The sequence below is a fragment of the Ranitomeya imitator genome, chromosome 6 (assembly GCF_032444005.1).
Source record: "Ranitomeya imitator isolate aRanImi1 chromosome 6, aRanImi1.pri, whole genome shotgun sequence".
Taxonomy (NCBI): Eukaryota; Metazoa; Chordata; class Amphibia; order Anura; family Dendrobatidae; genus Ranitomeya; species Ranitomeya imitator.
In genome coordinates this window covers 538,454,938-538,589,633 of record NC_091287.1, presented here as the reverse complement: position 1 = coordinate 538,589,633, position 134,696 = coordinate 538,454,938, and the positions used below count along the sequence as shown (strand labels likewise).

The 134,696-nt window shown below is 45.1% G+C and overlaps 2 protein-coding genes across 2 annotated transcripts in view; both read right to left on the bottom strand.

The window, feature by feature from the left end:
* TG (thyroglobulin) overlaps nt 1–2,389 on the bottom strand; it is a 213,180-nt gene extending 210,791 nt beyond the window's left edge. Inside the window, exon 1 of the mRNA XM_069732367.1 lies at nt 2,326–2,389. Within this exon, the coding sequence (XP_069588468.1) occupies nt 2,326–2,389 (64 nt within the window). The remainder of the gene's footprint in view (nt 1–2,325) is intronic.
* Nucleotides 2,390–15,149: 12,760 nt separating this feature from the next.
* Nucleotides 15,150–125,280, bottom strand: PHF20L1 (PHD finger protein 20 like 1). Its single transcript, XM_069731936.1, has 21 exons — nt 125,116–125,280; nt 118,521–118,630; nt 99,138–99,309; nt 97,641–97,725; nt 96,263–96,351; nt 95,726–95,930; nt 93,285–93,416; nt 83,415–83,497; nt 69,663–69,858; nt 68,013–68,183; nt 64,260–64,457; nt 47,131–47,346; nt 39,481–39,534; nt 39,107–39,202; nt 30,899–31,063; nt 28,675–28,856; nt 28,159–28,258; nt 27,570–27,765; nt 17,811–18,102; nt 17,483–17,633; nt 15,150–15,410 (listed from the first exon to the last, which is right to left on the bottom strand). The coding sequence occupies exons 2-21, from the start codon at nt 118,601–118,603 to the stop codon at nt 15,268–15,270; spliced, it is 3,009 nt and encodes a 1,002-aa protein (XP_069588037.1). The 5' UTR covers nt 118,604–118,630; nt 125,116–125,280; the 3' UTR covers nt 15,150–15,267.
* Between the last annotated feature and the right edge of the window lie 9,416 nt (nt 125,281–134,696).

Here is a 134,696-nt window from a genome sequence, read left to right as displayed (position 1 = left end):
ACTTTGTGCTGGTACATAGGAATATAGGACTATATACTAGTACACCTCTATGTAATAAATAAATATATATAACTTAGTACACAGAGGTGTACTGGAATCTGGAAATAGCAATGGAAATAGCAATTGAGTAGTCAGCGGACCGGAATATTGGAGAGGAAAGGAGAATGTTCTCTGGTTACATATCTATGTAATGTTCTTCTTTATAGGCACTTTGTGCTGGTACATAGGAATATAGGACTATATACTAGTACACCTCTATGTAATAAATAAATATATATAACTTAGTACACAGAGGTGTACTGGAATCTGGAAATAGCAATGGAAATAGCAATTGAGTAGTCAGCGGACCGGAATATTGGAGAGGAAAGGAGAATGTTCTCTGGTTACATATCTATGTAATGTTCTTCTTTATAGGCACTTTGTGCTGGTACATAGGAATATAGGACTATATACTAGTACACCTCTATGTAATAAATAAATATATATAACTTAGTACACAGAGGTGTACTGGTATATTGAGCTGTATATTGTGCCTATAAAGAACAATGGCAAATATGAAGCCACAGAAAATTTTCCTATCCTCGGGATCGTAGCGTCACAGCTAAAACTGCTCCTACTATGCATATATATGAACTTTAAGATATAAAATGAATGTACCCAAAAGATTGGCAAAAAAAAGGTTTCTTAGAAATATATTTTATTACATATTAAAGGCATTGTGCATGCTTGGTAAAAAAAAAAAAATGAAATAACTCTGTAGTCACATCTAGTATCTGCAGGCTTTATCCCAAGCTTAAACACCCCCTTAAGCCCCTCGCCTCTGCTGCCATTTTTTGTTTTTTATGGTTTCTATTTTTCCTTCCCCTTCTTCTAACAACCATAACATTTTTTTTATTTTTCTGCCAGGATAGCCATACAAGAGCTTTTATTTGGAAGGACAACTTATAGTTTTGAATGACACCATCCATTTGTCCATACTTCCATCACTATGTAACATTTTTTATATTTACCAAGAAGATAATGAAATGGTGAATGCATGTGGGTGGGTGTTGTGGTGAGGGGCATGATCTGTCCGTCTTTGTCCTCTTGGAAAGGTGGGTGTTATGGTTCAGGTGGAGCAGCGGTCCTAAACCCAACCGATTACATCACATTCAACTTTCCTAATGACGGCTTGTGATATAGATCAGGGGTGTCAAACTGCATTCCTTGAGGGCTGCAAACAGGTCATGTTTTCAGGATCTCCTTGTACTGCACAGGTGATAATTTAATCACCTACACAAATAATGAGTTGGTGATTAAATTATCACCTGTGCAGTACAAGGAAATCCTGAAAACATGACCTGTTTCCAGCCCTCGAGGAATGCAGTTTGACACCCCTGATATAGATACAGTACAAGGCACAGTATAAGTACATGCAAGGTTAAGCGGTCAGTCACACTGTCACACCGTCCCCCGGACTCTACAATTCAGAGATCGCGGGGATTTCAATAAATCAATGACTAATTATTCGGAATCTTTTCCCTTTAAACCTGTAGCGCCGAAACGTACTAATTCCACCACATTTTTGTACAGCAGTCGCCTACCCGATAACATTATGCATGCACCGTTTTTTTGTTCTTTTTAATTACTGGATTGACTTCACTCCTTCTGGACTTTTTTTTTTTAGTATTTTACCTGATGACTTTCCTGGAACTTCTTGTACTTCTCCTAGTTTGTGACCTTTGCCTTTTTATTTTTTTAAGTGATGTCTTGACTCCAGGGAATCATCTGCCTCTGACCACATTTTACAAACCAACTGGGAACTGCCGGTCAGAGACTTCCCTGAGATTTGAGAACTGGAGGTTCCTTAGACCTAATTCACATGAACGTATTTTCTCCATCTGAGAAAAGCGGTCCCATTAAGTTAATCAGACTCTGATGAGAGTGGGATCCGTTTTTTTTTTCCCCCTAGAGGTGGAGAATAAACAAAAAGTTTCTCTATCGTCCTCATTCTGTCAGTCAGTGACTATCGGATTGCACTTGGATGTCATCTGAGTGCAGCCCAATTTTTTTTTTCACGGACTTGAATGGTGAATATTGAAGGCAAATTGTGCATGATGTTATCTTTCTTCTGAGGAAAACGCCTGAAATGTGCACGGCCTCATTGAATAACATTAGTCGGAGTGCGATCTGATTTCTTGACGGATCGCACCCGGGCTGGAAATATGGTCGTCTGCACCTGCCCTGACCGTGAATCTCTAGTGGAAAACCGGTGACATTAAGTTCTGAAGTCTTATGTGACTTCCAGGAGTAAGAAGTGATATAATAGCGACAAAGGCTACTTACCGGCTGCCGAGGAATAAACTGGGGCGATAACGCAGACCAAGCAGAGGAGGACGAGCTGGGCCATCGGTCTGGAATAAGCCATGGAGATGATGATCCAGCACAGATCACACCTCACCCATCATCTTATATAGGCAGCGCGGATCTGCGGAGTCATCCAGTGACGCACGTTCCTACCATCATCTGCTCACCGGACCAAGACCGACAAGTCTAAGTAGAAGCTCCATACAACAGAACAGAAAAACAAGTCCAGCAGAATTATTGGACTGCAAAAAAAAAAAAAACTCCAATAATGCAGCGCTCTGAACAATAAAAAAATAAAAAAAAGGATTTTATTTTCAGTCCATGCATGCAAAGTTTCAGCACAAGCTTGGATGCAAAAGACCTGTACTCACCTGATGCAACAGTTACCTGCAGCTGCCACTAGGGGGAGCTGACCCTGTAGATTAATACATCTCCCATCATACGCAGTGAGCTCCCCCTAGTGGACAGATAAAACGTGCAATTAAATAAAGGTTGCAAGGTCTGAAGTTGTCCACCTTTTGGGGAAAAATTATTTATTTATTTTTTAATAGGGATTAAAAATAATTTTTGCAATTGGGTTTCATTTAAAAATTTCCATCGTTTGGCTTTTAACGGGCTCAGTATTCAACTTTGATGTGATCCTTGGCCATAGACCAAGAGGAGCTCAGAAAAGACAGATAAAGAGTTAGGCTACTTTCACACATCTGGATTTTTGATTCAGGCACAATCCGGCAATTTTTGGAAAAAATGGATGCGTTTTTTGGGGGGTTTTTTACGCCGGATTCGTTTTTTTCTCAGAGTTGTATTAGTGCCGGATTGCGCCTGATGGCCAGACGTTTCATCCGTTTTTTCCCATAGAGTTGTATTAGTGCCGGATTGTGCCTGATGGCCAGACTTTTCATCCGTTTTTTTTCCGGATCCGTCCAAAAAGTCATTTCCAGCGGCCGAATAAAACGTCTAGATGGACTTTTTTTGTGCGGCGAAAAAAGCGCACAGTGACGGAACCGCATGAAATGGAGATGTGAAACATTGAATCTGGCATCCGGATCCGGTTTTCAAAGCTTTTTCTATAGAAATCATGCAGATTTTCCGTTCTGGTCTCTCTCTCTCTCTCTGGCATAAAAAAATGGATCCGTTGCATCAGTTTTTCACTATTTGCAACGGATCCGTTTTTTCGAACATTGGCCGGGTTGTGCCTGAAACAAAAACCCCGATGTGTGAAAGTAGCCTCACAAAGTCTCCAGTCATTGAATCGGACTGGGCTCGCCGATGGATTCTCCATTGGCTTATTTTGCAGCCGGTGATAGTCCGTGTAACGCAGAGACTGCAGATGGTGAATGGTGCAATGTTTTAAAATAAGACTTAAATTGCCCAAATAATTTTTAGCCAAAAATACACGCATTTAAGCAAGGGGGGGAAAAAAAATTGTCTCCAGAGGTAGATGTTCCCTTTAAAAAAAAAAAATATATATATATATATATATATATATATATATATGCTCATCGAGCTACATTCGTTTATGACATAGAATGTTGAGGTACTACAACTCTCAGCATGTCCTGACAACTGGAAAAGGTTAGAGGACACTAAAGAAAAGAGTATACCGTCCACATATGGCCGCCATGTGTGCTCCTACATAACGTGACGTGTGGCCTCAGGTGCTGCGCTCTCCAGAGGTCACTGGAGCGGAGGGAACAGGTAAGAGGTTAGAGAACGCCGCATTTTAGGATCTCACGTGTGCGGAAGATTCCGGGGCTCGTCCAGTCATATCGCAGTAATACTGAATCATTGTGGAACTTCTGCAACTTTCTAATATACTTTGCGTTCCAATTCCCGATTATTTTCAAGACTTCTGCTTCCTATCGGTAAATAGGATTGTTCAGAGGCTGAATATATATCCTGACCTGGTCCTGGTCTCTTATAATGAGCGGACACCAACATTACGGCAGCACTGCCCTGTTATATCATAATCCGGTCACTGTCTCCCACAGAATCAGCACACTCTTCTCCCTTTGCTTCCATCATCCCCATGTTATTCCTCTGCATCTTGAGGTCCCCCTGATGATATTGGCTCCGGGACACCCAATACCTATCCAGTATGACACGGTCAATAGTTTATACAGCTCAGGCGTCAGTATCACAATCAGGACTGGACAAGTCACTGCCTCCTACAAGGTCAACATACTCTATCGCTTTCCTGGCTGCTCTCAGTACCTCTTGGGAAATCTGTCATTTTTACATATTCCTATTTCCATTATGAGACTGCTCCCCGATCCCGGCAGACCTGTCCTCACTAACATCTTCAGGAGCGGACGTGGCTCTGTATCGGGCATTATCATAAACCTCTTCTGCTGAAATCCTCTGTGCTGCTGCTGGAAACGTTGCTTCTTTAACTCTCTAAATGTCTTTGGCCTTCCACCTGATGAACGGACCCATGGACCTTCGAGTTCATCGGATTCGGCCAAGCTGAAGTTCAAAGTTTAGTTTGGAATCTGAATGTGACCCCGAATCCGAACCCAATAGAAGTCAACGGGGATCCGAACTTCGGTGCTTTAATATGGCTGTAAAATGGTCGTAGTGAGGGCTAAGGGGGCTGCAAAAGGAAGAAAATTTTGGTAAGAGCAGGACAATTGCCCTGCAAAAACATAAGAAGACTTAAAGGGAACCTGTCGGCAGGATTGTGCACAGTAACCTACAGGCAGTGTCAGGTCGGCGCCGTTGTACTGATTACAATGATACCAGGTGATGATGAAATCCATCTTGTGGTTGTTTCTTAATCTTTATTTTTCAGATTTACTTGAACGAGGATAAAAAAAAATGCTGCTGGGACACATTTATAAGATTATCTCAGCACAGGAACATTTTATTTTAACACTTCCAATAGTGGAAATTATTATTATTATTATTCCAAGATCTATTGATTAAAATTAACTTTGTAGGGGGGAAAATCCTTTTAAAACAACATAGAATTAAAAAAAAATTTAAATAATCTTGAAGGTCCTAGTGGAGGACGTTGAGGTGGAGGTGGACGTGGCGGTGTAGGTGGAATAGGCAGAGGAGGAGGTAGCCAAGACTTTATTTTTATTTTTTAATTTGCGAAGGACCCATGATATTGTTGTATAACAATGGCTGGGTGCGACTGGTATAATTGTCAGCCAAAGTTACAGAAAAGTCCTGTAGGATCCAAACCTGGTTCTTTTTAATGAAGGTGAGCTTGCCCACGTTGGCTGCAGGAGGACGCTCTTGTCTGTGATCACAACTCCTCCCGTGCTACACACACATTGTAGTATTTTTGACAGCACCTTCACACCATAAAGGACAAGCTCAGGTCAAGTGTCCAGTTTGGAGACCCATAAGCTAACGGGAGCAGGCCATCACTCAGTACATGGAGACGTGTGGACACGACTCTTCCACCGTGTTGAAACACTGCCTCTTACTAATAGGTACTGTATCATATGGCGCTGCCGGATGTTGTGATGTGCTAAGGAAAGTTTTCCACATTTTGGCCATGCTAACCCTCCTTTCCGATGTGGTGCCGGTGCCCCAGCTGCGTTGGCGAATTCCTCCAGCTTCTCTGCCTTGTTCTTCCACTGAGCCCCCACTGTCAGGTGAGGACGCCATCAGTACTGCATCTACCAGCATATCCTTGTATTCCCGCATTTTCCGATCCCACAGTGACGGAAGGATAGTACATCGTCCTTTTAGCGAGGATCCTGCAAGGTGGAGTAACCAGCACTGGTAGCAACCCGGCGGTGGTTGCGCAGGCACAGCATCATGTATTCGCTCAAGTGGGCCATGCTGTCCTCAGTGGGAGGTATATCAACTGGGTCCTCTGTATCCCCCCAACCATGCTCCAGTGTTGCCCTCGAGCTGTTTTGAGTGCCACCTGCTGTGAACACGGTTCCTCTTCATCCTCTAAAACGGTCCCCTTGCTGGTCATTTCTGTACATGGCTGCTGTTAGGAACCCACCCTCCGAGTCATGTGTGGACGACTAGCCTGATAATAGTGTGAATTATCCCTGCTCCTCCTCCATCATCGCCTGAAAATTTTTTGCATGGAACCACAGAAGTGGGATAGTAACGCTGATGACGGCGTACAAGAAGCAGCACCACACGGCACACACATCAGTGGTGATAGGACATGTGCAAAAACGCTTTCCGCCTCAGGCCCAGCCACCACTACATTTACCCAGTTTGTGCCGGAGGTGCAGTGGACCCCGACGGTCAGTCCCTCTTTCCCAATCCCCGCGCATGTCTGCTGGTGGGTTGAGAATCCCCCTCTACAATGGAGGCAGGTCTAAGCCTGACAGTGGCGCCATATAAGCCCCCATGCCCTCGTCCCTCTCCCGAGCAAATCTGTGCTTCACTTTGGGCGCAGTGGGTGACGAGTCAAGATGGCCGTAGAGTTCTCTGGAGGCCAAGCACCTCACCCTCTCCATGCAAGGGGTGTTTTCCAAACGCTTGCCACATTGGGTCCTGCCCGCACTCTGAGCCACCCTCCATACCGACCACCCACCCACCGTGTGGTAAGGGCTACCATCCCTAGTGACCACGAGTAACTGAGAATCAGGGTTCGATTCCAGAAAGGGAGCCTGAGAAATGACCACAACATCCAAGGAAGGCAGCAGACCGGTACATTACCCACTCCTGACCAGGTGAGGCAAAATAACAATACAAGACTGTTTAGACACTCTTTAATTGGAAGGATTACTATAAATCCTTTAACGAGGATCTACTGGAGGACTAATCTGGCGCCAGCAGCTGGAGTAATTCCAGCTCCAGTAGCGCACACTAATAAAGTCTCCCACGATTACGACGTACACACGGAAGGTACAGTGAAACTACGAATAGTCATTAAATCAATACCTTTTGTGAATTTCTGCCTACAGATGACAATAAAACATTCTGACTCTGTCCATGAATGCATGGAAACAAGCTATCAGGTTCTGGACTGTGAAGATGTCCGTGACCAGAATGAACACTTATTTCAACATGAAACAGAAAAAGACGGCAAAAGGCAAGAACTTGACTTGGCCTCAGAAAAAGTTTTTGGACGATTTTAAAAAGATTAGGAATTGGGTTGGAGTGGAAAAAGATTGGAAGATGAGGCCCTCTCCCACGACAATCAGGCTGTTATGACACTGCACCAGGCTTTTTGGCAGAGTACTCCCACGGACACGGCTGCAGAGTAAAAGAAAAAATTGGTATTTAAGCACAGTACTCCCTCAGACACAGGTGCAGAGTTAGAAAAGTTTTTAGGCCCAGTAATCCTACAGACATTTCTGCAGAGTAAAAAAAAAAAAAAGTGTTTTAGGGCACAGTAACCCCACAGACCGATGCAGAGCTTCCACAAAGATGAGTGCGGAGTACACACACTGTCACTCACTCGGGCTGCGTCCTGTCCCTATGCTAATCAGAGCAGAACGGCAATGACACCCATGATCAGACATTTACACAGGCCGGGTCACGTGGTGCACCGGCAAATCACAGCCACACCAATACTTGGCAAGTGCCCACATCCTAAAATCTTGTTGCGCTGCAGCTGTTCAATAAACTTTATTCTTCACCAAACCCGAATAGTACAATGGATTTCCGGTAAAAAGGTCGGGGTTCGGAACCGAGCACCGGATGTCCAGTACGAACCTTGAACTTAACAATTCAGGTTCGCCCAATCCCTAATCATGATCACCGTGTCCGTCCAATGCAGCCTTGTGATTACTTGCATCACGGCAGGATCGGTCACTGCCCACCAAAAGGTCAGCAGACTCCTCTCCTGCTGCTGTCATCATTCCCACTATATTGGATCCAAAGTTCTAATTTAAGGCTTTCATTATTCCGCAGTGATAATTACCATTAGTTTATTGGATGAAATGTATTGTAACACCTCATCTTAAACCGCCGGGATCATTATCAGGGATCATTCTTGGAATAGAGATTTTCATACTATATATCGAATGTTTTCTCGTAAACCCCATAATCCACAATCTGTTATCCTTTTATAATTTGTGCTGTGTACATAAGTATACATATACTTAGCTACGCAGTATATTGCAAAAGTATGAGCCCCCTCCACATCCCATCTGAAGATTTTCTACATCCATAAATATGGAGTTGGCACCTCTCAGATGAACGGCTCCCGCTCTTCAGGGAAGGATTTCTAGACGTCTATGGGAATGTGTGCCCCTTCATCCAGAAGAGCATGTGTGAGGTCAGACCCGGAGGGTGGACAGAGGCCGGGCTCACAAGCTGCGTTCCAGGGGTCCGGGCTCTGTGCGGCCGGTCATGTTCTTCCACCAAATTCCTTCTCCTTGTCTGTATGGACTTTGTGCACTGGGCACAGTCATGGGGAAGAGCAAAGGGTCGTCTCCAAACTGTTCACACATGGCAGGAAGCTGCAATTGTCCATAATGTCTTGTGCTGAAGTGTAAAGAATTTTCTGCATTCAAATGAAGGGGCCGATGCCTCCCCGATAGCCCATAGCTTTGTCCTCCATATAGATAGAGAAGTGTGGTCCATTACTGCACAGAACACGTCTCATCTAGAGTCCAGTGGTGGCGGCTTTACACCACTCCGTCCGAAGATCGTCATTGTGCTTGGTGATGTAATGTAATGTATGTACACAGTGACTGCACCAGCAGAATAGTGAGTGCAGCTCTGGGGTATAATACAGGATGTAACTCAGGATCAGTAATGTAATGTATGTACACAGTGACTGCACCAGCAGAATAGTGAGTGCAGCTCTGCAGTATAATACAGGATGTAACTCAGGATCAGTAATGTATGTACACAGTGACTGCACCAGCAGAATAGTGAGTGCAGCTCTGGAGTATAATACAGGATGTAACTCAGGATCAGTAATGTAATGTATGTACACAGTGACTGCACCAGCAGAATAGTGAGTGCAGCTCTGGAGTATAATACAGGATGTAACTCAGGATCAGTAATGTATGTACACAGTGACTGCACCAGCAGAATAGTGAGTGCAGCTCTGGAGTATAATACAGGATGTAACTCAGGATCAGTAATGTATGTACACAGTGACTGCACCAGCAGAATAGTGAGTGCAGCTCTGGGGTATAATACAGGGTGTAATTCCGGATCAGTAATGTAATGTATGTACACAGTGACTGCACCAGCAGAATAGTGAGTGCAGCTCTGGAGTATGATACAGGATGTAACTCAGGATCAGTAATGTAATGTATGTACACAGTGACTGCACCAGCAGAATAGTGAGTGCAGCTCTGGAGTATAATACAGGATGTAACTCAGGATCAGTAATGTATGTACACAGTGACTGCACCAGCAGAATAGTGAGTGCAGCTCTGGAGTATAATACAGGATGTAACTCAGGATCAGTAATGTAATGTATGTACACAGTGACTGCACCAGCAGAATAGTGAGTGCAGCTCTGGAGTATAATACAGGATGTAACTCAGGATCAGTAATGTATGTACACAGTGACTGCACCAGCAGAATAGTGAGTGCAGCTCTGGGGTATAATACAGGGTGTAATTCCGGATCAGTAATGTAATGTATGTACACAGTGACTGCACCAGCAGAATAGTGAGTGCAGCTCTGGAGTATGATACAGGATGTAACTCAGGATCAGTAATGTAATGTATGTACACAGTGACTGCACCAGCAGAATAGTGAGTGCAGCTCTGGGGTATAATACAGGATGTAACTCAGGATCAGTAATGTAATGTATGTACACAGTGACTGCACCAGCAGAATAGTGAGTGCAGCTCTGGGGTATAATACAGGATGTAACTCAGGATCAGTAATGTAATGTATGTACACAGTGACTGCACCAGCAGAATAGTGAGTTCAGCTCTGGGGTATAATACAAGATGTAACTCAGGATCAGTAATGTAATGTATGTACACAGTGACTGCACCAGCAGAATAGTGAGTGCAGCTCTGGGGTATAATACAGGATGTAACTCAGGATCAGTAATGTAATGTATGTATACAGTGACTGCACCAGCAGAATAATGAGTGCAGCTCTGAGGTATAATACAGGATGTAACTCAGGATCAGTAATGTAATGTATGTACACTGTGACTGCACCAGCAGAATAGTGAGTGCAGCTCTGGAGTATAATACAGGATGTAACTCAGGATCAGTAATGTAATGTATGTACATAGTGACTGCACCAGCAGAATAGTGAGTGCAGCTCTGGAGTATAATACAGGAGGTAACTCAGGATCAGTAATGTAATGTATGTACACAGTGACTGCACCAGCAGAATAGTGAGTGCAGCTCTGGGGTATAATACAGGATGTAACTCAGGATCAGTAATGTAATGTATGTACACAATGACTGCACCAGCAGAATAGTGAGTGCAGCTCTGGAGTATAATACAGGATGTAACTCAGGATCAGTAATGTAATGTATGTACACAGTGACTCCACCAGCAGAATAGTGAGTGCAGCTCTGGAGTATAATACAGGATGTAACTCAGGATCAGTAATGTAATGTATGTACACAGTGACTGCACCAGCAGAATAGTGAGTGCAGCTCTGGAGTATAATACAGGATGTAACTCAGGATCAGTAATGTAATGTAATGTATGTACACAGTGACTCCACCAGCAGAATAGTGAGTGCAGCTCTGGAGTATAATACAGGATGTAACTCAGGATCAGTAATGTAATGTATGTACACAGTGACTGCACCAGCAGAATAGTGAGTGCAGCTCTGGGGTATAATACAGGATGTAACTCAGGATCAGTAATGTAATGTATGTACATAGTGACTGCACCAGCAGAATAGTGAGTGCAGCTCTGGAGTATAATACAGGATGTAACTCAGGATCAGTAATGTAATGTATGTACATAGTGACTGCACCAGCAGAATAGTGAGTGCAGCTCTGGGGTATAATACAGGATGTAACTCAGGATCAGTAATGTAATGTATGTACACAGTGACTGCACCAGCAGAATAGTGAGTGCAGCTCTGGGGTATAATACAGGATGTAACTCAGGATCAGTAATGTAAATCTGTAAATGTAATCTCAAGGTGAATCCACCGTTTTTACATGTAGAAGCTCCAATAATTTCTGCCACAAGAGTAATACATATAAATAACCTTTAATAAAGACACAATTAAAAATATCAGTTCTGTGATGCAGCTGAAGGATGGTTCCTTTCATCATTGTTGAGTTTATTTTTTAATCTCGGGGCTTTAATTCCTTTAAAATATGTATAAAGAGCCGAGAATATTGTGAGACGTTTTGCCCTCGGCAGGTTAGTGGTTCTGCAATCACCAGCCTCTCACCTTCCGGTTGTGTCCTCATACCCGCTGAGGTCATTTATTATCATGTACATGTGAGGAAAAAAAAAAAAAGAAAAATTACAACAATCTTGAATTACGCAGGGCAAAATAATATTTATATATATATATGTTATATACATCTATTATAAACACTGCAAATAAGAAGAGTAAAGAGTACTGCAGATAAAATATCTTCAGTGAACCCAGATCTCTGGATGGACCTCGCAGGAGGCTTTTCAAGTTGTGTGTAGTAGTCGCTTTTTTTTTTGGCACGTTTATTCGTTACGATGTACGCTCTCGTCAAAATAATGGTTAAAGCAGTATTGCAGTAAAGAGAAAAACCGACCTAAAAATAATAAGGGGTCGGGAAGTTCATCTATACCCCAGTCCGAGAAAGACTCTCTAAAAAAACAAAAAAAAAACCTGAAATGAAATCTGGATGACCTACTCAGGGGTGGGCCTTAACTGCAGGGGTGGGCCTTAACTGCAGGGGTGGGCCTTAACTGCAGGGGTGGGCCTTAACTGCAGGGGTGGGCCTTAACTGCAGGGGTGGGCCTTAACTGCAGGGGCGAGCCTTAACTGCAGGGGCGAGCCTTAACTGCAGGGGCGGGCCTTAACTGCAGGGGCGGGCCTTAACTGCAGGGGCGGGCCTTAACTGCAGGGGCGGGCCTTAACTGCAGGGGTGGGCCTTAACTGCAGGGGTGGGCCTTAACTGCAGGGGTGGGCCTTAACTGCAGGGGTGGAGTACTGGAAGGGGAGATAAAACTAAAGAGTTCTTTTAATCTTTGACAACCCCTTTAATTTTTTCCAGGTTATTTTAAGAGGTCGTATCCCTTTAATTATAAATACGTATATTAGACTATCATGATAACCTGCAACGACCAACTGGGCTTCCACCATTTTCTGTTTTCGTGTACTATGATTGGAGCAATCACCATTTACCATGGGCGGATGGTGGAAACAGATAATGATGGGTTAACAGTGGCGATATATACTCCTACGAGTTATTAAAACCCTCGGTGCAGAAGTCACCTTTATTATCATTCTGTCCTTGTAATACAAATGAGCTTATTTAGCACAGACTCCCTGATGAGCTTTATGCTTATATACAGTGGTCAATCGGAAGATGAGCTACAGTGTAAAGCATGGTGCAAGAAAAGAAAAAAAATAAAGCCTCAAACAAGAATACAAAAAAAAAAAAAAAAAACTTGGATTAGTAACTACAGAAGCATTGAAACTAAGGAAAAAAATATATACACATATCTATATGCATATAAATATACAGTGGGGGAAATAATTATTTGATCCCTTGCTGGTTTTGTAGGTTTGCCCACTGACAAAGGCACGAACAGTCTATAATTTTAAGGATAGGTTAATTTTTAACATTGAGAGATAGAATATCAAAAATAAAATCCAGAAAATCACATTGTATAAATTATATACATTTATTTGCATTTTGCAATGAGAAATAAGTATTTGATCCCCTACCAACCATTAAGAGTTCTGGCTCCTACAGACCAGTTAGATGCTCCTAATCAACTCGTTACCTGCGTTACAGACAGCTGTCCTACATAGTCAACTTTATAAAAGACTCCTGTCCACAGACTCTAACCTCTACAACATGGGCAAGACCAAAGAGCTTTCTAAGGATGTCAGGGACAAGATCATAGACCTGCACAAAGCTGGAATGGGCTACAAAACCATAAGTAAGATGCTGGGTGAGAAGGAGACAACTGTTGGTGCAATAGTAAGAAAATACAAAATGACTGTCAATCGACATCGATGCACCATGCAAAATCTCACCTCGCGGGGTATCCTCCTTGATCATGAGGAAGGTGAGCGATCAGCCTAAAACTATATGGGGGGAACTTGTTAATGATCTCAAGGCAGCTGGGACCGCAGTCACAAAGAAAACCATTGGTAACACATTACTCCATAAAGGTTTAATATCCTGCAGTGCCCACAAGGTCGCCCTGCTCAAGAAGGCACATGTGCAGGCCCATCTGAAGTTTCCAATGAACACCTGGATGATTCTGTGAGTGATTGGGAGAAGATGCTGTGGAAAGATGAGACAAAAATTGAGCTCTCTGGCAAGAACAACTCGCCGTGTTTGGAGGAAGAGAAATGCTGCCTATGACCCAAAGAACACCATCCCCACTGTCAAGCATGGAGGTGTAAACATTATGTTTTTGGCTTGTTTCTCTCCTAAAGGCCCAGGACTACTTCACCGCATCAATGGGAGAATGGATGGAGCCATGTACTGTAAAATCCTGATTGACAACCTCCTTCCCTCCACCAGGACATTAAAAACGGGTCATGACTGGGTCTTCCAGCAAGACAATGACCCAAAACATACAGCCAAGGCAACAAAGGAGTGGCTCAAAAAGAAGCACATTAAGGTCATGGAGTGGCCTAGCCAGTCTCCAGACCTTAATCCCATAGAAAACTTGTGGAGGGAGTGGAAGCTCTGAGTTGCCAATAGGCACCTTCAAAATCTTAATGATTTACAGTAGAGATGATCTGCAATGAGGAGTGGAGCAAAATTCCTCCTGACATGTGCGCAAACCTCATCACCAACTACAAAAAAACGTCTGACTGCTGTGCTTGCCAACAAGGGTTTTACCACCAAGTATTAAGTCTTGTTTGCCAGAGGGATCAAATACTTATTTCTCACTGCAAAATGCAAATAAAATTTATACAAATTTATACAATGTGATTTTCTGGGTTATATTTTTGATATTCTGCCTCTCAATCTTAAAATTACTTACTTCCCCCACTGTATGTATGTATGGATACACACGTATACATACACACATATGCATATTATATATACAAAATAAAATGGAAAAAAAAAAAAAAATAGAAAAAAATAACTTGGAATAGTAACTTTAGAAGCTTTGACATGAAGAAAAAAAAAAAAAAAAAAAAAAAATATATATATATATATATATATATATATATATATATATATATATATATATATATATATATATATATATATATATACACATAATGACAAAATAGAAGAAAAAACTTGGAAAAAAATAAAATATGTATACTCAGACAAAAAAAATTAAAAAACATCAAATAAAAACAATATTGTATATGTGCTTGCACTTCTAAAATAAAATGTTCTCCGGCTTTAGTGTATATAGGGCAGAATTAGCTACTTTCTGGGTACAAATGAAGCTCAATTTGCTCTTAATCTCCGCAGGAATATATGGAGAAATCACGTTCTGTATAAGAATATGAGAAGTGTTTGCAATACTGCTTTAAGATGAGAGTAAAACAAATTAAGTATATAAAAAAAAGAAGAAAAAAAGAAGCTGGTGTTGCGTTGAGAAACTTCAGAATACGATGCAATACCACCTCCCCTCCAGTAGAGGGCGACATCTTATTTCCCATTGTGTCCTTATACCAGGAATGGCAGGTCGCAGTATGACCATCTTTTCACTTGGCTTATCTGTACAGCCTGGAAGCGTGGGCCGGCTCTGGATTATAATCCTTGTGAAGGATTAATACTAAATAATAATATAATATATACTTTATTTATAATGTCAATAAAATCTGTACAAACTTTGTATCCTAAGTAAGAAAAATAGTTCAACCCCCGTGGCAGCGGCCAAATCCCTCGGTCTTCTCTGTCGTCATACGGAGCAGAGTGTGGTGATTTGCTGAATTTTGCCCATGTCTATTAAAAGCTGCTTGATGCGTCTCTTTAATTGCGGCAGCCTCGCCAGAGGGTCGGGGGGCTCCAGGTCCCCAGTGAAATCCAGCCAGCTCTCTAAGACTTGGAGGAAATGAGAAAAAGAGAGTGTCACACAGGAAACGGCTGTAAACATGTCAGAATGTTAGTGACGGATGGTGTCATCATTTATTTCTCCTGCGGGGGCGCTGCAGGGGAATAGCACAATTGCTGGAGACTCTCTGGTACGGCGACCGCTGGGACTCTCAGCACTGAGGAAACTGATCAGCTTGTTTTGGAGATTCCTTCTTACAAGAGGAGATTGGTTACGTATATGCATTTATACATATTTTATAGTTTCTATGTTGCGCAAAAAAAAATTATATTTTGGTACCATGTTAGCCAGAAAAATGGCCAAAAACAACAAAAGTATACTAAGAGTGATTGGCTAACCAGAAACATTATATCTGAAAAACCTACTAAAGACACTATTCTCCAATGTACCGAACACTGATGCATGAGAAAAACCTAGAGTTGGCAGGGAGGGGAGGGAGCCGGCGAGACGAGAGCCGGCGGGACGAGATGGGAGGGGAGCCGGCAGGACGAGAGGGGAGGGAGCCGGCGGGACGAGAGGGGAGGGGAGCCGGCGAGTCAAGAGGGGAGGGGAGCCGGCGGGACGAGAGGGGAGGGGAGCCGGCGGGACGAGATGGGAGGGGAGCCGGCGGGACGAGAGGGGAGGGGAGCCGGCGAGACGAGAGGGGAGGGAGCCGGCGAGACGAGAGGGGAGGGGAGCCGGCGAGACGAGAGGGGAGGGGAGCCGGCGGGACGAGAGGGGAGGGGAGCCGGCGAGACGAGAGGGGAGCCGGCGAGTCGAGAGGGGAGGGGAGCCGGCGAGTCGAGAGGGGAGGGGAGCCGGCGAGACGAGAGGGGAGGGGAGCCGGCGAGACGAGAGGGGAGGGAGCCGGCGGGACGAGAGGGGAGGGGAGCCGGCGGGACGAGAGGGGAGGGAGCCGGCGGGACGAGAGGGGAGGGGAGCCGGCGAGACGAGAGGGGAGGGAGCCGGCGGGACGAGAGGGGAGGGGAGCCGGCGAGACGAGAGGGGAGGGAGCCGGCGGGACGAGAGGGGAGGGGAGCCGGCGAGACGAGAGGGGAGGGGAGCCGGCGAGACGAGAGGGGAGGGAGCCGGCGGGACGAGAGGGGAGGGGAGCCGGCGGGACGAGAGGGGAGGGGAGCCGGCGGGACGAGATGGGAGGGGAGCCGGCGGGACGAGAGGGGAGGGGAGCCGGCGGGACGAGATGGGAGGGGAGCCGGCGAGACGAGAGGGGAGGGGAGCCGGCGGGACGAGAGGGGAGGGGAGCCGGCGGGACGAGATGGGAGGGGAGCCGGCGGGACGAGAGGGGAGGGGAGCCGGCGGGACGAGAGGGGAGGGGAGCCGGCGGGACGAGAGGGGAGGGGAGCCGGCGGGACGAGAGGGGAGCCGGCGGAACGAGAGGGGAGGGGAGCCGGCGGGACGAGAGGGGAGGGGAGCCGGCGAGACGAGAGGGGAGGGAGCCGGCGGGACGAGAGGGGAGGGGAGCCGGCGGGACGAGAGGGGAGGGAGCCGGCGAGACGAGAGGTTGACGCGAGTGAGCGAGGAGACCGATGTGAGTGGGCATGAGAAAGACAAGGCTGATTTAAGAGGGCATGATAGAAGAGAGTGCAAGCTACATGAGAGGGCCAGGGCGACAGAGTGGGTGTGGGAGAGAAAGTAAGACGGCACCAGCCGGGATGCATAAGAGAGAGTAAGGGCTTGTGCAGATGAGCGTAAATGCTATCCGGCATTTTGATGGCTAGCACTTGCCCCGTGTCCGTCTGATGAAAAATGAGCCAATGAGTCTGTGGAAACCATCGGCCGGCACTTGGATGACATCTGAGTGCAGTCTGATTTCGGTGCACTGAGAGAATGGAAAAGATAGGAGATTTTTTTTCCTCCATCTCCTCATTGATGAGGATCGGAGCAGAATATGATGTCAGTCTAACCAGAGTTTGATCAGAGTGTGATTTGCATAAATCGGCCCGATTTTCTTGGGTGAGAGATTCTACGGTCGTTTGTAACAGACGTTTGACTGTAAAGGGTGTGGGAAAGAAACGAATGAAAATAAAGTGGAGAGACGTGAAAAGAAACCACATGTCCGTACCATCTACTTCCTTCTCTATGAGGTCCATGCGGCTGGTGACTTCATTCTGGACGTTCTCGATGTGAGTGAGAAGATTGAGCTGCCACTGGAGGTGCGAGTCCAGCTGCTCCTCCGCCGCCTTCTTGTCATTGCACGCGTCGGCTGATACAGCCTGGAATAGAGTAGAGGGATGAGGTTTCGCCACATAAAGGGGTCAGTAGTTTCCCCCCACCTCCCACATATCAGTCTATGAAGATGAGACATGAGGTGCTTTACGGTGGCTGATTCCACCCTGTAGAGCAGTAATGGCCGCCTATGTCCCTGAGGACTTTTATGGTTCGTCTCTCACCTGCTCAGTCCGTCTCTCTGTATTTACATGATCTGAGAGTCGTCTCTTCGCCTCTGCGTGAAAGTTACTCTTGTGGCCGTCCACCAATACACCGTTGTTTTCCTCAGACTTTCCGGTGTCGTTTGGCGTTTTGTTTTCTACGCCGGAGTCCTGGGGCTTCTGGTAGCTATGCTCGTTGGTTATGTACGTCTCATCCGTCTTGCCCAGCTTGTTTGTTGACCCTTTATGATTCTGACCGCGAGTACCTTTTCCTTGAAGGGACCAGAGTCGAAGGTCAGGGTGGTCTTTGTTCCTGCAAAGTGGTCAACAAAAGAAGGGTCAACATTTAGTTTTTATCAACTAACAAAATGCAAAATAAATGAATAAAAAATAAATTAAAATCACATCAATATTTGGTGACGGCCCTTTGCCTTCATCAATACTTCTTGGTACTGTAACACACAGTCAGGGATTTTATGGGATAGTCATGTGTAGGAGAACCCAATTATGCCAAACAATATTAACGATCATCATTGACTACAAATCATCAAGTGACTACAAGAAACAGCCGTGTAGGAGGCTTAAAACTGGGCGAGAAACGGCCAAACTACTAATAAGGTGAGATTGTGGAAAATAGTTTTATGTCACAGATTATACATCATTACAAAAGTGAGTACAGCAACAGGACACAAGGTAGTTATACTGCATCAGCGAGGGGTCTCCAAGGGAAAGCAGACGGGAGCTCCCTGATGTGCCATTCAAGTTCTTTATTGCTTTCATAAACCTCCAAGGGACTCAAAAGCAAAAACGGCCTCTTCTGGGCACAAAGATAACACAGCAAATAGACAGTTCATGTAGCAGGATATATATTATTATTGTTATACATTTTTTATAGCGCCATTTATTCCATGGCGCTTTACATGTGAATACGGGGCAAATACATTAAACATGAGCAAAAAACAAGGCACACAGGTACAGGAGGAGGGAGGACCCTGCCCGCGAGGGCTCACAGTCTGCAGGGGATGGGTGAGGATACAGTAGGAGAGGGTAGAGCTGGTTGTGCGGAGGTTCAGTAGGTTGAGGATCACTGCAGGCTGTAGGCTTGTCAGAAGAGGTGGGTCTTCAGGCTCTTTATGAAGGTTTCCGTGGTAGGCGAGAGTCTGATGTGTTGGGGTAGAGAGTTCCAGAGTAGGGGGGAAGCACAGGAGAAATCTTGTATACGATTGTGGGAAGAATAGATAAGAGGGGAGTAGAGAAGGAGATCTTGGGAGGATCGGAGGTCGCGTGTAGGTAAGTACCGGGAGACCATGTCACAGATGTATGGAGGAGACAGGTTGTGGATGGCTTTGTATGTCATTGTGAGGGTTTTGAACTGGAGTCTCTGGACGATAGGAAGCCAGTGAAGGGCCTGGCATAGGGGAGAGGCTGGGGAATAGCGGGGAGACAGGTAGATTAGTTGGGCAGCAGAGTGTAGGATGGATTGGAGTGGTGCCTGTCTGCCAGGGTGTAGAGGGGAGGCCAGAGAGTAGGAGGTTGCAGTAGTCAAGGCGGGAGATGATAAGGACATGCACTAGTGTTTTTGCGGTGTCGCGTCAAGGAATGTGAATACAGTATGGTCTCACCCAAACAGATTACAGTACTTTCTCCCAGAACAAAGAGAGGCACGATCCCACCAGTCTCTGTATCTAATTCAGTCTGAGCTCCAGTAGCCTCCAGCACCGAGCATTAGTATTCAACTCTAGGGACAGTTCACACTGAAAAGGCTACACCTTCCATACGTTGGTCTGTAGCTCCAACACACACAGACAACTCCGCTTTCTCAGCTTACCCAAGCCGTCTCCATTCAGAGAGAGACCCTGGCATGTCTCTCTCCCAGCTTCAGCTCACATTTTGGCTGGTCACTCACCAGCAATACACTCGACTCTGCTTCATTCAGCAGATGGACACTCCCTCAGGAGACTGCCACTTCATGAATCTACTACCTGCTGGTGCATCTAATCAAGACCCCTCAAAACTGGTATTTAACCCTATAAATTCCCCAGTTATGCTACACTAGATGGTGGCCCGATTCTAACGCATCCGGTATTCTAGAATATGCATGTCCACGTAGTATATTGCCCAGCCACGTAGTATATTGCCCAGCAACGTAATATATTGCCCAGCAACGTAATATATTGCCCAGTCACGTAGTATATTGCCCAGCCACGTAGTATATTGCCCAGCCACGTAATATATTGCCCAGTCACATAGTATATTGCCCAGCGACGTAGTATATTGCCCAGCCACGTAGTATATTGCCCAGCCACGTAGTATATTGCAGTCAAGTATTACCCAGCCACATAGTATATAGCACAGCCCACGTAGTACGGTATATTGCCCAGTCACGTAGTATATTGCCCAGCCACATAGTATATTGCCCAGCCACGTAGTATATTGCCCAGTGATGTAGTATATTGCCCAGCCACGTAGTATATTGCCCAGTCACGTAGTATATTGCCCAGCGACGTAGTATATTGCCCAGCGACGTAGTATATTGCCCAGCCATGTAGTATATTGCCCAGGCACGTAGTATATTGCCCAGGCACGTAGTATATTGCCCAGGCACGTAGTATATTGCCCAGCCACGTAGTATATTGCCCAGCCACGTAGTATATTGCCCAGTCACGTAGAATATTGCCCAGTCACGTAGTATATTGCCCAGTCACGTAGTATATTGCCCAGTCACGTAGTATATTGCCCAGTCACGTAGAATATTGCCCAGTCACGTAGTATATTGCCCAGTCACGTAGTATATTGCCCAGGCACGTAGTATATTACCCAGCCACGTAGTATATTGCCCAGTGACGTAGTATATTGCCCAGCTACGTAGTATATTGTCCAGCCACGTAGTATATTGCCCAGTCATGTAGTATATTGCCCAGCCACATAGTATATTGCCCAGTGACATAGTATATTGCCCAGTCACGTAGTATATTGCCCAGCCACATAGTATATTGCCCAGTGATGTAGTATATTGCCCAGCCACGTAGTATATTGCCCAGTCACGTAGTATATTACCCAGCCACGTAGTATATTGCCCAGTGACGTAGTATATTACCCAGTGACATAGTATATTGCCCAGTCACGTAGTATATTGCCCAGCGACGTAGTATATTGCCCAGACACGTAGTATATAGCAGAGTCACGTAGTACATTGCCCAGTCACGTAGTATATTGCCCAGCCACATAGTATACAGCACAGAGCCACGTAGTATAGAGACTTAAAAAAAAATAAATAAACATATACTCACCTATAGCCCGTTGAAGTCCTGCTATACTCACCATCCGCCGCCTTTCCCGGTCCTTGCGACGCTCCTGGGATCGCTCCATTGCAAGCGGCAGCTTCCGGTCCCAGGGCTGGTGTGAGCAGGACCTATGATGACGTCGCAGTCACATGACCGTGACGTCACGGCAGGTCCTTGCCGCACACCAGCACTGGGACCGGACCGGAAGCTGCCACTTGCAATGGAGCGGTCCCGGGAGCGTGGCAAGGACCGGGAAAGGCGGCGGAGAATGAGTATAGCAGGTTTTTTGGTTTTTTTTAATTATTTTTAACATGACCTATTTTTACTATTGATGCTGCATAGGCAGCATCAATAGTAAATAGTTGGGGACACACAGGGTTAATAGCAGCGGTAACGGAGTGCGTTACACCGCGGGATGTTACCGCTGCCATTAACCCTGTGTGAGCGGGATTACGGAGCGGGCGCTGGGCAGTGAGTGCAGGGGAGTAGGGGAGGGACTAATCAGACTGTGCCCGTCGCTGATTGGTCGCGGCAGCCATGACAGGCAGCTGCCGAGACCAATCAGCGAACGAATAACCGTGACAGAAGGACAGACAGACAGACGGAAGTACCCCTTAGACAATTATGTATATAGATCCTCCCCACCTTCTGCCCAAACCCGAGGGCTGAGCATCATCGGCTAACCCACAATGCCAACAGAGAAGCCACTCTACCTAATCTGCTAATTGGCTCCCAGCTCCTTGGGTACACCATTCACATAGAGCTCTGCTACCAACAGATTACATACAGAGCTTTGCCACCTACAGACTACACCCAATGCTCTGCCCCCTACAGACTACACCCAATGCTCTGCCCCCTACAGACTACAAGCAATGCTCTGCCCCCTACAGACTACACCCAATGCTCTGCCCCCTACAGACTACAAGCAATGCTCTGCCACCTACAGACTACACCCAATGCTCTGCCCCCTACAGACTACACCCAAAGCATTGCCACCTACAGACTACAAGCAATGCTCTGCCACCTACAGACTACAAGCAATGCTCTGCCACCTACAGACTACACGCAATGCTCTGCCCCCTACAGACTACACCCAATGCTCTGCCCCCTACAGACTACATCCAATGCTCTGCCCCCTACAGACTACACCCAATGCTCTGCCACCTACAGACTACACCCAATGCTCTGCCCCCTACAGACTACACCCAATGCTCTGCCCCCTACAGACTACACCCAATGCTCTGCCCCCTACAGACTACACCCAATGCTCTGCCCCCTACAGACTACACCCAATGCTCTGCCACCTACAGACTACACCCAATGCTCTGCCCCCTACAGACTACACCCAATGCTCTGCCCCCTACAGACTACACCCAATGCTCTGCCCCCTACAGACTACACCCAATGCTCTGCCACCTACAGACTACACCCAATGCTCTGCCACCTAAAGACTACACGCAATGCTCTGCCCCCTACAGACTACACCCAATGCTCTGCCACCTACAGACTACACCCAATGCTCTGCCACCTACAGACTACACGCAATGCTCTGCCACCTACAGACTACACGCAATGCTCTGCCCCCTACAGACTACACCCAATGCTCTGCCCCCTACAGACTACACCCAATGCTCTGCCCCCTACAGACTACACGCAATGCTCTGCCCCCTACAGACTACACCCAATGCTCTGCCCCCTACAGACTACACGCAATGCTCTGCCCCCTACAGACTACACGCAATGCTCTGCCCCCTACAGACTACACGCAATGCTCTGCCCCCTACAGACTACACCCAATGCTCTGCCCCCTACAGACTACACGCAATGCTCTGCCACCTACAGACTACACGCAATGCTCTGCCCCCTACAGACTACACGCAATGCTCTGCCACCTACAGACTACACGCAATGCTCTGCCCCCTACAGACTACACGCAATGCTCTGCCCCCTACAGACTACACGCAATGCTCTGCCCCCTACAGACTACACCCAATGCTCTGCCACCTACAGACTACACCCAATGCTCTGCCACCTACAGACTACACCCAATGCTCTGCCCCCTACAGACTACACCGAATGCTCTGCCACCTACAGACTACACCCAATGCTCTGCCCCCTACAGACTACACCCAATGCTCTGCCCCCTACAGACTACACCCAATGCTCTGCCCCCTACAGACTACACGCAATGCTCTGCCCCCTACAGACTACACCCAATGCTCTGCCCCCTACAGACTACACCCAATGCTCTGCCCCCTACAGACTACACCCAATGCTCTGCCCCCTACAGACTACACCCAATGCTCTGCCCCCTACAGACTACACCCAATGCTCTGCCCCCTACAGACTACACCCAATGCTCTGCCACCTACAGACTACACGCAATGCTCTGCCACCTACAGACTACACGCAATGCTCTGCCCCCTACAGACTACACCCAATGCTCTGCCCCCTACAGACTACACGCAATGCTCTGCCCCCTACAGACTACACCCAATGCTCTGCCCCCTACAGACTACACGCAATGCTCTGCCCCCTACAGACTACACCCAATGCTCTGCCCCCTACAGACTACACGCAATGCTCTGCCCCCTACAGACTACACCCAATGCTCTGCCCCCTACAGACTACACCCAATGCTCTGCCCCCTACGGACTACACCCAATGCTCTGCCACCTACGGACTACACGCAATGCTCTGCCACCTACGGACTACACGCAATGCTCTGCCACCTACGGACTACACGCAATGCTCTGCCACCTACGGACTACACCCAATGCTCTGCCACCTACAGACTACACCCAATGCTCTGCCACCTACAGACTACACCCAATGCTCTGCCACCTACAGACTACACCCAATGCTCTGCCACCTACAGACTACACCCAATGCTCTGCCACCTACAGACTACACCCAATGCTCTGCCACCTACAGACTACACCCAATGCTCTGCCACCTACAGACTACACCCAATGCTCTGCCACCTACGGACTACACGCCATGCTCTGCCACCTACGGACTACACCCAATGCTCTGCCACCTACGGACTACACCCAATGCTCTGCCACCTACGGACTACACCCAATGCTCTGCCACCTACAGACTACACCCAATGCTCTGCCACCTACAGACTACACCCAATGCTCTGCCACCTACAGACTACACCCAATGCTCTGCCACCTACAGACTACACGCCATGCTCTGCCACCTACGGACTACACCCAATGCTCTGCCACCTACGGACTACACCCAATGCTCTGCCACCTACAGACTACACCCAATGCTCTGCCACCTACAGACTACACCCAATGCTCTGCCACCTACAGACTACACCCAATGCTCTGCCACCTACAGACTACACGCAATGCTCTGCCACCTACAGACTACACCCAATGCTCTGCCCCCTACAGACTACACCCAATGCTCTGCCACCTACAGACTACACCCAATGCTCTGCCACCTACAGACTACACCCAATGCTCTGCCACCTACAGACTACACCCAATGCTCTGCCCCCTACAGACTACACCCAATGCTCTGCCCCCTACAGACTACACCCAATGCTCTGCCACCTACAGACTACACCCAATGCTCTGCCACCTACAGACTACACCCAATGCTCTGCCACCTACAGACTACACGCAATGCTCTGCCACCTACAGACTACACGCAATGCTCTGCCACCTACGGACTACACGCAATGCTCTGCCACCTACGGACTACACCCTATGCTCTGCCACCTACAGACTACACCCAATGCTCTGCCACCTACAGACTACACGCAATGCTCTGCCACCTACAGACTACACCCAATGCTCTGCCACCTACAGACTACACGCAATGCTCTGCCACCTACAGACTACACGCAATGCTCTGCCACCTACAGACTACACGCAATGCTCTGCCACCTACGGACTACACGCAATGCTCTGCCACCTACGGACTATACCCTATGCTCTGCCACCTACAGACTACACCCAATGCTCTGCCACCTACAGACTGCACCCAATGCTCTGCCACCTACAGACTACACCCAATGCTCTGCCACCTACAGACTACACCCAATGCTCTGCCACCTACAGACTACACCCAATGCTCTGCCACCTACAGACTACACGCCATGCTCTGCCACCTACAGACTACACGCAATGCTCTGCCACCTACGGACTACACCCAATGCTCTGCCACCTACAGACTACACCCAATGCTCTGCCACCTACAGACTACACCCAATGCTCTGCCACCTACAGACTACACGCCATGCTCTGCCACCTACAGACTACACGCAATGCTCTGCCACCTACGGACTACACCCAATGCTCTGCCACCTACAGACTACACGCCATGCTCTGCCACCTACAGACTACACGCAATGCTCTGCCACCTACAGACTACACGCAATGCTCTGCCACCTACAGACTACACGCAATGCTCTGCCACCTACAGACTACACCCAATGCTCTGCCACCTACGGACTACACCCAATGCTCTGCCACCTACAGACTACACCCAATGCTCTGCCACCTACAGACTACACCCAATGCTCTGCCACCTACAGACTACACCCAATGCTCTGCCACCTACAGACTACACCCAATGCTCTGCCACCTACAGACTACACCCAATGCTCTGCCACCTACGGACTACACCCAATGCTCTGCCACCTACAGACTACACCCAATGCTCTGCCACCTACAGACTACACCCAATGCTCTGCCACCTACAGACTACACCCAATGCTCTGCCACCTACAGACTACACCCAATGCTCTGCCACCTACGGACTACACCCAATGCTCTGCCACCTACAGACTACACCCAATGCTCTGCCACCTACGGACTACACCCAATGCTCTGCCACCTACAGACTACACCCAATGCTCTGCCACCTACGGACTACACCCAATGCTCTGCCACCTACAGACTACACCCAATGCTCTGCCACCTACAGACTACACCCAATGCTCTGCCACCTACGGACTACACCCAATGCTCTGCCACCTACAGACTACACCCAATGCTCTGCCACCTACGGACTACACCCAATGCTCTGCCACCTACAGACTACACCCAATGCTCTGCCACCTACAGACTACACCCAATGCTCTGCCACCTACAGACTACACCCAATGCTCTGCCACCTACAGACTACACGTAATGCTCTGCCACCTACAGACCACATCACGCACAACACAGGCCCCGTCGCCTGCACAGCCTGTGACCTTGTCACCACAGCTGGTTCCTGGCAGCATACTGAACTACTGGGCGCTACCACTTCAGCCCACAAATCCCATAGCATGCAGTAAGTATTTGACCACTCCCTCTTTGTGGGACATGGAACCAGTCTGTGCATATGTTCACCTTAGCCATGGGATAGTCCTTGGCACTGCCATCGATACACCTTACCCCCAACACCAGGGACTAGCACTTGCTGAAGTCTCGTCACTTGGACACCGTTTCACAGTAACCTGGTACTCCTGAGGCGCCTCACCAGGATGAGGAACAGCACTGCAGGCAGGGTAGTCAAAGTAGCAATGTGCTGGCCTAAGCGGCAGTTCATCGGGCCCCGGCATGGTGGGCCCCGGTTCCCCTCCACACAACTCAACTTAAAGAGACGGCTCCCAGCTCTAAGTGCTCCTCTGAACCATACTGTAGCTGTGACACCATAATACCGAGGCAATGTCGCCTTCCAGCAAGACAGCACCTCCATGCTTTCAGACCATGTCTGCAACGCTATAGCCATCTTTATCTAGGAAATCCAATCCATACACTGCAATCACCTGTGCTCTCTGGGATTTCTTGCCCGCACTCTCCACCAAGTGTAGGAATTCTCACTTTCAGGTGGGCATTAGATTGCGTTCACACAGGCAATGCAGTTTGATCCAAACATGTGCAGTTTTATTGCTTTCATAAAACCAGGAATTCATAACAAAAACAACCTCTTCTGGATACAAAGGCATCACAGCAAATAAACATTTAATTTAGCAGGCACATATGTCAATGCAGGCTCACCCGATCAAATTACAGGCCTTTCTGCCAGAGCAAAGAGAGGCGTGATCCCACCAGTCGCAGTATACCCTTAAGCTCCAGATCCAACACCAAACAGAAGTATTCAAATCTGGGGGAAGTTCACACTGAAGCGGCTGCAGCTTCCACACATTACTCTGCAGCTCCAACACACACACTGCTCAGCTTTCCTAGCTGACCAATGCAGTCTCCATTCAGATAGACTCTGGCAAACCACTCTACAAGCCACAGCTCACAGATAGATAGACACACAGTGTTAGGAGCATGTGAACTCATTGCTGACCGATCCCAAGTGGCAGCTTGAACAACTGTTTTGCATGCAGCTCTGGATGTGACTGGACTCAAGAAGTAGGATGCAACATGAAGCAAATATAGTGCAGCAATTGCAAATTTACTCCTCAGTCTTTATAGATTATGTCCAGGTGGATAAACGAGTCACAAAAAGGATTAGATTGAAAGTCATCACTTACTTCAGAATCCCGAATTTTAGCTGCAGTCCGTGAAGTATTTCGGTCACGCCGTACACGTCCGCCAGGAGATGGTGCGTAGATACGATCTTCTTGGCGTTCAGGTAAGAGTAGTTCTCGTTTATGAAGGAGAGGCCGCACATGCGTCCGCTATTAAACCAATCCCTGTCGTACTTGTATCTCGCGCTCCATCGTTGTCCTGAAAAATTGAAGGCAAAGGAAAAAAAAAGATCTGAAAAAAAGCTGCAAAACTTAAAATGATAAAAGTACATAAATAAGAGGACATGGCCATATCAGCCCCGCCAACAGCCATTCTCAGGATGGTGGAACATTTTTAACTATACATATTAACCATTTAATTTATCGCAAGGGACTGGCCGAATCTGCAGCAAAAGCTGCACATGTGCAGTGCTGAGCCTTCCTGCCTTTTAACTTCCCTCCGTACAGTGCATATTCTGCTGAAGTCCTGGAGAATCGGAGGTTGAGCATCATCTGCACTGAATGGACTGGACCAGATATTATTACTATTATTATTATTGATATAGCACCATTGATTCCATGGTGCTGTATAGGAGCTGAATCCTTTCCTTACCTGGCGGGTCGCTGCACACATAGCAGATGTACTGCTCAGGAATACTGTCCTCCAGGAGCCCCATGCAAATGCTGTGCTGCCAACACAGACACTCCTCGCACTGCAATACAGATGAAATAAAGCATTGTTGTGTAACGGGAATTACAAAATGTCACTCTACATGGTATAGCCTAACGGATGATCCAAGAAGCCTGGGACAAAGCTGCGATTCACATGAGGACTAAGATGGCAAACATGGCAGCCTTCAGCAGGTCCCCCGGCTGCCATGATTGCACACCGACAAACAGGCATCTGTATAGTTACACAGCAGCGATCAGAGGTAGCTCCGGTCGCTGCTGTTAGAGGCGGCTGGCAGGCTGTGAAACACATGCAGCTTGTGCCTGGTATGGAGAGGACTAGCTCCTGAGCCCCGCTCTACAGGCTCCTAACCAAGATCTGTGATGAAAATGTACGCCACAGGTCGCTAAAGGGTTAAGTTCCCTAAGGTTTAGAATCTTAGAAGGATCAGGAACCCACCTGAATCATGAAGCCGTTCTCCTCATCCATCTGGCACACACACCTGACGATCTCACCGGCGCCTTCCTCCTCGTCTTGTGACTCCTCAAAGTTTGTGGAGTCGAACTCCTGGTTGTACTCGTCACCGCTGAGGATCAGACTCTCGGTAGACGAGTCGTCAAGGAATTCCATGTTGGAAAGGGCTGGTGGAAAAACAGCAGAGAGAAAAGCTCAAGAGCGGTGTTAAACAGCCGACATTTCTCTCTAAGGCTACATTCACATTGTTGGGCGCAGCGTCGTCGACGCACACCGACGCATGCGTCATCTTTAACATGGGGGGGGGGGGGCGCATGGACATGCGCCGGTATGCGTTGTATTGCGTTTTACGACGCATGTGTCATATTGAAGCACAGACAGGGCGCAGAGGACGCTACTTGTAGTGTTTCCCCTGCGCCGAAATTCCTGCTCTGTACGATCTTATGACAATGCATGCGTCGCAAAAGCTGCGTTGTGTACATGCGTTGTTGGTTGCGTCGCCGACGCTGCGCCCAACAACGCAAATGTGAACGATACCTAAAGGCAGCGATCGGCTCAAGCTCAGACCGCTGCTGTTTAAGCAATTCAGTACTGCTGTCAATTTTTACAAAAAAACTTTTATGTTTGGCATCAGCAGGGGAGACAGATGCGAGACGGAGGGCTCAACGCGACACGGACAGACGCGACACGGACAGACGCGAGACGGAGGGCTCGACACGACACGGACAGACGTGACACGGACAGACGCGACGCGACACTGACAGACGCGACACTGACAGACGCGACACTGACAGACGCGACACGGACAGACGCGACACGGACAGACGCGACACGGACAGACGCGACACTGACAGACGCGACACTGACAGACGCGACACTGACAGACGCGACACTGACAGACGCGACACTGACAGACGCGACACTGACAGACGCGACACTGACAGACGCGACACTGACAGACGCGACACTGACAGACGCGACACTGACAGACGCGACACTGACAGACGCGACACGGACAGACGCGACACGGACAGACGCGACACGGACAGACGCGACACGGACAGACGCGACACGGACAGACGCAAAACTAACGAAGAGATACATAGAGAGAGGTACGAGACAGATACATACATGGAAGACGAATAGCTACAGTGGCTTGTAAAAGGATTCATTCCACATTGTCTTTTTTCCTATTTTGTTACATTACGTCCACAGTACACTCTATAGAGTTGGCTTTTATGGACGAGTGGGCAGAAAAAAGTCATTACTCACACAAATTCGAAGGTTTATCTTGTGTTTGGATGTGGTAGACTCCTCAAATGTATGGAGGAAGGTGCTACGGTCAAATGAGACCAAAATTTAACTGTTTGGCCACCAAGGTAAACGCTATGTCTGGCAACACACCAACACAGCTCATTATCCCAAGAACACCATCCCCACAGTGAAGCATGGTGGTGACAGCACCATGCTGTGGGAATGTTTTTCGGCAGCAGGGACAGAGAAAATAATCCAAGTTGTGGGGAAGATGGATGGTGCAAGATACAGAGATATTCTAGAGAAAAACCTGTTTCAGTCTTGTCTTGTTGGAAGGTGAACCTCCATCTTAAAACATTAACAATGACCGAAAGCATTCTGCTAAAGCAACCCTCGAGTGGGTTAAGAGGAAACGTGTAAATGTTTCAGAGTGGCCTGGTCAAAGCCCAGACCTTAATCCAAGTGACAATTTGTGGTCAGACTTGAAGATTGCTGTGCACCAGAGGAAACCATCGAGCTTGAAGGAGCTGGATCGGTTTTGCCTTGAGGAATGGGCAAAAATCCCAGTTGCAAGATGTGGAAACCTCATCCAAAACGATTTGCAGCTGTAATTGCGGCAAAAGGAGGCTCTACAAACTATTCACCCCCTCTACTCATTCTACTCTATTCAACTATTCATCCCCTCTACTGACTTTAAGGGGGTGAATAGTTTTGCACACTGAAGTTTTCACTTATGTTGTCCTATTTGTTATTTGCTTTACAACAAAAAGAAAACCAAATGTTCATAATCGTAGGCATGTTCTTTACACAAACTAATACAAACCCTTACAAAAAACAAACAGTGAAATTCCAGGTTGTGAGATAGCAAAACACGAAAGACGCCAAGGGAGGTGAATACTTTTGCAAGCCACTGTGGAGGGAGAGAATTAAGGGACGTTGCAGGGTTTGAACGTACTTTCTCCAGTGAGATCCACAGACAGGATGGCGCATGGGAACTGGAAGGTTGCGTTCTTTACGGTCAAAGTGTTGTTTGGAACAACAGAAGTGGAGGATGAGAGTATGACCGGAGAGACGCTCCTCTCCAAGAAGTCCAAGGACACTCCTTCATAGTCGGAATGTTCTGTAAAGGGACAACAAGTATTTAAAGAGAGCAGGATACCACAAAAACATGGAGTGCACAGACCACCGGAGACCCCTATAGAAAGAGCCGGCTCCCACATACTGTGTAACAGGAGGTGCCAGAATATTTACTAATATGAGGGCTTACAACTTTTGGAACTTTGTAAAATTAATAACTATATCCTGTGTTTGTGGCCGTTCTTTGAGGTCCAGAACTATTGTATTTATCCACTGATGGAGCGGAGTGAGGATTTGTTCTTGGTACTGTGCGGACATCTTTATTGGGACCATCTTGGCCTATACACAATGTTTCTATAGCTTTTTATTTCTTTTGCAGAGTGTTATTTGCAATAACTAGAAAACAGCGATTCCGGCATTTCAGTATTTTTCTTTACATACTTTCCTCTATAAAGAAGATTCTATATTTTGGCAGAATGGACTTGCAGCTGGTGATGCCTATATATAAACATATTTTGTATCACAGGATTAAGTCACCGCAGAGTCTAGAAATAGGGAAAATATATTGTTAAAATAATGTAAAAAAAAAAAATATATATATATATATATTATATATATATATATATATATACACACTGTGTGTGTATACATATATATATATATGCATATATATAATATATATATATATATATATATATATATATATATATATATAATTTATTTTTTTTACATTAATTTAACAATTTATTTTCCTTATTTCTAGACTCTGCGTTGACTTGATCCTGTGATACAAAATATGTTTATTCCTGAATGGTGGAATTCACTGGTGCTGAAGACGTTACGACCTCACTCGCCGGATGAGATACATGCACGAAAGGCAGGTATCATGTGTCTTACCATACAGCACACGGGCACAATAGCCGCTGTCCATGTGCGCATTTTGGCAGCTGTGTGAGGCCATAATGTCATCGGCACCTATGATGTGGAAGAGAGAGGTGGAAAACCCATGTAAATAAGATAAGAACATTAGTGATGACCGGACGTGCTTGGATAAGGTGTTATCTGAGCATGCTCGCATCCTATCCGAGTGACTTCGGCGTCCTCGAAAAAATAGAATTATTCTTACCGTTAATTCGGTTTCTAGGAACCTTCCACGACGGCATATGGAGGTTGTCTCTTTGCCCTAATGGGGAACAGGAAACACAGAGAGGTTTAAAAGGACCTCCCACCTGCCAGTGACTTACAACTGAAACCATAGCACCGGTTTACCTTCTGAATCCCAGAACTAGTCCAGGAATATGTATTGGGTGGGAAATTAGTGCCGTCGTGGAAGGTTCCTAGAAACCGAATTAACGGTAAGAATAATTCTATTTTCTCTAGTCACCTTCCACGACGGCATATGGAGGAATACCAACTAATTTGGCACTAGGGAGGGACAACGGCCTGGAGAACTTTACGGCCGAAGACTAAGTCCTTATTGGACAATACATCTAATCTATAATGCTTAGAGAAGGTATGGAGTGAAGACCACGTTGCTGCCCTGCAGATCTGCTCTGGGGATGCACCTGCTCTTTCTGCCCAGGAGACTGACGTAGATCTTGTTGAATGGGCCTTGATCCCTACTGGAGGTATTTTGTTTTGAGCAAGGTAGGCTTCCGTTATGGCTTTTTTGATCCATGTAGCAATGGTACTTTTAGCTACTTTTTTCCCCTTATTTTGCCCAGAGGGATGGACAAAGAGGTTATGATCGATTCTGAAAGCACGGGTCTGATCTAAATATTGCAGCAGAATACGTCGGACATCCAGAGTGTTGAATCTTCTTTCTTCCGAATTTGCAGGATTATGGCAAAAGGTTGGTAGAACAATCTCTTGGGAACGATGAAAATCAGAGACTACCTTCAGAAGAAAAGGATCTAGACGAAGTACTATTGAGTCATCTCTCACTAGAAGATACGGCTCTCTTATAGATAAGGCTTGTAGTTCACCCACTCTTCTAGCCGAAGTTATGGCTACCAAAAACACAGTTTTATAGGCAAGATTTTGAAGAGAGCAGGAGGACAAAGGTTCAAAAGGCGGGCCTGTAAGACCTTGGAGCACCGCATTAAGATCCCATTGGGGAACTATGATCTGTTTTCTAGGATTCATCCTAGTTGCTGATGTTAAGAACCTTTTGATCCAGCGATGACCTGCTAGATCTTGATCAAAAAAGGAGCTAAGTGCCGAGACCTGGACCTTGAGAGTACTGGGTCTAAGACCCATTTCTAAGCCCTTTTGTAAAAAATCTAAAATGTTAGGTATATTGGGCTTGAGAGGGTCTGGAAGGTTAGGCAAACAAAATGACGAAAACTTTTTCCAGATTTTGTTGTAGATGGCGTTGGTTACTGGCTTTCTCGATTTTTGGAGAGTAGCTATGACAGGGTCCGATAGCCCTTTTGCTTTCAAGACTTGGGCTTCAGAAACCACGCCGCTAAGTTCCATTTCTGAGGGTCTGCGTGGAGAATAGGACCCTGAGAGAGGAGATTGTTTTTTAGAGGTAACATTACCGGTCCATCCACTTGTAGTTGGATGATCAAGTTGAACCAACTTCTTTTGGGCCAAAAAGGAGCTATCAGGATAGTCGGGGTTCCTTCTATGCGTATCTTCCTTAGAACCTTTGCAAGGATTGGGATTGGCGGAAATGCATAGGCAAGCTGGAAGTGCCAATCTTGGACTAGGGCATCCACTCCTCTGGGATTGCCTCTTGGGTTCAAGGAAAAAAAGGTTTTGACTTTTGCGTTCTGGTGAGAGGCAAAGAGGTCGACCTCTGGAAGACCCCACTTTTGTACTAGCATGTTGAACGTTTGAAGATCCAGGCTCCATTCGCCAGGATGAATGTCCTGGCGACTCAGGTAGTCTGCTTGAATATTTGCAGTCCCTTCTAGGTGAATTGCCGTCAGGGACAGTAAGTGTTTTTCAAACTGAGGAATTTTGTACTGCCCTGGTGCTTGATATGAGCCACCGTGGTCATATTGTCTAAATAGATCTGGACATGACCAGAAATCTGACGGCTTGCTGCTAACAGGGCCTCTTCCACAGCTTTGAGCTCTCTGAAATTTGACGATTTCTCGCTGATCGACTGGTTCCAAAGACCTTGGTAAGGAACATGGTTTATTATGGCTCCCCAGCCCCTACTGCTGGCATCTGTCTTGATCGTGGTCAGCGGAAGTTGAATCCAGCTCACACCCTTCAGGAGGTTTCTGGAATTCATCCACCATGTTAAGGATGCTTTCACTCGACCGGGTGTGTGAATCCTTTTTGTTAGAGTGCCAGGCCGACCATCCCACCTGTCTAGAATGTGGGTTTGGAGAGTTCTCGAGTGAGCTTGAGCCCAAGCCACCGATTGTATGCAGGCTGTCATGGAGCCTAAGAGAGACATTCCTTCTCGAAGAGTAGGAAATCTCGTCTCCTTGAATCTTCTGACTTTTGCTACTAATGGTAGCCTGTGATCGTCTGGGAGAAAGGACATCTGTTTTGCTGAGTCCAGAACCACACCCAAGAACTTTCTGGTTTTTGAGGGTTGAAGCTGAGATTTTTTCATATTTGGAATCCAACCCAGAGACTTCAATATCTCTAAAGTGGTTGTCACATGGGACATCAGGGTCATCTCGGTGGGGGCTACTATCAGGAGATCGTCCAGGTAGGGCACTATACAGACACCTTGACTCCGGATAAATGACACTGCCTCTGCCATGATTTTGGAGAATACTCTTGGTGCTGAGGAAATGCAGAAGGGAAGGACTCCAAACTGATAGTGCTCCACTCGATGACTCCCCTGTATCGCAAACCTGAGGTATTTTCTGTGTCTCGGGTGGATAGGAATGTGAAAATATGCGTCCTTCAGGTCGATGGTTGCCATAAAAGAGTGATGTCCTATCAGAGGAATTGCAGATCTTACAGACTCCATCTTGAACTTGCGATATTTCACATGTTGGTTTAGACCTTTTAGGTTTATAATAATTCGTACATCCCCTGAGGGTTTGGGTACTAAGAACAGCCGGGAATAATGTCCTTTTCCCTGTTCCAGATGTGAAACTGGGGAGATCACATTTGATTCCATAAGATCCCTGAGACCCAATGTCAACAAACTGTGATCTCTTGAAGTCGGAAGGGTAGTAACTTTTAGACCCTGAGGGGGGGAAGAAATTAACTCTATCAATAGGCCCTCCTTGATGACATTGAGGACCCAGTGGGAACTGGTGATATTTTCCCACTGAGCTACATATTTTGAGAGTCTCCCCCCTACCGGGTCGGAGTCATTGTTTGTCCTGTTGGGGCTGTTGCTGGGGGACAAAAATATTTTTCCCTCTACCCTTTGCGTAACTCCAACTGCCGGTTTTGCCATTCCCTCTTTGAGGTGGCTGAGACTGTGGGGCACGAAAAAACCATTTCCTCGGTTGTTTTTGCTCCGGGAGTGCCTTTTTCTTGTCAGTAGCCTTGTCAAGAATATCGTCTAAGGCCGGACCGAAAACATAATCTCCCTTAAAGGGTATAGCACACAACTTGGCCTTTGAGGTGATATCACCGCTCCATATTTTAAGCCAGAGGGCTCTTCTAGCAGAGTTGGAGAGTACGAGAGATCTGGCGGCCACTCTAACGGATTCTAGAGAAGCGTCAGCCAGAAACCCAGAGGCTCTATGCAGGATGAGAAGTGAATCTAATAATTCACCTCTTGGGGTACCCTGAGATATATGAGACTCTAATTTTTCTAACCAGCAGGAGAGGGCCCTGGCAACACAAGTGGAAGCGACATTGGCCTTAAGGATAGACGTAGAAGTTTCCCAAGATTTTTTTAGGAGGCTTTGAATCTTTCTGTCCATAGGATCCTTTAATTGTGAAGAATCCTCAAAAGGGAGTGCTGTTCTTTTGGCGACTCTAGCCACCTGCACATCAACCTTAGGAATGTCCAATTTGATTGTTTCACCCTCTAGAGGAAATCTATGCTTCATCTCTGAAGGGGTACTGAGGCGTTTCTCAGGCTGTTCCCATTCCTGATCAATCATACTAACAATGTTAGCGTGCACTGGGAACCCCACTCTCTTCTCCGATCTGAGACCACCAAACATCTGATCCTGTATGGACTGTGGTTCATATTCCTCTTCTAGGCCCATAGTATTACGGACAGCAGATACTAGATCCTCAATGTAATCTGAGGAAATACGGTAGTTACTTACCGATAACGGTATTTCTCAGAGCCCATGACAGCACTACCAGAGAGAGAGAGAGGGAATCCGCCCTTCAGGACAGGAAACCTACAGGATAAAAAGGGCGGTACCTCTCTCCTGCGTCAGTTTGGTTTACATAGCATCAGAGGTCCTCCAGGTTAGTGACAACAGGAAAATATACAATTTTAACAAAATACTTATCAGGATTACACCGTGTATAAATTAGAAACACACATTTCATATAATAAGGTGCTCACCGCACACGTGATAGGGTGGGAATAAGCAGGTGCTGTCATGGGCTCTGAGAAATACCGTTATCGGTAAGTAACTACCGTATTCTCAGTCGCCCATGACAGCACTACCAGAGAGAATTACAGAGATCATTGCTTTAGGGAGGGACCACAGCCTGCAAGACCCTTCTTCCGAAGGCTAAGTCAGACGAAGAGGCCAAGTCTAAGCGGTAGTGCCTAAAGAAGGTTGAAGGTGATGACCAGGTGGCCGCCTTGCAGATTTTGTCTATTGGTACCTCCGACCTTTCGGCCCAGGAGGTCGCCATGGCTCTTGTAGAATGCGCCTTGAGCCCCTCAGGAACTGCGTTTCCCGTGGACGAGTATGCCAAGGCTATCGCATCAGTTACCCAGCGAGCTATAGTGCTTTTGGAGGCTTTGAGTCCTTTCCTAGGTCCCTGAAAACAGATAAAGAGAGACCCTTCCTTCCTATACTGTCGGGAGGACTCTAAGTAGTGTATTAAACACCTTCTCACATCTAAGGTGTGGAACTTTTCCTCTTTTTTAATTTTAGGGTTTGGACAAAAGGAGGGAAGGATTATTTCTTGGGACCTGTGGAAATTGGAAGCAACCTTGGGTAGATAAGCGGCGTGGAATGGCTGCTGGAGCGGGTACTGCGGGTGCCTGCAGAGGACCTTTTCTTTTGGTCATCTGGCTTGCGCTGGTGGTGCCGCTGACGCTGACGTTGCTGCTGCTGCTGCTGCTGCTGCGGTGGCTGCTGCTGCTGCTGCAAGGGCTGCGCCTGCTGGAGCTGCTGGTCGCTCTCCTCCATTATTAGGACTGCATGCAGCAAGGAGCGGTTCCACAGCGGTGTTTAAATATCATATCTTTTGGCGCCGATTCACCCCCTCCTCCAGGGCTGCGTTCCCGGAAAGCGCTGATCCCCCTTGGATCACTGAGCATGCGCGCTCTGCCCGGGACCCGGAAGTAGTACTTTCTATATCCGGTGCGGCGGCCATCTTGGTGTCCTTACACACACCACGCCACCGCTCCGAATCAGGAAGTGCCTGCTCACCGCCGAGGCACACCGGGTCCCCGAAGCCCCTACCCCAATCTGGGGAGGCGGCCGCGCTTCCCTCCGCGCACTCTGCAGCCCCATCGGACCCAGCAGCGGCAGCGTCGGATACCGCGCCAGCCGTGACAGGGGCCTCCCCGCCGTCATAGGTCGACTGGTCGTCTCCGGATCTCAGGTACCATCCTAGAGGGTTCCCTGTCAGGACAGGAAACCAAACTGACGCAGGAGAGAGGTACCGCCCTTTTTATCCTGTAGGTTTCCTGTCCTGAAGGGCGGATTCCCTCTCTCTCTCTCTGGTAGTGCTGTCATGGGCGACTGAGAAAGAGGTATTTCCTGACCTCAGCTTTAGGTGATACAGGATCTTCCCAACCCACAGATGAAGTATGGGAGAGATCTGAATCAGAGTCCGATTCAACCACCTGAATTTTTCTCTTTTTAGCTGGGGAATGTGGTGGCGGTGGCGGAGGTGGAGGAGTAAAAGCTGCTAACGAAGATTGCACTTCCTGTTTTACTAAGGAGCGAATTTCATCCAGCAGAGATGGTTGCTCAGCTTTTACAATCTTGTCAGTACATGGCTGGCAGAGCTTTTTATCCCAGTTAAGAGGGAATTTAGTAGAACAGACCGGGCACTTCGTTTTAATAGGGGCTTTAGGGGCAGACTTTTCTCCCTGAAACGGAAAGGGAGAGAGGAGTGAGGACACTAAACCCCCTATAGGTACTACCTCCCGGATCCTATCCCTGCAAACACTTATTGTAGCAGGGGTAGCGCTGGGCTCCGCAGATGCAGGGCACAAGGAACCATCCATACTGGGAAAATTAGCCTTACCTCAGTGGTGGTTCAGCAGGGTTTAAGAACGCTGTCCGCACCTGCCTCCAGCAATCAAAGAGTTCCCCCTCCCCCTCCAGGATCCATGTGAGGGGACGCCATTAGTCCGACACGCCGGCCGGCGATCCCGGAAGAACCGGCTTCCAAAGGTATGAATGACCGGAAGTGACGCGCGAGACCGCCGACGTCACATCCGGAACGCCGAGCCGTCGATGGAGGGGGAGAACGCCGGGCAGCTCATGGAGGAGCCCGGCGAGGGATCCCAGGCCTGCTTTGCCCTCGTGGGGGCGCGGGAAGGCCGGGAGGGGGTCCCGAGGCACCTGCAAGCAGGACGACGGGAGCAGCAAAGGAGGAGGCGAAACGCGACCACTGCTGCCCGGTTCTGACAGGCAAAGCCTGCATAAAGGTAACGCAGTCGCCGGCCACTACAGCACCTGGAGACCTCTCCCTGTCCCATGGGGAACAGGAAAGACACTGGCAGGTGGGAGGTCCTTTTAAACCTCTCTGTGTTTCCTGTTCCCCATTAGGGCAAAGAGACAACCTCCATATGCCGTCGTGGAAGGTGACTAGAGAAATATTTTTGAGTCTTCGCGGCTGTTCGAAGGGATTCCCTAACAAACAGACTGTTGACTGTGAATAGACGCGAGAACTCGAACATATTATTCGAGCATGCAGAAGTCACTCTGTTAGCACTAGAGCATGCTCACATAACACCTTATCAGTGCACATGGGCTCATCATTAATAGCGATCCATTACTTTTCTTCTTCTTCTTTTTCTTCTTCTTCTGTTTGGATTTGGAATGATCCTTCTCCTTCTTCTCTTTCCTTTCCTTATCCTTTTCTTTCTTCTTCCCTGGAAGAAAAACTCAAGAGGTCAAACTTTCAGGATATCCCCTCATCACATTGTAATCGCCAGGAGGTCACATTTCAGAAACTACAGTAACAGGATTTATTGCTGTGTCCCCCCACTTCTAGTGTGGCCCTCATTTAACTTCCGACCAGGGGGCCCCCCTTCTGCACCGATTGAACCTTCTCTCCAGAATCCACATTTAAAGGGCCGGAGCGCTGATCAGATGGACTATGTGTCAATGCGAAAGCGAGAAAAGAAAACAATAATAATAATATTATTACCTGCAGAAGATGTTTTGTCTTCGGTCTTTACTTTCTTGTCACTTTTTATGGCTCCTGTCAGAAGGAAAAGGTAAAATAAAGCCCACGGTCAGTGAGGGGCGCCGGGTGAGCCGGATCCGGCTACTAACAACACGCCATGACTGCAGCAGATCTGTCAATACAAACTGCACATTATTAACCACAAGCGCAGAGCAATGTGTCTCTCCTTCATTTATGTCTCTACTTCCTCAGAAGATCCCGAGCTGGAGCCGATCGGTTACTTCATGTAACACAGCCGGTACCCCACTATACAGCGCGAGCTCAGCTCTGCAGACTGCTCCATACAGTGAGAGCACAGTGCGCCAAATCTGTACGACGGGCAGCACTAAGCCGCCAACCACAATACTGCAACCAGACGAGGCCGCTGCATATAAAATAAACCGCAAAGTGTCCGACCCGATATAACCAGGAATATTGTAAGAAAACTCTCAAAATGGATTTTACAGCCATTATGACACAGGATCAGTAATGTAATGTATGTACACAGTGACTGCACCAGCAGAATAGTGAGTGCAGCTCTGGAGTATAATACAGGATGTAACTCAGGATCAGTAATGTAATGTATGTACACAATGACTGCACCAGCAGAATAGTGAGTGCAGCTCTGGGGTATAATACAGGATGTAACTCAGGCTCAGAAATGTAATGTATGTACACAGTGACTGCACCAGCAGAATAGTGAGTGCAGCTCCGGAGTATAATACAGGATGTAACTCAGGATCAGTAATGTAATGTATGTACACAGTGACTGCACCAGCAGAATAGTGAGTGCAGCTCTGACGTATAATACAGGATGTAACTCAGGATCAGTAATGTAATATATGTACACAGTGACTGCACCAGCAGAATAGTGAGTGCAGCTCTGGAGTATAATACAGGATGTAACTCAGGATCAGTAATGTAATGTATGTACACAGTGACTGCACCAGCAGAATAGTGAGTGCAGCTCTGACGTATAATACAGGATGTAACTCAGGATCAGTAATGTAATGTATGTACACAGTGACTGCACCAGCAGAATAGTGAGCGCAGCTCTGGAGTATAATACAGGATGTAACTCAGGATCAGTAATGTAATGTATGTACACAGTGACTGCACCAGCAGAATAGTGAGTGCAGCTCTGGGGTATAATACAGGATGTAACTCAGGCTCAGTAATGTAATGTATGTACACAGTGACTGCACCAGCAGAATAGTGAGTGCAGCTCTGGGGTATAATACAGGATGTAACTCAGGATCAGTAATGTAATATATGTACACAGTGACTCCACCAGCAGAATAGTGAGTGCAGCTCTGGAGTATAATACAGGATGTAACTCAGGCTCAGTAATGTAATGTATGTACACAGTGACTGCACCAGCAGAATAGTGAGTGCAGCTCTGGGGTATAATACAGGATGTAACTCGGGATCAGTAATGTAATATATGTACACAGTGACTGCACCAGCAGAATAGTGAGTGCAGCTCTGGAGTATAATACAGGATGTAACTCAGGATCAGTAATGTAATGTATGTACACAGTGACTGCACCAGCAGAATAGTGAGTGCAGCTCTGGAGTATAATACAGGATGTAACTCAGGATCAGTAATGTATTGTATGTACACAGTGACTGCACCAGCAGAATAGTGAGTGCAGCTCTGGGGTATAATACAGGATGTAACTCAGGATCAGTAATGTAATATATGTACACAGTGACTGCACCAGCAGAATAGTGAGTGCAGCTCTGGAGTATAATACAGGATGTAACTCAGGATCAGTAATGTAATGTATGTACACAGTGACTGCACCAGCAGAACAGTGAGTGCAGCTCTAGGGTATAATACAGGAGGTAACTCAGGATCGGTAATGTAATGTATGTACACAGTGACTGCACAAGCAGAATAGTGAGTGCAGCTCTGGGGTATAATGCAGGATGTAACTCAGGATCAGTAATGTAATGTATGTACACAGTGACTGCACCAGCAGAATAGTGAGTGCAGCTCTGGGGCATAATACAGGATGTAACTCAGGATCAGTAATGTAATGTATGTACACAGTGACTGCACCAGCAGAATAGTGAGTGCAGCTCTGGGGTATAATACAGGATGTAACTCAGGCTCAGTAATGTAATGTATGTACACAGTGACTGCACCAGCAGAATAGTGAGTGCAGCTCTGGGGTATAATACAGGATGTAACTCAGGATCAGTAATGTAATGTATGTACACAGTGACTAAACCAGCAGAATAGTGAGTGCAGCTCTGGGGCATAATACAGGATGTAACTCAGGCTCAGTAATGTAATGTATGTACACAGTGACTGCACCAGCAGAATAGTGAGTGCAGCTCTGTGGTATAATACAGGATGTAACTCAGGATCAGTAATGTAATGTATGTACACAGTGACTGCACCAGCAGAATAGTGAGTGCAGCTCTGGGGTATAATACAGGAAGTAACTCAGGAACAGTAATGTAATGTATGTACACAGTGACTGCACCAGCAGAATAGTGAGTGCAGCTCTGGGGCATAATACAGCATGTAACTCAGGATCAGTAATGTAATGTATGTACACAGTGACTGCACCAGCAGAATAGTGAGTGCAGCTCTGGAGTATAATACAGGAAGTAACTCAGGAACAGTAATGTAATGTATGTACACAGTGACTGCACCAGCAAAATAGTGAGTGCAGCTCTGGGGTATAATACAGGATGTAACTCAGGATCAGTAATGTAATGTATGTACACAGTGACTGCACCAGCAGAATAGTGAGTGCAGCTCTGGAGTATAATACAGGATGTAACTCAGGATCAGTAATGTAATGTATGTACACAGTGACTGCACCAGCAGAATAGTGAGTGCAGCTCTGGGGTATAATACAGGAGGTAACTCAGGATCAGTAATGTATGTACACAGTGACTGCACCAGCAGAACAGTGAGCGCAGCTCTGGGGTATAATACAGGATGTAACTCAGGGTCAGTAATGTAATGTATGTACACAGTGACTCCACCAGCAGAACAGTGAGCGCAGCTCTGGGGTATAATACAGGCTGTAACTCAGGATCAGTAATGTAATGTATGTACACAGTGACTGCACCAGCAGAATAGTGAGTGCAGCTCTGGAGTATAATACAGGATGTAACTCAGGATCAGTAATGTAATTTATGTACACAGTGACTGCACCAGCAGAATAGTGAGTGCAGCTCTGGGGCATAATACAGGATGTAACTCAGGATCAGTAATGTAATGTATGTACACAGTGACTGCACCAGCAGAATAGTGAGTGCAGCTCTGGGGTATAATACAGGAGGTAACTCAGGATCAGTAATGTAATGTATGTACACAGTGACTGCACCAGCAGAATAGTGAGTGCAGCTCTGGAGTATAATACAAGATGTAACTCAGGATCAGTAATGTAATGTATGTACACAGTGACTGCACCAGCAGAATAGTGAGTGCAGCTCTGGAGTATAACACAAGATGTAAATCAGGATCAGTAATGTAATGTATGTACACAGTGACTCCACCAGCAGAATAGTGAGTGCAGCTCTGGGGTATAATACAGGATGTAACTCAGGATCAGTAATGTAATGTATGTACACAGTGACTGCACCAGCAGAACAGTGAGCGCAGCTCTGGGGTATAATACAGGAGGTAACTCAGGATCAGTAATGTAATGTATGTACACAGTGACTGCACCAGCAGAATAGTGAGTGCAGCTCTGGGGTATAATACAGGATGTAACTCAGGATCAGTAATGTAATGTTTGTACACAGTGACTGCACCAGCAGAATAGTGAGTACAGCTCTGGAGAATAATACAGGATGTAACTCCGGATCAGTACAGGATCAGTAATGTAATGTATGTACACAGTTACTGCACCAGCAGAATAGTGAGTGCAGCTCTGGGGTATAATACAGGAGGTAACTCAGGATCAGTAATGTAATGTATGTACACAGTGACTGCACCAGCAGAATAGTGAGTGCAGCTCTGGGGTATAATACAGGATGTAACTCAGGATCAGTAATGTAATGTATGTACACAGTGACTGCACCAGCAGAATAGTGAGTGCAGCTCTGGAGTATAATACAGGATGTAACTCAGGATCAGTAATGTAATGTATGTACACAGTGACTGCACCAGCAGAATAGTGAGTGCAGCTCTGGGGCATAATACAGGATGTAACTCAGGATCAGTAATGTAATGTATGTACACAGTGACTGCACCAGCAGAACAGTGAGCGCAGCTCTGGGGTATAATACAGGAGGTAACTCAGGATCAGTAATGTAATGTATGTACACAGTGACTCCACCAGCAGAATAGTGAGTGTAGCTCTGGAGTATAATACAGGATGTAACTCAGGATCAGTAATGTAATATATGTACACAGTGACTGCACCAGCAGAATAGTGAGTGCAGCTCTGGGGTATAATACAGGATGTAACTCAGGATCAGTAATGTAATGTATGTACACAGTGACTCCACCAGCAGAATAGTGAGTGCAGCTCTGGGGTATAATACAGGATGTAACTCAGGATCAGTAATGTAATGTATGTACACAGTGACTGCACCAGCAGAACAGTGAGCGCAGCTTAGGGGTATAATACAGGAGGTAACTCAGGATCAGTAATGTAATGTATGTACACAGTGACTGCACCAGCAGAATAGTGAGTGCAGCTCTGGAGTATAATACAAGATGTAACTCAGGATCAGTAATGTAATGTATGTACACAGTGACTGCACCAGCAGAATAGTGAGTACAGCTCTGGAGAATAATACAGGATGTAACTCCGGATCAGTACAGGATAGTAATGTAATGTATGTACACAGTGACTGCACCAGCAGAATAGTGAGTGCAGCTCTGGGGTATAATACAGGAGGTAACTCAGGATCAGTAATGTAATGTATGTACACAGTGACTCCACCAGCAGAATAGTGAGTGCAGCTCTGGGGTATAATACAGGATGTAACTCAGGATCAGTAATGTAATGTATGTACACAGTGACTCCACCAGCAGAATAGTGAGTGCAGCTCTGGGGTATAATACAGGATGTAACTCAGGATCAGTAATGTAATGTATGTACACAGTGACTGCACCAGCAGAATAGTGAGTGCAGCTCTGGAGTATAATACAGGATGTAACTCAGGATCAGTATTGTAATGTATGTACAGTGGGGCAAAAAAGTATTTAGTCAGTCAACAATAGTGCAAGTTCCACCACTTAAAAAGATGAGAGGCGTCTGTAATTTACATCATAGGTAGACCTCAACTATGGGAGACAAACTGAGAAAAAAAATCCAGAAAATCACATTGTCTGTTTTTTTAGCAATTTATTTGCATATTATGGTGGAAAATAAGTATTTGGTCAGAAACAAACAATCAAGATTTCTGGCTCTCACAGACCTGTAACTTCTTCTTTAAGAGTCTCCTCTTTCCTCCACTCATTACCTGTAGTAATGGCACCTGTTTAAACTTGTTATCAGTATAAAAAGACACCTGTGCACACCCTCAAACAGTCTGACTCCAAACTCCACTATGGTGAAGACCAAAGAGCTGTCAAAGGACACCAGAAACAAAATTGTAGCCCTGCACCAGGCTGGGAAGACTGAATCTGCAATAGCCAACCAGCTTGGAGTGAAGAAATCAATAGTGGGAGCAATAATTAGAAAATGGAAGACATACAAGACCACTGATAATCTCCCTCGATCTGGGGCTCCACGCAAAATCCCACCCCGTGGGGTCAGAATGATCACAAGAACGGTGAGCAAAAATCCCAGAACCACGCGGGGGGACCTAGTGAATGAACTGCAGAGAGCTGGGACCAATGTAACAAGGCCTACCATAAGTAACACACTACGCCACCATGGACTCAGATCCTGCAGTGCCAGACGTGTCCCACTGCTTAAGCCAGTACATGTCCGGGCCCGTCTGAAGTTTGCTAGAGAGCATTTGGATGATCCAGAGGAGTTTTGGGAGAATGTCCTATGGTCTGATGAAACCAAACTGGAACTGTTTGGTAGAAACACAACTTGTCGTGTTTGGAGGAAAAAGAATACTGAGTTGCATCCATCAAACACCATACCTACTGTAAAGCATGGTGGTGGAAACATCATGCTTTGGGGCTGTTTCTCTGCAAAGGGGCCAGGACGACTGATCCGGGTACATGAAAGAATGAATGGGGCCATGTATCGTGAGATTTTGAGTGCAAACCTCCTTCCATCAGCAAGGGCATTGAAGATGAAACGTGGCTGGGTCTTTCAACATGACAATGATCCAAAGCACACCGCCAGGGCAACGAAGGAGTGGCTTCGTAAGAAGCATTTCAAGGTCCTGCAAGTCTCCAGATCTCAACCCTATAGAAAACCTTTGGAGGGAGTTGAAAGTCCGTGTTGCCAAGCGAAAAGCCAAAAACATCACTGCTCTAGAGGAGATCTGCATGGAGGAATGGGCCAACATACCAACAACAGTGTGTGGCAACCTTGTGAAGACTTACAGAAAACGTTTGACCTCTGTCATTGCCAACAAAGGATATATTACAAAGTATTGAGATGAAATTTTGTTTCTGACCAAATACTTATTTTCCACGATAATATGCAAATAAAATGTTAAAAAAACAGACAATGTGATTTTCTGGATTTTTTTGTCTCAGTTTGTCTCCCATAGTTGAGGTCTACCTATGATGTAAATTACAGACGCCTCTCATCTTTTTAAGTGGTGGAACTTGCACTATTGCTGACTGACTAAATACTTTTTTGCCCCACTGTACACAGTGACTGCACCAGCAGAATAGTGAGTGCAGCTCTGGGGTATAATACAGGATGTAACTCAGGATCAGTAATGTAATGTATGTACACAGTGACTGCACCAGCAGAATAGTGAGTGCAGCTCTGGGGTATAATACAGGATGTAACTCAGGATCAGTAATGTAATGTATGTACACAGTGACTGCACCAGCAGAAGAGTGAGTGCAGCTCTGGAGTATAATACAGGATGTAACTGAGGATCAGTAATGTAATGTATGCACACAGTGACTGCACCAGCAGAATAGTGAGTGCAGCTCTGGAGTATAATACAGGATGTAACTCAGGATCAGTAATGTAATGTATGTACACAGTGACTGCACCAACAGAATAGTGAGTGCAGCTCTGGAGTATAATACAGGATGTAACTTAGGATCAGTAATGTAATGTATGTACACAGTGACTGCACCAACAGAATAGTGAGTGCAGCTCTGGGGTATAATACAGGATGTAACTTAGGATCAGTAATGTAATGTATGTACACAGTGACTGCACCAAAAGAATAGTGAGTGCAGCTCTGGAGTATAATACAGGATGTAACTTAGGATCAGTAATGTAATGTATGTACACAGTGACTGCACCAGCAGAATAGTGAGTGCAGCTCTGGAGTATAATACAGGATGCAACTCAGGATAAGTGCAGGACGAAAAAAAAAGTATTACTGTCCTGTGTATATAGGGTATGCATATTGATGATTATTTTCCCCATACATGTGCATTGGTATATAGGAGCACTAAACAATGTGACATGGGGTGGGTTTTAGCTACTTTTGAGAATTGGTTGAAATCTGCCTTAAGAACAATCTTGTTGTTTGTACATAAAAGCTTCAGTACTTTACCGACTTCCGGCTGCTTGTCTTTATCATTTACTTTCTTTATTATCTTTTCCTGCAAACTATTAGAGAGTTTGTTTTCTGCAGCAGCAGGAGATGACGTCTCCGTCGTTTCCGCGCTCGGGAGAGCAGAGGACTTTTTCTTCTTGCTTGGTTTAGGCGGTTTCAGGTTATTTGGTGACGCCAAGGCGGTGAGTAATGAGAGCGGATGAGACTCCGGGGCTGCGGAACAGAGGAAACGTTCACATATACTGATACTAACAGGACAAGTGGGAAAAAAAAATGTAAAAACTCTAAAGTAGCAAAAGACAAACAAATTAAGAAAATCTTTGCAATTTCTACACGAATTCCCGAAGATTAGCGTCCACCATTATATCCTGGAGGATCGCTGTAATCATTGTACAGACCTGGTCCTCACAGAGGAGAACAAGATGTCCCTTTATAGAATATTGGATAAATATCATAGGAAAATAAAAATCAAGGGAGCACCACAATTGCCTAAATTCACACAAATTTAGTGTTTTGTTGAATGTATTTTTTTCTTGTGTCTTGTATTTAATCTCAATCTAGATTACAAAAAAATATTATATATTTTTTTTCCACAATAGCTATTTTAGAGTCATATTTCCAGCTCCTTACAGAATACTTTTGGGCAGTCTCACCATCAATACAATCAAGATTACACTGACTGATAACACCTCTATATACAGTAGATCACACAGGATCCACCATTCACAATAGGTGATGTCACAGCTCACCTCCTCCTCCTGTACAATGACTGATAACTCCTCCATATACAGTAGATAACACAGGATCCACCATTCACAATAGGTGATGTCACAGCTCACCTCCTCCTGTACAATGACTGATAACACCTCTATGTACAGCAGATAACACAGGATCCACCATTCACAATAGGTGATGTCACAGCTCACCTCCTCCTCCTGTACAATGACTGATAACTCCTCCATATACAGTAGATAACACAGGATCCACCATTCACAATAGGTGATGTCACAGCTCACCTCCTCCTGTACAATGACTGATAATACCTCTATATACAGTAGATCACACAGGATCCACCATTCACAATAGATGTCACAGCTCACCTCCTCCTCCTGTACAATGACTGATATCACCTCTATATACAGTAGATAACACAGGATCCACCATTCACAATAGGTGATGTCACAGCTCACCTCCTCCTGTATAATGACTGATAACACCTCTATATACAGTAGATAACACAGGATCCACCTTTCACAATAGCTGATGTCACAGCTCACCTCCTCCTGTACAATGACTGATAACACCTCTATATACAGTAGATAACATAGGATCCACCATTCACAATAGGTGATGTCACAGCTCACCTCCTCCTCCTGTACAATGACTGATAAGACCTCTATATACAGTAGATAACACAGGATCCACCATTCACAATAGCTGATGTCACAGCTCACCCCCTCCTCCTGTATAATGACTGATAACACCTCTATATACAGTAGATAACATAGGATCCACCATTCACAATAGGTGATGTCACAGCTCACCTCTTCCTCCTGTACAATGACTGATAAGACCTCTATATACAGTAGATAACACAGGATCCACCTTTCACAATAGCTGATGTCACAGCTCACCTCCTCCTGTACAATGACTGATAACACCTCTATATACAGTAGATAACACAGGATCCACCATTCACAATAGGTGATGTCACAGCTCACCTCCTCCTGTACAATGACTGATAACACCTCTATATACAGTAGATAACATAGGATCCACCATTCACAATAGGTGATGTCACAGCTCACCTCCTCCTGTACAATGACTGATAACACCTCTATGTACAGTAGATAACATAGGATCCACCATTCACAATAGGTGATGTCACAGCTCACCTCCTCCTCCTGTACAATGACTGATAACTCCTCCATATACAGTAGATAACACAGGATCCACCATTCACAATAGGTGATGTCACAGCTCACCTCCTCCTCCTGTACAATGACTGATATCACCTCTATATACAATAGATAACACAGGATCCACCATTCACAATAGCTGATGTCAGCGCTCACCTCCTCCTCCTGTACAATGACTGATAACACCTCTATATACAGTAGATAACACAGGATCCACCATTCACAATAGGTGATGTCACAGCTCACCTCCTCCTCCTGTACAATGACTGATAACTCCTCCATATACAGTAGATAACACAGGATCCACCATTCACAATAGGTGATGTCACAGCTCACCTCCTCCTCCTGTACAATGACTGATATCACCTCTATATACAATAGATAACACAGGATCCACCATTCACAATAGCTGATGTCAGCGCTCACCTCCTCCTCCTGTACAATGACTGATAACACCTCTATGTACAGTAGATAACACAGGATCCACCATTCACAATAGGTGATGTCACAGCTCACCTCCTCCTGTACAATGACTGATAACACCTCTATATACAGTAGATAACATAGGATCCACCATTCACAATAGGTGATGTCACAGCTCACCTCCTCCTCCTGTACAATGACTGATAACTCCTCCATATACAGTAGATAACACAGGATCCACCATTCACAATAGGTGATGTCACAGCTCACCTCCTCCTCCTGTACAATGACTGATATCACCTCTATATACAATAGATAACACAGGATCCACCATTCACAATAGCTGATGTCAGCGCTCACCTCCTCCTCCTGTACAATGACTGATAACACCTCTATATACAGTAGATAACACAGGATCCACCATTCACAATAGGTGATGTCACAGCTCACCTCCTCCTCCTGTACAATGACTGATAATACCTCTATATACAGTAGATCATACAGGATCCACCATTCACAATAGATGTCACAGCTCACCTCCTCCTCCTGTACAATGACTGATATCACCTCTATATACAGTAGATAACACAGGATCCACCATTCACAATAGGTGATGTCACAGCTCACCTCCTCCTGTATAATGACTGATAACACCTCTATATACAGTAGATAACACAGGATCCACCTTTCACAATAGCTGATGTCACAGCTCACCTCCTCCTGTACAATGACTGATAACACCTCTATATACAGTAGATAACATAGGATCCACCATTCACAATAGGTGATGTCACAGCTCACCTCCTCCTCCTGTACAATGACTGATAAGACCTCTATATACAGTAGATAACACAGGATCCACCATTCACAATAGCTGATGTCACAGCTCACCCCCTCCTCCTGTATAATGACTGATAACACCTCTATATACAGTAGATAACATAGGATCCACCATTCACAATAGGTGATGTCACAGCTCACCTCTTCCTCCTGTACAATGACTGATAAGACCTCTATATACAGTAGATAACACAGGATCCACCTTTCACAATAGCTGATGTCACAGCTCACCTCCTCCTGTACAATGACTGATAACACCTCTATATACAGTAGATAACACAGAATCCACCATTCACAATAGGTGATGTCACAGCTCACCTCCTCCTGTACAATGACTGATAACACCTCTATATACAGTAGATAACATAGGATCCACCATTCACAATAGGTGATGTCACAGCTCACCTCCTCCTGTACAATGACTGATAACACCTCTATGTACAGTAGATAACATAGGATCCACCATTCACAATAGGTGATGTCACAGCTCACCTCCTCCTCCTCCTGTACAATGACTGATAACACCTATATGTATGTATGTATATATATATATATATATATATATATATATATATATATATATATATATATATATATATATATATATATATATATATATATATATATATATATTAGATAACACAGGATACACCATGCACAATACGAGATGTTACAGCTCACCTTCTCCCCTTCCTGTAGGCTTCTCACTGTTATTACAGACTGTCCACTACACCCTTCGGGGTTCCACATCCACTGCACTCACATCCGTTTGCATTTTGGCTGCTACATAGATGCTGCAGATTTTACGTTTTGCCCTTTCATTGATCAATACTCAGGCAGCAGCCGCCTGCAAGGATTCACGGCCACTCTCAATAGTCCACACGGGAAATGAAGCTGGATTTATATTGATGGAATTAATCCAAAGGAAATAAATGCAGAAATCAAGAGTCCTGAATATAGAAGGAACAGGACTGTGGCCGAGCTGCCTGGAGCATCCGACTCGCGGCCTCATACTAGATAGCAATGCCGAGCCCGCAGTGTGCATGCACAGGGAGCTGGCACCATTTCTATTGGTTTACAGCATGATTTCATTAAGATCCCAGGCAAAAAAAAATAAAAAACCTGGGATGTAGCAGAGCCAAATTTGTTATTTAAGCTAAGTATTCCTTCCATTCAATGTAGCACCAAAAGAACGGACAAACACAGCTCTGCTACATTAATATCGAGAAGGTGATTTCCTTGCAGCCAATTGTCCGTTTTAGTAAATAATAATATTCTTTGCGAAATAACAATTTTGGCGCCTCATTTATAATACCGCACTATAATTATATTATATATATTGTACAGTACAGACCAAAAGTTTGGATACACCTCATTTAAATATTTTTCTGTATTTTCATGACTATGAAAATTGTACATTCACACTGAAGGCATCAAAACTATGAATTAACACATGTGGAATAATATACTTAACAAAAAAGTGTGAAACAACTGAAAATATGTCTTATATCCTAGGTTCTTCAAAGTAGCCACCTTTTGCTTTGATGACTGCTTTGCACACTCTTGGCATTCTCTTGATGAGCTTCAAGAGGTAGTCACTGGGAATGGTTTTCACTTCACAGGTGTGCCCTCTCAGGTTTAATAAGTGGGATTTATTGCCTTATAAATGGTGTTGGGACCATCAGTTGTGTTGTACAGAAGTCTGGTGGATACACAGCTGATAGTCCTACTGAATAGACTGTTAGAATTTGTATTATGGCAAGAAAAAAGCAGCTAAGTAAAGAAAAACGAGTGGCCATCATTACTTTAAGAAATGAAGGTCAGTGTCTGAAAAATTGGGAAAACTTTGAAAGTGTCCCCAAGTGCAGTGGCAAAAACCATCAAGCGCTACAAAGAAACATGAAGACCGCCCCAGGAAAGGAAGACAAAGAGTCACCTCTGCTTCTGAGGATAAGTTTATCGGATTCACCAGCCTCAGAAATCGCAGGTTAACAGCAGCTCAGATTAGAGACCAGGTCAATGCCACACAGAGTTCTAGCAGCAGACACATCTCTACAACAACTGTTAAGAGGAGACTTTGTGCAGCAGGCCTTCATGGTAAAATAGCTGCTAGGAAACCACTGCTAAGGACAGGCAACAAGCAGAAGAGACTTGTTTGGGCTAAAGAGCACAAGGAATGGACATTAGACCAGTGGAAATCTTTGCTTTGGTCAGATGAGTCCAAATTTGAGATCTTTGGTTCCAACCACCGTGTCTTTGTGCGACGCAGAAAAGGTGAGCGGATGGACTCTACATGCCTGTTTCCCACCGTGAAGCATGGAGGAGGAGGTGTGATGGTGTGGGGGTGCTTTGCTGGTGACACTGTTGGGGATTTATTCCAAATTGAAGGCATACTGAACCAGCATGGCTACCACAGCATCTTGCAGCGGCATGCTATTCCATCCGGTTTGTGTTTAGTTGGACCATCATTTATTTTTCAACAGGACAATGACCCCAAACACCTCCAGGCTGTGTAAGGGCTGTATGACCAAGAAGTAGAGTGATGGGGTGCTAAGCCAGATGAACCCAATCGAGATGGTTTGGGGTGAGCTGGACCGCAGAGTGAAGGCAAAAGGGCCAACAAGTGCTAAGCATCTCTGGGAACTCCTTCAAGATTGCTGGAAGACCATTCCCGGTGACTACCTCTTGAAGCTCATCAAGAGAATGCCAAGAGTGTGCAAAGCAGTCATCAAAGCAAAATGTGGCTACTTTGAAGAACCCAGAATATAAGACATATTTTCAGTTGTTTCACACTTTTTTGTTAAGTATATAATTCCACATGTGGTAATTCATAGTTTTGATGCCTCCAGTGTGAAGGTACAATTTTCACAGTCATGAAAATACAGAAAAATCTTTAAATGAGAAGGAGTGTCCAAACTTTTGGTCTGTACTGAATATTAATATATTATATTATTCCTCAGTTATTCCTCTGTACTATAGCTCTTTTCAAAAGGGGCGTGACTGGTATGGTCAGCACTGATAGGCCAATGAATGGGCCACGCCCACCAATCGACACACGCGGCTATCAGTGTATTCCTAAATTTCCAGGAGGAATAGAAGAGGAACGCCACAATGTAGAATTCTGAGAAAAGAGGATTCCTTGTTAGATTATGGAGAATATGAGCATTGACGAGTGAGACTAAGACTTGCTACATCTCACTAACATATACCGTCATGTACATAAAAGCAAACAAGGGCAAACCTAAGCCAGAAATGTGTCTTACTGGTATCTGGATACGTAATGTTTGCTACTAGTTGTTTCAGAAGAAAAAAAATATATACAATAAGTCTGGAAAAAGGCATACAGAAAAAAAAATGTAATTTTTTTATTTTAAGAATAGCAGTACTCTTTTACGTAGGCCGTGTGGACAGTAAAAATAAATCACAGACCACTCCCTAAGTTACCGCCAATGTTTCCTGCACTGTCAGACAACTTCACCTCAATATATAAATTATGTGATTTATAAAATAAAAAAAAAAACGAAATCTCTACAAAAATGTCAACCACTAGGTGTCTCGCTTCTGTGCACCATGTTATTTATTGCCTGTTTTGACATGTTAATACATACTAGGAACAGTGCATGCTGGGAAATGAGTAAAGGGATGTTCCAGCTCCTACAGTGCTGGCAGAGTGCTGTTGAAACGAAACTGCCTAAATCGGCGATAGTGGATGGCGAATTATAGGGAACGAGAATTGAGATATTTGTAGATTGGTATGTGCACTAAAAGCAGATTTAAGGTTGGGGGGGGGGGGTGAGAGCGAGAGGAGCAACATTGGCGGAGGGAGACCCCCTGGAAGGAGCTGATTTGGCGGGGGTGGGGTGGATTAAACCTATTAAACGGAAAATGTAAGAAACTTTTTTTTTACATTTGCTTTCGCCTTTTGGTGAAGAAGATACAATCTTGATTAAATCCGAATTCTCCGACGTCACAAGATTCCGAGGATAGAAGGAAGTCCGGAACATCTCCCCTGCAGAGCGATCCCACCCGACATCACAACCTTACAGATGATCTGCCGTGTCACACGGCCTAGGAGAACTACAACTCCCACCATCCTCCATTCTGCTGCACGTGCTCTTCTACTAGGCCGGGAATCAATGAGCTTTTCTATTTTTTTTTTCTTCCTTCTCTCCAGCTCATGTCATACGTGAAATAATGGCTGTCGTTGTGTGAAGAGCGAGAGGAAGCGCTTAACCCTTCGGTGTGCTTTGCCTTTCGCTCCTTATAATTATAGGATGATGAAAGCTTCCAGGCGGGTTCTGTAGTGACGGAAACAACCCCCCCCCCTCCCCCTACATGAGTACAGAGAGAAGGGGTTAACGGGACTTCTCTGGTGCGAAACCATCCCCCCCATGAGTACGGAGAGAAGGGGTTAACGGGACTGCTCTAGTGCGAAACCATCCTCCCATGAGTATGGAGAGAAGGGGTTAACGGGACTGCTCTAGTGCGCTGTTCTAGGCCTCCGCCGTCTGTTGCTGACCGTCTGATATCTGAGTATGATTCCTTTTAATCCGGCATTTGATAATCCGGAGCAGAGCTTCACAAAACAAGGTAAACGAGTGGGGGGGGTCTCCATGTGAATAGGCCGCCACGCACGCAACGCTCGCACACGGGGAGTGCGGAACTGGCGACGACTCGCTACGTCTTAGAATAAGAAAGGGTCAAAAAAGCATTTGCAAGAAAAACAAAATAGCATCTAAAAAGTAACAATGTATTAAACTGACGGCCGGATTCATTATTGCATCGGTGCCTATTTCGGCATTTTTCACCTATTTTTCGTTCGTACCTTATTCTTTTAATTTGCACTTTTTTTTATGTTTGTGTTTTTCTAGTCGCCATTGTGATGTTTTTAGCCGATTCACAATTTGCAAAAGAAAAAAGAAACTAACTATTTTATGCAAATGTCCTCCCCTTCCCCGTCTGAAATTTTTAGGCAACGTTTTAGCACAACACAAGACCTTTTTTCGATTTTAAATAGGGGGGGGGGGGAAGAAAGATAAAAGATAAAAAAATTAAGGGCGCTTTTAAATTTTACGCAAAACTCATGAACCAACTTGCGCTGTTTGGGAAGGATTTGATGTAGAAAACGTCAATGAAAAAGGCAAGAAAAAAAAAAGGAGTGTGAATTTTTTGAAAAAGAAATGCAAAGTTCTGTATCAAAAGGGCAATGGTATGAAATATATACTAAATATATATACAGACATGGCCGAAAGTGTTGGCACCCTTGAAATTGTTATTTTGGTTAAGTCCTCAGACAGTTCTCTTCTCCTCTTTCTATTCTCCATGCTAAGTGACATGCAAAGATTGAGTCAACTTCTCCCCTTTTTATCTGGCTTCAGGTGTGATTTTCATGTTGACCACACCTGTTACTTGCCACAAGTGAGTTTGAACGAGCATCACATGCTGAAAACAAAGTTGTTTACCCACAATTTTGTTTTGATGCCAATAATCTGGGGGGTTTGTGTGAAAAGTTGTCCAATTTGCCCTTTTTTCCCCCCCATTTTTTGTTGTTGCAATACACGCAAAGGAAATAAACATGTGTAGAACAAAACGTGTAATTGCAATAATTTTCTAGGAGAAAATACTTCATTCTATGGAATAATTTCAAGAGCGCCAACACTTTCGGCCATGATTGCATGATATAAATAGCTAAAATGTAATATCGGACGTATTTCCAGCCTATAATTTATTCTTTAACGCAGTCGATTTGTAAAATTGTTGACCACATGACAAAGTGTGATACAGAACGTTCTTCTTTTCCTCAGGCTCCCGCTGAAGACCCCGGCGTGGAGATAACGCTCAGGATTGCCAACGTTCAGAGACAACAAACTAGGTGGCATCTAAAAAGTAACAACGCCTTAACCCCTTGCCGACCGATGCTGTGTCACAGAATGATCGCGTCCCTGCAGGTCAGGTGAAAGGGTTAACTCCAATTTCACCTGACCTACAGGGACAGGAGTGGTACTTGAGCCCAGGGGGGTGGCTTCGCCCCCCCGGTGGCTACGATCGCTGATTGGTTATTTAAAGAGAAACAGCCAATCAGAGCAATTTGTAATATTTCACCTATGAAAAGTGGTGAAATATTACAATCCTGCCATGGCCGATGCTGCAATATCATCGGCCATGGCTGGAAACCCTGATCTGCCCTCGCCACCGATCTCCTCCCCAGTCCTCCGTCCTGTCCATGCTCCACTCCCTGCCGTGCTCCTGTCCGCTCCCCCCGTGCTCCTGTCCGCTCCCCCCCGTGCTCCTGTCCGCTCCCCCCCGTGCTCCTGTCCGCTCCCCCCCGTGCTCCTGTCCGCTCCCCCCCGTGCTCCTGTCCGCTCCCCCCCGTGCTCCTGTCCGCTCCCCCCCGTGCTCCTGTCCGCTCCCCCCCGTGCTCCTGTCTGCTCCCCCCCGTGCTCCGATCCCACCTCCTCATACTTACCGAGCCTCCTGGTGTCCGTCCGTCTTGTCCATGGGCGCCGCCATCTTCCAAAATCTGGAAGATTCGTTACAGGTACATTTTGATCACTATGATAAACATCACAGTGATCAAAATAAAAAAAATAGTAAATGACCCCCCCTTTTATCACCCCCATAGGTAGGGACAATAATAAAATAAAGAAAATATATTTACTTTTATTTTTCCACTAGGGTTAGGGTTACGGCTAGGGTTAGAATTAGGCTATGTGCACACGGTGCGGAGGATTTGGCTGCGGATCCGCAGCAGTTTTAAATCAGGTTTACAGTTTCACGTAAACCTATGGAAAACCAAATCCGCTGTGCCCATGGTGCGGAAAATACCGCGCGGAAATGCTGCGGTGTATTTTCCGCATGTCAATTCTTTGGGCGGATTCCGCAGCGGTTTACACCTGTTCCTCAATGGGAATCCACAGGTGAAATCCGCACAAAAAACACTGAAAACCCGCGGTAAATCCGCAGGTAAAACGCAGTGCCTTTTACCTGCGGATTTTTAAAAAATGGTGTGGAAAAATCTCACACGAATCCGCAACGTGGGCACATAGCCTTAGGGTTGGAATTAGGGCTAGGGTTGGAAATAGGGTTAAGATTAGGCTTGTGGTTAGGGTTATGGTTACGGGTGTGTTGGGGTTAGGGTTGTGGTTAGGGGTGGGATTAGGGGTGTGATGGGGTTAGGGTTGTGGTTAGGGGTGTGGTTAGGGGTGTGTTGGGGTTAGGGTGTGATTAGGGTTATGGCTAGAGTTGGGATTAGGGGTGTGTTGGGGTTAGTGTTGGAGTTAGAATTGAGGGGTTTCCACTGTTTAGGCACATCAGGGGTCTCCAAACGCAACATGGCGCCACCATTTATTTCAGCCAATCTTGCGTTCAAAAAGTCAAATGGTGCTCTCTCCCTTCTGAGCCCTGACGTGTGCCCAAACAGTGGTTTACCCCCACATATGGGGTACCAGCATACTCAGGACAAACTGGGCAACAACTATTGGGGTCCAATTTCTCCTGTTACCTTTGCAAAAATAAAAAATTTCTTGCTAAAGCATAATTTTTGAGGAAAGAAAAATGATTTTTTATTTTCACAGCTCTGCGTTATAAACTTTTGTGAAGCACCTGGGGGTTTAAATTGCTCACCACACATCTAGAATAGTTTTCATGGGAGGTCTAGTTTCAAAAATGGGGTCACTTGTGGGGGAGCGCCAATATTTAGGCACACAGGGGCTCTCCAAACGCAACATGGTGTCCGCTAACGATTGGAGCAAATTTTTCATTCAAAAAGTCAAATGGCGCGCCTTCCCTTCCGAGCCCTGCCGTGTGCCCAAACAGTGGTTTACCCCCACATGTGAGGTATTGGTGTACTCAGGAGAAATTGCCCAACACATTTTAGGATCCATTTTATCCCGTTGCACATATGGGGTCTCAGCGTACTCAGGAGAAATTGTATAACAACTTTTGGGGTCCAGTTTCTCCTTTTACCTTTGGAGGGAAAAAATTGTTGCTGAAAGATCATTTTTGTGACTAAAAAGTTAAATGTTCATTTTTTCCTTCCATGTTGCTTCTGCTGCTGTGAAGCACTTGAAGGGTTAATAAACTTCTTGAATGTGGTTTTGAGTACCTTGAGGGGTGCAGTTTTTAGAATGGTGTCACTTTTGGGTATTTTCAGCCATATAGACCCCTCAAACTGACTTCAAATGTGAGGTGGTCCCTAAAAAAAAAATGGTTTTGTAAATTTCGTTGTAAAAATGAGAAATCGCTGGTCAAATTTTAACCCTTATAACTTCCTAGCAAAAAAAAAAATTTGTTTCCAAAATTGTGCTGATGTAAAGTATACATGTGGGAAATGTTATTTATTAACTATTTTGTGTCACATAACTCTCTCGTTTAACAGAATAAAAATTAAAAATTTGCAAATTGCGAAATTTAAAAAAATTTCGTCAAATTTCCATTTTTTTCCACAAATAAACGCTAAAATTATCGACCTAAATTTACGAATAACATGAAGCCCAATATGTCACGAAAAAAAAATCTCAGAACCGCTAGGATCCGTTGAAGCGTTCCTGAGTTATTACCTCATAAAGGGACACTGGTCAGAATTGCAAAAAAACGGCAAGGTCTTTAAGGTCAAAATAGGCTGGGTCATGAAGGGGTTAAGGATACAACCAAAATCTTAGAAGTCCAAAACAAAAATTATTTTAAAAAAAAAGAATCTCAAGTGTATTTAAAGCCAAAATTAATTCTTAAACAAGTTGATTTCTAGATCTCTTGATCGTAACATTTATATTCGTTGGGATCGCCTCCATCCACCTCATTGTTAGTCGTCGTCTTTTGATTTTTCCGACAATCTTTTCCAACAAATTGGATTTTCTTATATTTAGTATTTTGCTTGATTAGTCCAAGGATCCAATAATTTGCTTTCTTTACCGACCAAGGTTTCATAAAATTGTCCAAATGTCCAGACATAAAGCAGCTGTCGGCTTTATGAACAGACGGGAGTCACGCGGACTCTACTTTTTGCCATCTATGAATACAACTTTGGATTTTTCGTGTGTTGATTTTCAGTCAATGTTGCAATTTTTTTTTTTTTTTTATTCTCCAGCTTTTACATGTAGGGAAAAGTCAAAACCCATGTTTTTGCGCCTATAGATATCTCACTGCATCTTTCATCCTTCCTCTTCTGCGTATTCCTTGACTCCTATATATTGTGTTGGTATAAGTGGCATAAAGAGAGAAGAACTTGTCCGCTTTCAGTTTGTAGCCTACGCGGTGATTTTGTCGGAGCCGCCCAGGATCGTACAGTTACAGGGCGGCCATTTGGATATAGGTCTTTCCGCTTGTACAAGTGCGGCTCTTTGTTGCCGAGAACTGAAGCTCTGCTCCTACTCAACCATATAGTAGCTAAGCTGCAGTACGTGGGCGTGCACAGAAATCACGCCCAATGTGACGTGAGCTCCGACTGCTCACACCCCTGGTGCCACATGGCTGACCGGGAGCCAGCGGCTGCAGGGAGAACGACAATTCATCATCTTCCTTCAGCTGCACATCCAATTACACTGGTGAAGGTGTTTCAAATAGAATTTATCTGCAGATCAGCTCTATGGCAGCAGGTGAATAGAATTTTATTTTGCTGTCACATTTATTTCACACCAATACATTCAGGATAGGAAGATGGAGCGATAGAAACTAAACTAAACTAAAGACCCTGTAAGGAGTGACCAAGGATACCAAAAAAGGTGTCAAAAGAAAGGGGTTTCTCAGGATTTTGACATCGATGATCTAACCATCTTGGAATGATATCCTTAAAAGGTTTTATCCAATACTACTTACATTTTTTTTTATTATGGGTCTAAGAGGTTACAGGCAAACTACCTTTCGTGTTGTGCTCGGAACAGATCCCTGCCAGCGGCACAGTGGCTTCCACTGATACGTCGACAGAGCAGCTGCTTCTCTTCCACTTTGCTCAGTTGACGAGGCGTGATTACCTAACTTCCTGTCAATCAGCATGAAGTGGCGGTCACGTCCGTCAACAGAGCAGCCTGGAAGAGGAAGAGCTGCTCTGTTGTGGTGGAGCAGCTGAATTTCCGGCAGGAGCAGTCGGCCAATTACCACCCTGTGCCGGGTAAAACAGGCACATAATTGGCTCGGTCAGCAACTACCTGTATGTTAGTTGTTATGCCAATAATAAAATATAAAAATAGTCCTGGACGACCCCTTTAAATCAGCTGATTGGTTGGAGTTGTAGAGGCCGGACAGTATCGATAGAATATTGATGACCTTTTCAACAAATTGGTGATTACAAAAGTCTCAGGAAAACCTTAAATCTATTTACGAATACACCGGTATATACAGTTGTACGCACAGGACTCATCTGGCGAACGATCGGTAAGGTTCAGATGGACGGATTAGAAATATAAGTTCTGCTCGGAGGATCTAACGACCTGAGCCGACAGCTTCAGTTTGGGCTACTAGACCTGTGGATTGCCCAGTGGCTGAGCCACACAACCTTCTGACTGGTACGCCTCTGATTTTAGAAAAAACGCAGCCACGATTTTCTAATCCTTTAAAATGGAAACGTCTGTGTTCTTCATCTCGCTATCTTAGCAATAGTGTGTTGAATCGTGCTGTCGTTTCCTTAATGAGGACCAGTCAACCAGGTCAAAAGTGACCAGCTCGCTGCTCACCTGAGAATGACATTATTATTATTTTATTTTTTTTTTTTAATCCAACATATGGCCTTTATATTTGGTGCTGATTTTTCTGGTCTTGATTTAATCAAATGCAGAATGAAAAAAAAAAAAAACGGAATGCGGCAATAAAACAAGAGCAAAAAAAAAAAGTAACTTTTGCCCTGGTGACTGATCCTTTTATAGGTGCTTGTCACTAATGAATACACAGGTCCCAATTATGTCACCGTCTTCTCTTCTGTGATTTACATTTGATAAATTGTAGATTATTGACAATATTGTAGTGTCGGGAGATCTTACAGTATTCACCAAGAGCTCCGAGAATAATCTTATAGGTAGAAGAACACTAGGACCCCAAATGGTCAAACCTGACCCTCTGCAATCAGGTAAGGAATGAAAAGAAAAAAATTATTCTGTAGATATCAGAATTTCCCTCCCAGTACTCAAGTCTTCCTATGTTACATGTACGGTTATAATCGACAGACCTTGTCTTTTTTTTTTAGCAGAGTCAGAGATTTTTAAGTGCGAGAAATTGTGTTTTGAAGTTCGGTCCAGAAGTGCACTGTGGTGTGGTGATGCACTTACAGCTGAGGAGCTGTAAGTGCATCCCCAATGTCAAGCGTCTTATGTTTGGAGTACAGCAGAGGCCAACAGCGCCCTCCCCTGGCTGACGGACATTGTTTGCTCTGGTACAATGACCACTGACCTGTCAATCAGGAAGAGGAGAGTGCTGTAAGTTCAAGAACACAGCAGAGGCTGAGGAGCTGTAAGTGTATGCCCAATGTCACGCCCCAAGGCACTTACAGCGTCTTATGTTTTGAGTACAGCAGAGGCCAACAGCGCCCTCCCCTGGCTGACGGACATTGTTTGCTCTGGTACAATGACCACTGACCTGTCAATCAGCAAGAGGAGAGTGCTGTAAGCTCAAGAACACAGCAGAGGCTGAGGAGCTGTAAGTGCATCCCCAATGTCAAGCGTCTTATGTTTGGAGTACAGCAGAGGCCAACAGCGCCCTCCCCTGGCTGACGGACATTGTTTGCTCTGGTACAATGACCACTGACCTGTCAATCAGCAAGAGGAGAGTGCTGTAAGCTCAAGAACACAGCAGAGGCTGAGGAGCTGTAAGTGCATCCCCAATGTCAAGCGTCTTATGTTTGGAGTACAGCAGAGGCCAACAGCGCCCTCCCCTGGCTGACGGACATTGTTTGCTCTGGTACAATGACCACTGACCTGTCAATCAGGAAGAGGAGAGTGCTGTAAGTTCAAGAACACAGCAGAGGCTGAGGAGCTGTAAGTGCATGCCCAATGTCAAGCGTCTTATGTTTGGAGTACAGCAGAGGCCAACAGCGCACTCCCCTGGCTGACGGACATTGTTTGCTCTGGTACAATGACCACTGACCTGTCAATCAGGAAGAGGAGAGTGCTGTAAGTTCAAGAACACAGCAGAGGCTGAGGAGCTGTAAGTGCATGCCCAATGTCAAGCGTCTTATGTTTGGAGTACAGCAGAGGCCAACAGCGCACTCCCCTGGCTGACGGACATTGTTTGCTCTGGTACAATGACCACTGACCTGTCAATCAGGAAGAGGAGAGTGCTGTAAGTTCAAGAACACAGCAGAGGCTGAGGAGCTGTAAGTGCATGCCCAACGTTTCACCCCAACACACTGAACGTCAAACTACAATTTTTGAAAGCACTTTGGGGTCAAAGGGATTGACTGGCTTAACCCTTAAATGGCTAAACAGTCATTCTAATGGTTTGTGGGGGGCTAAAGTTTTGTGACAGGCTTCCTTGAAATAATTATTTTTCAGAATGAAAAATTTCATTAAAAATTAAAGGGTTATTCCAAAGATAGCTAGTCATCCCCTTAAATATACAATAGGGGATAACTTACTTGTTATTGATGCGAGAACAAGGCTGGAATCCGACGGTGTAAAATCTAAACCTGATTGCTCAGGTTCATTGTCTGTGGAACCGCTGGAGAAAGGGGGGTATAAAGCTTCTCTACTTTCCGCAGTTCCATGGTCAATGAATGGAGCGGAGGTCGAGCATGCACATCACTTCTACACCATCCAAGTTTAGGGCTCTGCAGTCCTTGCACCCGGTATCACTGGGACCCTATGGACATCCCTATCTTACGGATATCAGATAAATTACAGTCTTGGCAATAGGGAACTCTAACTGCGATCTGTGCATGTAATTCCTGGCCAATTCTCTATGCCCTATTGTCTAGCACAGCCATAAATTGTGTCTAATCGGCGTCTTTTGGGTCTTTTTCCATCGCTTTGATGAATCATATGTACTTGGCATGATTCTAGTCTTGTACCAGCACTTCCCTCAGTGTCACAGACACACAGAGAAAAGTCAACTGCAGCAGAAACCTCTCCCTCAAGCTATAGGTTTTGTTTTTTTTTGCTGTTTAAGGGTCCGTCCAACAACAAAATATATTGTGATAGAAGCAAAAAGCGTTAAAAGTAGTAAAAGGAGTATGTTGCCTGATTAAAGGGGATGTCAGGATATGTGATAACTTGTGATGAGCGAGCGTGCTCGAATAAGGTATTATCCGAGCACACTCGTGCTTTAACAGAGTATATTCGGCATGCTCGAATACTATGTTCGAGTCGCTGCAGTTGTATGTCTCGCCGCAGCAACACATGCAGGGATTGCCCGTTACGTAATCCCTGCTTGTGTTGCCGCTGTTGAACAACACGAGACATAGGGACTCGAACATAGTATTCGAGTATACCGAATATACCTTATTAAAGCACGAGTGTGCTCGGATAACACCTTACTCGAGCATGCTCGCTCATCATTAACGATAACCTATTGAATAGAGGAAAGTTCAACCACTGGAACGATCGGCAGAACGGAGAACGTTTATGAGCTATAGCGGAGCACCGTGCTTGTGCTCCTCTCTATTCATTCCCTATGGGGCTACGGAGGGCTTTTTCCAGCAGCACCATAGTTAATAGATGGAGCAAAGTTCGAGCAATAAAAGTGCCCCATAGGGAAATAAAAATCGATTGGCAAGGGATCTAGCGATAGGTTTGTCACTATCAGAAATCTGTCGACATAAAAGTTGATATTCCTGACCAACGAAACATTGCTAAATAATCAAACAACGTGCTTTACCTGTAGGATTTCTTACGGCAGCTGCAAAGATTGCCGAGCACCTACCTGACGTCGCGGCAGACGTGGGATGCGTTAAGCCGTTTGCCCGTGTGGCTGCGTACAATGAGAAACGAGGCGCGTGCTTGCGAAAGCGAAGAGGAGTATTACCTGCGGACGTCGAGGCTATTCTGCCATCAGCTATTGCTTTTGGAGAATAGGTTATCAATTGTAAGTGTTCTTTTTCTTTAGTGGGGCAGTCAATGTGGTAAGTGGATGCTGGGATTATGGGAGATGTTGTAACTTCCACGTTACGGCTTAGGTCAAGTGGTTCAAGCTTCTCCTGAGGCACAAAGGCAACAGCGGGTACTATATAAACAAAAGAATGCGATAGAGTATTACAATATGACGTTCCGGAGGACAGATCTCATGACATTCTGCTCGATATGGCAGGAAATGATTGGAATTTTATTTTTTTTGTTTTTTTGTTTTGGAACTGGAAAAACACAAAAACATCTTCATGGATCGGCGGGCGAAGGTAAAACTTTTTCATTTGTAACGTAAAATCAAACATCAAAACATGTAAGAGCGCTAAATTATCATTTATTAATATCATCATTCATCATCATAGTTAGAACAACACCGATAAACAAAAAAACAAAAAAAACATCAATATTTCACCACGTTCAATTCTAAGAACTTTATAAATAAATATAACGCTGGTGTAAAAAAGGGTTAAACATTTTTTTTTTTTTTCGATTATTCACCCAAATAATGAACCGTTATGAACCGTTACCCAACCCCTCGTCCAGCCCCTTCACAAAACAAGAGTCGTCAAAGACTTGGAATTTTACGTACAGTCATTTAAAAAAAAAAAAGAATAATAATTTAACCTAAACATTGTACAAAAATATTCAAAGAGTTAATTTTTTTTTTTTTTTTTTTTATTCAAATGAATCATGAACAATCAAAACAAAAAATGGGAACTAGTGCAGGGTGAATGGAAAACTTTTTTTTTTTTTTTAACTATTCACGAAATGTAAAAAAAAAAAAAAAATCGGAATGGGAGTAAATTAATTTAAAACAAAAAAATAAATTTAACCTAAAATCATTTAAAAAAAAAAAAAGAAAAAGCTAAAGCATATTAAAATAAGATAAATATTTTTAAAACTACTCACCTGGAACATTTTGAAAAAAAAAACTCAATAAAGAAAAAAAAAATCAAGTATTGGCTGAAAAGAAGCTAAAAATATTTTGAAATGATAACACCCACAAAAAAATAATAATGGAATTAGTGGAAAAAAAAAAAAAACAATTGTGGAATTAGAGAAAAGTCACTTCAGAATACTTTTAAAAATAAACCAAAAATGATAGAAAAATATGAAACTGGTATGAAAGAGTTTATATATATATATATATACACACACACACACAATACAGTACAGACCAAGAGTTTGGACACACCTCATTTAAAGATTTTTCTGTATTTTCATGACTATGAAAATCGTACATTCACACTGGAGGCATCAAAACTATGACTTAACACATGTGGAATTATATACTTAACAAAAGAGTGTGAAACAACTGAAAATATGTCTTATATTCTAGGTTCTTCAAAGTAGCCACCTTTTGCTTTGATGACTGCTTTGCACACTCTTGGCATTCTCTTGATGAGCTTCAAGAGGCAGTCACCGGGAATGGTCTTCCAACAGTCTTGAAGGAGTTCCCAGAGATGCTTAGCACTTGTTGGCCCTTTTGCCTTCACTCTGCGGTCCAGCTCACCCCAAACCATCTCGATTGGGTTCAGGTCTGGTGACTGTGGAGGCCAGGTCATCTGGCATAGCACCCCATCACTCTCCTTCTTGGTCAAATCGCCCTTACACAGCCTGGAGGTGTATTTGGGGTCATTGTCCTGTTGAAAAATAAATGATGGTCCAACTAAACGCAAACCGGATGGAATAGCATGCCGCTGCAAGATGCTGTGGTAGCCATGCTGGTTCAGTATGCCTTCAATTTTGAATAAATCCCCAACAGTGTCAACAGCAAAGCCCCCCAACACCATCACACCTCCTCCTCCATGCTTCACGGTGGGAACCAGGCATGTAGAGTCCATCCGCTCACCTTTTCTGCGTCGCGCAAAGACACGGTGGTTGGAACCAAAGATCTCAAATTTGGACTCATCAGAACAAAGCAGAGATTTCCACTGGTCTAATGTCCATTCCTTGTGTTCTTTAGCCCAAACAAGTCTCTTCTGCTTGTTGCCTGTCCTTAGCAGTGGTTTCCTAGCAGCTATTTTACCATGAAGGCCTGCTGCACAAAGTCTCCTCTTAACAGTTGTTGTAGAGATGTGTCTGCTGCTAGAACCAGGTATGGCATTGACCTGGTCTCTAATCTGAGCTGCTGTTAACCTACGATTTCTGAGGCTAGTGACTCAAATAAACTTATCCTCAGAAGCAGAGGTGACTCTTGGTCTTCCTTTCCTGGGGCGGTCCTCATTTGAGCCAGTTTCTTTGTAGCTCTTGGTTTTTACCACTCCACTTGGGGACACTTTCAAAGTTTTCATAATTTTTCAGACTGACTGACCTTCATTTCTTAAAGTAATGATGGCCGCTCGTTTTTCTTTACTTAGCTGCTTTTTTCTTGCCATAATACAAATTCTAACAGTCTATTCAGTAGGACTATCAGCTGTGTATCCACCAGACTTCTGCACAACACAACTGATGGTCCCAACCCCATTTATAAGGCAAGAAATCCCACTTATTAAACCTGACAGGGCACACCTGTGAAATGAAAACCATTCCCGGTGACTACCTCTTGAAGCTCATCAAGAGAATGCCAAGAGTGTGCAAAGCAGTCATCAAAGCAAAAGGTGGCTACCTTGAAGAACCTAGAATATAAGACATAACAAAAAAGTGTGAAACAACTGAAATTAAGTATATAATGCCACATGTGTTAATTCATAGTTTTGATGTCTTCTGTGTGAATGTACAATTTTCATAGTCATGAAAATACAGAACAATCTTTAAATGAGAAGGTGTGTCCAAACTCTTGGTCTGTACTATATATATATATATATATATAATATTTTTTTTTTCACCCAAATAGACAACAACAAAAAATTTAAAGTGAGGAGGGGTTAAAAATCTTTTTTTTTTTGTTTCAAATGAGTAAAAAAAATAAATTAATGAAATCAGTTACAAAAAAAAGAAAGAAAATATGCAACTGGCAATTCGTGTAAATTAATTTAAAAGGTATTCCCATCTCCAACATCCTATCTCAAAAGGTAGCAGGTGTCATAATAATAATAATACTAACAAATAGCTCCAATTAGAAACGTAGTAAAGTTCTTCTGATTCACTATGTCACTTACCCCACGCACAGGGCATTGCAGTAGCTCGGGTATTCATGGTTACGACCACTCAGAGTGACAGTTAGTTACTTGTTGGTGGTCGTAACCATGGATACCTAAGCTCCTGAAATACCCTGCGCATGGGGTAAGCGACATAGCTAATTAGAAGAACTATACTACATTTCTAATTGGGAGGTATTTGTGAATATTCTTATTATTACACCTACTACATATTGGGATAGGATCTTGGGAGATGGGAATACCCATTTAACAAGAAAAATTAATTCAACCCCAAAAAGTGTACAAAAATAGAAATCGATTAAATAAAAATTACTTTAACAACATTATTCACCGAGATAATGAAACAAAATTTGTGAAACAATTTTAAAAAAATATCAACCAAAAAAGAAAAAAAAAAAAAAAAAATCACAGAAATATATGGACTTAAAAATATTTTTAAAATGATTCACTGAATGACCATTCCAAAAAAAATAAAAAATAGTAAAACTTGGAAACAGGAAACAATTGATTTTGAGGACCCTGACCGAAGGGCACGCATTAAATTTATTAATTACCCTTGGCTATTGAAAGGTCTTGCGGAGTCTGTGAGTAACTTAGAAGGCTGTTTTCTTCACGGAAAGGTATGTGGAGAGTGACGCCAGGGGCTTCAGCTGTGTGACGCCGAGATCTTCGCCTCTGGTTGTTACGTCCAGAAGGTTTAGAAAGATTTGTGCTGTATTGTGTACCTATAAAGAAAGATCTTTCAATGACTACGAAGTGGAAGAAGAAAAAAGTTTTATATTTCTAGTTAAAATGATAGTTTATCTCCAAATGTGAACATGAACTAAAAAATAAAAAAACATTATATATATATATATATATATATATATATATGTATATATATATATATATATATATATACACACATACACACACATTATATATATATATATATATATATATATATATATTATATATACACACACATACATACACACATACACCGCATATAAGAAATTATGTACAAGAAAAAGAAAAAAAAAAAACTTAAAATCTTCCTGAGAAGGATCCCTGTCCTCGAAAGACAAAATGATAAAAATGATGTAAAACAAAACAAATTACTAGTACAAAATAAGTAAATATTAAAAGATATTACAAATAAAATTTATATATTTAATTTCATTATATTGATATATTCAATTTCCTGTCTTTTTTCACTTTTTATAGTTTATAAAATAAAAAATCTAAGTAAAGCAATAAGAAACAAAGAAAAAAGTAAAGTAAAATATTAATTTAAATATTGTACTTAACTTTATTTCATTTTTCCTTTTATTATTGTACTTAATATTTTTTTACAATATTAAGTTACAAAATGACAAATGAAATTACACACATTAATATAATAAAATTTAATACAAAAATTTGTAACTACAAAAAAATAATTATTTTAATATTTTACTTAATTACTAAGTGAAAATTAACAACAGGAAAGGCCCAACTAGTTTTTAATATTTAGCTTTCTATTTTAGCTTTTAGTTTTACACAAAAAAAAAAAAACTTCAGCAAGCTGAGGAAAGAGTTTTGAGAATTCATCCAACTAAAAGAGACCACTAAAAAAGTTGGAATTAAGAGTTAAGTGTGAATTAAAGGGAGTCTTGTTAGCACAAAATGACTGTTCAAACCAAGCCATGCGCTAAGTGAACCCTTGGCCGATCAGTTCGGTGCACACCTTCCCCACCAACTTGTTTTGCTTTTTTTTTTCTGTTGCTTATTCTTGGGTTCACCGCTGTGACTGTACAAAAGAAGGGTACTGAACCGTTTGTCCAAGTCCCTGTGCTTGATCTGAATAGTTGTTTTGTGCTGTAATTATTTAGAAAGTTTCTCAGGCATTGCCCTAGTACCCATTACAGTACCCCACAAGACCGAACTACTCTCCACTTGATTGATGTTAGGGTGGAGGTGTCTGGAGAAATAGGAAAATTTTGTTTGATAGCAATAGCCAATTTTCCTCTATTCATTGAAAACCTTCGTAAAAATGTAAAATAAAAAAAAATGAAAAAAAAAATCATATAATCATCATATAATCTAAAAGTAAATAGAAAAAAAAAATTAACTATAACCTGACCCCATCCTGCAATGTAACTACTTTTGCAATTAGATTTTGAAACTAGTTTTTATTGCTGCATGAGCACCAAGACAGGAGATTGGAAATGTCAGATCCTCGCCTTGATTTAGCTGCAGATCAATAATGGATAATGACGGGGACTTTTGACACCCTGTGGCATCGACAGGCTCCTGTTTGTCTTTCTTGCTGCGAGACTTCCCGGAAGACAAACATGGCGGCAACAGCAAAGGTCTCACTGTCGTACTAGTGTAGCATATATCTGCTTCAATTTGACTCTGAGGAATGGGAGTAATTGCCTAAATAAAAAATAAAAAAAATAAGAAAAAAATAAATAAAAAAGGATCACAGTTATATTTGCATTACACAGAATTCAAGAAATCATTTTTGAAACGCAAATGTGAAAAGCAAGAATGAAAAACAAATGACAGAAATGTCCACTGATAAAAAAAATAAAGGTAAAATTATGTAGATTATACATTAAAAGAATACAAAAAAAACTGACAAAAATTGATTGTTGTCAAATATAAATTTAAAGAAAATAGTTAAATGGCAACTAACGGAATAAATATTGATGTTCTGAAATTTAGTGTCTTCTTTTAAAAAAAAAAAAAATCTCTGTGCTCCTGTGATTCTGCCTCTCTTTTCGGTTTAGTGCTGTATCGCTCCATTGCAGAGATATCCATATTTGTTGCTTCCGGAGCGCAGTATGTGAAATCTATGCATGCAGTACAACTTGGCGCTTCTTCAGAGTCTTCTCTGGGAGCGTTAGCCTTCACGCCTCCCTCACAGATGTTGCCAATCACAGCTCGACAAGGTCAGAGACTTATAGATCAGATATCGAGCTGTGATTGGCAACATCTGGGAGGGGTGAACGCAAACGACCCTCAAAGATAACTCTAAAGAAACACCCAGTTGGCTGCAAGCAGAGATTTCACATATTGTGCTCAAACAACAATACATGTGAATATCTCTGAGCGTTGTAGTGCAAACCAGAAAAAAAAAATGGCTAAATCAGAGGAGTTCAGAGGTTTTTTTCAAGTCTATTGTTAGGACAGAACCTTAAACATTTGCTTGGCAATGTCGGATTGTTGGCACCTCTGATGTTCACTTGATAAGGAGACTCAATGTTGCCTGGAGGTGGAAACCCACCAATCTGATACTCGCGGTCCATTTTAGGTACGGTATATACTATCAATATTGCGTTCTCTGAAAATATCACGCATTAGGCGTCTTTTACACTTACCGGGATATTTGCGGCCCGTAATTGCGGGCCGTTATTGCAGCCCGTATAGCCGCAATTTTCACGGTCCGCAGCTGTAACAGACCACAAAAAACTTGCGGATTGCCGTTTTTCAGGTTTCCAATACTATGGAAAAAGTATTGGAGAAAAAAAACGGCGTTCCGCAAAACTGGAAGTCACGTTGCAACGATAAAACAAGGTTCTGTTGTTTTTGCGGCCCCACTGATTTTCAATGGGGGCAGTGACTGTAAGCCCTGAAAAAGATTGAGCAGGCTCGATATTTTTTCACGGCCGTAAATACGGCCCTCACCGCCATATGGTGTACGGCGCTCCGTGGAATTATTGCGGCCCCATAGAAATCTTTTGGGGATGCAAAAACGGGACGCAAAACCACGGTAAGCGTAAAAGAAGCCTTAGAAATAGCAATTAGAGAAAAATAAATCTGGAATTTTAAAACACACTTATGCATCACCATGAATCGTCGTCCGTTTTCAGCAGAGACAATTACCTCTTTTTCGGGTCCAAGATTACTCAGTGGAAGAAATGTTACGCAGAGGAATAATTTACAACCATTTAGAAGTTTGCGCTATTTTTTCGATTAACATTATCGGCACATAGGACTATAAAATGCTACAAAATTGCGAAACAAAATATTTGCATCTTGACAAATCCATTAAAATAAAACTAGGAAAGGTGTTACAAGACAAACAATAAAAGAACAAATAGATGCAAAAATAATCCAGAGAAAAAAGAAAAGTTTGTACAATTTATAAGATGTGGTTTTTTCACTGGTTTGTTTTTTGGTTTTTTGGGTTTTTTTTTTAAAGGGAACTCGTCATTGTCAGGACGACTTCAGTACTGAAACTTGTGGTGTAAGGTCTTACCATAACTATAAAAAATGACACCCGTTTTGTAGTCAGCTAACGTTCCAGTGCAGAGAGAGAAATCAAGCTTTGGAGGCATATGCAAAATAGCATGGAAGTGAATTGGGGGCGTGTCGATGCACTCTGATTGAATCAACCTGTGTGATTGCGACACCGCCCACATCACGGATTGGCTGCTTCTGAATTTAACTCCGCCCACACCACTGATTTGCAACGTGTATTAAAAGAAAGCTGCCAATCAGTTCTGATTGGACTAGGAGGCACGAGACACCTAGTCCTGCAGTGATAATCTCCTACTGATAAAACACTGATTGTATTGAAACCAAAAAACGCAGCCTAGTAAGTGACACATCGCTGGTCTCAGTCTTTACAGATTACATAGCAAAAACCTGCTGACACAATCCCATAGAAGTTCCATAAAAAAAGGAGTACTTTTCATACAAAACAGTACATCAAGCTTTACACAAAATCCTACCAAAAACATTTTTGCCTGCAAAGGGAGTTTTTCAATGTTTTAATTGATCAACAGTCTATTTACGCAACTTTACGAAGTTGAGGAGCGTCTGGCTTTGGTGATCCTATTTGGTCATATGAAAAACGTGCATAAAAAATAACAATGGGAACAATCAGGCAGGGAGGAGGCATCTATAAAATAACAGGCACAGAAGCATATAACACAGCCGTGTCTGTCGCGCGCCGGCGATCACATCTGTACGTGTTTATTATATGTATACGATTGTGCAGGATCGGCAGCCGCTGTCTCCGCTCTTTCTTTGGAGGACAAATCCATTATACTTTGTGCTGATTTCTTTATTAACGGCGCTCAAAATCCAAAATCTTCCAAGACGGCGAATGACTTTACAGACAGTGGAAGTTAGCGACAGAATAAATGTGAATATTTGCCCATTTTAGGCTAAAAGTTTGTGGGGGGTTTTTTTTGAGAAAAACATTACAAAGCCAGTAAGACATTAATTATATTAAATGCATTAATTATATCCACAACATGTAAACAAAGACCGTTTATTGCACATCAACTACAACAGCTCAATGGTCATTGAAGGTAGCAGACGTCAGCAGTTCTATAGAAAACGAGGCACATCGCTAAACATAAGAAAGTCCAAAAAATAAAGGCTGAGAATGTTAGAAAGCACTAACCTGAAAAATTGATTGCATTTCCAAACACTATCTGACAATATCCATCTATGAAGATGGGAAGAACCCTTTACATTTGTGAACTGGGCAGGAATGAAGCGTGCACGCTCGGCCACCGCTTCTGGACAGCAGCGCTGGCTGGTCTCTTTGGGAACCAGTGATATCACTGTTTGTCCTCCTCCAATCTTTACATTTGGAGATTACGGTGATCCCCGGCCTAATCAAATCTCACACTTTTACAATATTGTCAAAGCAGATTGGGTTTATTGTGATAAATGGTATACAACGCGTTTCAGGTCTCATCACCGGAGATGAGGTAACCCAAACTTAAAAGGTTCCGCTGCTAAATGCCGAACACTGACTTCTCCCGGATGCAAGAGAGCGAGAGAGCGAGAAGGAGAGCGAGCGAGAGCGCGAGAAGGAGAGCGAGCGAGAGCGCGAGAAGGAGAGCGAGCGAGAGAAGGAGAGCGAGCGAGAGCGCGAGAAGGAGAGCGAGCGAGAGCGCGAGAAGGAGAGCGAGCGAGAGCGCGAGAAGGAGGGCGAGAGCGCGAGAAGGAGAGGGAGCGAGAGCGCGAGAAGGAGAGCGAGCGAGAGCGCGAGAAGGAGAGAGAGCGAGCGAGAGAAGGAGAGCGAGAGCGCGAGAAGAGCGAGCGAGAGCGCGAGAAGGAGAGCGAGCGCGAGGAGAGCGAGCGCGAGCGCAAGGAGAGCGAGCGAGAGCGCGAGGAGAACGAGCGAGAGCGCGAGAAGGAGAACGAGCGAGAGCGCGAGAAGGAGAACGAGCGAGAGCGCGAGAAGGAGAGCGAGCGAGAGCGCGAGAAGGAGAGCGAGCGAGAGCGCGAGAAGGAGAGCGAGCGAGAGAAGGAGAGCGAGCGAGAGCGCGAGAAGGAGAGCGAGCGAGAGCGCGAGAAGGAGAGCGAGCGAGAGCGCGAGAAGGAGAGCGAGAGCGCGAAAAGGAGAGCGAGCGAGAGCGCGAGAAGGAGAACGAGCGAGAGCGCGAGAAGGAGAACGAGCGAGAGCGCGAGAAGGAGAGCGAGCGAGAGCGCGAGAAGGAGAGCGAGCGAGAGCGCGAGAAGGAGAGCGAGCGAGAGCGCGAGAAGGAGAGCGAGCGAGAGCGCGAGAAGGAGAGCGAGCGAGAGCGCGAGAAGGAGAGCGAGAGCGCGAAAAGGAGAGCGAGCGAGAGCGCGAGAAGGAGAGCGAGCGAGAGCGCGAGAAGGAGAGCGAGCGAGAGCGCGAGAAGGAGAGCGAGCGAGAGCGCGAGAAGGAGAGCGAGCGAGAGCGCGAGAAGGAGAGCGAGCGAGAGCGCGAGAAGGAGAGCGAGCGAGAGCGCGAGAAGGAGAGCGAGCGAGAGCGCGAGAAGGAGAGCGAGCGAGAGCGCGAGAAGGAGAGCGAGCGAGAGCGCGAGAAGGAGAGCGAGCGAGAGCGCGAGAAGGAGAGCGAGCGAGAGCGCGAGAAGGAGAGCGAGCGAGAGCGCGAGAAGGAGAGCGAGCGAGAGCGCGAGAAGGAGAGCGAGCGAGAGCGCGAGAAGGAGAGCGAGCGAGAGCGCGAGAAGGAGAGCGAGCGAGAGCGCGAGAAGGAGAGCGAGAGCGCGAGAAGAAGAGCGAGAGCGCGAGAAGGAGAGCGAGAGCGCGAGAAGAAGAGCGAGAGCGCGAGAAGGAGAGTGCGAGAAGGAGAGCGAGAGCACGAGAAGAAGAGCGAGAGCGCGAGAAGGAGAGTGCGAGAAGGAGAGCGAGAGTGCGAGAAGAAGAGCGAGAGCGCGAGAAGGAGAGCGCGAGAAGGAGAGCGAGAGCGCGAGAAGAAGAGCAAGAGCGCGAGAAGAAGAGCGAGAGCGCGAGAAGGAGAGTGCGAGAAGGAGAGCGAGAGCACGAGGAGAGCGAGAGCGCGAGGAGAGCGAGAGCGCGAGAAGGAGAGCGAGAGCGCGAGGAGAGCGCGAGAAGGAGAGCGAGAGCGCGAGAAGGAGAGCGAGAGCGCGAGAAGGAGAGCGAGAGCGCGAGAAGGAGAGCGAGCGCGAGAAGGAGAGCGAGCGCCAGAAGGAGAGCGAGCGCCAGAAGGAGAGCGAGCGCCAGAAGGAGAGCGAGCGCCAGAAGGAGAGCGAGCGCCAGAAGGAGAGCGAGCGCCAGAAGGAGAGCGAGCGCCAGAAGGAGAGCGAGCGAGAAGGAGAGAGAGCGAGAGCGCGAGAAGGAGAAAGCCCGCGAGAAGGAGAGAGAGAGCGCGCGCGAGAAGGAGAGAGAGCGAGCGCGAGGAGAGAGAGAGCGAGAAGGGGAGAGAGCGAGCAAAGCATACTGCGCTTGCGCAAGGCAAGATTGTTTTGCGCACGCGTTAACTAGGGAGGAAAGCGAATCAACGGCAAGTCAATTGTGCGGCCAGCGGGGAAAAAAGGGGTTAATAAAAGACCCGAAAACACTGCCCATATGACCAAAAAAGGACCCGCCAAATTCAGGTGACAGGTTCCCTTTAAGGTTGAGATTGCAGCAGCTGCATCAGGGGATCGCTGTCATTTCCGATCATACAGTCCAATGTATCTAACCTGATGACCTAGTTGGAAGACTATCAGCGCCCAGACAATGCCGGCCTGCAGCAGACAGCGTGAATTCACAGTAAGTGATTAGTGAAGCTGTGCCCATCAATTACATATCAACATAACGGTGAGGATAAATCTAAACCACGAATGTGTGTATCGACCATTACCTGGACTAAAGGTAGTAAAGCTTTAAGGCAATGTAGGAATTTATGATAGGAAGCTAAAAAAAAAAAAGTCACATTATCCCCAGGCAAGTAGAAAAAGACAAAACACCAGAAGCAATGAAAGGGGGAAAAGCAATACTCAAGAAAACCAATAAAGAAAAAAGAAAGGACAGAGAGCGCGGGCGAGACAGACAGCGCGGGCGAGACAGACAGCGCGGGCGAGACAGACAGCGCGGGCGAGACAGACAGCGCGGGCGAGACAGACAGCGCGGGCGAGACAGACAGCGCGGGCGAGACAGACAGCGCGGGCGAGACAGACAGCGCGGGCGAGACAGAGCGAGGAAAAAGCAAGTGAGAAAAAAGCAAGAGAAAAAAAAAGCAGAGAGAAAAATGTAGAGAAAAAAACCAGAGAGAAAAACGCAGAGAGGGCACAAAAGAGAACGGGCAGGCAAGAAAGAACGGGCAGGCGAAAGAGAACAAGCAGGTGAAAGAGAACGGGCAGGCGAAAGAGAACGGGCAGGCGAAAGAGAACGGGCAGGCGAAAGAGAACGGGCAGGCGAAAGAGAACGGGCAGGCGAAAGAGAACGGGCAGGCGAAAGAGCGAAGGAGAGAGCAAAAGAGAGCACAAAAGAGACCGAGAGAAAAAGAGTGAGAAAGCAAAAGAGAAAGAGAGTGAAAGAAGCAAAGAAAAAAAAAAAGAAAGCATGAAAAAGTGAAGGAGAAAAAGTGAGAAAAAGCAAGAGAGGTAAAGAAATAGAGAAAGAGAGAGAAAGCGGAAGATAAAGAACAAGAGAAACCGAAAAAAAAAAGTTAAAATGAAAGGAAGAATAAAAGAAAGAAAACGGGACAAAGAAAAATAAACTTTTGAACTGTAAATAAATGCAAAAAACAACACATAATGCATCTATGTTATAAGGGAAATGAGAGTTACGTGTCAGCACCACGATATGCATTCGTTTTTATCTGACAATGGTATAATCACCAGGAGGAGTTTAATTACCATCTCTGTGTGAAGGCAGCCATGTTAGACGTAATCCCTATTCCCCCATGAAAAACTACAAATTGAACTTAAAATTTCAGCATCAAGTTTCTTTCCAGTATGGCTTTAGATTTCCAGACCAAAAAGAAAAAAATAGTTTTCTTATTAAAATAGCTTTTTAATAAATATGATTAGAGGTTAATAACGGCAGATATAAGGTACAAGGAAAACTCCCCAGGAGGTCACATCTATCATTTATGTATCATTTGTCTAAAAGAATTCCAACTAAAAAAAAAAAAAAAAAGCGAAAAACAACCCATTTTTTTAAGGGTCACATGAAAGAGGAAGGGGCATTCGCCAAATGCAGGATTTTTTCTTTACGACATTGGATTATTTTTATGTTTTCACAGATCAGACTTTTAGAGACGTCAATTTTTTTTCTATTTTTTTTTTGGGGGGGGGGAGATAGGAAGGTGATTCAGTTTTATGATTTGTAAAAAAATGGATGTTTTTGGTGTTTTTGTTTCAACATTTCACAAATTTTTCCACTTGACATATGTAGCAAAATTTATGGGCCATAGGAGGCTTCACTGAAAAACAAATGTGGCAATGTCGGGTGTCATTCACAAGGCTCTGCTTCTACCATGGACACAGAGCGCTACCGCCTTCCAAATTACTATGCAAATTGGATTTTTAAGTGTAATTTTATTGTTTTTCACATAAACTCATGGATGGTTTGTGTGTCTTAGGGTCACTGAAATCAATCTCAAACACTCGTGATAGTTGCCAGCTGAGCCCCAATAAAGGAAAACTACTTAAGAAGGATGTTCTAACCTTACTGAGCAGCCGCAGGTTTCAAGCATTATGGGAAAGAAAAAGGATCTCTGCTGCCGAAAGTGTCAAATTGTGCAGTGTTTTGGACAAGGTATGAAAACATTAGATGTTTCAGAAAAACGTAAGCGTGATGATCGTACTGTGAAGAGATTTGTGACCGATTCAGAGCACAGAATGGTTCGTGCAGATAGAGGCATAATAAGGAAGGTTTCTGCCAAACAAATTCTTAAGATTAGGAGAGTAGCTGATAAAATACCATTACAAAGCAGAAAACAGGTACTTGAATCTGGAGTCCCACGAACCTCAACATGTAGAATCCTCCAGAGGCTGCAGTTGAGCATAACCCTACTATTCGGCCACCCCTAAACAACCCTGGATGGGCCAAAATGGATGGTTGGTGGATGGCCACCATGTTGCAACAAGGCTGCAAAGTTAGCAAGGAGGTAACAGACTGGGTGTTCCCTAGTTATCATTCATAAACCAGTTTTTAGTATTTTTTTCGGGAGGGGGGTTGTTTTGTGTCTACTGTATATGACAAGGAGAAAAACACAAAGTTTGGAGGAACAAAGAAAATGCAGCTCAAGGATCAGGTAATGGAGGCGTCAAATAATCTAATGAATTATTATAGTATCTAAGGCCAAAAACAGTAAACATTATGAAAAATAAGTGACAAAATAACAAGCTTTATATAAATGATTGTCCCTGCCCAGAAGAGCTTACAATCTAATTGCAACTGATCAGTAAAGGTTACAAACATTTACATTGTATCAGTGTATAGAAAATAAAAAATAAGGTATCTCTACAATAGTTGAATAATAATTTTCTTTCCTCTTTAGAACTACAGTTTGTATGCAGATCTATGCATCGTCATGGTAGCAGACAACAAACAAACCCCGTGTAGTCTGATCTTGAATCACACTGTCATTTCTGTCCTCTACTTCTGCTTTAACGTTTCTAACATATGTTAGCTCTAATTATGGGAAGAAACTATATGACGGCAAGAAATCAGGACTAATTTACATAAGATTTATTTGCCTTACGTTACCATGGAGAAGTGTAAGCAAAAAACAACATTTTTATTGCAAAGGTGCTTAATTTTTTTTTCTTAAAAGGTAAAAATGGCCAAAGAAAAACTTAAATAAAAAAAACAGATAATTTTAAAAAACATGTAAAATATTTGTGTGTGTACTTTCAGTATATATTATAAACACATACAATACAGACCAAAAGTTTGGACACTTTCTCATTTAAAGATTTTTCTGTATTTTCAGGACTATGAAAATTGTACATTCACACTGAAGGCATCAAAACTATGAATTAACACATGTGGAATTATATACTTAACAAAAAAGTGTGAAACAACTGAAATTATGTCTTATATTCTAGGTTCCTCAAAGTAGCCACCTTTTGCTTTGATGACTGCTTTGCACACTCTTGGCATTCTTTTGATGAGCTACAAGAGGTAGTCACCGGGAATGGTTTTCACTTCACAGGTGTGCCCTGTCAGGTTTAATAAGTGGGATTTCTTGCCTTATAAATGGGGTTGGGACCATCAGTTGTGTTGTGCAGAAGTCTGGTGGATACACAGCTGATAGTCCTACTGAATAGACTGTTAGAATTTGTATTATGGCAAGAAAAAAGCAGCTAAGTAAAGAAAAAGAAGTGGCCATCATTACTTTAAGAAATGAAGGTCAGTCAGTCCAAAAAAATGGGCAAACTTTGAAAGTGTCCCCAAGTGCAGTGGCAAAAACCATCAAGCACTACAAAGAAACTGGCTCACATGAGGACCGCCCCAGGAAAGGAAGACCAAGAGTCACCTCTGCTTCTGAAGATAAGTTTATCCGAGTCACCAGCCTCAGAAATCGCAGGTTAACAGCAGCTCAGATTAGAGACCAGGTCAATGCCACACAGAGTTCTAGCAGCAGACACATCTCTACAACAACTGTTAGGCCGGCATCACACTGGCGTTTTAAACGGCCGAGTGCAATGCGATAAAAAAAATAAAAAAAAAAAAAAATCGCATTGTACTCGGACCAATGTTAAGCTATGGGGCAGCTCCCAGCAGCCGACTTTTTGTCGGCCGTTTTCCTCGGTCCGAGACAATGGCAGCATGCTGCGATTGTCTCGGACCGAGAAAAACTCTCGGCTCACTCGCACCGATATAAGCCTATGGGTGCGAGTGAGACAGCGCACACCACTTGGATATCATCTGAGTGATGTGCGTTATAAGCGGACCCCAGCAATGGAGGAGATGGAGAAATTCATTTCTCCGCCTCCTCCGCAGCTGTGCTCCGATCCTCCCTGTGCGAGAGAATCGGAGCACAGACGCATGACACTCGGCTTCTGTTCTGCTGCGAGCAGGAGCCGAGTGTCATTAGCATATCGCATCCGATGATCTCGCATCGGATGCAATACGCCAGTGTGACGCCGGCCTTAAGAGGAGACTTTGTGCAGCAGGCCTTCATGGTAAAATAGCTGCTAGGAAACCACTGCTAAGAACAGGCAACAAGCAGAAGAGACTTGTTTGGGCTAAAGAACACAAGGAATGGACAATAGACCAGTGGAAATCTGTGCTTTGGTCTGATGAGTCCAAATTTGTGATCTTTGGTTCCAACCACCGTGTCTTTGTGCGACGCAGAAAAGGTGAACGGATGGACTCTACATGCCTGGTTCCCACCGTGAAGCATGGAGGAGGAGGTGTGATGGTGTGGGGGGGCTTTGCTGGTGACACTGTTGGGGATTTATTCAAAATTGAAGGCATACTGAACCAGCATGGCTACCACAGCATCTTGCAGCGGCATGCAATTCCATCCGGTTTGCTTTTAGTTGGGCCATCATTTATTTTTCAACAGGACAATGACCCCAAACACACCTACAGGCTGTGTAAGGGCTACCTCTTGAAGCTCATCAAGAGAATGCCAAGAGTGTGAAAAGCAGTCATCAAAGCAAAAGGTGGCTACTTTGAAGAACCTAGAATATAAGACATAATTTCAGTTGTTTCACACTTTTTTGTTAAGTATATAATTACACATGTGTTAATTCATAGTTTTGATGCCTTCGGTGTGAATGTACAATTTTCATAGTCATGAAAATACAGAAAAATTTTTAAATGAGAAGGTGTGTCCAAACTTTTGGTCTGTACTGTATATAAATACATATAGCACCCCAATTGCAAAAAATTTTGGGACGCTGCAAAATGTAAAGACGCAATGATTTGGAAATCACTTATCGCTATAATTCATTCACAGCAGTTGAACGTTGGACATTTTCCACTTAATTTCAGAAGAAAAAATGAGAAATTGATGGCAACAATACATCTCCTAAAATTTAATACAAGGTTGACAAAAGACAGGAAAAGTAAGCGGCACTGATGAGAAACAGCTGAAGGGTCAATGACTGTGTATAAGGAGAGCATATTAGAGAGGCAGAGTCTCCCAGAAGCAAAGATGGTCACTAATCTGTGATCAACTACGTCTAAGAATTGTAGAATGATTTCAGAAAAATGTTACGGAATATTGCAAAGACGTTGAATATCCCACCATCTATAGGACATAATATTGTTAAAAGATTCAGATAATGGAGAAATCCATGAGCAAAAGGGAAGGCTGATTGTCAGTATTGGGTGCTCGTGATCTACAGACCCTCAGGCGGCTATGCATTAGAGGCATGATTCAGTTGTGTAAACTACTGCATGGGCTCAGGAACACCTCGAGAAACCATGGTCTGTGATTGTACCTCGCTGTGCAAGTCACAAATGTAAGTGAAAGCTCCATCATGTAAGGAAGAAGCTGTATATAATCACAATCCAGAAACACTGGCGTTTTCTCTGAGACTAAACTAATTTATAATGGACAGAGGCAAAATGGAAACCTGTTCTGTGGCCGGCTGAATCAAAATGTGAAATTCATTATGGAAACCATGAACGTCGTGTCCTGAAGACTCAGGGGTGATGGACCATCTAGATTGTTAACGAGGAGAGGGACCATCCAGCTCGTTATCGAGGAGAGGGACCATCCAGCTCGTTATCGAGGAGAGGGACCATCCAGCTCGTTATCGAGGAGAGGGACCATCCAGCTCGTTATCGAGGAGAGGGACCATCCAAGCTTGTAATCGAGGAGAGGAACCATCCAGCTTATTATAGAAGAGAGGAACCATCCAGCTTATTATAGAGGAGAGGGACCATCCAGCTCGTTATCGAGGAGAGGGACCATCCAGCTCGTTATCGAGGAGAGGGACCATCCAGCTCGTTATCGAGGAGAGGGACCATCCAGCTCGTTATTGAGGAGAGGGACCATCCAGCTCATCATCGAGGAGAGGGACCATCCAGCTCGTTATCGAGGAGAGGGACCATCCAGCTTGTAATCGAGGAGAGGAACCATCCAGCTTATTATAGAAGAGAGGAACCATCCAGCTTATTATAGAGGAGAGGGACCATCTAGCTGGTTATCAAGGAGAGGGACCATCCAGCTTGTTACTGAGGAGAGGAACCATCCAGCTTATTACAGAGAGGAACCATCCAGCTTATTATAGAGGAGAGGGACCATCTAGCTGGTTATCGAGGAGAGGGACCATCCAGCTTGTTATTGAGGACAGGCACCATCCAGCTTGCTATGGAAATGACAGCCCATCCAGATGGTTTTCGAGGAGAACATCCAGCTTATCATCGAGGATAGGGACCATCCAGCGTGTTATAGAGAAGAATCATCCAGCTTCTTATCGAGGAGAGGGACCATCCAGCTTCTTATCAAGGAGAGGGACCATCCAGCTTCTTATCGACAGACCATCCAGCTTGATATCAGATATCAGAGCACAGTTCTGTATCTCATGTGGTTGGGGCTGCACTAGTGCCTATGGCAGAAGCAGATCACATATGAATCTCGCCGCCAGTGCTGAGCTTTATATAGAGGGGTTAGAACAACATTTGCTCCATCCAGAGAACGTCTATTTCAGGGAAAGTCTTATATATTTCAGCAGATGTTGGTAAACCAAACACTGCACCCATCAGAGCAGAGCGGGTCCGCTGAGGAAGAGATTGGGTGATGACCCGGCCGCCTGCAGTTCGGACCTTACACCAATATAAAATATAGGCTCATTACGAAACAAAAAACGGCAAAGACCCCGAACTGTGGAAGAGTGAGAATCTGACAAGAACCGGACAACGTTCCTCTATTGAAACTCCAGCGATCATCTCCTCACTTCCCCGACGTTTACAGACTGTTTTACAGAGAAGAGGGGACACTACACAATAGTGGACACGACACGGCACGGGCATGACTTTAATGAAATTAGTCGCTGCCATCGATTTCTAAATGAACTACTTTATTCAAATGAAATGGAAAAATGTCCAACATTCAACTTCTGATCTGTTCCAAGTTCTGCTGTGAATAAAATATGGCGATGAGAGATTTCCAAACCATTGCATCCTTATTGTTTACATCTTACACAGCGCCCGACACACTCACACATATACACAGCATGATCACACTACAAATGTAACATTACAGCATGACCTAATGATACACTTACTACGCATCTTTTACATAATCAATTCAATTTTCATCATTTACTATAGAACTATAAAAATAAATAAAAGTGAAAAAATATGAAAATATAGAAGGAATGTCCCAAATTCTCACATTTAGCACAAAACACCTGTAATACTGACTGATTTATTTCTGAACCAGTATTGGATACTATTTTTTTAAGTCTTTTTCAGCTTATATCTCCACATATAAATAGTTGCTTTACCTCTCGTATACAGAAGTGTTACATCCAGAGGTGCACTTCTAATTCAGCCGGCTGCTGGTCACCTCCGATTGTGGTGCAGAGAGGGGAAAAAATCTCCCAAACTACAAGGTAACATGGCCCCTGCGGAGGCTAGACAAGTAAAGCGAGGTATTTGTAAATGTATATATAGACATGAGAAAGGGTGAGGGGCACGGGGGGCCGATGTGCAATACCAGGAGCACGTACAGCCCCCTCACTTGTGCAGGAAAAAAGCTTTTGCATCAGTAACAGGCACTGATTTAAGGTTCGGTAAGGTACAGCCCTGTAGTGGGTCCGCACTCGCCCATTTCATACCTCTTCCTGATTTGCAGGCTTTTCAGTGGCTTTCTGCTTCTTTTCAGCATCCTCCAGGACCACGGCTTTCGAGGCCAAAAAACCTTCAATGAAAATGAAAACCTACTGTTAAGATACAAGTACAAGATCATCACCTTATAAAGACAATTATACTTAATCTCTCCGACGCCCTTGCTTCAATTTAAGTGACTACCCAGATCCCATTGGTCAATATCAAAATTGCTGCTCGGCCAATTACAATGATCCACTATTCACAATTGTTGATGTCTTAGCTCACCTCCTCCTCCTGTACAATAACTGATAACTTCTATATAGAGTAGAAAACACAGGATCCACCATTCACAATAGGTGATGTCACAGCTCACCTCCTCCTCCTGTACAAAGACTGATAACCCCTCTATATACAGCAGATAACACAGGATCCACCATTCACAATAGGTGATGTCACAGCTCACCTCCTCCTCCTGTACAATGACTGATAACTTCTATATAGAGTAGAAAACACAGCATCCACCATTCACCATGGGTGATGTCACAGCTCACCTCCTCCTCCTGTACAATGACTGATAACACCTCTATATACAGTAGATAACACAGGATCCACCATTCACAATAGGTGATGTCATAACTCACCTCCTCCTCCTGTACAATGACTGATAACACCTCTATATAGAGTAGATAACAGGATCCATTATTCACAGTAGGTGATGTCACAGCTCACCTCCTCCTCCTGCTGTACATTGACTGATAACACCTCTATATACAGTAGATAACACAGGATCCACCATTCACAATAGGTGATGTCACAGCTCACCTCCTCCTCCTGTACAATGACTAACAACACCTCTATATACTGTAGAAAACACAGGATACACCATTCACAATAGGTCATGTCACAGCTCACCTCCTCCTCCTGCTGTACAATGACTGATAACACTTCTATATACAGTAGATAACACAGGAGCCACCATTCACAATAGGTGATGTCACAGCTCACCTCCTCCTCCTGTGCAATGACTGATAACACCTCTATATACAGTAGATGATACAGGATCCACCATTCACAGGTGATGTCACAGCTTACCTCCTCCCCTTCTCTTCACAATGATCTTTGCACACACATTAGATGCTTCAATACCAAACATAAGATCAGGGACTGTACACTGCTGTTAATGTACGTGTTGTCTCCCGAAACAACAGCTAGTTTAAAAACAACAGGGATTTTTGTGTACTTACCGTAAAATCCTTTTCTCTGAGCCACTCATTGGGGGACACAGGACCATGGGCTTATGCTACTGCCACTAGGAGGCTGACATTAAGTAGAAAAAAGATCAGCTCCTTCTCTGCAGTATAAACCACACAAACTGGCTCCAGCCGAACCAGTTCCGTGACAAAGCAGTAGGAAAAAACAAGAACATTATACTAGAGTATACTAACGTCAAACCAAAAAACACACTCAAGCCGTAAGGCCAACAGGGTGGGTGCTGTGTCCCCCAATGAGTGGCTTGGAGAAAAGGATTTTACATTGAGTACACAAAAATCCGTTTCTCCTTTGTCTCATTGGGGGACACAGGACAATGGGATGTCTTAAAGCAGTCCTTGGGTGGGAAACTGACCGGACAGACTAAACCTCACGCCCCAGCTGCCTAGAGGTGCGTTACCGCAGCCTGCAAGATTCGTCTTCCAAGGTTCACATCTGCTGAGGCCTGAGTGTGAATGTTGTAGTGCTTCGAAAAGGTGTGCAGACTGGACCAAGTCGCAGCCTTGCAAACCTGTTCGCCTGACACCTGATGTCGAATGGCCCAGGCGGCCCCCACCGCCCAAATGGAGTGTGCCTTAATAGCTGCCAGGATAGGCCTGTTCCTGACACGGTAAGGCTATGTGCACACGTCAGGATTTCTTGCAGAAACCGGACATTTTCTGTAAGAAATCTGCATGCGTTTTTTTCACGTTTTTCTCGCTCTTTTTTTGCTAATTTTTTGCGTTTTTTTCCAGAGGTTCCCAATGCAATAATACAGTGGGAAATCCGCAAAATTAATGAACATGCTGCGTTTTTTTACCACTATGCTTTTTTTTTTTCGCGGAAAAAACGCAACATTTGCACAAAAATTGCGGAATGCATTATAAATGATGGGATGCATATGTATGCATTTTTAAGCATTTTTATAGCGAAAAAAAGAAAAAAAAAAAATCCTGACCGTGTGCACATAGCTTAAGACTCGAATAGCCAAGCAGATCCACCTGGCTACTGTGGACTTAGAAGCGGCGGGTTCCTTCATGTAACCCTCAGGAAGAACGAATAAGACGTCCGTCTTACGGAAGGACACCGTTTGTGAGACGTACCTTCAGAGAGCCCTCACTTGATCCAGGGTCTGAAGAGCTCCCTCGAAACAGTGCACTTGGATTGGGCAAAACGAAGGCAGGACAATGTCCTAATTAAGGTGAAAGGAAGAGACCACCTTGGGCAAGAAAGTTGGAGATGGCCTGAGAACTACATTGTCCTAGTGAAATAGGAAAGGAGCTGAAGGGGACAGGGCACCTAACACCGATACCCATCTCACTGAGGTCACTGCAAAAAGAAAAGCCACCTTCCATAAAAGGTGGGAGAGAGAGACTTCCTGCAGAGGTTCAAATAGGTACGCAAGGATAGATACGCAAGGACGCAGGTTTCTGAGTGCCAATCATGGTTCTCAAGAGAACCCGGCTTGGGTTAAAAGCCAGGATTAAACAGCCATGCCGTTAAACACAGCCCCCCCCCCCAGTTCTGGTGGTAGATCGGTCCCTGCGAGAGCAAGTCTGTACGATCCGGAAGACATCAGGGAACGTCAGCGACGAGCTGAACCATCTCCGTGTACCACGTTCGGCATGGTTCAGATTTGATCTTCCTGATGAACTTCAGAAGCAATGGAAGCGGAGGTAACACATATGGGTGGTGGAACTGACGCTGCGGAAGAACCAGTGCATCGGCCCCAATGGCCTTTGACATGGTTAAAAGTTATTTTTTTCATTCCTATTACTTTTAGGATATTGCTAGCACTTGTTTTGCCATCCAGCTTGTCCTATTGCAAGAGGATTGTGAACATCACAGCAGGGTTTTTATACTTTCCTTCCTTAAATAAGATTCGGTTCAGGTGATCATCTAATCAGAAGCACATTAAGTAGAATGAGGAGTACTCTGGTTGGAATTCAACTGACACTGGAATGGAATGGCTGTCAGACATGTAGAGAAGCTGATTTTTATAAAACTGTGCAGTGGTCTCTTTATTTTTGCCAAAGCTGTATATGCATGTATATATACACTGTGTGCAGAATTATTAGGCAAGTTGTATTTTAGAGGATTCTTTTTATTATTGATCAACAACTATGTTCTCAATCAACCCAAAAGACTCAAATCCAAAGCTTAATATTTTTGGAAGTTGGAGTGGGGTTTTTTAGATTTGGCTATCATACGAGGATATGTGTTTGTGCAGGTAACTATTACTGTGCAGAATTATTAGACAACTTAATAAAAAACAAATATATTCCCATCTCACTTGTTTATTTTCACCAGGTAAACCAATATAACTGCACAAAATTTAGAAATAAACATTTCTGACATGCAAAAACCAAACCCCCCAAAATGAATAAACCATATTTCCCTTTCTTTATGATGACACTCAGCAGCCTCCATCCATAGATTCTGTCAGGTGCTTGATCTGTTTACGACCAACATTGCGTGCAGCGGCCACCACAGCCTCCAGACACTGTTCCGAGAGGTGGACTGTTCTCCCTCCCTGTAGATCTCACATTTTATGAGGGACCACAGGTTCTCTATGGGGTTCAGATCAGGTGAACAAGGGAAGGGGGCCATGTCATTATTTTTTCTTCTCCGAGACCTTTACTGGCCAGCCACGCTGTGGAATAGTTGGAGGCATGTGATGGAGCATTGTCCTGCATGAAAATCATGTTTTTCTTGAACGATACCGACTTCTTCCAGTACCACTGCTTGAAGAAGTTGTCTTCCAGAAACTGGCAGTAGGTCTGGGAGTTGAGCTTCACTCCATCCTCAACCCGAAAAGGTCCCACAAGTTCATCTTTGATGATACCAGCCCATACCAGTACCCCACCTCCACCTTGCTGGTGTCTGAGTCGGAGTGGAGCTCTCTGCCCTTTACTGATCCAGCCTCTGGCCCGTCCATCTGGCCCATCAAGAGTCACTCTCATTTCATCAGTCCATAAAACCTTTGAAAAGTCAGCCTTAAGATATTTCTTGGCCCAGTCTTGACGTTTTATCTTATGTTTCTTGTTCAGAGGTGGTCGTTTTTCAGCCTCCTTACCTTGGCCATGTCCCTGAGTATCGCACACCTTGTGCTTTTTGTTACTCCAGTAACGTTGCAGCTCTGAAATATGGCAAAACTGGTGGCAAATGGCATCTTGGCAGCTTCACACTTGATTTTCCTTAACTCACGGGCAGTTATTTTGCTCCTTTTTTGCCCAACACGCTTCTTGCGACCCTGTTGGCTATTTGCCATGAAACGCTTGATTGTTCGGTGATCACGCTTCAAAAGTTTGGCAATTTCAAGACTGCTGCATCCCTCTGCAAGACATCTCACAATTTTGGACTTTTCAGAGCCCGTCAAATCTCTCTTCTGACCCATTTTGCCAAAGGAAAGGAAGTTTCCTAATAATTAAGCACACCTTATATAGGGTTTTGATGTCAATTTCATCAACACCCCTCCTCATTACAGAGATGCACATCACCTGATTTACTGTATTGGTAGTTGGCTCTCAGGCCTGAACAGCTTGGAGTAGGACAACATGTATAAAAAGTATCATGGGATCCAAATACAACTTGCCTAATAATTCTGCACACAGTGTGTATGTATATATAAGTGAGCGGGGCTCTGTTGAGGTCAGTATACGAGAAGTGGAGAATGTCACCATGTGCTGTGGCCCCCCACTTGCACATGAAGAGCGCTGCCGGTGGAAAGATGGCCACTGAAGAACCAGGAAGTCTCGTCCTGTGCGAGATACAGTAAGGTTAAAGAGGGCAGTGACTGCACTAATATCTCCTGGATTGTGGCCGGCGAAAGATGGCAGCTGAGATTCACAGAGGGAAGTCTTGCCAGGAGCAAGACGCGCCAAGGGGAGAGAGGAGGTGGCACCACTATTTCCAAAAAGTGGACGGGGCACAGCCGCGACATCATGCCCAGGGGAAGGCCCAAGCCAGGACAGTATGAACCGCTCCTGCTCAGGTCAGCTGCTTTATGGACGGTGCAGGGAACCCTCAATCCACCATCCCTTTACCAGGGAGGTGGAGAGAGACCATCCGCCCTCCATTCATCACCACTGTTCAGTCAGTGGCGATGCAGTGGGGGCCGCACAGACACCATAAGAGCCTCTGTACATCCAAAGGATTCAATCCCCCTAGGATGAAACACGCCTGTGGTCCGGCAAGGTAAGCCTGGATGCAGAGGGGGGTACATGGAGGCGACACTCCATGTGCCCATCTGTTGAAGGTGTGGGGCCAGCGGTGCCCTGAAGCGACCCGTCGCCCCTAACATCTCAGGCATGGAGAAAAAACGTTGCAGGAGGGTGTAAGTGGAGGCGACACTCCACGTTCCCACCTGTTGTAGGTTTGGGGAGAGCGAAGCCCTTAAGGGATCCGTCGCCCCTGTAATCCACGAAGATGTTGAAGAAAACATAAAAATGAAAAAATAAAAAAAGCTATAGATGTGGTCTGAAGATCAAAGCAGTTGCCTCCTACTGACACCAAGCACGGACTGGTTCGGCTGGGGCCAGTGTGTGGTGTATACTGCCGAGGAGGAGCTCATCTTTTTGTGTCCACGTAGTGTCAGACTCCTGGTGGCAGCAGCATAACACCATGGTCCTGTGCCCCCCAATGAGGCGAAGGAAAAAAATCACAATTTTAATGAGAACTGTGATATGGACAACAAAAAAAAACATTACCAAAAATGTTTAATACATGTAGCACAACAGGCCATTTTTCGGATGACACATTCCTTTTAAAAGTCTTTTATTAAAGGAAAATAACTGGCAGAACAATGATTGGTAAGAATTGTTGTTCGCCATCGTCTCATGTAATCAAGGCAGCAATCAACCAAAGAATATGACATTTATTGAATGATCGCCTCTTCGAGCTAAACCACTACCTCACCCCGTCTATAAAGGTCCTTAGAGAAATGCAGGCCACGTGTATAAGTCTCCGCTAGTGGATCACACATTACTGCATGAAAACTTCTCTTCCTTTTTCTCTCATGACAACTTTCCCTTTAAATAGCAGAAACAATTGCTGCACAAGTGCAGAATATTGATTCTTTCTTTCCCAGTCTTCAATGTTCTCTTACACTATTGGACTCTCCAGTAGAGATAAGTGATCCAGATCTTGGCGGTCATTGCACTTCTGAGAGCGGGTCTCGAGTGGTAGCTAAGTAAATCTCCAGCGCTGCGCCTTCTCCGAACAAGCGGAGGACGTGTAAGTGCAGGAAAATATTGAAACGGGAAGAGCATTGCAGATGCAATAATAAATCATTTGCCATATCTTATATATTAACCCTTTCAGCTTCTGGTACTACTTTTGCTTAATTAACATGTACGTTAAAAAAAAAAAAAAAGTTCACACCAGCAGTTTTCTGTCAATAACGAGAAGCCACGGTGACCGTACCACACAAAACGATGCAAGCTAAATGTCAAGGGCTCCCTAGATGAGGTGGGTCCTCTAAGCCCAAGGTCCGGGTGGGCACACAGGCATCAGTATATCAGACAGGTGAAGCACGCAGGACACAGATATTAGACAGGAGCAAGTGTCTCAAAGACTGTAAGACAGGTTGCAGAGGGACTGTAAGCCACAGGCGGAAAGGAGACTTCCAGGAAGCCGCAGGCAGACACGTAGCAGAGGTCTTAGAAGACCGGCAACAAGTAGCAGAGGTCCTGGAAGACCGGGAAGAAGTAGCAGAGGTCCTGGAAGACCGGGAAGTAGCAGAGGTCCTGGAAGACCGGGAAGAAGTAGCAGAGGTCCTGGAAGACCGGGAAGAAGTAGCAGAGGTCCTGGAAGACCGGGAAGAAGTAGCAGAGGTCCTGGAAGACCGGGAAGAAGTAGCAGAGGTCCTGGAAGACCGGGAAGAAGTAGCAGAGGTCCTGGAAGACCGGGAAGAAGTAGCAGAGGTCCTGGAAGACCGGGAAGAAGTAGCAGAGGTCCTGGAAGACCAGGAAGAAGTAGCAGAGATCCTGGAAGACCGGGAAGAAGTAGCAGAGGTACTGGAAGACCGAGAAGAAGTAGCAGAGGTCCTGGAAGACGTAGCAGAGGTCCTGGAAGACCGGGAAGAAGTAGCAGATGTCCTGGAAGACCGGGAAGAAGTAGCAGAGGTCCTGGAAGACCGGGAAGAAGTAGCAGAGGTCCTGGAAGACCGGGAAGAAGTAGCAGAGGTCTTGGAAGACCGGGAAGAAGTTGCAGAGGTCTTGGAAGACCGGGAAGAAGTAGCAGAGGTCCTGGAAGACCGGGAAGAAGTTGCAGAGGTCCTGGAAGACCGGGAAGAAGTTGCAGAGGTCCTGGAAGACCGTGAAGAAGTTGCAGAGGTCCTGGAAGACCAGGAACAAATAGCCAAGGTACTGGACATCATAAGCAGACCGGAGACATCCAGGAGTCTGCAGACAGATATTAGAGTCACGTGTCTGCCTGCGTCTTCCGGGATGTCTCCTGCCCACCTGCCATTTTCAAGTACCTCTTCTACATGTCTGTAGTGTACCGAATGTCTTCCAGTATCTCTAATATCAATCTGCGTTCTCCAGGATGTCTCATGCCTGCCTGCGGCTTTCAGTACCTCTGCTAACGGTCACCTGCCTGTTGTGTTCTCATTCGTCGGCGGCACCGATGCCCATGCCCCATGTACCCACCTGGACCTTGGTAAATGGGGACAGAACAATTGCTACTATGATGGCTCTTTGTCCTCTGCCATTGGCATATTGTCAGCAGCACATCACCGGTGTACACAAGAATATGTGCTGCCAATGACAATGATTCTTAGGCCTGCGTAAAACAATCAAGTCAGAGGACAATCTAGCTGGCTGCTGGCAAATCTCTGCCCTATGTACAAAGGCCAATGCTCGGACGATTATTGGTCCATGTAAAGGGGACTTTTGAACCCACTTTATCTGATCAGCAAATTAATGTTTTTCAGCTGTCATCCCACATTAACAAGTACAAATTTAATTTTGTCAATTCATTCCTATAATTCCAGGAGGAATAACAGAGGAACGTCACAATGCATAATTTTCATAAAATATGTTACAGAGATGGTATTTTAATGGGAAATCCAAATGTTCACTAAAGCAGACGGGTCAGAGAGCTGATAGTTCCTCTAACCTCTTAAAGGAAATCTGTCAGCAGGTTTTGCAATGTAATCTGACAGCAACATGATTTAGGAACAGAGACCCTGGTTCCAGCGATGTGTCACTTAGTTTATTGGGTGGATTAGTTGTGATACAATCCCTGTTTTCTCTGCGGCAGATCTAGCAGAGCACGGAATTCTGAGCTGTGTATAACCCCACCCACACCACTGATTGGATGCTTTCTGTGCATAACCCCGCCCACGCCACTGATTGGATGCTTTCCGTGTACATTGTATAGACATAAAGCAGCCAATCAGTGGTGTGGGCGGGGTTGGACCAGGAGGCACTAGACACCTAGTCCTGTAGTGATAATCTCCTGCTAATAAAACGGATTGTATTGAAGCATCAAAACACAGACCAGAAATTGACATCACTAGAATCAGATTCTCTGCCCCTACATTATGCTGATTTCAGATTACATAGCAAAAACCTTCTGATAGATAACCCTTAAAGGAAGCACATTTTTTCCATAGTGATACGGTTCTATAGACTGGTCTCAAAATTAAAATGATACCTTTTTATTTTATAGAGATCCAGTGTGATAGTCATGAGAGAGAAGCCATATGCAAATTAGCCTGAAAGTGCAGCCGTGGAGTGTCACTGCACTCAAAATAAGCAGAGCAAAAAGTGCACTGACACTCCCCCTGTGCATATGGCTTCTGTGTTAGATTTCTCATGATTGACACATCAGATCTAAAAAAAAACAAAAAAAAAACACTTTTTTCTTTTAATAGGGTGCTATACCACATCTGTAAATAAAAACAGACTGACAGGTTACCTTTAAGTTTTTCTAATAGGACAATGATACAAAATCACAAGCCGACCCTTGAGATGGAGTTTTGGAGTGATCATCACAGTCTCCAGAGCCAACTTACAGGAAAATTAAAGGGGTTTTCCACTATTCGGACAGCCCTTTCTCAATTATAACATTTCACCATGCAAAATAAAAACAGCCTGTACTCGCCGTTGGTGCTGGCACTGCTCTAGCGATGTTGGCGCTGGGGTTCCCATGATAGTGCTAGGTCATGTGATCCCTGCAGTCAATCAAGGGTCAGTAATGGGCCATCTTACTTTCACTTCTTTCAGACAAAACTGACATCCGGAGAAAGTCCGAGAACAGCAGCAGTTCTGATTTCCTCCAGATATCAGTTTTGTCCAAAGGGATTGAAACTGAAGCAGCCTATTGGTGGCGGCAAAGTTCCTGTGACAGTGTTATGTGAGCCCTGCAGCCAATCAAGGGTCAGTAATGGGCCATTTCACGCTCACTCCTTTCAGACGAAATTGACATCCGGGGGAAGTCAGAGAACAGCAGCAGTTCTGATTTCTTCCCGATGTCAGTTTCGTTAAAAGGGATTGAGAGTGAAGTAGGCCAATTGTGGCCGCAGAGTTCCCGTGATATAATGTCATGGGAGCCCCGGGAGCAGACATCGCTGGAGCAGCGCGGACACCGCAGGCGAGCACATGCCCAGGATAAGACCTTACCTGTTATCTTGTTTAGCCGGGCACGCTTGGCTTGGAAAGAGCTGGCTTGGCTGATCTTCCTCTTCAGTAACACCTCGTCATCTCGCTGCTGGAGCGGCAGTTTAGGAAATTCTTCTACCGGTAATTCAATTTCTACGTTTTAAGACACTTACATTAGTTTACAGAATGAAAGTGATAAAAAAAACATTCTGAGTTAAAAAAATTTATATAATCTGATATCCAAAATGCAAGCTGCTTATGTCATAATGTAGGGGGAGAAAGGCAATTCTGATTCATAAGCTTATCAAATAATTTTCAGAACAGAAGTCCGAGACCCCACCGGTCCTCAGAATCAAGTGGCCGCAGTACCCCTTTCGTTTTAGGGAACATATAAAGAGAAAATATCCACTACTAAATACTTATAGCAGCAAAAAGTACAAAATAATCCAGCAGCTCATTTAAATCATTATCCTACGAGAGCGTAAAGAAATTGTAAATAAAATATAAATCCCAAAGGAACTAACAATGTAAAAAAAGTAAGAAACAAAGTTTTCAAAAACATAAAAAAGTAAGAAATAAATATAAAAGTTGAAATCATCTCCTTTTTTTCCCGGTTAAAAATAAAGGAACAAAAAAAATAAATAAATAAAGATATGTGGCATCGCCGTGCTGCAAAAGTATGAAATTAATTATCGTATATACTCATGTAAAAGCTGATTGAGTATAGCCGAGGCACCTACTTTTGCCACAAAAAAACTGGGAAAATGTATTGACTCGAGTATAAACCGGGTATTTATTGTCGCCTCATTCCTACCCTGGTCTGCATGGCTCCTTATCCCCATCCTGGTCTGCGTGGCTCCTCATCCCCATCCTTGTCTGCGTGGTTCCTCATCCCCATCCTTGTCTGCGTGGCTCCTCATCCCCATCCTTGTCTGCGTGGCTCCTCATCCCCATCCTTGTCTGCGTGGCTCCTCATCCCCATCCTTGTCTGCGTGGCTCCTTACTCCCATCATTGTATGCATGGCTCCTTATCCTTCATCCTTGTCTACGTGGCTCCTTACTCCCATCCTTGTCTGCGTGGCTCCTTATCCCCATCCTTCTCTGCATGGCTCCTTATCCCCATCCTTCTCTGCATGGCTCCTTATCCCCATCCTTCTCTGCATGGCTCCTTATCCCCATCCTTCTCTGCATGGCTCCTCATCCCCATCCTTCTCTGCATGGCTCCTCATCCCCATCCTTCTCTGCATGGCTCCTCATCCCCATCCTTCTCTGCATGGCTCCTCATCCCCATCCTTCTCTGCATGGCTCCTTATTCCCATCCTTGTCTGAATGGCTCCTTATCCCCATCCTTGTATGCATGGCTCCTTATCCCCATCCTGGTCTGCATGGCTCCTCATCCCCATCCTTGTCTGCATGGCTCCTTATTCCCATCCTTGTCTGCATGGCTCCTTATCCCCATCCTTGTATGCATGGCTCCTTATCCCCATCCTTGTCTGCATGGCTCCTTATCCCCATCCTTGTATGCATGGCTCCTTATCCCCATCCTTGTATGCATGGCTCCTTATCCCCATCCTTGTATAAATGGCCCACAAGAGAAAAGCATAAAAAGAAAAAAAAACATTCTTCCCTGTGCACCCTTGCCGCATCTAGTTCCGGTGCCAGAAGCTGCAGCGGCTGAGCAATCACGTGTCTCCGCTTATTAAGGGAATTAATATTGACCTCTCTCCACCTATGGCAGTGGAGAGAGGTGAATATTCATAACTTTGAAGTAGCCTGCACCCACGATAAACCGGTAGCTGCTGGAAGACTGCGGCTGCAACTGTGCGCACGCTACAAGAGAAATGAATATTCATTGCCAGTGCACAGCTGCAGACGCAGCCACCGGCTCCTGCCTCCTGTGACTCGCTGCTCCCCCTCCCCGCCATCTTCCGGGACAATGACTCGTGTATACGCTCAGAAGGGCGTTTTCAGTACAAAAAAATGTGCTGAAAAACTCAACTTAAACATGAGTATATACGGTAAGTGGGGAAAAAAAAAATATAACTTGACAAATGCATTTTTTTTTGTTTGTGGTCACTGCACCTCCCGAAAAAAAAAGTAATAATAAGCAATCAAAGCATCGTAAGTACCCAAAATTGATATCAATAAAAACATCAGCTTACCATGCAAAAGAAATAAAAAACAAGCTTCAACTCATCACCATTAACATAAAAATAGAAATGTTCATGTTCAAGTTCTCAATAAAAGGCAACAGCAAGGAATTTTTTTTTTTTTTTTTACAATATTCTAAATTTTCAACACTTAAATAAAACAATAAAAAATAGTAACTGAAGTGTTTGATATCACCGCAATGTTTCAAGGTCATTGTAGTTGCATTTTTTTTTTCACCATTTCATCACACTTGAAATTTTTCTTTTTGACATTTTTCAATATATTTCAAACAACACGAGCGATTTTTGTACCCAGGTTGCGGCTCGACGTCGGCTCCTCTTCCTTGTGGAGTAGTTCCGGAGGTTTACTGGTGGGGGCGTCTTCCTTTTTTGAAGATGCTTTTTGTATTTTTTTCTCCTCTTTAATGTCTTTATTGCTGTTAACGCTCGTCCTTGGCTTGTTGGTGGGCTTGTTCTTGGCCACGGCCGCAGCTGCTTTGACTAACGCTATCCAGTCCTGGACAAACGAGAAGTCAGTAGTTGGTATCTACAGTATACTCACTGTTATGGAGAGAAAGCATGCAGTACCTATTTCAGCCACTACACGCAATATGGCGCTGTGACACGCCCAATGGTGCAAATCCCTCCAATCCGCTGATCGGTGGGAGTCGGACCCCTACAATCAGATACTGAGGAGCCTAACCTAATGATAGGCCTCCGACATTACAATCCCATAATAACCCTTTAAGGCAGGGTAAAGTCCCATAAATAGTGACTGCGCAGGGACTTTGTGCCAGGACCCAATTACATGCAGGAAAAAGAAGGCAAGCTGGGTTAATGGTGGGCTACCTGGCCTCTGGCATCTTCTGGCATGGACTTAATGTGCATCTTCTTCAGGCATCGAATGACTCCATCATAAAACTGCACAGTATAGTTACCTGCGAGGGCAAAAAACACACGAGGTCAGCTGGGAACAGTCACAAGAAATGGAAATATTAGATAAAAATTAGGGGAAAAAAAAATAATCTCCGTAACTACGACTACAGACAATAACATCGACCTCTTTTTATCCAGTGCACATGGTCATTGATTAGCCATAAGGTTAACCCCTTCCCTTCAGAATAATTTAACATTGGATTTTTTTTCTGGGGGGTGGGGTCTGTTTCACTTAATTTATTTCCTCTTTTTCTACCAACAGCGATAACTTAAAGAAGTATTCCCATCTCCAAGATCCTATCCCAATAAGTAATAATAATATTAGCAACTACCTTCAACTAGAAATGTAGTATAGTTCTTCCGATTAGCCATGTCTCTTTCCCCATGTGCAGGCACTGCAGGACCTTAGGCATCCATGGTTACGGCCACCGATATAGTGATAGTTAGTTAGCTAGTTGCTAATGGTCGTAACCATGGATACTTAAGGTCCTGCACATGAGGAAAGACACATAGCTAATCAGAAAAACTATACAACGTTTAAATTGGAGGTATTTGCTATTATTATTACACCTATTTCATACTGAGATATGATCTTGGGAGATGGGAATACCCCTTTAAGTGTTGTATTTCATTTTAAAATTAAAAAGGCTGTCCGCTACTCTGACAACCCCTTCTCAATCCGTGTGTTTGCCCCCAATAAAATAATAACGCTTATACTCGCCTCCCGATGCTACAGGAACGTTACAGCGGTGCTCGCCCTGTCTCTCTCGGGGCTTGCATGACGTAATAATGTCATGAGAGCCCCGGGAGAACTGGCGCTGACACCGCTGGAATGGCGCAGACACCGGAGGCGAGTATTATTTTACTGGAGGAAACAGAAGGGAGTGTCCAAGTAGTGGACAAACCCTTTAAGTATAAAATATAATTTTTTATTTTCTATTTTTCTTCTATTTTAAAGCAGAGATTTTTTTTTCAGGAATGATTAATATTACCGTATATACCTCTCGCTCATCCTCATTAAATCCCAATTATAATAACTTTAATGATTTCTCGAGAAGCCCAGAACCCCAAAATAGCATTGATGGATCCCCTCGATAGCCGATCGGCACCCAATGAAAAGCATTTAAATATCGATTGACACTGGAATCTAAATGGTTAATAAGCAGCAAACAGAACCAACTCCTATCCCTCCTGGTAAAGACAGGCGCTAGCTGTATAACACAGCCGGCACCCGACGGGCGGGCAGTGACTATCATGGCTGACGACGGGGTTACTTTTCAGAACCACGAACCTTCCTTATTTATGGTTTCGATCTTGGCAGGATAATACCGACAATCGGTCCAGCGGGCCAGAACTTCTTCACCTTCTTGAAAATCCTATAATAAAAAAAAAAAAAAAAAAAAGGCGACATAATAAAATTTGGGGATCTATTTTGGAATTCCGGAACCAAGACTAATTTCGGCGATGGCTTGGGCACAATGGCCGAACCCTGCGTTCACCCTAGCAGGCTGCCACCCAAACAACCTAAGGCCCTCGTGTATCATTATGGCGTGGGGCAGGAAAGTGTGCGGTGATCACATGCGCTGTAGGGATTTCTTGATCGCCTGCAGCGGTGGCGGATACACAACGTTGGAAATAGAGAGGAGGTTTTTTTTTTTTAATTTACCTTGTGATAGCCATGAGGAGGGAAAACCTTAAAACGTCTTACAGTGATCGGTCTGTATTATACTCCAGAGCTGCATTCATAATTCTGCGGTGTAACATCTAAACATAATCAAACCTGGACGCTGACCCAAGTCTTTTACTGCCGTCACATTGATGGCTCCATAAGTGATGTTCTGCATACATTGCCATGGATCAGTAAAGTCTGTCTGAAGAGGGAGCGCTGACTGGGAGAATTGTGAGCGCAGCTCTGGAGACAACGCGAGCACAGCACGTGATCAAGCTTCGGATCAGTATAGGATACAATCTAGAGATCGCTCTTTTTACTACATTTTGCAATACTGCGAGATTACAGTATAAAAGTGCAAGTGAGCAAAAAGGATTAAGTGAAAAATAATAAGTAAAAAAAAAAAACTAAAAACAATAAAAACTGGAATAACCCCCACCCTTGTTCCACATCTGATAAAACATGAAAAAAATACACATTTGATATCGTCCGATCTATGAAAATACTACATTATTTAACGCGTACAGTACATGCCATAAAGACGAAAAAAGACGAAAAACGATGAAAGGGAAAAATGTCAGACTCGGTCTCTCCACCCCCCAAAAAAATTGTATTATGTTCCCCAAATAGGTAAAAAAAATACAGTCACCGGTCTCAAAAAAACGGTAACCAAAAAATACACACAGTTGGCGCTGCCATAATACAAGAACGATGCTGCCAGGTCATTTTTTACTACACAATGATTTTGTCGCCATTTTTAATTTTACTTTTATATTTTATAGCACGTAATATGGGGAAGTGAACGGTGTCATTCAAGACTACAATTCCGCCCTCAAATCAAAGTTTGGATTCTAAAAAGTTCATGGAACCCTCCCCTGGTCAATCACGCAGTCCTCGCCGCTGCCCCCCAGTGTTGTTAGCAGCTATGATGTCATATAGTCACCGCTGCAGGCAATCACTGAGCTCAGCCGTTCTGAGTACAGCACTAGGAACAGGGGTTTATTGAAACCGGAAAACCCCTTAAAGTAAGGCCCACCCTGCTCAGTGACCGATATTTCCCCTAGAGGAGCGGATACCCGAGGAGGAGCGTTAGGATACCGGGCGTTACAGGACACGTACAACGTTCTCCTCCTCGTCCCGCGGTCCTTCTTTCCGGAGCGCCGGCTTCTCCAGAGGACGGATGCGGCTGCTGTCCCAGCGAATCCACTCGTCGTATCGACTGCTCCAGCGCTCAAAATGGACCAGCATTTTCTCTTCTTCATAATCGATTTTCTCAATCTTTGACGGATACCTGAAGAAAGAAAAGAATCAGCACCGTGGAAAGAGAAGGTTCTGCCATTGTCTGATGGAGGTCACGCTTCTCACCGTTCTTACCGCCTCCGATTGCTGGCAGTGACTGGGAACATTACGTTTTATTTTTTTATTTCTGTGCATCCAGAGGCTGAAACCTGCACAGACCTTTTACGTTTGTGGCTGAAAGTTTGTTATAATTGTATCCATGCCTACAATTTCCATCGCCCCATGGGGAGAGGGTCATTTACGGCCTCCGTGCATCGCTGGCTGCAGAATGATCGAGGACTCCCCTCCGAAACCTTCATTAAGGGTTGACACTTTAAACGCGATAATTTAACAATTACGGAGTTTGATGTAATTTTTGTGGCGACTGGCTGCAAAATGAGTTACCGGAGAATCAGTCAGTGAGCTCTTCTGACGAGGGGAACGTTTGCAATTATTATATGTCTTTTTCGGAGCTCCTCTCAGCTGATTAATAACTACTGATCACACCAAGTTTTATCCCAAAAGGTGGAGATCCCCCCTCAACCGTCATGGCGAATTTTTTATTTTACTGTAGTCAGAGCAGGAACCTTTCCTCCAGTGGTCACAGCTACACCCTAACCCCCAATAGTCATGGCAGAGCTTTGTATTATCCAGACACATCAGATGCCTCCTTTCCTCCAATGGTCACAGCTAAAGCCTAACCCCCAATAGTCATGGCAGAGCTTTGTATTATCCAGACACATCAGATGCCTCCTTTCCTCCAATGGTCACAGCTAAAGCCTAACCCCCATTAGTCATGGCTGAGCTTTGTATTATCCAGACACATCAGATGCCTCCTTTCCTCCAATGGTCACAGCTAAAGCCTACCCCCCATTAGTCATGGCTGAGCTTTGTATTATCCAGACACATCAGAAGCCTCTTCTTTCCTCCAGTGGTCACAGCTAAAGCCTAACCCCCATTAGTCATGGCTGAGCTTTGTATTATCCAGACACATCAGAAGCCTCTCCTTTCCTCCAGTGCTTATAGCTACACCCTAAACCCCAATAGTCATGACAGTGCTGCCTATACTTCTGTGGTCATATCCCAGGCCTCCTTCCTCCAGTAGTTACAGCTACAGCCTAACCCCCAATAGTCATGACAGTGCTGCCTATACTTCCGTGGTCATATCCCAGGCCTCCTTCCTCCAGTAGTTACAGCTACAGCCTAACCCCCAATAGTCATGACAGTGCTGCCTATACTTCTGTGGTCATATCCCAGGCCTCCTTCCTCCAGTAGTTACAGCTACAGCCTAACCCTCAATAGTCATGGCAGAGCTTCCTATTATCCATCAGTCATATCAGAAGCCTCTCCCACTTTCCACCAGTAGTCACAGCTACATCCTAACCCACAACATTCATGGCAGGGCTCCCTATTCCCCAGTAGTCACATCAGAACCATCTCCCCCCTTTCCTCCAGGGTGCAGCCTTCGATCTTATTAACAGCGGTGCCGTAAAGGAGATCCATAGGAGAACTGGTGAACTCTCTCACAGCAGCTCAGTGATACACTGCGGGAGCGATCACCTCGAGTCAGTGTATCGCCGGCTGTCTGAGAAGTCATATCAGTGACTGCTCTCGCAGTGATCAGGATCGTCGTGGGACATTATGGATTATCTTCTCCGCGGACAGGTGAGGAATATTGTAGTTTATTATTTTATTTTTGTTGCAGAAGATGTTGGCGTTGGTGGATTAGGCGTTCGGTGAGTATGGTTTAATTAACATAATTAAAGGGGTCTGCGTAATTATTTCAAATAAAGGACTTTATTCTGGCTGTCTGTGTTTTTATACAATATCACTATGGGGTTAGTAATGGAGAGGTGTCTTATAGACGCCTCTCCATTACTAAACTGTGGGCTTGATGTCACCTAACAATACAAAAGTGACATCAAACCCACAAATATGAACCCCACTTGCCACCGCTACAGGGTAAGTGGGAAGAACGAGGCTAAGCACCAGATTTGGTGCAGGTATGTTTCCACGTTCAGGAAACGCTGCGTTTTTGACGCTGCGTTGAGCCGCAGCGTCAAAAACGCAGCATCCAGATGTTACAGCATAGTGGAGGGGATTTAATGAAATCCTGTCTCCACTATGCAGTAAAAAACGCATGCGGCAGACCCGCGGAAACGCACATGCGGCGCGTCTTTTCAGAACGCAGCATGTCGTTACAATAAGCAAAACACGCAAGAACACCGCAGGTGACCTGCCAGTGACCTCAGGTGCAGATTTGGTCAGGATTTTACCTGCATAAAATCCTGACAAAATCCTGAAGCATGCCTGAACGTGGACACATACCCTTATAGATGCGCCATTTCTTGGGCAGCTGAGAGCTGATGTTTTTAGTCTGGGAGGTGGAAATATTAATGGCCCCTTCCTAGGCTATTAATATCAGCCCGCAGCTATCTGCCTAGTCTTTGCTGGTTAGATTTTATAGGAGGACCCTATGTCAATTTTTTTTTCTGGGGTCCCCCTGTAAACTAGCCAATAAAGCCTAAGCTGTGTGCTGATATTAATAGCCTGGGAACCTTTATGGCTACTGGCTCCTTCCCAGAATATTAACATCAGCCCTCAGGCGTCAGCTTTCCCTCTGCTGGTTATTAAAATTACACAGGAGCCCACACAATTTTTTTCGTTAGAATTAACAGTTGCTGTCTGGTTACAGCCTATGTACGTTTGTTCTGCTAACGCTCCTGCATAGGCTGGTGACAATGTGTGTGTGATATTGTGTGTTTGTGTTTACTTATCGGCTTAGTGTTGAGGGTGTGGGGCTGATACCTTTTCATTAAGGTACCTTCACACTAAACGATGCTGCAGCGATCCAGACAACGATCCGGATCGCTGCAGCGTCGCTGTTTGGTCGCTGGAGAGCTGTCACACAGACAGCTCTCCAGCGACCAACAATGCCGGTAACCAGGGTAAACATCGGGTTACTAAGCGCAGGGCCGCGCTTTGTAACCCGATGTTTACCCTGGTTACCAGCGTAAAAGTAAAAAAAAAAAAAAAAACGTACATACTTACCTACCACTGTCTGTCCCCCAGCGCTGTGCTTCCTGCACTGTGTAAGCACAGCGGCCGGAAAGCAGAGCGGTGACGTCACCGCTGTGCTCTGCTTTCCGGCTGCCCGGCGCTCACACTGCAGAGAAGCACAGCGAGGGACAAACAGCGGAATGTAAGTATGTAGTGTTTTTTTTTTTTTACTTTTACGCTGGTAACCAGGGTAAACATCGGGTTACTAAGCGCGGCCCTGCGCTTAGTAACCCGATGTTTACCCTGGTTACCAGCGAAGACATCGCTGAATCGGCGTCACACATGCCGATTCAGCGATGTCAGCAGGAAGTCCAGCGACGAAATAAAGTTCTGGCCCTTCTGCAGCGACCAACGATGGCACAGCAGGATCCTGATCGCTGCTGCCTGTCAAACTGAACGATATCTCTAGCCAGGACGCTGCAACGTCACGGATCGCTAGCGATATCGTTCAGTGTGAAGGTACCTTTACTAAAAACCTAGAGCTAGGTGTCAATGAAAGCTGCTGACACCAAGCCCTAAACCCACTACCCTGATGCCTGCATCAGCATGAAAAAGTTGGTGTTGAACCAAGAAATTACATCACAGAACTTTTAGGTTTTTTTTTTTAAATCTTTATATAGCTCACAAAAACATTCATTGCTAAACAAAACCGCTTGCCAAAAAACACGTTTTTTCTGCAGCGTTTTTCCTGCCAAGAGATGCTGAAACCTAGCAGAAATTTCTGCAAGCAAATACTCAACTTGCGCAGATAACCAAAGCTATGTGCGCACGTTGAGTATTTGCTTGCAGAAATTTCTGCAAGGTTTCTGCATCTCTTGGCAGCAAAAACGCTGCGGAAAAATCCGCTACGTTTTTGGTGCATTTTTTTCCTCTGCATTCAATGTGGCAAAAATGCAGGTAAAAACACACAAAGAATTGACATGCTGCAGATTTAAATGCACAGCAAGTACTGAAAGGAAAAATACTGATCATGTGCACAGCACTTCAGAAATCTCATTGATTTTGCTGACATAAGGATATACTAGCATTTTTGGGCCAATTCTGCAAGGAAAATAACACCTCAAACATGCAGTGTGTGCACATAGCCTTATATGTTTTCTTGAAGAAAAAAACCTTGCTCCACTCGTAAGTCACAACCAATCATTCCTCAGGGACACTACTGACTTTCTATCTGTTCTAAGCAATCTCGACCCTATACCTACGTGAATACTTTTCTGCCCAATGATGAAAGGTTACAGCCGCAGGGTGTATAGACCCCACACTAGGTAGAAGATTAGAGGAACACAATCAACAACAGGATGACTTTCATTGTAGTAAAAAGCAAATTCTGCTTACGCATCTTGGCACTTATCAGGATTTTTTTCAAACGTAGGACCAGTTCTACTTTTTTTAAAAATGGCACCGCAATGGGATCAATTGTAGCCCCCTATATGCAAATATGTATAGGCCAAGTTTGAAGAAGTACCCATGTACACACACATGTGTTATCCATCCAACGTGTAATACCACAGAAGAGATTTATTGATGACATCTTCATTTGGCAGAGCACAATGCACACACTACCTATACTCTTCAACAAACTAAACAGTGCTCTCACTGTGATATACACTCACCTTGTAGATCTGGATCTACTGTCGGATCATATTTACAAGATCTCAGCACGAGATTTCCTATTACTATTACTCCTAAACTATATCCAGATTATTGTTATTTTTATATAAAACATTGCTTCCATGTATTATGTTCCTGGATTGTATTGGTCTGTTCTATTTGCTTTTATTTTAATGTTCGTTATTATATTTCTGTATATGTTGTTACAGACTCCTTGAGAAAAAAAAACCTGCAAGCTTGAAACATTGGATATAATCTGTTTTCTTGTTGCTCGAATTAATAAAATATTCCCTCATTATACAGGCTTCACATCTATATAATTGTGCTGGGGTCTATGGATCACCTTTCCTACAGTAGCCACAACTGGGGTCCTTACCCCAATAGTTATAACTGTGCTCCTTATTCCCCCAGCAGTCACATCAGAACCTCTCCGAATTTCCTTCAGTAGTTACTGCTGCAGTCAGTCTCCCCAATAGTCATTACAATGCTCCCTATTCCCCCAGCAGTCAAATCAGAACCTCTCCAAACTTGCTCCAGTAGTTACTGCTGCAGTCAGTCTCCTAAATAGTTATTACAGTGCTCCTTATTCCCCAGGAGTCACATCAGAACCTCTTCGACTTTCCTCCAGTAGTTGCTACCACAGATAGTCTCCCCAATAGTTATTACAGTGCTCCCTATTCCCCCAGCAGTCACATCAGAACCTCTCCGAATTTCCTCCAGTAGTTACTGCTGCAGTCAGTCTCCCCAATAGTTATTACTGTGCTCCCTATTCCCCCAGCAGTCACATCAGAACCTCGCCGACGTTCCTCCAGTAGTTACTGCCACAATCAGTCACCCAACAGTCATGGCAGAAATACCTACTGTCCAGCTGTCACATCAGAACTTCTCCCACTTTCTTCCAGTCGTTACCACCGCAGTCAGTCCCAAACTAATCATTACAGAGATTCCCAACCCCCAGGAGTCACATCAGAACGTCTCCCACTTTCCTTGAGTAGTTAAGGCTGCAATCGGTCCCCCATTAGTCATGGCAGAGCTTCCCATTCCCCAGTGGTCGCAGCAGGGTTTTAGTCCTCACCCAATACTTCAAGGTAGCTTTGTCCTTCCCCAATATTGAAATGTGCCCCCCTCTAACACATATTAGCAGCTCTTCGGCTGTGTTCACACTTGTGTTATAAGCTCCATTCAGCCTTAATTGTATTTTCAACCAAAAGAAGTGGATAAAATACCAGCAGACCTCAACAAGACATCTCGATGAGATTGAACATGTACAGTAGTGTCCAAAATACCAGCAGTGAGTTCACAAACACGAGAGAATCACAAAACCTTTCTACCAGGCGTTATTTCCAGCATTGGGGACATTGCACGCTGGTTTCTAATTCACAACATGAAGAGGAATGTGGATAATCTGTAACTACAGAAAATAACAAAGAACATTGGGCCGTTCTAATAATCCGCAGCGTCTGCTTTTGTCTTCACAGACTCACAATATTACTATTTTTTGTGGATTTCTCATTCCTGTGAATCACTGACCTAATATTTAGTTGTTACCCGCAGTTTTTTAGAACGGCTTCACATCTATGTTGCATAGAGTCACCAACTTCTGTCACCTGTGATTCCAGCCCAGGATCCTCGGACGACATCCCGCAATATTCTGGCATTTGTTGTTTTTTGTCTCAGAAACGCCATTTTTGATGTCACCCCACAAGTTGTCCTATCGGATTAGGGTCCGGGGATTGGGCCGGCCGCTCCATAACCTCAATTATGTTGCACTGGAACCAAGATGTTGCTCATTACTGGTGTGTTTAGGGTCGTTGTCTAGATGAAACCCCCATTTCAAGGGCATATCCTCTTCAGCATTATGCAACGTGACCTCTCCAAGTATTTTAATATGTGGAAACTGGTCTGGCACCATAGTAAGAGGAACCTGCCCATATCATGATGCTGGCTCCACCATGCTTCACTGTGTGCAGACTGTTCCGTGGTCTGAATGCAGAGTTTGGGGGTCGTCTGATGAACTGTCCGCGGCCCTCGGACCCAAAAAGAACAATTTTACTTTCATCAGTCCACAAACTGTTTCTCCATTTCTCTTTAGGCCAAATGAGGTGTTCTTTGGCACATTGTGTCAGCTTCAGTAAAGGTCTTTATTATCAGTGGGACTTTGCAGGGACTTCTTGGTCAGAGTTTAGCATCACACAGATGTCTTCTGTCACAGTCCTCACAGGTCACTTGAGACTGTGATCTTCCTGGAGCCGATCGCTGGCTGATCCTTTGCCATTCTTCCATCTATTAGAATGGTCGTCTCCATTGTAAAGCATTGGAGATCATCTTTACTGAACAGACGATCATTGTCTGCCCTTCTTTATAAGTTTTACCTCAACTTTCTCTGGCTTTCAAGGAGAAACGCAAGTACAACATTTCCTGGCTTCACCCTTAAAGGGAACTTGTCGGCGGGATTGTGCCCAGTTACCTACAGACAGTGTCAGGTCGGCGCCGTTATACAGATTACACTGATACCTGGTGATGAAATCAGTCTTGTGGTTCTTGTTAAAACGTTATTTTCAGTTAATGATATGCTCGTGCTCCGGGCGGCCTGGCTTATGACAGGTCACTGATCCCTCACTGACCTGCCCCTATTTTACATACTGAACAATATATGTATTGAAAAAAATAGAGGAAAAAAAAATCACCTACGCTGCAGTATGATCGCATCTATAATATGCATTAAATTGTTTTATTTAGACACATACATTAATTCTGAAAAAAATAAAAAAATCTCTCTCAAAATGGCGCCGGTTGCGCCTGCACAGTATCATCTATCGGCGATAAAATAGATGATACTGTGCAGGTCCGGCCATTTAAAGTTTTTTTTGTTTGTAGAATAAATGTTTGTAACTAAATAAAACAATTTAATGCATATCATTAGATGCGATCATGCTGCAGCATAGGCGATTTTTTTTTCTCGTTTTTCAATACATTTACTATTCAGTATGTAAAATAGGGGTAAGTCAGTGAGGGATCAGTGACCAATGATAAGCCATCAGTATGAATACCGAAGCAGAGCACCACATGCAGACCCCACAGGGCGCCCCGGAGCACGAGCATATCATTAACTCAGAACTGAAAATAAAGATTAAACAAGAACCACAAGACAGATTTCATCACCAGGCATCATTGTAATCAGTATAACGGCGCTGACCTGACACTATCTGTAGATTACTGTGCACAATCATGCTGACAGGTTCCCTTTATATAAGGGCCCCCTGATTCACGCCAGTTTCTGCACAGAATTGTTGACCTCCCCGATTGGACCCCACACAGCTATTATTGTAAACACTTTCCCCTTTCAATTAATTATTCTAATACACAAACTCAGAATCCTGCAGATCATGAACGCGGAGTCTGGTGGTTTTCTTAGAATCTACGGCACCGACTGGTAAATTGTGTGACGTGTGGTGATAGAATTTATACCAAAAACAGAGATTACTCTGGGCAGTCACATTGGACTGCTAGTATTTACCTGTGTCGCCTATATTATTTTCATTAGTAAAAACTAGACCATGACATTTCTTTTTTTTTTTTATTTACACATTTTCATTTTAGAATTTAAGATTTGTATTACAATATTTGAAGGCTTATGGGGGCACTAATAAAAGCGTTAGAGATATGACAGCAGCCACATGGGCCATAGGCAGCAAAAGACTGGCTCTAACATTCAAAGAAAAGCTTTCTAAGCATGCACTGATCTGTGCAGAAGTCACTGTGCAGGAAAAAGGAGAGGTGAGCTGTGATATCCTGAATGGTGGATCCTGCGTTATCTACTGTGTATAGAGGTGTTATCAGTCATTGTACAGGAGAAGGAGGTGAGCTGTGATATCCTGAATGGTGGATCCTGTGTTATCTACTGTATATAGAGGTGTTATCAGTCAGAAACCTGCAGTTCCAGCAAAGGTAATCAGTTTTTGACAATTATGAGAGACAATTACCTTTCACAACTGGTTCAGGACCCAACAAGAAGGGGGGCACTGCTAGACCTAATATTAACCAACAGGCCAGACCGCATATCAAATATAAGGGTTGGGGGTCACTTGGGAAATAGCGATCACAAAATAATAAGTTTTCAAGTATCCTTTAAAAAGATGTGTAGTAGAGGGGTTACAAGGACACTAAACTTCAGGAGGGCAAATTTCCAACGGATGAGAGAGGATCTTGGTGCAATTAACTGGGACGATATCCTGAGACACAAAAATACACAAAGAAAATGGGAGACGTTTATTAGCATCCTGGATAGGACCTGTGCACAGTATATACCGTATGGGAATAAACATACTAGAAATAGGAGGAAACCAATATGGCTAAATAGAGCTGTAAGGGGCGCAATAAGTGACAAAAAGAAAGCATTTAGAGAATTAAAGGAAGTAGGTAGTGAGGAGACATTAAATAAATACAGAAAATTAAATAAATTCTGTAAAAAGCAAATCAAGGCAGCAAAGATTGAGACAGAGAGACTCATTGCCAGAGAGAGTAAAAATAATCCTAAAATATTCTTTAACTACATAAATAGTAAGAAACTAAAAAATGATAGTGTTGGCCCCCTTAAAAATAGTCTGGGTGAAATGGTGGATGAGGATGAGGAAAAAGCCAATATGCTAAATGACTTTTTTTCATCAGTATTTACACAAGAAAATCCCATGGCAGACAAAATGTCTAGTGATAAAAATTCCCAATTAAATGTCACCGGCTTAACCCAGCAGGAAGTGCGGCGGCGTCTAAAAATCACTAAAATTGACAAATATCCGGGCCCGGATGGGATACACCCTCGAGTACTGCAGGAATTAAGTACAGTCATTGATAGACCATTATTTTTAATCTTTAAAGACTCCATAATAACAGGGTCTGTGTTACAGGACTGGCGTATAGCAAATGTGGTGCCAATATTCAAAAAGGGGACAAAAACTGAACTCGGAAATTATAGGCCAGTAAGCTTAACCTCTACTGTGGGTAAAATCCTGGAGGGCATTCTAAGGGATGCTATACTGGAGTATCTGAAGAGGAATAACCTCATGACCCAGTATCAGCACGGGTTTACTAGGAACCGTTCCTGTCAGACTAATTTGATCAGTTTCTATGAAGAGGTAAGTTCCGGACTGGACCAAGGGAACCCAGTGGATGTAGTGTATATGGACTGTTCAAAAGCTTTTGATACGGTGCCACACAAAAGGCTGATACATAAAATGAGAATAATGGGGATAGGAGAAAATATGTGTAAGTGGGTTGAGAGCTGGCTCAGGGATAGGAAACAAAGGGTGGTTATTAATGGAGCACACTCGGACTGGGTAGCGGTTAGCAGTGGGGTACTACAGGGGTCAGTATTGGGCCCTCTTCTTTTTAACATATTTATTAATGACCTTGTAGGGGGCATTCAGAGTAGATGACACTAAACTCTGCAGGGTAATCAATACAGAGGAGGACAATTTTATATTACAGGATGATTTATGTAAACTAGAAGCTTGGGCTGATAAATGGCAAATGAGCTTTAATGGGGATAAATGTAAGGTCATGCACTTGGGTAGAAGTAATAAGATGTATAATTATGTGCTTAATTCTAAAACTCTGGGCAAAACCGTCAATGAAAAAGACCTGGGTGTATGGGTGGATGACAAACTCATGTTCAGTGGCCAGTGTCAGGCAGCTGCTACAAAGGCAAATAAAATAATGGGATGCATTAAAAGAGGCATAGATGCTCATGAAGAGAACATAATTTTACCTCTATACAAGTCACTAGTGCAACCACACTTAGAATACTGTGCACAGTTCTGGTCTCCGGTGTATAAGAAAGACATAGCTGAACTGGAGCGGGTGCAGAGAAGAGCGACCAAGGTTATTAGAGGACTGGGGGGTCTGCAATACCAAGATAGGTTATTACACTTGGGGCTATTTAGTTTGGAAAAACGAAGACTAAGGGGTGATCTTATGTTAATGTATAAATATATGAGGGGACAGTACAAAGACCTTTCTGATTATCTTTTTAATCATAGACCTGAAACAGGGACAAGGGGGCATCCTCTGCGGTTGGAGGAAAAAAGGTTTAAACATAATAACAGACGCGGATTCTTTACTGTAAGAGCAGTGAGACTATGGAACTCTCTGCCGTATGATGTTGTAATGAGTGATTCATTACTTAAATTTAAGAGGGGACTGGATACCTTTCTGGAAAAGTATAATGTTACAGGGTATATACACTAGATTCCTTGATAGGGCGTTGATCCAGGGAACTAGTCTGATTGCCGTATGTGGAGTCGGGAAGGAATTTTTTTCCCCAATGTGGAGCTTACTCTTTGCACATGGGGTTTTTTTGCCTTCCTCTGGATCAACATGTTAGGGCAGGTTAGGTTAGGCTATGGGTTGAACTAGATGGACATATAGTCTTCCTTCAACCTTAATAACTATGTAACTATTGTACAGGAGGAGGTGAGCTGTGATATCACCTATTGTGAAAGGTGGATCCTGTGTTATCTACTGTATATAGAGGTGTTATCAGTCATTGTACAGGAGGAGGAGGTGGTGAACTGTTACATCACCTGTAACGGGGTCTACCAAGCTGGGGTACCTCTTTCAGTACCACCCCGTGTTTCAGGAGGTCCACTCTGCTTTGGCTGGAGTGGAGTCTGAATGAAGGACGCTGGCTGGAATTGCTTGCTTACATGGGCGCATATAGAAGATCACTGCTTCTCCATGTATTTCCAGTCTGACAACACTTTACTCACAGGACACAGAATATATCACACAGATACAGAGGGCAGGCCAATAGAAAAGCAGCAGGCCAGATATACATTACAATAGCCGCAGGTGGCCGGAGCCTGCCGATATTTACTGTGGGAATTACAAAGGTGGGTGGAGGACAAAATGCATTAGGGACATGCATCTCACATGGAACCTTATACATACATATAACTGCACAACATATTCTGGGGGCTGAGTGGTTCCGTAGCACGTAACATCACCTATTGTGAATGGTGGATCCTGTGTTATCTACTGTATATAGGTGTTATCAGTCATTGTACAGAAGGAGGAGGAGGTGAGCTGTGATATCACCTATTGTGAATGGTGGATCCTGTGTTATCTACTGTATATAGAGGTGTTATCAGTCATTGTACAGGAGGAGGAGGCGAGCTGTGACATCACCTATTGTGAATGGTGGATCCTGTGTTATCTACTGTATATAGGTGTTATCAGTCATTGTACAGGAGGAGGAGGTGAGCTGTGACATCATCTCTGCTGAAGGGTGGATCCTGTGTGATCTACTGTATATAGAGGTGTTATCAGCCATTGTACAGGAGGAGGAGGTGAGCTGTAATATCACCTATTGTGAATGGTGGATCCTGTGTTATCTACTGTATATAGAGGTGTTATCAGCCATTGTACAGGAGGAGGAGGTGAGCTGTGATATCCCCTATGTTACCTTTCATTATAATACTGCCCTGTGATTGGACTGCTGAGAAGAGATCTTTATAGAACAGAAATTATCAGTCTATAAGACTCAGAATTAAAAGAAAGTATTTTCTTTCATCGATAATTATACAGAAAACTACCGTAAGTATATTTAAAAATATATATATATAACTAAACTACGGGTCATTTTTTTGTTGATATTCACTTTAAAAAATTACAAAAAAGAAGCTAATGTGAGCACAACCTTCCTAGAGGATGCGCGAACGAACTCCTGCAATGTAAAGAAACATGGATCCCTGATGTCGTCCGCTCACAACGAGGAGATTCATTCTGTTTCCTCCTAACACAACTTTATATAATGATGGGAAGTGATATCTGCAGATGATTCTTCCACTTTGTGGCTCGGCCACTATCCCATCACCATAGGCAGAGACTGGGGGGTGCACGTTATTATCTACTTACTGCTCTGTTTACAATAACATTTCCCATGTTCTTTCAGAATTCTGGCACTTAGACCATAAACAGAGCTATTCTGACTGTCAAAAATATCTGTATAGACCATTAATTTCACACCTGTGGGGTCCCAACAAATAGATGATTGACGGAGAACACAGTAGTGCAGCGACCGCCATGTCCCCTTCCCTGTGTACAAGGAACAGCGCCAAATGTTTCATAGTGGCTGTGTCTGGTACTACAGATTTCTGCAGCTCAGGCCCATTCAAGTGATTAGGGATGTGCTGCAATAAAAGGCAGCGGGACTTCGCATTACTGATCCCAAGAATAGGACATTAAAGGGAATCTGTCAGCAGAATTTAATGTAATCTGACAGCAACATGATGGAGAGCAAGAGACCCTGATTTCAGCGATGTGTCAATTTAGTAGCAGAGCTCAAATGCTGAGCAGTGTAGAACCCCGCCCACACCACTGATTGGCTGCTTTATGTGTAGAACCCCGCCCACACCACTGATTGGCTGCTTTATGTCTATACAGTGTACATAGAAATCAGCCAATCAGTGGTGTAGGTGGGGTTGGACCAAGAGGCACAAGACACCTAGCCCTGCAGTGATAATCTCCTGCTAATAAAAACTGATTGTTTTGAAACAGCAAAACACAATCTAGTAAGTGACACATCTCTGGAATCAGAGTCATGTGCCAAACATCAGACATCAAATATTAAAATCCACACATATTTGCTGGATTGATATATTTTACCCAATACCATACATTGTAGGAACTATTGGAACAGAAAAAGATTGTTAAAACCTATCAGTTTTTTTGTTTTTACCTATGGAAGAAAACAAAAAAGAGCATGTTCACAGAAAGCAAGCAAAGATCATGGAATCTAAGAAAAATTATAAAAATAAACTAAAATAAAAAAAAAATAACGCAAATCAAGGTTTAAAGGAGGTTTTAGGCAAAGAATCCTCATTGTCTAATAAAGATTCCTGTGTCTTTCTAGTCCTCTTATTCATCCATGCTTTACCAACTTCATCATCTCAGCTTGCAGTCAGTGAATGGAAACCTCACAGGCAGAGACTGAACCCCAGGACGTCTCTAAGCGTTATCAGAGCTGTGAGGCCGTCACAATATGTGTTTTTCGATAAAGATTATATTGGCTTTTTATACTCTGGTCTTTTTGTGAAGGTTTTTTTTCGGCATTGTTCAGCAGTTACACTGTAGCAAAGTATCAGAAGAGCAGAGAGAGTGGCAGACCTGTGGGGGACACTGACGAAAGCAGACATGAATAGGTCACTGAACACGTAAGCATAAACCCAGGAGACTAAAGAGCAGTATGAGGGTATCCTAACTCTCTACAACAGGTATCAGGAAAAAAAAGGAAAAGATTGGGCATAGTGAATTTTAATATGCCCAATCATTTGCGGTCATGGTAAATGTCTTCCTTCAGTCTAAGGTGCTGAAACAGCAATACCCCGCCATAATCCCACTACAATGAAGATGGCTACCAGACATCTCGGTCAATGGCTGATCTCCTGAATTTTAGCACTTTTTCTATCAATTCTACCATTTTTTTAAAATTGTTACAATCTATTTACTTCACAGGTTGCAACAATTACAAAGATACTAAAAAGGTTTAAGAACCTATCCTTTATTAAACAAAATCGCTGAGGTACTGCAGAGAGGCCCACTTTACAAGTGATATGCAAATTATACTGGAAGTGCAGTGGGCGGGATGGAGAGCGCTTCCACCGCAGTGGGCGGGACGGAGAGCGCTTCCACCGCAGTGGGCGGGACGGAGAGCGCTTCCACCGCAGTGGGCGGGACGGAGAGCGCTTCCACCGCAGTGGGCGGGACGGAGAGCGCTTCCACCGCAGTGGGCGGGACGGAGAGCGCTTCCACCGCAGTGGGCGGGACGGAGAGGGCTTCCACCGCAGTGGGCGGGACGGAGAGCGCTTCCACCGCAGTGGGCGGGACGGAGAGCGCTTCCACCGCAGTGGGCGGGACGGAGAGCGCTTCCACCGCAGTGGGCGGGACGGAGCGCTTCCACCGCAGTGGGCGGGACGGAGCGCTTCCACCGCAGTGGGCGGGACGGAGCGCTTCCACCGCAGTGGGCGGGACGGAGCGCTTCCACCGCAGTGGGCGGGACGGAGCGCTTCCACCGCAGTGGGCGGGACGGAGCGCTTCCACCGCAGTGGGCGGGACGGAGCGCTTCCACCGCAGTGGGCGGGACGGAGCGCTTCCACCGCAGTGGGCGGGACGGAGCCCTTCCACCGCAGTGGGCGGGAACGGAGCACTTCCACCGCAGTGGGCGGGACGGAGCACTTCCACCGCAGTGGGCGGGATGGAGCACTTCCACCGCAGTGGGCGAGACGGAGCACTTCCACCGCAGTGGGCGGGACGGAGCACTTCCACCGCAGTGGGCGAGACGGAGCACTTCCACCGCAGTGGGCGGGATGGAGCACTTCCACCGCAGTGGGCGGGATGGAGCACTTCCACCGCAGTGGGCGGGATGGAGCACTTCCACCGCAGTGGGCGGGATGGAGCACTTCCACCGCAGTGGGTGAGACGGAGCGCTTTCACTAATTCTCCATTGCATTTGGATATTAATTTGTCATTTTTGTAACACTATATATGATAAAGAATGTAGGTTTACAGTATGGGACGTCATAACTGCAGCGAAAACTACTATACTACTATAGAAAAAAAATAAAATTGTTTTCATTCTTCTGTCACTGGTGTTGTCCGATGACTTATATTTTGAGGGACACGATGCAGTCCCATGTCGTTTCAATGGTACAAGTTTTGAGTACGCACAACTTTTTGTCAATTTTCTGTTCTATTTTTGTTATAGACAGATGTACAAAAACTGGAAGTTCTAGCATTGATTTTTCCCCATCATCTGGAATAAAGAAACCATTTTATAGTGCAGGTAAACATTACATGGAAACCTGAGTTATGACATTTTTTATGTTTCACTACCTTTGTATAAGAAAATAACTTAAAAAAAAAAAAAAAAAAAAAAATTTGCATCAGAATCCGAGGAACAATCCAGGGATCGCTTGTTGCATCTTATTTTATTCTATGCAATGAAAAGTGAACAAAAATTTTGATTTTGGCATTGTTTTTTATTGATTAAACTTTTTTTTTTTTTTTCCTTACATACAATATTTATTGGCCCCACAACACAGATTTGTGCACATCTGACTTAGATCTGGCACTGGTATGATTTATTAAGCTTCAATTTATATTGGGCAGTGTTAGACCTCAATTTGCCATAAACAATGGCTCCCAGCAATCGTGCTGCGTGGAGCCAATGGAGAGTCAGAGGAAGAGATCTAAGGGGTTAAACTACTGGGATCCAAGTTATGGCACAATGTGCTTCATCAGCCTGTAATGTAAATGTGTGTCATGGTGCAGGCAGCCTGCCCAACCTCTCCTCAGTAAGTCCAGCCTCCTCCTGTGAGCCCAGCCTCCCCCGCACTGTGATAAATACGCCCCGCAATCTCTCCGTCAATATTACCTAACTTTTACACAGTGTAAACTGGCCATTTGCAGCCATGAAGTATTCGTTTAATGGCCTGTGTAGACACTTATGTGCACAGAACGATCGTTAATATGATCTTCCTGTGAGAACAGAACATCATTTTACAGGCAGCGCATCTCCTGTCCATACACAATGATTTTCCATTTTTTAAAGATGCAGTTTGTCTCGCCATTTTCTGAGGCTCATTTATGTTTTATTTTTATGTCCATGACACTGTGTGAGGGGGGGGGTTGGTTTTTGGGCAGAGTTAATGTTTGTATTTATACCATTTTGGGTACATATGATGTTTTTATCATCTTTCACTGTGGGAAAGCAGGACTCAGTCTTATTCTGGGTGCTGTGATGCAGTGACCCCTGTTACAGGTAGGGGGCGCTGCATGGTCTTCCCAGAATACGCATGGAGGGGAATTGAGGCCATGGGAATACATGGCAATTGCAGGCATAACGGTAGTAATGAGTCAAAACCCGGCACTATTTACTTGTGGGACCTATAGTCCTACAAGTAAATTGTGTTGTTTAACAAGGGAGGCTGGCAGGGCTAGTTATGAGAGATGGGTGGGTCAAACTAGCCACACACACCTCCCACCTATGGGAGTGGTTACAGCTTCATAATGTGACCAGGGTGGGGGTCACATGGTCTCAGTGTGGACCTGAATGGTTCTGTGCTGGAAGGTCCTGAGAGCCTATGTGTTGGGAACACCGTGGACCTGGATGGTCTGTGTTGGGGAAGCCACTGGCTTCAGTGGGTCTGGACTGACTGAGGTGCGCCTGCCAGGCAAGTTGGTGATCCCCGTGAGGAAGCTTTTCCCAGGAGAGAGGACTGACAAGGAGTCAGCAGGATGCTGTAGATAAGCCCCTGATGACGGTGAGCTTACCTCACCATCGATTTTGGGGGTGACAGGTTCCCTTTAAGGTAATGAATATTCCCCTCTCTCCACTCACTGGGGACACGTGATCGCTCGGAGCTGCTGGAAGCCGGAACAGGATGCAACGAGGGCGCGCAGGGAAGGTAAGTAGGAGGTTGCTTTTTATTACAGTTGTTGGAAGCAGCGGCTGCGGCTGTAACTGTGCGCGCTATAAGAAATTAAAATTTATTGCCAGAGCAGTAAATATTAATTTCTCTGTAGCAGCAGGCAAAATTACTGCTGCAGCCGCTGGCTCCTACCTCCTGTGATCTGCTGCTCCACCGCTCCCCCCTCCCCCGCCAGCTTCTGGGACAATGACTGGTGTATAAGTCGAGGGGGAGGGCGTTTTCAGCACAAAAAATGTGCTGAAAAACTCAGCTTATACATAAAAGGTATTTGATCTCCTATCAACAGTAAGAGTTCTGGCTCCTACAGACCAGTTAGAACCTTCTAATCAACTCATTACCTGCATTACAGACAGCTGTCTTACATAGTCACCTTTATAAAAGAATGCTGTCCACAGACTCAATTAATCAGTCAGACTCTAACCTCTACAACATGGGCAAGACCAAAGAGCTTTATAAGGATGTCAGGGACAAGATCATAGACCTGCACAAAGCTGGAATGGGCTACAAAACCATAAGTAAGACGCTGGGTGAAAAGGAGACAACTGTTGGTGCAATAGTAAGAAAATGGAAGAAATAAAAAATCACTGTCAATCAACATCAATCTGGGGCAACATGCAAAATCTCATCTCATGGGGTATCCTTGATCATGAGGAAGGTGAGAGATCAGCCTAAAACTACACAAGAGGAACTTGTTAATGATCTCAAGGCAGCTGGGACCACAGTCACCAAGAAAACCATTGGTAACACATTACGCCGTAAAGGTTTAATATCCTGCAGTGCCCACAAGGTCCCCCTGCTCAAGAAGGCACATGTGCAGGCCCATCTGAAGTTTGCCAATGAACACCTGGATGATTCTGTGAGTGATTGGGAGAAGGTGCTGTGGTCAGATGAGACAAAAATTGAGCTCTTTGGCATTATCTCAACTCATTGGGTGTGGAGGAAGATAAATGCTGCCTATGACCCAAAGAACACCATCCCCACTGTCAAGCATGGAGGTGGAAACATTATGTTTTGGGGGTGTTTCTCTCCTAAGGACACAGGACTACTTCACCGCATCAATGGGAGAATGGATGGAGCCATGTAACATAAAATCCTGAGTGACAACCTCCTTCACTCCGCCAGGACATTAAAAATGGGTCGTGGCTGGGTCTTTCAGCAAGACAATGACCCAAAACATATAGCCAAGGCAACAAAGGAGTGGCTCAAAAAGAAGCACATTAAAGTCATGGAGTGGCCTACCCAGTCTCCAGACCTTAATCCCATAGAAAACTTATGGAGGGAGATGAAGCTCCGAGTTGCAAAGCGGCAGCCTCAAAATCTTAATGATTTAGAGATGATCTGCAAAGAGGAGTGGAGCAAAATTCCTCCTGACATGTGCGCAAACCTCATCATCAGCTACAATAAATGTCTGACTGCTGTGCTTGCCAACAAGGGTTTTACCACCAAGTATTAAGTCTTGTTTGCCAGAGGGAGCAAATACTTATTTCTCATTGCAAAATACAAATACATTTATATAATTTATACAATGTGATTTTCTGGATTATATTTGTGATATTCTATCTCTCAGTTAAAATTAACCTACCCTTACAATTATAGACTGTTCATGTCTGTCAGTGGCCAAACTTGCAAAATCAGCAAGGGGTCAAATACTTATTTCCCCAGCTGTATCTGCTTAAAAGGGAACAATGGCAGCCACAATGCTAAGTTGCTCTAGGACTCATTACTATGAGAACACTGAGAACACAATGGTACAGAGTTCTATTTTGCCTTCAAAGATTGTGTGATTTTATTACCATTGCAAGATCACGGCCGCAAGTTAAAATGATCAGTTGTGGTCAAAACTAAACTTGACATTCATTGGCTATCCTGTAGATAAAGCTCCTTTCCCATCAAACCATTTATTTCGGCAAAAACTGTACTTTGTGTTTACCCTGGTTTTTGTGCAATTATCTGCTGTCTCAACACCCAGACCGCACACAACCAGATCTTATTAATGGTATTTAACATTACTGTAAGGGTCTGAAAAAGAAACTATATATGGTATATATGAATAACAAACTTCCTTTACCATTTCTGCAGGTAGTCCTGCGCCTCTACACGAGCGCCAACCTCAAATGTGATTCCAGGGCGAATCGGAGGCTTCTTACTCATCTTAGAGTCTTCTCTTCTCCCCCCAACCTGTGGAAGGACAAAAGCATCCGGGAATCAGAAACCAACTAATAATGCACCATCTGCAATGATAACACGTCCTCCCCCTGTAATTAGTAAGGTAAATGCAGCGTATTCAGTCATAACAAACCAACAGAAACCATCATCAACTGATGGCGGGGAAACCCTGCACCCTGCACCATGTTTATGAGAAGTATTGCATAGTTATCCAAAATTTCTCAGTTGTGGGAAGCGAGAATATTTCAGGACAGTGAGCCTGTGGTCAGCTTCTCTGTCTGCCCTCCACAGCAGATACACCTTTTCGCTGGTGTTTAGCTTCAGTTGTCCTTGCTGCAGTCTTTTTAGGGTAATAGTGTTTTCATTTACTTATTTGTCTGCCCTATCACCTTTCGGGTGCGGCTTTATACACTTTCCACCTGCTAGTGATAGGCCCCGGACCGGACCGTGATGCCCATCGGATCAGACCGCCCCCCAGGTGAGTATAATATAACCTGTTTTTCTCATCTTTCACGATACTTCGGGGGCTTATCTACAGCATTCCAGAATGCTGTAGCTAAGCCCCTGATGCTGGTGGGCTTAGCTCATCTTCGATTTTGGGGGTGACAGGTTCCCTTTAATCCTCCATTTTGTGGGGTTTTTTTTTTACTTGTTCTGGGATCTTTCTATTTCAGCACACTATCCCTTCTGTCGGTAATTTACACTTTGCTCAGCTCTCCAGTTATTTAGGAGGAACGTGAAACGCTCGACGGCCTTTCAAGCAAGATACGTCCGAGTAGCCATCGTCTAGTCTGTGCTTAGGGATATCTTAGATCAAGTAAGAACCCCTAGAGAGCACAGGGTCAGGGTTGATGGTAGTTTTCAGTGCTACCTATTTTCCAGAATGAGTTGCTACTCTATCATAACAACTGCGCTATCTCCAGCAGTCCCATAGAGCGTGAAAGGAGCAGTAGCTGACCATAAGCTCCATCCTGGAATCTGCAGAGCATTTTGGCCATACCCACTCCCATTACAACTTATGGAAACAGCTGAACCTGTGTAGACAAAAAGGACGAGAAACTCGAGGGAATCAGGGCTGTGGAGTCAGTAAGCCAAACATCCAACTCCTGAATTATCCTGAGTCCACAGCACTGGTCACTAGTGAGCATGTACATAAGGTGCAGCACAGACTCATCTCAACTAAAAGCTGAGATCCTTAGATCAGGAGCAGAACAGATATTTATAGGACATTTCAGAACATTCCCAAATTATGGAAAAATTAACAGCACATCCTGCATTGTCCTACTGTACCCAATTTATTAGATATTTTAGGAGTCGGACTCTACTAAAATGGATACCAATTCCGCAGCCCTGGCGGGGATGCCTCTGCCCCTTCACCAAGCTGATCACTGGAACTAGGAGAACTCTATAGGTCCAAAACTGCACAAATTAATTTCTTGAAATACACTATATGGTGGAAAGAATTGGACATACGTCTTAATTATTGATTTCAGGTGTATTGGCGGCTCTATGGCCCCCCGGTGTATAACATCCTGCCCCCCCGTCACCACCCGGTGTATAACATCCGGCCCCCCGTCACCATCCGGTGTATAACATCCGGCCCCCCGTCACCACCCGGTGTATAACATCCGGCCCCCGGTCACCACCCGGTGTATAACATCCGGCCTCCCGTCACCATCCGGTGTATAACATCCGGCCTCCCGTCACCATCCGGTGTATAACATCCGGCCCCCCGTCACCACCCGGTGTATAACATCCGGCCCCCGGTCACCACCCGGTGTATAACATCCGGCCCCCCGTCACCACCCGGTGTATAACATTCGGCCCCCCAGTCACCACCCGGTGTATAACATCCTGCCCCCCCCCCCCCCCGTCACCACCCGGTGTATAACATCCTGCCCCCCCGCCACCACCCGGTGTATAACATCCGGCCCCCCCGTCACCACCCGGTGTATAACATCCGGCCCCCCCGTCACCACCCGGTGTATAACATCCGGCCCCCCCGTCACCACCCGGTGTATAACATCCGGCCCCCGGTCACCACCCGGTGTATAACATCCGGCCCCCCAGTCACCACCCGGTGTATAACATCCGGCCCCCCCGTCACCACCCGATGTATAACATCCGGCCCCCCGTCACCACCCGGTGTATAACATCCGGCCCCCCGTCACCACCCGGTGTATAACATCCGGCCCCCCGTCACCACCCGGTGTATAACATTCGGCCCCCCAGTCACCACCCGGTGTATAACATCCTGCCCCCCCCCCCCGTCACCACCCGGTGTATAACATCCTGCCCCCCCCCGCCCCCCCCCGGTCTATAACATCCGGCCCCCCGTCACCACCCGGTGTATAACATCCGGCCCCCGGTCACCACCCGGTGTATAACATCTGGCCCCCCGTCACCACCCGGTGTATAACATTCGGCCCCCCAGTCACCACCCGGTGTATAACATCCTGCCCCCCCTTCCCCCCCGTCACCACCCGGTGTATAACATCCTGCCCCCCCCGTCACCACCCGGTGTATAACATCCGGCCCCCCCCGTCACCACCCAGTGTATAACATCCGGCCCCCCAGTCACCACCCGGTGTATAACATCCGGCTCCCAGTCACCACCCGGTGTATAACATCCGGCCCCCATCACAACCTGGTGCATAACATCCGGCCCCCATCACAACCCGGTGTATAACATCCGACCCCCGTCACCATCTGGTGTATATCATCCGGCCCCATTTCCCCCCGATGTATAACATCCGGCCCCCGTCACCACCCAGTGTATAATATCCAGCCCTGTCACCACCCGGTGTACAACATCCGGCCCCGTCAACACCCAGAGTGCGGCTGTTTTTTCGTTTATTGGACTACTTTGGGTTTTCCCAAATACAGCCTGCACCACCTAGTTAGCTGAGTGCGCTCCTTTTCCTTAAACAAGCAGTATATAAAATCTGGTCCCATTGTCCACCCCCACATTGTAAAACGGTCGGCCCCTTTACCCCCCTAGTGTATAAAAATCAGACCCACTGCCCGCTGGTGTATAACATCCGGCCCCTCGCTCCCTGGTGTATAACATCCGGCCCCATTGCCCCCCGGTGTATAACATCCGGCCCCATTGCCCCCCGGTGTATAACATCCGGCCCCATTGCCCCCCGGTGTATAACATCCGGCCCCATTTCCCCCCCGGTGTATAACATCCGGCCCCATTGCCCCCCGGTGTATAACATCCGGCCCCATTGCCCCCCGGTGTATAACATCCGGCCCCATTGTCCCCCGGAGTATAACATCCGGCCACATTGCCCCCCGGTGTATAACATCTGGCCCCATTGCCCCCAATGTATAACATCCGGCCCCATTGCCCCCCGATGTATAACATCCGGGCCCATTGCCCCCTGATGTATAACATCCGACCCCATTGCCCCCTGGTGTATAACATCCGGGCCCATTGCCCCCTGATGTATAACATCCGGCACCATTGCCCCCCGGTGTATAAAATCCAGCCCCATTGCCACCCGGTGTATAACATCCGACCCCATTGCCCCCTGGTTTATGACATCTGGCCCCATTTCCTTCCCAGTGTATAACCTCTGACCCCATTGCCCCCCCACCTGTATGACATCTGGCCCCATTTCCTTCCCAGTGTATAACCTCTGACCCCATTGCCCCCCCCAGTGTATAAAATCTGGCCCCATTGCCCTCCCCAGTGTATAACATCCATCCCCATCACTACTCAGTATACTGTATAACATCTGGCCCCATTTCCTTCCCTCCTTCCCAGTGTATAACCTCTGACCCCATTGCCCCCTAGTATATAACAGTCGGCCCCATCGCTCCCCCCCAGTGAATAACAGTCGACCCCATTGCCCCACGACGTATAATCTCAGACACTAGTCCAAAACGCACATTAAAGAAATGCCCACTTGGCCAAGGTCTACAGTCCGTGTGAAACATTTTGAATAGTTTTCATAATTTGTGGGAGTGTGTAAGAGCAGCAAACAATTCCAGAAGGGAAGGAAGCTGCAAATAGAGCGAACACCACAGGAATGTACTGAGCGAAGGCAAGAGCAGTTCTCTCTCGCCCATGCACCGTCTCTCTTCCCCCAAATGCCATCTCTCTCCCCATGAGTCATCTCTCTCTCCACACCTAACATCTCTCTCTCCGTCGTACGTCTGTCCCCTCCGTCCGTCGTACCTCTCTCCCCTCCATACGTTGTCTCTCTGAAGTACATCTCTCTCCCATGACATCTCTTCTCCTTGTTCTTTTCTCTTTCCATGATACACTGCCTCTGCCTGTCTCTTGCACGGTCACTGTCTCCTCTCCCTGTTTTGGTCTTGGGGTCTCTCCCCTCCGTCATCCATCTCTCCCCTCCATCCTCTCTCTCCCATGACATGCCATCTCTTCTTCTTGTTCTTGTCTCCCTCCGTACGTCATCTCTCTCCCATGACATCTCTTCTCCTTGTTTTTGTCTTTCTCTATGATACACTGTCTCTTCCTGTCTCTTGCACTGTCAACTCTCCCTGTTTTGGTCTTGATGTCTCTCCCCTCCATACATCGACTCTCTCGACCCTCTGGATGTTGTCTCTCTCTCTGCCATCTCTCCTTGTTCGTGTCTCTCTCTATGATACACAGTCTCCTCTCTCTCTTTTGGTCTTGGTGTCTCTCCCCTCCTTACATCTCTCTCTCATGACATGCCATCTCCTCTTCTTCTTGTTCTTGTCTCTTGCACTGTCACTGCCTGTCTCTTGCACTGTCACTGCCTGTCTCTTGCACTGTCTCTGCCTCTCACTGTGTCTCTCGCACGGTCACTGTCTCTTGCACTGTCACGATCGCTGTCTGTCTCTTGCACGGTCACTGTCTCTCGCACTGTCACTGCGTCTCTTGCACTGTCACGATCGCTGTCTGTCTCTTGCACTGTCACTGTGTCTCTTGCACTGTCACTGTGTCTCTTGCACTGTCACTGTGTCTCTTGCACTGTCACTGTGTCTCTTGCACTGTCACTGTGTCTCTTGCACTGTCACTGTGTCTCTTGCACTGTCACTGTGTCTCTTGCACTGTCACTGTGTCTCTTGCACTGTCACTGTGTCTCTTGCACTGTCACTGTGTCTCTTGCACTGTCACTGTGTCTCTTGCACTGTCTCTGCGTCTCTTGCACTGTCTCTGCCTCTCACTGTGTCTCTTGCACTGTCACTGTGTCTCTTGCACTGTCACTGTGTCTCTTGCACTGTCACTGTGTCTCTTGCACTGTCACTGTGTCTCTTGCACTGTCACTGTGTCTCTTGCACTGTCACTGTGTCTCTTGCACTGTCACTGTGTCTCTTGCACTGTCACTGTGTCTCTTGCACTGTCACTGTGTCTCTTGCACTGTCACTGTGTCTCTTGCACTGTCACTGTGTCTCTTGCACTGTCACTGTGTCTCTTGCACTGTCACTGTGTCTCTTGCACTGTCACTGTGTCTCTTGCACTGTCACTGTGTCTCTTGCACTGTCACTGTGTCTCTTGCACTGTCACTGTGTCTCTTGCACAGTCACTGTGTCTCTTGCACAGTCACTGTGTCTCTTGCACTGTCACTGTGTCTCTTGCACTGTCACTGTGTCTCTTGCACTGTCACTGTGTCTCTTGCACTGTCACTGTGTCTCTTGCACTGTCACTGTGTCTCTTGCACTGTCTCTGCCTGTCACTGTGTCTCTTGCACTGTCACTGTGTCTCTTGCACTGTCACTGTGTCTCTTGCACTGTCACTGTGTCTCTTGCACTGTCACTGTGTCTCTTGCACTGTCACTGTGTCTCTTGCACTGTCACTGTGTCTCTTGCACTGTCACTGTGTCTCTTGCACTGTCACTGTGTCTCTTGCACTGTCACTGTGTCTCTTGCACTGTCACTGTGTCTCTTGCACTGTCACTGTGTCTCTTGCACTGTCACTGTGTCTCTTGCACTGTCACTGTGTCTCTTGCACTGTCACTGTGTCTCTTGCACTGTCACTGTGTCTCTTGCACTGTCACTGTGTCTCTTGCACTGTCACTGTGTCTCTTGCACTGTCACTGTGTCTCTTGCACTGTCACTGTGTCTCTTGCACTGTCACTGTGTCTCTTGCACTGTCACTGTGTCTCTTGCACTGTGTCTCTCGCTCTGTCACTGTCTCTTGCACTGTCACGATCGCTGTCTGTCTCTTGCACTGTCTCTGCCTGTCTCTTGCACGGTCACTGTCTGTCTCTTGCACGGTCACTGTCTGTCTCTTGCACGGTCACTGTCTGTCTCTTGCACGGTCACTGTCTGTCTCTTGCACGGTCACTGTCTGTCTCTTGCACGGTCACTGTCTGTCTCTTGCACGGTCACTGTCTGTCTCTTGCACGGTCACTGTCTGTCTCTTGCACGGTCACTGTCTGTCTCTTGCACTGTCTCTGCCTGTCTCTTGCACGGTCACCGTCTCCTCTTCCTGTTTTGGTCTTGGTGTCACTCTCCACCGTCACGTTACATGTATCCCCTGGATGTCTCCGTTCTCTCACCCCAGCTGTCTCTTCTCCCCGTACGTCACGGTGCACACTGCTCAGCCCGTGAAGGACACGGCGTCTCCTCTCGGATTTCGGGGTGTCCTAATCTCCGGGGAGCCTCATCCTTCCAGTAGCAGCTTCTCTGGCGGACTCCCACCCGCAGCTCCCAGAGAGCCCTCTGACCGTCCGCCAGCCAATCGCAGCCTGCCACGTCACAGGTCAAACTATCACAACTTCCGGGTTAGCACGTCAAAGTAGACGCGTCCGGCGCCGTCTCCAAGGTGAGACACACGTGACTTCCGGCGTGGCTGAACTCTTCTGCGTACGGGTCGACGGTTTGATCATGTGACCTGTCGAGTTACGTGGGCGGGGCAAATAGAACGCTCTCTCCATGAAGATGATACAACTTGTGTTTAAAAATAACGGCTGAGAAATAGTAACATTGTATCAGCGACTGTCGCAAATAAACACCCAGAGCAGCAGCCTCTGCGGCCGCACTTTACGGCCAGTTGGTCATAGGCTCAGGTATATAATAAGTTCCATGTAATTCCAATAAGAATCCACATCCAGCAGTCAGTAGCTCCTTGTGCTGCTGTCACCCAGGGGTGTAACATTGTGGTCATTGTAGAGTGACATAATCCAACACTTCCCACAGGAGCGAGGGCCCCGATCACAAGAGCTTACACTCTATGGGAGATGTACGGCTGCATGAGGCGGACACCAGCCGGCATCTGTGTATGTCCAGCTACGGATGTCACTGAGGGCGCGGAGTGTGGGGGAACGGGAGAATGTAAAGAAGTTCGACTACTGAGGAGATGCCTCAAAGATGTGATTTTAGGGCTTAAACATGTGGAATGAAGAAGATTTTCTTGGGTCGTGCATTCCTCAGAACCGGTGCAACATGAGAGAAGACTTGGAGATGGGAGGGGAGGTTGGGAATATAGGGGGTGTTCATTTTAGAGCAGGTAGATAATGTGTAGGGGGCGGTGCAGTGCTGCGGAGAGGACATGATGAGTAAGGAGATGTATGGCGCGCTCAGCGGATAGCACAGCAGCCTTACAACGCTGGGGTCCTGGGTTCAAATCCCGCCAAGGACAACATCTGTAAGGAGTTTGTATGTTCTCTCCGTGTTTGTGTGGGTTTCCTCCGGGCTCTCCAGTTTTCTCCCAGACTCCAAAGACATAGTGATAGGGAATTTAGATTGTGAGCCCCATCGGAGGCAGCGATGATAATGTGTGTAAAGTGCTGCGGAATATAGTGGCGTTATATAATGCATAATAAATATATGGCGGTGCAGCACAGTGAAGAAGATGAGGGGTAGATGTAGAGCAGTGCACCACGGTGAAGAAGACAATGACTGTGGTAGACAGATGAGCAGGAGATGGAGGGCGGTGCAGCACAGTGGGGAGGACAGGTAGGGTGGTAGACAGATGAGGAGGACATGTAGAACAGTGCAGCACTGTTGGGAGGACAGGTTGGTTTGTAGACAGAGATGAAGGAGGAGATGTAGGATGCTGCAGCACTGTGGAGAGGACGGGTAGGGTGGTAGACAGATAAGGGAGGACATGTACGGGAATGCAGCACTGTTGAGATCTTTGTGGGCTGGTATGATAAGTTTAGATTGTTCTGTGAAGTGTATGGGCAACAAATAGAGTGACTGGGACACTGGAGACGTTGGTGTAGTGGCTGGATAGGGTAGATTGTAGATGGGAGAGGAAAAAAATATAAGTAGTAAAATGCAGTAGTTAACATGAGAATTAATCAGAGTAAGGCTACGGTCACACGTTCCGTATTTGGTGAGTATTTTGCATCAGCATTTGTAAGCCAAAATCAGGTGAGGAACAAAAAGTATAATAGAAACACGTCACCATTTCTGTATTGAACACCCACTCCTGGTTTTGGCTTACAAATACTGATGTGAAATACTGACCACGCTCCAAGAATTTAGAGATGAAGGGGAGATTGGAGACCGGTCTGTAGTTATTTGTGCAGGATGGATCAAGAGAGAGTTTCTTTAATAATGGAGTAATGATACAGTGTTTGAATGAGGAGGGGATAATGCCAGAGGAGAGGGAGAGATTAAAGATTGTAGTTAGGTGAGTTGTGACGACTGGACAGAGACACTGGAGGAGGTGTGAGGGAATAGGGTCAGTGGTGCATGTAGTTGGATGAAAAGAAGAGAGGAGCCTGGAGACTTCTTTTTCTGTGATGGGATCAAATGTGGAGAGTGAGCCAGGGGAGATGCAGGGAGGGATCGGAGTCACTGCACTTGGTGATTGGGAGTGGATTTCCTGACATATGTTATCTATTTTCTCTATAAAGTAGGAGGCCAGGTCATCAGCACAAATGTCTGTGATAGGGGCTTGATCTTTTGGCCTGAGGAGGGAGTGAAAGGTGTCAAAAAGTTTCTTGGGGTTGTTGGATAGTGAGGAGATCAGGGTGGTGAAGTAGGACTGTTTGGCGAGGTGAAGGGCAGAGTTATAGGTACTTAACATAAATTTGAAGTGTATGAAGTCTTCTGGTGTGCGTGTTTTCCTCCATAAGCGTTCAGCACTTCTAGAGTATCGCTGGAGAAGCAGAGTTTGCGATGTGAGCCAGGGCTGTTTCTCTCTGTGTTTGGAGGTTCTGAGGGTGAGGGGAGCTACTTGGTCCAGGATGCTTTTCAGAGTGTCATTGTAGTGATGTTCAGCCAGATCAGGACAGAAAAAAAGAGGAAATTGGGGACAATGATGAGTGTAGGGAGTCTGAAAGTGTATGAGGGTTAATAGCATGTAGATTTTGAATGTGTGGTAGGTAGGAGTGTGCTGGGGTGGGCGAGGAATTGTGAGTGTGAAGGAGAGAATGTTGTGGTCAGAGAGGGGAAGAGGTGAGTTGTTTAGATAGGAGATTAAACAGAGCCGGACAAAGACCAGGTCAAGGGTGCTACCGTCCTTATGTGTCTCAGAGGTTGAGAGCTGTGAGAGGCCGAGAGAAGTGGTTAGTGATAGAAGCTGGGATGCAGATGTGGAAGTGAGGTTGTTGATGGGGATGTTGAAGTCTCCCAGGATAAGGGTTGGGAGTTCTGAGGACATAAAGTGCAGCAGCCAGGCAGAGAAATGGTCAAGGAAGTGGGTGGGCGAGCCTGGGGGCCGGTATATGACCGCTACTCTGAGGGAGAGGGGATGGAAGAGCCTGATGGTGTGGACCTCAAAAGAAGGGAATAAGAGTGATGGAGCTGGGGGGATGACCTGGAAAGTGCATTGTGGGGACAGGAATTCTTATGGGGGGCTTAAGAGTTTTTGTGGTTTTAATGGTAAGAAGAGAGTATATTCTGGAGCTATTTTTAAAGGCAGGTGACATGAATGAGTCAGTGATTGGATATAGTGATCAAAGGAATGCTCTGAGGATTATGACAGCGGGGATTATGGTGATGCCACACGTGGAAATGAAATGATCAGATTTACGCAGATTAATAACAGGCAGAAACAGAGAAAGTTCAGTTTAGGAAAGATTCTGTGTCAGAGCGAGGACATAGAGATAGAGATTAGAGATAGTGGACAAACAATCCCTGGTATTTTGTAGTAATGTGGCGGTGATGTCAGGAGAAGATGTGTATAATTGGGCATCATTAGTATAGGGCTGGTACTGTAAACCAAATCTGATGATGACTTGTCCAATACTTAACAATATACAGAGAGAAAAGATGAGGAACCTCGACTGTAATGGGGAGAAGAGCCGGCCAAAGGGATCTGATCATGGTTCTTACTGTGAATGATTCAATGGTAGACCACAATGTGTTTGGCCAGATCAATTATGAAAGTTGGATTGAAGTCTGGGTCAATCCTGATAGATGGATAAAAGCTGATGAAGATTAAGGTTTGAGAGTCAGAGCAAGCGGGCCCGGCTTAAGCAGCATTGTGTCTCTATCGGTAAGGATCCACTTTGCCATATTTAAAGTAGTTCGTCATTTAATACACTTGCTGAAATTCTTATTTATTGGAGGGGGATCTCTAGGAGCTTGCTTGTGCACTCCTAATACATACAGGTCCTTCTCAAAAAATTAGCATATAGTGTTAAATTTCATTATTTACCATAATGTAATGATTACAATTAAACTTTCACATATTATAGATTCATTATCCACCAACTGAAATTTGTCAGGTCTTTTATTGTTTTAATACTGATGATTTTGGCATACAACTCCTGATAACCCAAAAAAACCTGTCTCAATAAATTAGCATATTTCACCCATCCAATCAAATAAAAGTGTTTTTTAATAACAAACAAAAAAACCAACAAATAATAATGTTCAGTTATGCACTCAATACTTGGTCGGGAATCCTTTGGCAGAAATGACTGCTTCAATGCGGCGTGGCATGGAGGCAATCAGCCTGTGACACTGCTGAGATGTTATGGAGGCCCAGGATGCTTCAATAGCGGCCTTAAGCTCATCCAGAGTGTTGGGTCTTGCGTCTCTCAACTTTCTCTTCACAATATCCCACAGATTCTCTATGGGGTTCAGGTCAGGAGAGTTGGCAGGCCAATTGAGCACAGTAATACCATGGTCAGTAAACCATTTACCAGTGGTTTTGGCACTGTGAGCAGGTGCCAGGTCGTGCTGAAAAATGAAATCTTCATCTCCATAAAGCATTTCAGCCGATGGAAGCATGAAGTGCTCCAAAATCTCCTGATAGCTAGCTGCATTGACCCTGCCCTTGATGAAACACAGTGGACCAACACCAGCAGCTGACATGGCACCCCACACCATCACTGACTGTGGGTACTTGACACTGGACTTCAGGCATTTTGGCATTTCCTTCTCCCCAGTCTTCCTCCAGACTCTGGCACCTTGATTTCCGAATGACATGCAAAATTTGCTTTCATCAGAAAAAAGTACTTGGGACCACTTAGCAACAGTCCAGTGCTGCTTCTCTGTAGCCCAGGTCAGGCGCCTCTGCCGCTGTTTATGGTTCAAAAGTGGCTTTACCTGGGGAATGCGGCACCTGTAGCCCATTTCCTGCACACGCCTGTGCACGGTGGCTCTGGATGTTTCCACACCAGACTCAGTCCACTGCTTCCTCAGGTTCCCCAAGGTCTGGAATCGGTCCTTCTCCACAATCTTCCTCAGGGTCCGGTCTCCTCTTCTCGTTGTACAGCGTTTTCTGCCACATTGTTTCCTTCCAACAGACTTACCATTGAGGTGCCTTGATACAGCACTCTGGGAACAGCCTATTTGTTGAGAAATTTCTTTCTGGGTCTTACCCTCTTGCTTGAGGGTGTCAATGATGGCCTTCTTGACATCTGTCAGGTCGCTAGTCTTACCCATGATGGGGGTTTTGAGTAATGAACCAGGCAGGGAGTTTATAAAAGCCTCAGGTATCTTTTGCATGTGTTTAGAGTTAATTAGTTGATTCAGAAGATTAGGGTAATATGTCGTTTAGAGAACCTTTTCTTGATATGCTAATTTATTGAGACAGGTTTTTTGGGTTATCAGGAGTTGTATGCCAAAATCATCAGTATTAAAACAATAAAAGACCTGACAAATTTCAGTTGGTGGATAATGAATCTATAATATATGAAAGTTTAATTGTAATCATTACATTATGGTAAATAATGAAATTTAACACTATATGCTAATTTTTTGAGAAGGACCTGTATGTCACCTACCACCGGTCAGTCCTTTCTAGAATCTGCACTGTTGTCCGGGAACTGGACCTGATTTGCTTCACAGACTTAATGGATGCCTGACCTACTAATATAGTTGTTCGGCAGATAATGAAGACTTGGAGACCCTTCTTTTCATCAACTGTGGGGGTCTCGGAGGGTGGATCCACATTGATCATTCTTATATAACCTGTAAACTGTAACAAATGGAAACAGAGGCACAGATGGTGAAGTGCACATTCGTTTAATTAAATTTTCGTGGAACCACAGGACAACTGTCCGGGGGGCTCCGAAGAGGGCATGACTAAGCGAACCCTAAACACCCATAGCAAGACCTCTTAAACATGGACAGGATGAAATGCCCAGGGGAGGCAAGGTGCTACCTCCAGTTAGACCCCGAACAAGTGGAAGCTGACCCAGCGGGACAGGCAGGCAAGCAGGAACCGCAGGTGGCGTGGAAATAGATGGACGGCAGACAGCGGGAGCGGGTAACAGGCGGCAGCTGGCAGGCTCTGGTACCGGAGTTGCTGATGTTGTCCCAAGAGAGGTGGTGGAACTCGGCAGGTACTCTGAGAAGACAAATCGGAGTTAGAAAGAGGCTTGCAGAGTATAGACACGCTGGTACAGGAACCTGAGAATAGCAACAGGAAACACTTGTTGCTCAGGCACCTCCCTAAGGGAAGAGGTGCCAGAAATAGTGCAAGACTCTCCCCCATTGGTTAAGACTTAATTCAGGAAATGATGTGCTGTCTCTTTAAGAGACCAGACACACGCACACCGGGACCAGGAAGCGGCAGCAGAAGAGAGCGCGGGACTTGGGACGCAGGCCTCTGGGGGACGGCGCAGGGAAGTGGACCGAGAGGTAAAGAGAGGCGCCGGCGCTACATAAACTGACAGATTGTCAAAGTGAAATAATGCACGGTATGCTCAGTCCCTTGACACATATTGAAAGTATCTCTCCCCCTTTATTTTGCTGTTCATTAAAGTAATCAGGCTATTTATGCATTTCCTCAAAACTCATTCTGGGGCATACACCAAACATACAGAGGCGTTCCACAAAAAAAACATGCAGCGAACGTGTCACCCACTCCTTACCAACTTATGAGACCACCACACAGTGTTTACATGGGACTTTCTGTTTGCACTCAGTCCTAGAAAAGATGGCCGCTCTCTAATTCCCTGCCTGCTTGCTGACCATGAGACCACCTGTACTTAATTGGGCATTGCAATCACTACTGTTGATGATGAAGAAGCCGGTTTTTCCCTATCATATCTGCCACAGGTCTGGCACACAGAAGAGCAGAAAAGGAGACGTGTCCTCTCGTAGTCGTCCCTGGAAGCTCTGAAGTCACAGCTGCTCTTATCCCAGTGAGTCAGCGGAAGGGTGAGACTCTGGAATTTGCATCATCATGGGTATTTTGCTGGGGCTGTTCTATGTTGTTATTTGCCTGTTTTTTTTGGTTTAATAAAGCATTGCCATACTGTTTTACCCTCACCTTGTTTGTCTGAGTAGTATTATGCCCACGGGGAAAGGAGAGCGGGCCTTTGGTGGGATGATCCTTGGTCCATGTGGTTTCGGCTAGCATTCCAGGGCGCCCACTGACCTCTCATGTTTTCACATTATGGTGGCAGCGGTGGGATACTACTCAGCCCGGTGGATCCAGGAGAGCTGCAGGGGACTGGTGTTCTCATACACAGGGAGGCATACAGACAGACCCAGCAGATTAATGATGAGGCATACACAGCAGGTTTCCGACGCCACTATGGCCAACCCCACCAGCTCCGTCTTGGGAAGAGGGCCAGAGTGGATGCATAACCTCAACAAGAAACGGCAACTACTGGAGCTGTGCCAACTTCAAAGGATTTAATGGGATTTAGTCCAGGAACTATGGGATGCAAAGGACACCATGTGTGGACTCAATGGATATGAATAATTTCTTGTCAATTACGTGTAAAGTTTATTTGCAAGAAGACATGGAATATGCTTAGAGCAAACTGGATGATACAAAGTTTTGTTCTCATGAAGATGAGACCTCTTAAATTTATGTCGGTGCTTAAAGATATGCTGTGGACTGTCCCTGATAAGCGGAGAAGGATAAACGGAATCCTATCATGAAGTACTAAATTAGATGGGGGAGCAATGTGACGATACATCACAATGACAAGCCAGCATTTTATCTTAATTAACCAGACATCTATTTTCAGTAAGCCTTGAGTCGTTGACTGTTATCTACAGTATATGTTGACTTTTGAATGTATGTGATTCTTTCTGGATGATCAAGACAACACAGACTTTTGTTTGTATAAGCCTGTAATATTGACTTGCAAGTTGACATTGGATGTAACATATTGCACCGTTATCCTGGATGATTAGAGAGGCAGGATAATTGAACAATGATGTTTGCTGATATGTTGATTACACATTGTCCAGGCCAGCTAGCTTACTGACTTGCAAAACAGAGGAGGAAAAACTATGCAAATAGATTAAATAATTAAACAATGAGAGTTGATCTCGCCTTTATCTCTGGATGGTGGCTTGAAGGACAGTTGTTAAAGGGAGTCTGTCACCCCCAAAATTGTATATGAGCTGCGGCCACCGGAATCAGGGGCTAATCTACAGCATTCTGTAATGCTGTAGATAAGCCCCCGATGTAACCGGAAATATGAGAAATAAAGGTTATAATATACTCACCAGGTGCGGTCCCGCTGCGTCGCAGTCCGGTCCAGCGCTTCCCATCTTCATACGATGACGTCCTCTTCTTGTTTTCTTGCGCGGTTCCAGAGCAGGCGTACTTTGTCTGCCCTGTTGAGGGCAGAGCAAAGTACTGCAGTGCGCAGGCGCCGGGCCTCTCTGACCTTTCCCGGCGCCTGCGCAATGCAGTACTTTGCTCTGCCCTCAACAAGACAGACAAAGTACACCTGCACCACAGCCGTGGCAAGAAGACAAGAAGAGGACGTCATCGTATGAGGCTAGGAGGTGCTGGACCGGACCGCGACGCCCATCGGACCCAGAACGCAGTGGGACCGCCTCTGGGTCTGTATGATATAACTTTTATTTCTCATCTTTCAGGTTACATCAGGGGCTTATCTACAGCATTCAAGAATGCTGTAGATAAGCCCCTGATGCCGGTGGCTGCAGCTCATATACGATTTTGGGGGTGACAGATTCCCTTTAACTATAAAAAGAGGATATATGCGCCTCTGTAACAGATACCTCCATATACAGATATACAGCCAGACATCCAAACATCCAAAGAACCAGAGACTCTTTAAAAGATAGCAGCCAAGACATCATGGTTCCTTCACGTGAGACACAGATTTGACATTCTATAAGATGCCAGCTTAGGGGATCATGTTCCCAGCTGAAAAAATACAGATCTGCTCCAATGACTATCACTGAACCATGGATTGGGACCCATCAGTCACCTGGCTGCATGGAGGTGTTTGAAGAAGTCAGATTGGGACCCTGCAGTCATCTGGTCTAAGTTTGTCATTACCTCCTCCTTGGAAGCTTTGAAGTAACAGCTGCTCTTATCCCAGCGAGTCAGCGGAAGGGTGAAATTCTGTAATTTGCACCATCTTGGGTATTTTGCTTGGGCTGTTCTATGTGTTATTTGCCTGTTTTTATGGTTCAATAAAGCATTGCCACACTGTTTTGCCCTCACCCTGTGTTGTCTGAGTGGTATTATGCTCAAGGGGGAAAGGAGAGCGGGCGTTTGATGGGATGATGTGTTTTTGGCTAGCAGACCAGGACACACTCTGACACCCACGTCTCCACAATACCAATGCGGCTCAAGTGACCCGTGGTCCCAAATCCTGGCTTCTACAAACATATCCATGGGTTTAGGGATGGTCAATGAACAGATCTGTATTCTTTTAGCTGGGGCCATGGTCCCCTTAGCCGACATCCTGTAAAACGTCAAATCTGTGTCCCTCATGATGGAGCCATGATG

Bases quoted from the DNA above. Each gene is read 5' to 3' on its own strand.
- PHF20L1 (XM_069731936.1), bottom strand. From the start codon at position 118,603: ATGAGTAAGAAGCCTCCGATTCGCCCTGGAATCACATTTGAGGTTGGC. The intron at 97,726-99,137 runs GTACGTGTCCTG...TTTTTATTATAG, and splicing joins GGGACGAGGAGGAGAACGTT to GATTTTCAAGAAGGTGAAGA. The intron at 28,259-28,674 runs GTGGGTTCCTGA...TCTGTATTGCAG, and splicing joins AGAACGGCTTCATGATTCAG to TGCGAGGAGTGTCTGTGTTG.